The sequence below is a fragment of the Oncorhynchus mykiss genome, chromosome 17 (assembly GCF_013265735.2).
Source record: "Oncorhynchus mykiss isolate Arlee chromosome 17, USDA_OmykA_1.1, whole genome shotgun sequence".
In the NCBI taxonomy this organism is placed as follows: domain Eukaryota; kingdom Metazoa; phylum Chordata; class Actinopteri; order Salmoniformes; family Salmonidae; genus Oncorhynchus; species Oncorhynchus mykiss.
The window spans coordinates 36,906,237-37,050,415 of NC_048581.1; the positions used below are offsets into that span (position 1 = coordinate 36,906,237).

At 42.0% G+C, this 144,179-nt stretch overlaps 6 protein-coding genes across 9 annotated transcripts in view; 2 read left to right on the plus strand and 4 right to left on the minus strand.

The window, feature by feature from the left end:
- Positions 1–746: 746 nt before the first annotated feature.
- On the minus strand, positions 747–4,043 carry LOC110493176 (odorant receptor 131-2-like). The gene has a single exon (XM_036949844.1). The coding sequence runs from the start codon at positions 1,800–1,802 to the stop codon at positions 807–809; it is 996 nt and encodes a 331-aa protein (XP_036805739.1). The 5' UTR covers positions 1,803–4,043; the 3' UTR covers positions 747–806.
- Positions 4,044–4,288: 245 nt separating this feature from the next.
- Positions 4,289–47,088, minus strand: LOC110493849 (matrilin-4). Of its 3 annotated transcripts, XM_036949843.1 has the most exons (13): positions 46,834–47,088; positions 37,466–37,597; positions 37,045–37,220; positions 36,409–36,799; positions 32,895–33,017; positions 32,031–32,153; positions 20,465–20,587; positions 20,240–20,362; positions 19,196–19,312; positions 8,519–8,923; positions 8,028–8,180; positions 7,676–7,780; positions 4,289–5,880 (listed from the first exon to the last, which is right to left on the minus strand). In XM_036949843.1, exons 2-13 carry the CDS (start codon positions 37,536–37,538, stop codon positions 5,822–5,824), a joined length of 1,971 nt encoding a protein of 656 aa, XP_036805738.1. In that variant the 5' UTR covers positions 37,539–37,597; positions 46,834–47,088; the 3' UTR covers positions 4,289–5,821. The 3 variants fall into 3 exon arrangements, with proteins under 3 accessions (XP_036805738.1, XP_021424039.2, XP_021424040.2); XM_021568364.2 differs by lacking the exon at positions 32,895–33,017 and having other exon boundaries at positions 5,723–5,880; XM_021568365.2 differs by lacking the exons at positions 32,031–32,153; positions 32,895–33,017 and having other exon boundaries at positions 5,723–5,880.
- Positions 44,935–72,406, plus strand: rbpjl (recombination signal binding protein for immunoglobulin kappa J region-like). Of its 2 annotated transcripts, XM_021568367.2 has the most exons (12): positions 44,935–45,188; positions 46,766–46,883; positions 50,959–51,093; positions 51,436–51,506; positions 51,615–51,730; positions 58,749–58,923; positions 59,426–59,563; positions 59,939–60,051; positions 60,852–60,992; positions 61,405–61,560; positions 61,922–62,025; positions 71,073–72,406. In XM_021568367.2, exons 1-12 carry the CDS (start codon positions 45,140–45,142, stop codon positions 71,344–71,346), a joined length of 1,590 nt encoding a protein of 529 aa, XP_021424042.2. In that variant the 5' UTR covers positions 44,935–45,139; the 3' UTR covers positions 71,347–72,406. The 2 variants fall into 2 exon arrangements, with proteins under 2 accessions (XP_021424042.2, XP_021424043.2); XM_021568368.2 differs by lacking the exon at positions 61,405–61,560.
- A 21,665-nt stretch (positions 72,407–94,071) lies between these two features.
- Positions 94,072–96,324, minus strand: LOC110493851 (cytochrome c oxidase subunit 6C-1). Its single transcript, XM_021568369.2, has 4 exons — positions 95,994–96,324; positions 94,965–95,079; positions 94,606–94,737; positions 94,072–94,179 (listed from the first exon to the last, which is right to left on the minus strand). Exons 2-3 carry the CDS (start codon positions 95,067–95,069, stop codon positions 94,612–94,614), a joined length of 231 nt encoding a protein of 76 aa, XP_021424044.1. The 5' UTR covers positions 95,070–95,079; positions 95,994–96,324; the 3' UTR covers positions 94,072–94,179; positions 94,606–94,611.
- A 27,020-nt stretch (positions 96,325–123,344) lies between these two features.
- Positions 123,345–126,901, plus strand: LOC110493852 (mitochondrial import receptor subunit TOM34). The gene is made up of 8 exons (XM_021568370.2): positions 123,345–123,578; positions 123,804–123,943; positions 124,139–124,235; positions 125,087–125,239; positions 125,379–125,530; positions 125,678–125,825; positions 125,999–126,125; positions 126,220–126,901. Exons 2-8 carry the CDS (start codon positions 123,814–123,816, stop codon positions 126,319–126,321), a joined length of 909 nt encoding a protein of 302 aa, XP_021424045.1. The 5' UTR covers positions 123,345–123,578; positions 123,804–123,813; the 3' UTR covers positions 126,322–126,901.
- Positions 126,902–136,691: 9,790 nt separating this feature from the next.
- LOC110493854 (14-3-3 protein beta/alpha-1-like) overlaps positions 136,692–144,179 on the minus strand; it is a 10,333-nt gene continuing 2,845 nt past the window's right edge. The window contains exons 2-6 of the mRNA XM_021568372.2: positions 141,268–141,568; positions 140,812–140,935; positions 140,252–140,415; positions 138,603–138,698; positions 136,692–138,460 (exon numbers count right to left, since the gene is read on the minus strand). Coding sequence (XP_021424047.1) covers positions 138,404–138,460; positions 138,603–138,698; positions 140,252–140,415; positions 140,812–140,935; positions 141,268–141,561 — 735 coding nt within the window. The 5' untranslated portion in view covers positions 141,562–141,568 and the 3' untranslated portion in view covers positions 136,692–138,403. The remainder of the gene's footprint in view (positions 138,461–138,602; positions 138,699–140,251; positions 140,416–140,811; positions 140,936–141,267; positions 141,569–144,179) is intronic.

A 144,179-nucleotide genomic window follows, 5' to 3' on the forward strand; every position in this document is an offset into this window, starting at 1 on the left:
GAGTGTACAAAACATTAAGGACACCTTCCTAATGTTGAGTTGCAGCCCCCCTTTTGCCCTCAGAACAGTCTCATTTCGTCATGGCATAGACTCTATAAGGTGTCAAAAGCATTCTACAGGGATGCCTGCCAATGTTGACTCCAATGCTTCCCACAGTTGTCAAGTTGGCTGGATGTCATTTGGGTGGTGGACCATTCTTAATACACACAGGGAACTGTTAAGCATTAAGAACCTAGCAGCATTGCAGTTCTTGACACAAACCAGTGTGCCTGGCACTTACTACCAAACCCCGTTCAAAGGTACTTAAATATTTTGTCTTGCCCATTCACCCTCTGAATGGCACACAGACAATCCATGTCTCAATTGTCTCAAAGCTTACAAATTCTTCTTTAACCTGTTTCCTCCCTTTATCTACAATGAAGGGGATTTAACAAGTGACATCAATAAGGGATCATAGCTTTCATCTGGATTCACCTGGTCAATCTCATGGAAAGAGCAGGTGTCCTTAATGTTTTTTTTTACACTCAGTGGATAGATAGATATTGAATTACACCTTTTTTCTTCCACATTTTCATTACAATTCAGCTTGCTGACATAATTATTTGGTGAAGAACAATAAAACCCGTTATCTCTATATATATCTATATATATATCTATATATATATATATATATATATATATATATATATATATATATATATATATACATATATACACACATATCTATATCATGAGAAAATGAATTTAGTTACACACCTTTCAAAATAAACCACTGAAAATATAGAGTATATACACATGGAGAAGAATTATCCTGCTATGTGATCTATAAAGACCTTTTCCCTTGGCTGGTGGTGTTTGAAAGGGACACATTTTGAGGATAAATGCTCATTCACCCGACACATCAGGTACCTCTTCAGATATTTACAAAAGGTCTGATCTCTAAGCCCATAAACTATTGGACTAATAAGCCTGGGCAAAATATGAACAATTACATAGCTAGTAAACCGGATCTCCAGCGCATGTGTGGAAAATATATATAGCATCAGGCTGTCAATCAAAGGGCCTATGTAGGTGAACATGCACATTAACAACTGTACAGCATGAAGCAAGATGGTGTTGCGAGCCTTCCTGGCATCTGCATGAGCCGCCTTGGCAGTGAACATGATCCTGAAATACGTATAGAAAAGAATGAACCAAACAACAGTCAGATACACAGCGTGGGAAATGTATTTCTTCTCTATCAGGTACGGGTTGCGGAAAAGTGAGTCTCGGCTACAGAATATTTTGGAGTGGAAGAACTGAAGTGGTTCTGTGGCCAAGAGAATGAAAAGGTCAGGCAAAATTGGAATGGCGGCCATGATCCAAATGATGCCAATGAGAATGTAGGTCCTGCGCACTGTACATATCTGAGAATGGCGCAGCGGTATACATATAGCTATATAGCGCTCTAAGGCCATGGTAGCCAGGTTCACAGGAGTATTCAAAGTGGTAAAAATGGCGATCATCAAAAGAAAGCAGCAAAAAGACACATTGATTGTGAACAGGATGTAGCTTATGACATGCAGGAAGACAGCAATGGTCAATTGGATCATGTCATTGATCACCAGGTGGATGAAGAGGATGTAGCGAGGGTTGACATTGAAGGTCTCGTGTTTCAAGAAGGTGTGGACAAATGTGCCATTGATGTAGTTGATGGAGATCCACAGTGCCACCACAATAATGTTCTTTGTCAAAGCCGTGACAAACGTGTCTCTGACGTTGAGAGAGACGTATGTGACGTTGCCATCGACTGAGAAATTCATCGCTCAATAGTTGCAACCTGTAATGCAGTAGATTAGAAATATTTGGGCTGAAATATAAGGTAAATCAGAGAGCGCTTTGTCATTTACATCCTCAAAAGTTCAGATATTTACCTCATCATCCATGAGTTTTATCATACTGCTGCTATTTCTAAATCTTGCTGTAATAATGACTTGGTTAGGTACAGTAATGTACCATCTACTCACCTTTCTAGATGTCCTCTAATCTCAAGATCAACCTGACATAATATGTTCTTCATCTCTGGCATGAGTTTATATAGTATAATTTGAGTCCTGGGACTAACTTCTGACAAGGAGGGTCATTCCCTTAACACGGGCCATATTGCTCACACATACAGCTTTGCCACATGAGGGTGTTGGAAAAAAACATGATTACATGATATGGTTTAAGTGATGTTTAACTCATAATCTAATGTAACACCTTTTTCCCACTTACTTTGGCTGTCATCGATTGCCCAAGACAGATTCTTTTGATATTTTCTAGCTAAATACATTCCTTTAATTGTTTTGTTTTCTGCTGCTTGGGATTTGATAAATGGTTTGATTTAATATTTGTCCTCACATTCAATTTCAAATCAGCATCCCTTTGAAAATAATCGGATCCCCAATGGACACATTAGAATAGATCATTCACAGCTTGTGCATAATCAAGGGAAGGCTACAAAGCCCACGCCCAAATACATTTTCATATATTCATGCTTATTGACATAGCCTAAACAAATACACTGTATATATTCAATCTCCAATCTCCACAGTTGGATCTGTGGAGAGCCTATGCCTCTCTCGCTCAGATTTCTGGCTCACAGCCTATGAGTACATTAGATGTACATTATGTACTTATTGACCTCTGAAGAAGTCGAAGTGGGTTTAAGTTGACTCCAAATGCCACTTTAACACTATGGTTTAAACAGGTGTCATCCCTGTTACCACCAAAGTTCATCAAAATCACAATTTACATATGTTGAACATTTTGTTACATTTATTTCACCAGTTTCTTGTGGTTCCTGAATGGGGAAACATCACTGTTAATGTGTTAGTTGCTAAAGGGTGGTGACTCAAATATGAACTGCTGTAATAAAATCGCCAAAGTTGTATATCATCAGTGCTTTAGACTCCAAATAACACTGTGCAAGTCTGTTTACTAACTTAAAGACATTTTGATACTGTAGACCATGCACTGCTTTTATAAAGGTTACACAATATTCAGCTATGTACAACCGCTATTGTTTTGTTGAACTGTCTTTCCATACATTGCTGGCATTGTTTACCGAGTGCTTAATTGCAACATGCATGTTTGCCTATGGGTTCTCTTTTCCTATTTCATTTTAAAGAGTGGAATATATTCTGTCCACTCATCTATGATTTATCACTTGATATGATTATTAAAACATTTATTTTTCATCCAAAATTAACCAAAACAAACTCAACCATGATGCACTTAACACCCGGTGAATGTACACTGTTACACTGTCTAGCATTGAAGGTGTAGTGGGCCCCACTTCAGGACCCACAGGAGGGTCATATGTAGGCTGATATGTACCTGGGCTTGTGCCATCATGGCCATTGAGGCCAAAATAAATGATTTTATTGGCTGAACATTGTGCTCTTCAGCTCAAATTTCTGTAATCAAACCCAGTAAACCAACACATAAAGCATGGTATGAAGAGCAGCTGAATCAATACAGGAGTGGTTTTACTTTTAGACAGCTATATGGTAATATAGCAAATTCCCCGATATCAGGGTACTCATGTCAACGTGTTTGCTTTCAGAGCATATTTGATCCCAAATTATAAGGGGGAGCGATACCTCGGTGTATAGACAGCTATATGGTATGTGCCAACACTTCCTTGTCTGAGCTCCTCTGCTTCTTCCGTTCACTTGGCAATGTTACACCAGACTGAGAACTTTTTAAAGGCCGATTGTTGTTGAAAAGCAGTTGCATATGTTTTTCCACAGCTCCTTGTGAGAGTTGAAGGCCAGATTACCTATTGGGACAATTAACATGTCTTTTACCAAGGCTTGGGGGACCATCTGACATTTCACATTCTCCAGTCTTGGCTGGGAGTCGGCAAACACGGCAATGGAAAGGGGAGCTCCGTCCCATTAGCCTTAATTAGAAGCTACTGACAAAGGTCATCCAGGGTGGGACACCTGTGGAACGACAACATGGCATCCCAGGGACTGATTAGAACATCTATGGAGATAAGAACTGAAGTTCATCACCATAAAGTATGTCTCTGTTTGCAAACAATAATGAAGCAAGATCCCACTACACATTACTTGTCAATTTAGTCCCTCAGGGGTACACGCAACAACACTTCTCAGCCCAATTACAGGGTGACTGCTCTCTGGTTGCAATGATTCTACGAGCCAGTTCAGTCTTTATTACCATCTGTGCCAGAATAGAGTCTTCAACCATTACAGAAAAAGGTTATTAGAAAAAATACAAAAAATACAGGTAACCAAATATAGGAGTATAAATCTTTCCCATCACATGGTCGTTTAATATAAGACTAAATAAAGAAACTAAAAGGCCCTCTTGTTCATTTACATCGCTCAGTGATATTCTCTCGGTCTCAAGAAAATGCAGTAAAATGCTTCAAAGAAGCTCACTCCATTTAAAATAAATTATAAACAGGGTGGTTCGAGCCCTGAACGCTGATTGGCTGACAGCTGTGGTATATCATACCATTTACCACGGGTATGACAAAACATGTAGTTTTACTTCTCTAATTACATTGGCAACCAGTTCATAATAGCAGTAAGGCACCTCGTGGGTTTGTGATATATGGCCAATATACCACGGCTAAGGGCTGTGTCCAGGCACCCCGCGTTGTGTCATGCATAAGAACATATACAAACACCTCCTCGGGGCTTATTGCTTAAGTAAACCACAGCAAAAGTTGGGCGTAAACTTCCCTTCCTTTGTGGTGGTTTTTTGATTTCACATAATATACCAGTATATTCAAGACCTCATTCAACTTCATAAATAGTTACAAAGTACGACAATCAATGTGATCTTAATTACTCATTTAGGATGTCTTTTTGGAGCTCAAATTCATACAGAACTTTCTCATCCTCTTGACAGTAATGTTTTGCTGTGATCTAGGTAATTTTGTGATGCTTGGTTTCACTTTTGTGAATCCAGGAACCCTAATTTTGTATTCTTTACGACTCTCCTATCATTTATTCCTCTAAAACTATTGGATTATATTACTTTCTATGAGAAAATGCGTCCGAATTTGAAGTGGTAATAATACTTATTAATTATTTTTTGCCCCAGTTATTTACTGCTGGTATCAAACTTGCCATAAACACATTACATTAACAAACCATATAAAACATATTAAGGATAAATGGAGCACAAATAAAAACCGTCTGGTGTGAGAATGGAAAAATACTGTGTATTTAAGACGCACTATGGAGACATCGACCCCGGCATTTCCTGGTTGCTAAAATTCTAATAGTTTGCCTAATTTAAGTTCATAGTGACATTATAGTGTAGAGCATCATTGTACCATGTAAATCGTTGTGAAATATATTTTCCATAAACAATAATATTTTATTTTCAGCTGTTTGAAGATGTACAAAAATGAAAGTAAAAAGACACAAACAAAACTTTAAAACGGGAAGCATAGATCTACCAGCTTCTTAGACTTTCAATGACAGATCTATAACTCATATTTCTATGTGAATTTGGTTGGGTGCCCAAAAAGTTGCATATTGGAGCTTTAAGTTATAAGCAATGGCTGTACTTTCTAGTTGCCTGTGCTTATGTCTACATTAAGTATGGATGTGCTTGACATGACTTAAGTCCATTGCATGTCCACATTCATGCACTGAAATAAGATATTCTACATAAAATATTGTTTTGGGTCATTCACATCATGGAAAGTCGACATTGATAGGACTTGTGTTTTTACTTTTACATTCTTGACAGGAAAATGATTCTATGCTCAAAGCATCTCCTTATTCTTGTTGGGTTACTTGAATGACATCCCTCATTTTCGTGACAGCAGCTGGTTCTCCATGTCCTCCAATTGTGCAGTCATACCCGCCAGTATAAATGGGTTAAGGAAATAAACACATCATTCAATTTTATTGTCAAATAGCCTGTCTGAAAAAAGTTGGGCTGAGTTTAATGATATTGTGGTGGGTAGTAGTAGAATGGGATGGCATTATCGGATTGATGTTGGGCTGAATCCTAACTTGAAAAGTGTGCACAAGATTTGGACTTTGGTATAAATGATGCATTGATGTCAATGGAAGATCTCTGCAACAACTTGAGTTACAAACACACACACACGCGCACACACACACACAGGCATTAGGATTTGGGCCTACAGTATATCACTTATATGCATATTTATAAAGTATCTAAGGTAATGATAAAAAAATATATATACAGTACCAGTCAAAAGTTTGCACACTTACTCATTCAAGGGTTTTTCTTGATATTTACTATTTCCTACATTGTAGAATAATAGTGAAGACTTAAAAAAATATGAAATAACACATATGGAATCATGTAGTAACCAAAAAAGTGTTCAACGAATAAAAATATATTTTATATTTGAGATTCTTCAAGGCTGCCTTGATGACGGCTTAGCACACTCTTGGGAACTGGAAACTTGGAAAAATACGAGAACTTGGGAAAAATACAAGGTCAAATCATGATGTCAGTGATCTTCAGTTCAGAAAGTCGGGGCTCTAGAAACAGGCCCGAGTTCCTGAGTTGGAATTCCGAGTTCAATGACCGTTCAAATTGATTTTTCCCAGTCGGAGCTCGTTTTTTTCCTCCAGAGTTCCCAATTGTTTTGAACGTAGCAATAATCCCAACCCATACTGATTGTCATAGCTATCCACCATGCATGAATCTGCAGTTAGCTAAAGTTAACCAACAAGGCTCAGTGTTAGCTAGCTAGCTAACCATACACTTTAATTCGCAATAAAAACAACTTTCTGACAAAATTATAAACTTATATCTGAATGTTGCTAGCTAGATTCTCTTACCCGTATGCATAGATGAATGCTTCTCCCTCTCTGTCACGGATGCCATGGTTGCCCTTAGTTTGAAGATGGAATCCAGAGACAGGTGTTTTATCAAACAGCCTTCTGTGTGTTCTCTTTTTCACTTCCTCCACATTTTTGCAATCAAATGCCAGAATTTTAGCTATCATACTTTGCTTCCACCGGGTATTCCACTGATTTCAAAACTCGGTTAACTTCTTCCGTGACAACAACACTGTTGATCTCCATTTCAGAAGACTCTACAATGTCTGGTTCATTGAAAATGTTTTTACGTAAATCAGGTATTTTCTCATGTTCTGATTCATTTTCAGTCAGAGAGAGTCCGCATGGCACGATTGTCCTCCAGAAAGTGGAGGGCATTAGCAACACTTTAGCACTTTTTCACGATATCTTTCACAAAAAGCCACGGTAGAAAGGATTACCTGCACATGCTACATGGCAGACGACTCCAAACTCATCTCTCGGTATGTCCAGCCGATCCATTATCTCAGCCAATTATGGCTAGCGGGAAGGTTTCCCTTTTTCCGGGGCTAAACCAACTAGGTTAGTGATTTAACAATTGTATTCGTATTTACAGATGGCATACAAGTTTGTTATTAAGGCACATGAAAGTTCACATTTTCCGGAAGGCATTTCTGCCAAAAACGCATTTTGATCAAAAATAAATGTTTTAGTTAAAATAGTTATCCTGTGAAGTAATGACGTGCGAAATGCCTATTTTCCTGAAACGAGTCGCATATACAGTAATTGGTCATGCTACAACAGGGAAAAGACAAGCTACAAAGTGCACCTTTAATGAACAAGTGCAGTATATAGAAGGATATGTTTTGTTTTCAGCTGCTCCAGAGTGGACATTGTTGCTTGCTGGAACTCAACCAGACTCTCACAGGCACATGGGTCTTTCACCTCAAGCTCTCCCTGGCTCTCCTCTGAAACACACACGCGATTTGTTTTACTGTCTTTATAGGAAGAAAGAAAGAAAGAAAGAAAGACAGAAAGAAAGACAGAAAGACAGACAGACAGACAGACAGACAGACAGACAGACAGACAGACAGACAGACAGACAGACAGACAGACAGACAGACAGACAGACAGACAGACAGTAGATTGTGTTCTAAAATAACATGTTCTAATGTGTTGTGATTTGTGATTAGCTTTGATCATAGAATACAGTACCTGCACAGACATTGAGCTTGAGGTTCTCGGCTATCTGGTTGATGAAAGTGAAGTCAGTGGTATAGAAGAAGTGCTTGTCTAGTGGCTCTGAGGCAATCTCACGCAGCTCATCCTCCACGGCCTTCCCAACACCAACAGCATACATGGTGATTCCTGACAAGGAGGACAACACACTGTCACAAAAATGTTGGATGAAGTCCTAAATTGTATTTAATTGCAAGAACTGTTTTGTTGAAACAGCCAGTAACACACCAAAGTAGCGAATGGCAGCCGATTTGGACACATTTATTGTCTGTAAGTAGTACGTATTACGCTTTAAAGAAAAAGTTATTAAACTGTTTTCATGTATGAACCAATTGATTCCATATTTCCTAATCATGTTATATGAGCTCTTATCAAAGCAAGATATTCTCATTTTAATGCAATCTTTGTCATTCCCTTGGCTTCATGTAAACATTACTGCAGGAGCTTTACAAGTTTATGTCACTGACCTTCTTCTTTGGCCTTCTTGGCCCACTCAGTGATGTCGTCCTGAGAGCGGCCGTCAGTGAAGACCAGGCCCACGCGAGGGATGTTCTTGCGGGCACCCTCGGCCTCCGAGAAGCTGTTCTCCATCATGTGCTTGAGGGCCAGGCCCGTCATGGTGCCCTTCTCCATGTACTCCACGTTCATCACCGCCTTCTTGATGTTATCTGCCTTCTCGTACATTTTGAGGGCGAACTCTGTGCGCACGTGGCTGGAGTACTGCACTAGGCCCACTCGAGTCCCATGGGCGGACACATCCAGGGAGTCCACCACCTGGTTGACAAACTGCTTGACCAGCTCAAAGTTCTGGGGACGCACGCTCTTGGAGCCATCGATGAGGAGGACCAGGTCAATGTTGGCCGATCTGCAGGCTGGGTAGGACATTGGGGTAATCAGGGCCCTTTTCATACAGTAACATGCCCCTTTCATTTACCATGCATGGATTGTAGGTCTTCCATAAAGCACTGTGGGATGTGCAGTTATTATTATGCATTTTACAAGATCGTCATTGTAAAAGAGAATTTGTTCTCAAAGACTTACCTAGCTAAATATTTTTATTTTGCAAGAGCTGGATTTATTTGTAGGTTATGTCATTTCAGTTGCAAGGCTCAAGCCACGCCACCTGACAATACAGCTCAGGTCAGCTTTCATTTGATTTTGTTTGAGAAGTGGATTATCGATTTGTCAAGTAATTGTCACGTCACCGATTGATCTGACAATATTCATACGATTACCTGTGCAAACCACATTTTATCTTGGGCTTTACTATCGTGGAGAAGTGTGTAACTATGTCTCAAAAGAATGGGGGTATTGTCAGAAATCGTAGACATGGGGGTTCTATTTTTACAAAGCTAGCGCAATGATAAATCTTAGCGCTGGCGGTGTGGCTAAAGGTCCGGGGGTGTATCAAAAATATATGAGCTATTATCACAGGGAATTGAGTGCAATAGCTGGCAGTGGTGGGAAAGGGTTGGGTTTAACTCATTATAGGTGTGAAGAGGGCTTAAAACTCACAGGCCAATCAATGCTGTTCAAAGCTTAATACGGCATGCCGTTGTCTCAAGTTCTGTAGGTTACTGACGGTCTTTGTGTTGTCTTAATTCGGCCGGGGGCACGGAATAGTCTCTTCGTAGTCCATTGTGGATTGATATAGTTTAATAAATAGCAGCATACCGCCCTGCATCCCACTGCTGGCTTGCCTCTGAAGCTAAGCAGGGTGGATCTGGGCCAGTCCCTGGATTGGAGATCAGATGCTGCTGGATCTGGAGGACTAGTACGGGGCACTCTTCCCTCCGGTCTAAGGAAATCCCAATTCCCAAGAGCAGTGAAGGGGACATTGCCCTGCGTAGGGTGCTGTCTTTCAGATGTGACATTAAACAGGTGTCCTTGACTCTTTGTGATCATTTAAAAATCCCATGGCACTTATTGTAAGATTAGTGGTGTTAACCCTGGTGTCATGTCTAAATTCCCAACCTGGTCCCATTCCATCATGGCCACCTAATCATCCCCCTCATTCCAAATCGGCATATGTCACTTCTAAACTGATGTGTGATGAGTGTTCTGGCACAAAAATAGGTTGCTGTGTGTCCCCCAGGTGGGTGCTATACATTGGTAAATTGGTTTCCCTCTACTATGCAAAGTGCTATGAGTACCTCAGTTGGTAAAAAATAGCTATATTAATTATTACAATAACCAGTAATAGCAACAGTGAAAAACATGGTTTTATATGATTGAATATGTTTGGCGTGTATTTGGTAACCGGTCAAGAGCCGCTCTTTGGAAATGGGGATGGATACAAGCCGACTGGAGTAGCCTATGCACTGCAGGTATGCCTATGTGAAATGTGAATAATGCAAAAGCCTCGAGTAAACCATTTTAGAAACCTTTTATGGATAGGCTACTTGGCTAATGCATGTCCAGGATTTAAAAAAGACACCAGACGCATTGCTATTGAACCAGCTTTCGTTATAGTAGGTTAGCATATACGGGCTTGCTTTTTAATCAAACAAAACGTAAAACAAGCAATTGTTAGACATGTACACATATACAGGTTTAAAATAGCATTTGGCACTGATGAACGCCTAATTTGGAACGCAGTGGCTGTACAGTAACATGCTATACATAACGTCAGACCTCAGGCTATGCGCTTCACAGCGCTCTATGGGTTTTGAATGGAAGCCATTCTGAACATAATTACAGTGCGCTAACAAGATGTTGCCCAATCCCTCCCGCTAATTGGGTAACTTTTGCTAATGTTTTGTTGACTCAGTGACGGAAATGCTATAAATTAAGAGGACTCGCCACGTTCAAAAGGGTTTATGCTGATTGAACTTTCTAGTTTTTCATTTTTTTCCACTTAATATACTTTGCCATATCCCTTGAAGTATGGTGGGCGGCTAGTCTAGCCAGCAATAAAGGCATTCAGGCAAAAAAACAACACTGTCAGAAATCTTAAAGTAAATGATGTTGTCACATCGTTGTTCAGTGATGACAGTAATCCATCTGAAGGTCATAATCCATTTCTTAATGTATTTGATGATGTGTTTTGAATATCTTGTTAAAATAGTGTTATTCTATCATTTATGTATTCAAATAACTACCGTTTTCTTAAACGGAACATTACTAATGTTGTGTGAGATAGAACCTTCCCACTGGTTGAATCAACATTGAATAAAAATATTCCAAAACATGCATCCTGAACTTTATGTCCTGAATACAAAGTGTTATGTTTGGGGCAAATCCAATACAACACATTACTGAGTACCACTCTTCATATTTAAAGTTGCTTACTTTACCACATTCTTTTCAGTATTATTTTAGTGCCTTGTAGCAAACAGGATGCACGTTTTGGAATATTTTTGTTCTGTACAGGCTTCCTTCTTTTCACTCTGTCAATTACGTAAGTATTGTGGAGTAACTACAATGTTGTTGATCCATGTTCAGTTCTCTCCCATCACAGCCATACAATCTGTAACTGTTTAAAAATCCCCATTGGCCTCATGATGAAATCCCTGAGCAGTTTTCCTTCCTCTCCGGCAACTGAGTTAGGAAGACTCCTGTAACTTTGTAGTTAATGGGTGTATTGATCCCATATCCAAAGTGTAATTAATAACTTCACCATGCTCAAAGGGATATTCCATGTCTGCTTTTTTTCATTTTCACCAATAGGTGAAATTAGTTATTTAAAACTTAATTATTCTGTCAATATAATAATAAACATACAGTAACAGTCTAAGGTTTGGACACACCTACTCATTCAAGGGGTTTTTCTTTATTTTGACTATTTTCTACATTGTAGAATAATAGTGAAGACATCAAAACTATGAAATAACACATATGGAATCATGTAGTAATTAAAAAAGTGCTAAACAAGTTTACATACACCTTAGCCAAATATATTTAAACTCAGTTTTTCATCATTCCTGACATTTAATCCTAGTCAATATTCCCTGATTTAGGTCAATTAGGATCACCACTTTATTTTAAGAATGTGAAATGTCAGAATAATAGTAGAGAATGATTTATTTCAACTTTAATTTATTTCTGTCACGTTCTGACCTTTTATTTCCTTTGTTTTGTCATTATTTAGAATGGTCAGGGCGTGAGTTGGGTGGGCAGTCTATGTTGGTTTTTCTATGATTTGGGTATTTCTATGTTTCGGCCTAGTATGGTTCTCAATCAGAGGCAGGTGTCATTAGTTGTCTCTGATTGAGAATCATACTTAGGTAGCCTGGGTTTCACTGTGTGTTTGTGGGTGATTATTCCTGTCTCTGTGTTTGCACCAGATAGGACTGTTTAGGTTTTTGCACATTTCTTGTTTTGTTAGTTATTTCATGTCTAGTTCCTTTATTAAAGAACATGAATAACCACCACGCTGCATTTTGGTCCGCTTCTCCTTCACCACAGGAAAACCCTTACAGAATCACCCACCACAACAGGACCAAGAGGCGTGGTAAACAGCAGCTGCAGCAACAGCAGAAGCAGGAGAAGCGACAGGTGCAGCAGGAGCAACAGCAGCAGCAGCAAAGGCAGCAGCAGGAGAGGCTACAGAGGCAGCAGCAACAGGAGCTAAGAAGTCTGGAGTATACGACTTGGGAGGAAATACAGGTGGGCGGTCAACCCAGGGAGAGTGCCGGAGCCCGCCTGGGATTCGATGGAGCAGTGCGCGGAAGGTTACAGGAGAATGAGGTTGGCGAGACAAGCACGGTGGCGCGGACGGAAGCCCGAGAGTCAGCCCCAAACATTTCTTGGGGGGGGGGGGGAAGGCACAGGGAGAGTATGGCAGAGTCAGGAGTCAGGAGTCAGACCTGAGCCAACTCCCCCTGTTTATCATAAGGAGCCAAGGAGGAAACCAGAGCCGGTGTTGGAGGTGAGCGAAGCAGAGACGGTGAAGAAGTTAATGGGGAGATTGGAGGAGAGAGATACGAGGGAGTTGCTGTGTTGGTGCGTGTCGACGGAGCGTGTCGAGGATTTGACACCTGGGTCAGCTCTTCATACTCGTCCTGAGGTGCGTGCTAGTCGGCTGGTGAAGATGGTGCCAGCCTCACGCACCAGGCCTCCTGTGCACCTCCCTAGCCTTGCACATCCTGTGCCAGCTCAGCGCTACAGTGCGCCTAGCAGTGCTAACCGTGGCGGGCGTGGTACTGGTCAGGCACCGTGCTCTGCGGTGGAACGCACGGTGTCCCCAGTATGCTACATCTCAGCTCCTCACATCTGCCGGGCTAGACTGAAGATCCAGCCAGGGCGGTTGGTGCCAGCACTGCTCTCAAGAGCTCCAGTACGCCTTCACGGTCCGGTCCATCCTGTGCCACCTCCACACACCAGCCCTCCGGTGGCAGCTCCCCGCACCAGGCTTCCTGTGCGTGTCCTCGGCCTAGTACCACCAGTGCCAGCACCACGCATCAGGCCTACAGTGCGCCTCTCCGGCGCTGCCGGAGCCTCCCTCCTCTCCGGCGCTACCGGAGTCTCCCGCCTCTCCAGTCCAGAGGCACCAGAGCCCCTCATTCCAGAGGCGCCAGAGCTCCCTTGTCCGCGCTGCCAGAGCCTTCCTCTCCAGCGTTGCCGGAGCCTGTCTGCCAGGAGCCGCCGGTCAGCCAGGGGCCGCCAGCGCCCCTCAGCCCAGAGGCGCCCCTCAGCCCAGAGGCGCCCCTCAGCCCAGAGGCGCCAGAGCCGCCGCCCCTCTGTCCAGAGCCGCCGCCCCTCTGTCCAGAGCCGCCGCCCCTCTGTCCAGAGCCGCCGCCCCTCTGTCCAGTGGGGTCATTGAGAAGGGTTGCCATGGTTAGAGAGCCACGGAGGCGGACAATAAGGCGGACTAAGACATTGGTGAAGTGGGGTCCCGCGCCAGAGCCAACCACCGCGGACAGACGCCCACCCAGACCCTCCCCTATAGGTTAAGGTTTTGCGGCCGGAGTCCGCACCTTTGGGGGGGGGGGGGGGGGGGGGGGGGGGGGGGGGGGGGGGGGGGTACTGTCACGTTCTGACCTTTATTTCCTTTGTTTTGTCATTATTTAGTATGGTCAGGGCGTGAGTTGGGTTTGTTTTTCTATGATTTGGGTATTTCTATGTTTCGGCCTAGTATGGTTCTCAATCAGAGGCAGGTGTCATTAGTTGTCTCTGATTGAGAATCATACTTAGGTAGCCTGGGTTTCACTGTGTTTGTGGGTGATTATTCCTGTCTCTGTGTTTGCACCAGATAGGACTGTTTAGCTTTTCGCACATTTATTGTTTTGTTAGTTATTTCATGTCTAGTTCCTTTATTAAAGAACATGAATAACCACCACGCTGCATTTTGGTCCGTTTCACCACAGGAAAACCCTTACAATTTCATCACATTCCAAGTGGGTCAGAAGTTTACATACACTCAATTCCTACTTGGCAGCATTTCTTTTAAATTGTTTAACTCAAGTTGGGTGAATTTTGGCCCATTCCTCCTGACAGAGCTGGTGTAACTCAGGTCAGGTTTGTAGGCCTCATTGCTCACACACTTTTTTCAGTTCTTTAGCTAAATAGCCCAGAATTGTAGCCTACTCCCGACCATCACGTTGTACAGCGCCATATTTTCTGTTCCATCCTAACGGAAACCCAGAGCAAAATTTCTTAATCAGTCCCATATACTATGTTTTTACAAAAAGGTTTTCAATTCTCTTGTACAGCCATGAATGAAGGCTGTCAAATGCTTCTCAAAGATGCCCTCTGTTGGTCTAACTAGCATTCATGTTACCAGTGGGTGGCACTTAAATAACGTGCCATAGAATTATGCGGCACCACGCAAGCTTTGCTGCAGTATGCTGCAACTTTTAAAGGACGAACCACTAGTCATCCTTTGCCTTGATGACAGCTTTGCACACTTGGCATTCTCTAAACCAGCTTTATGAGGAATGCTTTTCCAACAGTCTGGAAGGAGTTCCCACATATGCTGAGCACTTGTCTGATTATCCTTCACTCTGCGGTCCAACTCATCCCAAACCTCAGGTGTGTTTTGGGTCATTGTCCTGTTGAAAAATAAATGATAGTCCAACTAAGCACAAACCAGATGAGATGGCGTATCGCTGCAGAATGCTGTGGTAGTCATGCTGGTTGTGTGCCTTGGATTCTAAATAAATCACTGACAGTGTCAACAGCAAAACACCCCCCACACCATCACACTCCTCCTCCATTCATCACAGTGGGAACCACACATGCGGAGATCCTCCGTTCACTGACTCTGCGTCTCACAATGACACGGCGGTTGGAACCATAAATCTCTCATTTGTACTTATCCGACCAAAGTACAGCTTTCCAGCAGTCTAATGTCCATTGATTGTGTTTCTTGGCCCAAGCAAGTCTCTTCTTCTTTTTGGTGTCCATTAGTAGTGTTTTTTTTGCAGCAAAATCGACCATGAAGGCCTGATTCATGCTGTCTCCTCTGAACAGTTCATGTTGTTACTTGAACTCTGTGAAGCATTTATTTGGGCTGCAATCGGAGGTACAGTTAACTCTAGTGAACTTGTCCTCTGCAGCAGAGGTAACTCTGGGTCTGTCACAACTTCCGCCAAAGTTGGTTCCCCTCCCTCGGTTTTGCCTCATTAAACTGCTCCCGTTATTACCCAGTTCTGCTCTCCCGCGCCTGACTTCCCAGCAGCCAGTTACGCACCTCTTACAGGGTCTTCCTTTCCTGTGGCGGTCCTCAAGAGAGCCAGTTTCATCATAGCGCTTGATGTTTTTTTGTGACTGCACTCAAAGTTCTTGAAATGTTCCAGATTGACTGACCATTCGTTTCTCTTTGCTTATTTGAGTTGTTCTTGCCATAATATGGACTTGGTTTTTTACCACAACTGATTGGCTCAAACGCATTAAGAAAGAAATTCCACAAATTAACTTTAACAAGGCACACCTGTTAACCTCTGGGATATGTGGGACGCTAGCTAAATGCAGAGCGCCAAATTCAAATAAATTACTGAAATTAATCAATTAATCAAACTTTCATTAAATCACACATGCAAGATAGCAAATTAAAGCTACACTTGTTGTGAATCCAGCCAACATGTCAGATTTCAAAAAGGCTTTTCGCCGAAAGCAAACGATGCTATTACCTCCGTAAACAAAGAAAGAAACCATATTTCATCCTTGCAGGCGCGACACAAAACACAGAAATAGAAATATAATTCATGCCTTACCTTTGACAAGCTTCTTTTGTTGGCACTCCAATATGACCCATAAACATCACAAATGGTCCTTTTGTTTGCATAATTCCGTCGATATATATCCAAAATGTCCATTTATTTGGCACGTTTGATAGAGAAAAACACCAGTTCCGACTTGCGCAACGTGACTACAAAATATCTCAAAAGTTACCTGTACTTTGCCAAAACATTTCAAACTACTTTTGTAATACAATTTTAGGTATTTTTTTAACGTAAATTATCAATAAAATTGAAGACGGGATGATCTGTGTTCAATACAGGAAGAAAACAAACTGTAGCAAGCTTTCTGGTCACGCTCCTCCATCTAACAGTACACTTCAAGTGACCCTCGTTCAAGGATGGCCGTACTTCTTCATTACACAAAGGAATAACCTCAACCAATTTCTAAAGACTGTTGACATCCAGTGGAAGCGATAGGAACTGCAAGAACTGCAAGCAAATCTGGATTCCCAATGAAAATCCATTGAAAAGAGAGTGACCCCAAAACAAAACAAAATCTGAATGGTTTGTCCTCGGGGTTTCGCCTGCTAAATAAGTTCTGTTCTACTCACAGACATGGTTCAAACAGTTTTAGAAACTTCAGAGTGTTTTGTCTACTAATAATATGCATATCTTATCTTCTAGGGATGAGTAGCAGGCAGTTGAATTTGGGTATGCATTTCATCTGGACGTGAAAATACTGCCCCCTGTCACCAAGAAGTTAATTGAAATGCATTCCAGGTGACTCCCTCATGAAGCTGGTTGAGAGAATGCCAAGAGTGGGCAAAGCTGTCATCAAGGCTAAGGGTGGCTACTTTTAAGAATGTCAAATATAAAACATTTTGATTTGTTTAACACTTTTTTGGTTACTACATGATTCTATGTGTGTTATTTCTTAGTTTGATGTCTTCACTATTATTCTACAATGTAGAAAACAGTAAAAACAAAGAAGAAACCTTGAATGAGTAGGTGTCCAAACGTTTGACTGGTACTGTTAAAAGGCCATATGTGGTTTAAAAACATTTGTATCATTTCAAAGAAGAAACAATTACATTTGACATTCAACTGAATGTCTGAAATCCCACTGAAATATATCGATTCCATAGATTTACTCTCATTATACTATTGTTAATGTGCTATAATACAGTCAAAATTTGAAGGATTATTTAAATTTCAAAACGAGTTGAGTAATTTACTCCATTATGCAGCTGTTACATTTACAGAACTTTATTTTTGGCCTTTTATCAATTTTGACGACCTTTGCTAATTTCATTTCTGGAGCACGTTAGATACTGTATCCAAGATACTACAGAGTCAACTGAATAGAAGTAGTTGTATAGAGCTATTGCATCCAGGGGTGTATTCATTATGCCGATTTGGTTGCAATACATCTCTTAAATGGAAGCAAATGGAACGAAACCGGACCTAGCTGAATTTGTCCAATAGAATCTCTTGTTTTAGTACACAACTGTTTGAACTAATGATTAAACCTCTGGTGAACCACATGAGATGTACACTCTTAGGAAAAAAAGGTGCTAAGTAGAACCCTTTGCAGAGAGTTCTACCAAGAACCCTTTTATCTTTGAAGGGTTCTTCCTAGAACCCTCTATGAACAGTTCCACCAGTCTTATTAGCCTTTAACATTCAACTCTCTTAGTGATGAGTCATTCGCGAATGAACACTGTTTTTGAACAGATCTTTTTGGTGAATGTCGGGAACCGACTCGCATCTGTGAAAGAGCTGTTCATTTGGTTCACTGATTTGCATACTGCTACTACTGCTTTTTGAGCTCCAGACAACGACTTTCTGTAGATAAGTTCTGTGAAGATTGTAATTCCTCACTGCAGAATCAATAGGCAGTGAGAAGAGAGCCTTATTATGGTCCATGCAACATTTTTGCAAGCTATCTAATTTCATCTGGTAAAATGTATTTGAACACAGATTTCATGATCTGACATAATGATAGGCAACATTTTAGGCTTTACACTACAAATGAGTTATTTTTCAAGGGTTTTAATACATTTTTAAGCACTACTGAATGACGAGCCGTTTGGGAGCCAAATGAATGCCTCATTTAGGTGAGCAGAGCCAAAAGATCCGGCTTATGGAAAATATTTTGAATGTCCATCAATACTCTTTATGACAATACCTTACATATATCATAAGGTATTTATTTGAGGGCCTTGTTATACCCTAACAGTGGTCAAACTCCTGGTTTACAACTCCTGGTTTACAAATCACATTACGCTGGCATGTAAAGTGATGAGTAATTCTTATTGGAATCCAGCCAGAGTCAGGATATCCAATAATTGGAACTTTCAATCACCCACAACATGCATTCAGAATGACTGCCAGGGTAGGAAAGACTATCTAAAGCATCTAAACTGGTACAACCATCTAAGTAATGGGTGCAATACATCAAACTCCTAACAGGTTGGATTAGTTTAGAAAAATGTATGTTATTTATCTTTGTGTAGCATATGATTAAATCAACCAACCAATGTACACTACCGTTTAAACTTTTGAACACCCAAAACACACAAAATGTTGCCCATGGGGCGACGCATAATTGGCCCAGCGTCGTCTGGGTTAGGGGAGGGTTTGGCCGGCAGGGACATTCTTGTGTCATCGCGCACCGGGCTCAGTGCACGCCCACACAATGGTGCGGCTGACTTCGGGTTGGATGGGCATTGTGTTAAGAAGCAGTGCGGCTTGGTTGGGTTGTGTTTCGGAGAACAACCTTTATCTCTCCCGAGTCCGTACGGGAGTTGCAGCGATCAGACAAGACTGTAACCACTACCAATTGGATACCACAAAATTAGGGAGTAAAAGGGGGTGAAAAAAAAAGTTCTAGGTAGAACCCTTTGCCTTAAAAATAACCCTTGTCTTCCAAAAAGGGTTCTTCAGATGAGGAGAAAGAACCATTTTGGAAGTGAAGATGTTAACATTATTGTATTTAGTGGGTGTGTGAAGTATACTTACTTCGGCAGCCCTTGCCATCCTCCGCCAGTAGCTGTCCCTCAGGGCAGATGCAGTAGTAGGAGTCTGGTGTACTGATACACTGGTGCTCACAGCCATGCTCCACTGTGTTACACAGGTCTGTGGAGGGACAAACACACACGGACACTCTGACAAACTGGGGGGCAGTGAACGAGAAGTGTGTGGTGTCATAGGTCCGGTCCAGGATCGATGGAATGCCGTGAGGGACAGCACAAGGATGCCGTTATTGGTACCATTCTAAAAAGCTGATGCTAACAACGTGCACATTTTATACAATGTCTAATGTGGTTACTAAAATCCAATTTGGATATATTTGGCTGTTTTTGCAGCGTAATATTTAGATATTGTCCTTTTCGGGTGTAGAAAAATGTTTGCTAAATGCGAATTCCATTTGTAAAAGCTGAAAGCATAGATAGCCAGTAATTGCATTCTGGTTACCAATGCAGTTAAAATGTAACTAGATAGCATAAAGCAAGATAATGTTATTTGATTGTGACCAACAGCATAGGTGTTTCTATAATAAACAGACCTTCGTTCAAATAGTATTTTTATTGTTTTGAATACTTTAGCTGCTTTCGATTGAGCTGACTTGGAGCACTTGAACTGACATAGTCCCAAAAGTGCAAATGTCGCCCACCTGGCATTCCAATCATGCTCAAAGAAAAAACCTACTATTTGAACTCAGATCAGAAATATGAACAAAGTCCTGTTGTGTGCAAGTAATAAGGACCAAAAATAAGACCTTTAATCTTCAAAACCTATTTTCAAGTGTATGTTAATGCTGGGTCTCAAGCTTGATAAACACGGAATAGTACATACTTTAGGTTTATTGCGCTTGCAATGTTCACCGCAAATCTCACCCAGCAGCTGCCTCAAATATTCTGCCCCTAGCTACAGTAAATACATTCTACTGTTGGGCCTGATGATGGCCTCACTAACTTGTGCAGGTAATCTTGTCATTGTTGAGCTTAAAGCCAGCTACTGTAAATACATTCTACTGTTGGGCCTGATGATGGCCTCACTAACTTGTGCAGGTCTTCTTGTCATCGTGGAGCTTAAAGCCAGCGCTGCAGTCACAGGTGAAGGCTCCAGGGGAGGGGATACAGATCTGCTCACAGTCATGCTTCTCCTCAGCACACGGGTCTATCACTGGGTCATACAAACAGAGACACTGATTATTGCTTGAAGGGAAGGTTGTAGTTTCATATCTGGGCTTCCTCAATGGTTTGGCCTGATGATGGCTTCACTAACTTGTGCAGGTAATCTTGTCATCGTTGAGGGTGTAGCCAGTATTGCAGTTGCAGGTGAATGTGCCCAGAGAGGTGATACAGATCTGCTCACAGTCATGCTTCCCCTCAGCACACATGTCTATCACTGTATTATAAAAAACAAAAACACTGATTACTGCTTGAAGTGAAGGTTGTGGTTAATGCCCAGAGTTCTATTGTTTGAGACCTTCTATACCAACTTGGGCTCTCAAGTATTCCTAAGGAAGACACGATCATTCATCTTGGGGATTTTATTGCCAATCGGCCAGGACCACAACATTTGGAGAGGAATGATTGGGAAAGAAGGTGTCAGCAAACCAACTCAAATGGAGTTATTCCCCTAACCAAATGTGTAGAACATGATCTTATCACCAACACATTCTTCCATCAGAAAAAAACAAATATCCTGGATTTATCCCCACTCTGGCATATCATTGACCATGTCATTGTCTGAGGCAAGGAACTCTTCAAACCGAAGTACAACCGTTGAGACGGAGATCCTTAACCAAACCATTCAGCGAATCATAAAGGAAGACCTAGGAAAACCACTTAGGAAGGAGCAGGTACAAAATGCCAGGTAAGAAATAGCAAGGCCACATACCTGAGCCTAAGTGCTCTTTCTTACACCACATACATGCCCTGCTTCTGAAGATCTGGCACAAGTAGAGAATTCCCACAGAACTCAGATTGTTACCATCTTTAAAAAGGGGGACAGGAATATTTGTGGGAACTACATAGGAATCTATGCAGTATCTTCCTACTGTCCACCACTGGGGAAATACTTAAATCACATACTGGCCAACTGACTCCTACCCCTCCCAGAATCACAACGAGGCTTTTTCCCATCCAGAGGCACAACGGACATGATTTCCACAACACAATAACTGCAAGAGAAAAAGCAAACACTTTACTTTACTTTTTTATAGATCTTACAAAAGGATTTGACTATATAAAATATCAGCTGCCCTGAAAAGCTCACCAGGGTACTGTGACTTCTGCATGACAACTTCTGCATGTCGTCAACACTGATCCTTTACAGTGGTGCTAAAATGGAACCCTTCAAGATGGAAACTGGGATGAAACGGCTGCATCACTGCCCCACCCTTTTTGCAATCTTCATTGCTGCCATCCTTCACTGCACATGTAAAATCTGTCTCAGGAAGTCCCAATCCTGTAAAAACATACAGCAGATTCTTCAACCTAATTAAAGTCAAGGCAAACAGCAAATTCACTTCTATTATGGAGCTCAAGTTAAGTGTTATTAGTCGTCCACTGAAATGCTTACTTCTTGACAATACAACAAAATTAAGAAATAACATATAAGAATACGAACAAAGTAAACGGCTCAGTAGAATATTATTTTTTGCATAAAACGGAAGGCACAATTGGGATTAGAGGGAATTTTTTTAATTGTGCAGCATTGCTTGTAGATAAACTGTCTCTGAGCCTGTTGGTATCAGACCTCATGCTCCGATACCGTCTGCACGGCAATAAGAGAGTTAACAGCTCATTGCTGGGGTGTGTGGTCCTTGATGATGGGGAGGGGGGGGGGGGGGGGGGGGGGGGGGGGGGGGGGCCTTCCTCAGGCACAGTTTCAAGTAGATGTCCTGGATGGGTGGGAACATGGTTCTAGTGATATACCGGGCTGTCTTCACCACCCGCTGGAGGGCCTTGTACGGGAATTGCTCCGTCCACGGCCACAAGGCTGTGACGTAACCGGTCAGGATGCTCTCAATGTGCAGCGGTAGAATTTGGAGAGGACACGGTGTTGGCATGCTGAATTTCTTCAGCCACCTTAGGAAGTAGAGATGCTCATGCGCCCTCTTACAAGAGTGGTGGACACAGATTAACTTATTGAGGGAGAGGTTGTTGTCCTGGCACCACAATGAGAGTTCAATTACCTCCTCCTTATAGGCTCACTTGTCATTGGTTATCAGGCCTACAACCATGGTGTTGTCAGCCAACTTGATGATGGAGTTGGTGTCAGCCTGGGGTCTGCCCGTCTGGAAGTCAAGGATCCAGTTCCAGAGGGTGGTGTGCAGACCCAGGGCTCTGAGCTTGGTGTTGAGCTTGGAGGGAACAATAGTGGTGAATGATGAACTGTGGTCAATGAAAAGCATTCTCACATAGGTGTTATGGCCGTGTGAATAGCGATGGAAATGGCATCTTTTCTGGATCTGTTGGAGAGGTAGGCAAATTGGAGTGGGTCTGTTTGTACATGATCCAGCAATAAAGACTGCTTCTGTGCAAGAGGATTTTTGCTGGCTAATGATCTTGTACAGTTTGCCTTGGTGTTTGCTTGTGGCGGTATGTACACAGGTGTGATAACACGTGAATTCCCTCTGCATTTAGTGGGGTCGGCATTTTAGCATCAGGAACTCCAGGTTCGGAGAACTATATAGAGATTTTTTCAACTTTGTTTTACCAGGAATTGTTGATGAAGAAACAGACCTCTCCCCCTACTCTTACCAGTAGCTGCAGTTCGAACGATAAGGAAAAGGGAAAAGCCATCTGGTTGAATAGCAGTCGAGTGTATCGTCTGTAAGCCAGGTCTCTGTAAAAACACATCCTTCTGTGATTGAAGCCTTGCTCTGAGTTCAAAGTATTTTCCAGTGATTGGACATTGGCCATCAGGATACTTGGAAAAGGAGGCTGTGTAGCCCATCCGACTAGCTTGGAGACCCCTTTCCTTCCTCTTCTTCATCCCCGGTGTTGCCTTTGGTCATCTTGTTTAACAGCAACATGTAAGTCCGCTGTGCGGTGAACAAAGGAGCAAACAAAGTATATATATATTTTTTTAAAGCCATAAAAAAAGCAAAGTCGAGCAGGAACCGGGAAGACGCGCACCCTCCTCAGAGCCGCATATGTCTCCAGTATGCACATGACAAAGCAATGCCTGCCCACTTTAGAAGAAGACTTTGCAAAGACGTACACACTCCTGGGTCTGGCCCTGAACAACAACAAAAAAGACACAAATCATCCACTAAGCCCCACCAGACAATACAACACCGGTCCCAACAATATATGTTGACAATACCACCCGTGTAAATGTGGATCACTTTCGATACCTTGCCAACTTTCTCTCCTCCAAAGCTGACATAGACGCGAAAATACACCACCTCCTAAAATGTGTCAGTGGAGCCTTTGACAGACATGGGAAATTTGTCTTTGATGATTGTGATATCTAAACTAAAGTCCTCATTTACCAAAGCTGTAGTTCTCTACTCCCTACTGTATGGGGAAACCTGCACCAACTCCTGTAACGGCTCTTGTACTCCCAGCTTAGACTATGGAATGGATGCATTAATAGTTACTTTTCTTGAAGTTATATTTAAGGCATGCAGATATACAGAAAGGATCAATTCATATGTTTTCAGCTACAGTTGTGGTCTGTAACACCACCAAGGACCCTTCTCAGATGATGTAGAGTCTCTGAGAAAACTGTGGGAGACCCCACTAAACCAGGATAATTTTTCCTCACAAGAATCTGACTTTCTGGGCCAGAGATATTGAAACTGTAATTTCTTATTGAATCTTTATTAGGACAGGGATTCAATGCTGGGAGTCAGTAAAAAGGTCCTCCAACAACAATTTGAAATGCCCTAGAGCAGGTATTCCCAAACTGGGGTAACGCGTAATGCCGTTGAGGGTATGGCAAATTAAAATGTGATCCATAAAAAGAAAAAAAATCTTTACATTTTCAAACAGTACATTTATGTTTTCCAACGGGGATATACATTTGGGTGAGTTTTTTTTCTCGCCTGAGTAGCCTCGTTTCACTTCCAAAAGTAAAATGAAACCATCTTGTGTTCAGCGAATAACAACACAATGTCAAATACAGGTAGGAGCATATTGTCACATTTTTTTTAATCGAGAGACGAGCTTAGTTTTCTTTACTGCCCATAATTTTCACTTGTCTGACCGCTTGCATGATGACGAGTTTCTCACACAACTGGACTATTTGGGTGATGTTTTTTCTCGCCAGAAGGATTTGAATTTAGGATTACAGGGACTCTCCGCAACTATATTCAATGTGCGGGACAAAATTTGAGGCTATGATTAAGAAGTTGGAGCTCTTTTCTGTCTGCATTAACAAGGACAACACAGGTCTTTCCACCATTGTATGATTTTTTTTGTGTGCAAATTAACTCAAGCTTATGGACAATGTCAAATGTGATATAGCGAAGCACCTGAGTGAGTTGGGTGCGCAATTATGCAGGTACTTTCCCGAAACGTACGACACAAACAACTGGATTGGATATACCACGGTATCGTTAGATTATAGAACCATCCCATGAGTAGATGTAATCCATCGGAGACAACTTGAAAACAACATGTATTTAGTTTTATATCAGTAAGGGCTTCCTGCACATCTGCAAAATTTGACTGTAGCCTTATCACAGCCAGGAAAGCAGCTGGGGCAGTTGTGTACATAATAGTATCATCTGTATTTTTTTTACAGATCGACCAATAGCATTTATATGAATAGTGAAAAGAACAAGTCCTAGTATCGACCCCTGCGCAACAGCTTATGTATCTTAAGAAATGTGGACTGTCAATCACGATGGCCTGAGTTCTGTCACTAACATAGTCATTCAATCATGAACAGAGCTCACGCCTATTGAGGACAACTTGTTTCAATAAAATAGCATGATGAACAGTATCAACAGATTTTGACAGGTCCACAAACACATTTTAAATCATTGACAAGATCAAAAAAAGTGGTTGCTATAATAGTGCTATCCGGATTGGTTTACATTCAAAATACATTTCTCAGATAAAAAAAAGAGCAAAGTTGTACATTTATCAAGCCACAGATTCTGAACATATTACTGAAGATATAAACAGACTAGGTCCAAAAGACTTCTTAACAGCTTCTACCCCCAAGCCATAAAACTCCTGAACAGCTAATCAAACACCAACCTGACTATTTGCATTGACCCCCCCCCCCCCCCCCCCCCCCCCCCCCTTACACTACTGCTACTCTCTGTTTATCATCAATGCATAGTCATTATAACTCTACATGTGCATACAGTATTACTACAACTAACCGGTGCAACCGCACATTGACTCTGTACTGGTACCCCCTGTATATTGCCTCGCTATTGTTATACTACTGCTGCTCTTTAATTACTTGTTACTTTATTTTTTATTTTTAACTTAACCAACAATGCAGTTTAGAAAAATAAGTGTAAGTAAATATTTCACTGTAAGGTCTACTACACCTGTTGTAGTAGGCGCATGTGACAAATACAATTTTATATTATTAATTATCCTTATGACATATATATACACATACAGTTGAATGAACCAGACTGTGGAGGTCTACCATTTTTTTCGGAGGTATTGGCTGATTTCTTTTGATTTTCCCATGATGTCAATCAAAGAGGCACTGAGTTTGAAGGTAGGCATTGAAATACATCCACAGGTACACTTCCAATTGACTCAAATGATGTCAATTAGCCTATCAGAAGCTTCTAAAGCCATGACATAATTTTCTGGAATTTTCCAATCTGTTTAAAGGCACAGTCAACTTAGTGTATGTACACTTCTGACCCACTGGAATTGTGATACAGTGAATTATAAGTGAAATAATCTGTCTGTAAACAATTGTTGGAAAAATGTATTGTGTCATGCACAAAGTAGATATTCTAATTGACTTGCCAAAATGACTAAGTGTATGTTATCTTCGACTTAAACTGTACATTTAGAAAGATTATAAGTCATTTCAAGGCTTATTCATACTGTTTTGTTGAATAGGAAATACATCATAAAATATTTCATATTTCAAAAAAAAAATAATATTTGTACTGTGTACTTGAGCTTGTGTCCTCAAACGTGACTATACCTCAGCAATTTATTACTTTTTTTACCAGAAAGGTGAGATTTTAACCTTTCTTGGAGTATGCAGCATTACTAGTTATCAGTGGTGGAAAAAATACTAAATTGTCATACTTGAGGGAAAGTAAAGATACCTTAATAGGAAATGACTACAAATAGTACTTGGGTAAATGTCTAAAAGTATTTGGTTTTAAGTATGAAAAGTAAAAGTATAAGTATAAATAATTTCAAATTCCTTATATTAAGCAAACCTGACGACACAGTTTTCTTGTTATTTATTTATATACGGATTGCCAGGGGCGCACTCCATAACTCAGACACCATTTACAAACCAAGCATGTGTTTAGTGAGTCCGCCAGATCAGTGGCAGTAGGGAGGACCAGTGTATGAATTGGACCATTTTCCTGTCAAATTATGAGTACTTTTGGGTGTCAGGGAAAATGTATGGAGACCCCAAACTACATAAGAAAAATTACTTTAAAGTGCTACTTAAGTACTTTACACCACTGCTAGTTATCCTTTATGGCCCTTTCATGATAAACAATTACTTTTGGGGATTACTTAGTGTGGCGTCCCAGTTATGTGGCCGGGGAAAGCCACTGTTTTGAGTGTCAGCCACGTCCCACAACCCGCAATGTTGGCGGCAGCAAGCACACCTGAGGTCACTAGGCCTTGTTAGGCTGCAATGCACCTGGGGAAATTTAAGTGGCTGCTTTAGTTTAGCACAGGGGCTGGACGCCAGAGGCTGAGCTCTACGGACATTTATTTGAAGCCCTGGACATTGTGTTCTCCACAGGAAGAAGTGACCGGTCTACAAGTGAAGCTGGTAAACTGGGTAGCAGCCCGGCAAGTTTTCTTTAAAGTTAAGGCTATCACTAGGTTCAGTTAAGTGGAGTGGGAGAGTTTTGTTTTTTGTTAATGTTTGAGAACCAGATTTGTGAACCTTTTATTTTGAATAAATATGCTAGCCTAGGTTAAGCTGTGTCCCTGTCATTGTTCTTCCTCATTGCCTTCCTACCAGTCACCTACCAGCCACGCCTATTGAGTCATTCCAGTAGATTACATTTTCAATTACATTTAGGGTGTATTGAACCAACATGGATTCACTTTTAAACTGGGTTAAATCAAGGTTTATCTATTTCTTGTTGCACCAATTTTTAAACCTAGTTTGAAATGAATTGTAGTTAAATTAAATCCTTCCTCTAATCTAAGTTTACACCTAGATTAATTTTAAGCCTGTTGCTCAATTAATTAAAAAAAAAAATATATAAACTTAGATTGCCGATTAATTCTAAACTGCCACTTGAGGGGTTTAACTTAATTTGTTTTCTGTCTAGTACTGGCAAATAAGCCAACCATTGAGAACCTTTCACGATGGAGTTGCAGTAGTTCTAACATTACATTGTTATTGTTTTATCAAGAAACTGCAACTTTGTGGCCTCATTTGTCAAGTAGGCTAGCTACTTCGTTTCAACTCACAAAAATACCTCATATTGGTGTAACATGTCACTAATCATAGTTTAAAACCGTTATTCATAGATTTACTGATCCCAATTTAAAATTAAGTGGTGCAACACAGCTCTGATTAATTATAAACCTAGATTTACAAAACCTAGATTAACACTGTTGGTGCAACCCATCTTTAATTACATTTAACTGGTTTAAGGTACTTGCTGAGACCTGCAGATAGACAACATCACCATAATCCACCACTGATTTAAAAGTGCTTTGAACAAGATCCTTTCTGACTGACATTGAAAAATAAGACTTGTTCCTAAAATAAAAAACACATTTTTTAAGAATGTGAAACACAGTTTCTTCAGCATATGAATGTGCTGTTTAAAATTCAGCTTTCATCTAACCAAATCCCAAGAAATGTATAGGAGGTGACCCTATTAATTTGCTGGCCTTTTAGAGTTAAACTCTTCAAGTGACTCCTATCTACTTTCAGAGAAGAGAAAATCATATGTTTAGTTTGCCTTGCATTAAGCACCAGTTTCAATTCGGAAAGTTGCTTTTGAACAGCATCAAAAGCCAACTATCCTGAAAAGCCTTCTCAATATTACATGTGCTAGAATAAATAGTGTCATCAGCATACAGATGGAGATTTGCAAAGTCAACAGTCTTCCATATATAAGTTATATACAGTGTTAAAAAAGATCAGACCTAAAATTGAGCCCTGGGGAACTCCTTTCGTAAACCTTCGAAACGTTGATTTCATTCCCTGCTGTGCTAAACCCTTTTCTGCCACAAAAGTAGTGTTAGAACCAATCCAACTCTTCAACACTTAAACCAATTTTTTTGTCTAAACAGCAGGGCGAGGTCAACAGTGTCGAAAGCCTTTGATAATTCAATAAAAAGTGAAACAGTGATGTTTCTTGTCCTGAGCATCTAGAATATCACATTTACCGCAGTAATGGTACTATGCTTGGCTCTAAAACCGACTGATATTGAGAACTTATAAAGAAAGTCTTTCAACTGTCAGTTCACCAGGTTGTCAAAAACCTTTTCCAGTGCAGACAGCTTTGATATGGGACGATAGTTATCCAACTGGGACGGATCTCCAACCTTATGTAAAAGTGCGTTCCAGACTTTTGGAATCGTATTATTCACCAATGAAAGATGTTAATGAGTGAGAGGGGCAGCAAATGTTTTTTAAATAACGATCAAATTCCAGCTATCAATAGATTTGAGTGCCTTTACAACTTTTGAAAACTCAATCTCGGTATAATGAAATGGATGAACCGTAGGCCGGCAGGCGGCAGTTTCATTCACAGCCTCATTTGAGATGTTAGGATGGAGTTCATTATCAAATGAATGCCCAGGCTTAGCAACATGCTCATAAAAAATATCAAGCAGTTGATTCTTGTCTGTCACTTAATGGTTTTCCATAATTTTTGTCGGGTTATTGAGGTTTGCCTTGGTAGATTCGTAATAGAAGTTAGATTTGCATTTCCGTATTAACAAGGTGCACTTGTTTCTCAGTGCCCTGAATAACTGCCATTCAGCCTTTTTGGCTTTAGCCCATTTGTGTATTTTGTTTTTGGATCAAATCAGATAATTCCTCTGTAAACAAGGGATTGTCTCTACCTCTTACCCAGTACTTTTTGAGAGGGGCATGTTTATCACAGATACTAAAAAACATGGAATGAAAATAGGAGAATGCCTCCTCTGTCTGGCAAAAACAGCAATCCTATCCCAGTTGCATGCGTAAATTTCATGCAGGAATGCCTGCTTACAGAACTCCTTAAAATGTTGTTTGACCATGTACCGAGGGGGCACTTTAGGGATTTTAGGGTCTCTAATGCAAGCAACTGCACAATAATCTCTTAAATCATTAGGGAAAATACCAACGGCCAAGTACTTATGTGGATTGTTATTTAGAATAACATCAATAAGTATTGACTTGGAGATGTATTTTGGATTGGGTCTTGTGACTGCATTTATCAATTAAGTAAAATGCAATGTTTTGCACAGTCCTCTTGTGGTCTCGGAGTTTGGATATAACCAGTCCCAGTTTAAAATCGCCCATGAGAACCATTTCATTTCCCCCCCCCACAACCACGCTGTAGTTTAGCCAGAGAATCCAGAGATTCTTCTTTTGCAGATGGAGGTCTATAACATCCTATTAAATCTAAGCTCACAGCTTTCTTTCTCAGCAAGGTGCATCTTTTGCATTGCAACACAGAAAAGCTGTAGCCAGGAACATTGACTTATGGTTCTCTAGAGCCTGAGCTGAAACAAGACACCTCCTAACTTTCAGTCCTCACTCGGTTGTAAACACATAACTTGCATCCTACAGTACCTAGTGAAAGCTGATGAAATGTCTGTAATATCTTCTCTGAGTGTTTTAAGTGTGTGTGTGTGTGTGTGTGTGTGTGTGTGTGTGTGTGTGTGTGTGTGTGTGTGTGTGAGAGAGAGAGAGAGAGTGTGTGTGTGAGAGTGTGTGCATGCGTGTGTGTGTGTGGGCGGGGGCCAGCCTGAGTGTGAATGCATGTATGTATATTTTGGTCTATATACAGTGCCTTGCGAAAGTATTCGGCCCCCTTGAACTTTGCGACCTTTTGCCACATTTCAGGCTTCAAACATAAAGATATAAAACTGTATTTTTTTTTGTGAAGAATCAACAACAAGTGGGACACAATCATGAAGTGGAACGACATTTATTGGATATTTCAAACTTTTTTAACAAATCAAAAACTGAAAAATTGGGCGTGCAAAATTATTCAGCCCCCTTAAGTTAATACTTTGTAGCGCCACCTTTTGCTGCGATTACAGCTGTAAGTCACTTGGGGTATGTCTCTATCAGTTTTGCACATCGAGAGACTGAAATTTTTTCCCATTCCTCCTTGCAAAACAGCTCGAGCTCAGTGAGGTTGGATGGAGAGCATTTGTGAACAGCAGTTTTCAGTTCTTTCCACAGATTCTCGATTGGATTCAGGTCTGGACTTTGACTTGGCCATTCTAACACCTGGATATGTTTATTTTTGAACCATTCCATTGTAGATTTTGCTTTATGTTTTGGATCATTGTCTTGTTGGAAGACAAATCTCCGTCCCAGTCTCAGGTCTTTTGCAGACTCCATCAGGTTTTCTTCCAGAATGGTCCTGTATTTGGCTCCATCCATCTTCCCATCAATTTTAACCATCTTCCCTGTCCCTGCTGAAGAAAAACAGGCCCAAACCATGATGCTGCCACCACCATGTTTGACAGTGGGGATGCTGTGTTCAGGGTGATGAGCTGTGTTGCTTTTACGCCAAACATAACGTTTTGCATTGTTGCCAAAAATATCAATTTTGGTTTCATCTGACCAGAGCACCTTCTTCCAAATGTTTGGTGTGTCTCCCAGGTGGCTTGTGGCAAACTTTAAACCACACTTTTTATGGATATCTTTAAGAAATGGCTTTCTTCTTGCCACTCTTCCATAAAGGCCAGATTTGTGCAATATACGACTGATTGTTGTCCTATGGACAGAGTCTCCCACCTCAGCTGTAGATCTCTGCAGTTCATCCAGAGTGATCATAGGCCTCTTGGCTGCATCTCTGATCAGTCTTCTCCTTGTATGAGCTGAAAGTTTAGAGGGACGGCCAGGTCTTGGTAGATTTGCAGGGGTCTGATACTCCTTCCATTTCAATATTATCGCTTGCACAGTGCTCCTTGGGATGTTTAAAGCTTGGGAAATCTTTTTGTATCCAAATCCGGCTTTAAACTTCTTCACAACAGTATCTCGGACCTGCCTGGTGTGTTCCTTGTTCTTTATGATGCGCTTTTAACGGACCTCTGAGACTATCACAGTGCAGGTGCATTTATACGGAGACTTGATTACACACAGGTGGATTGTATTTATCATCATTAGTCATTTAGGTCAACATTGGATCATTCAGAGATCCTCACTGAACTTCTGGAGAGAGTTTGCTGCACTGAAAGTAAAGGGGCTGAATAATTTAGCACGCCCAATTTTTCAGTTTTTGATTTGTTAAAAAAGTTTGAAATATCCAATAAATGTCGTTCCACTTCATGATTGTGTCCCACTTGTTGTTGATTCTTCACAAAAAAAAACAGTTTTATATCTTTATGTTTGAAGCCTGAAATGTGGCAAAAGGTCGCAAAGTTCAAGGGGGCCGAATACTTTCGCAAGGCACTGTATCTCCATCAGGATGTTGCTTTTAGTGCATTGTATTGTTTGGCCTGCCGATGGCGTCGCTAACTTGTGCAGGTCTTCTTGTCGTCGTTGAGGGTGTAGCCGGTGTTGCAGCCGCAGGTGAAAGCTCCAGGGGAGGGGATACAGATCTGCTCACAGTCATGCTTCCCCCCAGCACACGGGTCTATGGCTGTATCATACAAAGAGACAAAAATCACGGTTGCTGTTAAGTTAGTAACTGCTGAAACTTAACTTGACCTATCCTACATGCTCACATTGATAATTTCCCATTGATATATACAAGAACCAGACCCAGTTACAGCTTACCCAGTTACATGCACTTGACTGACATATATACTGAGTATACAAAATATTAAGAACACCTGCTCTTTCCATGACATAGCTTTCACCTGGTCAGTCTGATACCTTATTGATGTCACTTGTTAAATCCACTTCAAACATTGAAGCTGAAGGGGAGGAGACAGGTTAAAGAAGGATTTTTAAGTCTTGAGACAATTGAGACATGGATTGAGTATGTGTGCCTTTCAAAGGGTGAATGGGCAAGACAAAATATTTAAGTGCAATTGAACAGGGAGGTGCCAGGCGCACTGGTTTGTGTCAAGAACTGCAATGCTGCTGGGTTGCTCAACAGTTTCCTGCGTGTATGAAGAATGGTCCACCACCCAAAGGATATCCAGCCAACTTGACTCAACTGTGAGAAGCATTGGAGTCAACATAGGCCAGAATCCCTGTGGAACACTTGACACCTTGTAGAGTCTATGCCTCCCAAAATGTAGGCTGTTCTGAGGGCAAAAGTGTGTGTGTGTGGGAGGAGTGCAACTCAATATTAGGTATTTTCAGTGTATAGTTAATTAATAATAATACAAAATGATTAAGTTGGCTCATTGCTAGCCCCATTGACAGCCTATACCTTTACAGGTATTGCCATCCTCGTTGAGAGTGTACCCTGGCAGACACAGGCAGTGGAAAGAACGAGGGGAGCTCTCACAGAGGTGCTCACAGCCATGGTCAGACTCCAGGCACAGATCCATCCCTGGAACCCCAGCAGACAAGCAACAATTCAACATTTAATCACTCTCATCATATTGGCATTAGGAAATACAGTGGGGCAAAAAAGTATTTAGTCAGCCACCAATTGTGCAAGTTCTCCCTCTTAAAAAGATGAGAGTCCTGTAATTTTCATCATAGGTACACCTCAACTATGACAGACAAAATGAGAGAGAAAAAATCCAGAAAATCACATTGTAGGATTTTTAATGAATTTCTTTGCAAATTATGGTGGAAAATAAGTATTTGGTCACCTACAAACAAGCAAGATCTCTGGCTCTCACAGACCTGTAACTTCTTATTTAAGAGGCTCCTCTGTCCTCCACTCGTTACCTGTATTAATGGCACCTGTTCGAACTTGTTATCAGTATAAAAGACACCTGTCCACAACCTCAAACAGTCACACTCCAAACTCCACTATGGCCAAGACCAAAGAGCTGTCAAAGGACACCAGAAACAAAATTGTAGACCTGCACCAGGCTGGGAAGACTGAACCTGCAATAGGTAAGCAGCTTGGTTTGAAGAAATCAACTGTGGGAAGAATTATTAGGAAATGGAAACCATACAAGACCACTGATAATCTCCCTCAATCTGGGGCTCCACGCAAGATCTCACCCCTTGGGGTCAAAATGATCACAAGAACGGTGAGCAAAAATCCCAGAACCACACGGGGGGACCTAGTGAATGACCTGCAGAGAGCTGGGACCAAAGCAACAACGCCTACCATCAGTAACACACTACGCCGCCAGGGACTCAAATCCTGCAGTGCCAGACATGTGCCCTTGCTTAATTAAGCCAGTATATGTCCAGGCCCGTCTGAAGTTTGCTAGAGAGCATTTGGATGATCCAGAAGAAGATTGGGAGAATGTCATATGGTCAGATGAAACCAAAATATAACTTTTTGGTAAAAACTCAACTCGTCGTGTTTGGAGGACAAAGAATGCTGAGTTGCATCCAAAGAACACCATACCTACTGTGAAACATGGGGGTGGAAACATCATGCTTTGGGGCTGTTTTTCTACAAAGGGGCCAGGACCACTGATCCGTGTAAAGGAAAGAATGAATGGGGCCATGTATCGTGAGATTGAGTGAATGAAGGAGTGGCTTCGTAAGAAGCATTTCAAGGTCCTGGAGTGGCCTAGCCAGTCTCCAGATCTCAACCCCATAGAAAATCTTTGGAGTTTGGAGTTGAAAGTCCGTGTTGCCCAGCAACAGCCCCAAAACATCACTGCTCTAGAGGAGATCTGCATGGAGGAATGGGCCAAAATACCAGCAACAGTGTGTGAAAACCTTGTGAAGACTTACAGAAAACATTTAACCTCTGTTATATACCCTTTGTTGGCAATGACAAAGTATTGAGATAAACTTTTGTTATTGACCAAATACTTATTTTCCACCATAATTTGCAAATGAATTCATTAAAAATCCAATGTGATGAAAATTACAGGACTCTCATCTTTTTAAGTGGGAGAACTTGCACAATTGGTGGCTGATTAAATACTTTTTTGCCCCACTGTATAAGGAAAGTTCCCAAAAGCTAGTGATGCTCTTGTGAGAATTAGATGCTTGATATTGTGCTGCCAAGGATGCAACTAATAGCAAGAGCTAAAAATCCCACAGAGCTTTATTCTGACTTGAGTATATTTTTTATTTAACCATAACTGACTTACCTAGTTAAATAAAGAACAAAATCTTATTTACAATGATGGCCTACCCCATACAAACCCTAACAACGCTGGGTCAATTGTGCACCGCCCTATGAGACTCCCAATCACGGCCAGTTGTGATACAGCCTGGATTCGAACCAGGGTCTGTAGTGACGCCTCTAGCACTGAGATGCAATGCCTTAGACTGCTGCGCCACTCGGGAACATTTTACAAGCTTTGAAAGACTCAAGTACGAATACAAACCTTTGTGGACACTGGCGATCTTGACACACTTCAGCAACCATAAAGTGGGATTTGTAAAGTTGGATACTATGGTTGGAACAATAACTTTGATTTATCATGGAAACTGAGTAATGTTGATAATTGCTTATATTGCACTTATCGCTGAACATACACAGTACCAGTCAAAAGTTTGGTCACACCTACTCATTCAAGGTTTATTTTATTTTTTTACTATTTTCTACATTATAGAATAATAGTGAAGACATCAAAACAACACATGGAATCATGTCGTAATATAATTTTTTTTAAACAAATCAAAATATATTTTATATTTCAGATTCTTCAAAGTAGCCACCCTTTGCGACAGCATTGCACACTATTGGCATTTTCCCAACCAGCTTCAGGAGGTAGTCACCTGGAATGCATTTAAATTAACAGGTGTGCCTTGTGGAATTTCTTTCCATCTTAATGTGTTTGAGCCAATCAGATGTGTTGTGACAAGGTAGGGGTGGTATACAGAAGATGGTCTTTTACCAAATAGGGCTAAGTCTATATTATTGCAAGAACAGCTCACCTCATATTGCAGCCCAAATTAATTCTTCAGAGTTCAAGTAACAGACACATCTCAACATCAACTGATCAGAGGAGACCGCGTGAATCAGGCCTTCATGGTCGAATTGCTGCAATAAAACCAATACTAAGGAACACCAAGAAGAAGAAGATACTTGTTTGGGCCAAGAAACACGAGCAATGGAAAATTTGTCCTTTGATCTAATGAGTCCAAATTTGAGATTTTTTATTCCAACCACCGTGTCTTTGTGAGATGCAGAGTAGATGAACGGATGATCTCCGCATATGTGGTTCCCACCGTGAAGCATGGCGGAGAAGGTGTGATGGCGTGGGGGTGCTTTGCTGGTGACACTGTCTGTGATTTATTTAGAATGCAAGGCACACTTAACCAGCATGGCTACTACAGCATTCTGCAGCGATACGCCATTCCGTCTGGTTTGGACTTAGTATCATTTGTTTTTCAACAGGACAATGATCCAACACCCCTCCAGGCTGTGTAAGGGCTATTTGACCAAGAAGGAGAGTGATGGAGTGCTGCATCAGATGACCTGGCCTCCACAATCACCCGAGCTCAACCCAATTTAGATGGTTTGGGATGAGTTTGACTGTTGAGTGAAGGAAACGCAGCCAACAAATGCCCAGCATGTGGGAGAGCCTTCAAGACTGTTGGAAAAGCATTCCTCATGAAGCTGGTTGAGAGAATGCCAAGAGTGTGCAAAGCTGTCATCAAGCTAAAGGGTGGCTGCTTTGAAGAATCTAAAATCTAAAATATATTTTGATTTATTTCATGGTTTTGATTTTTTCGCAATTTTTCTACAATGTAGAAAATAGTAAAAAATAAAGAAAAACCCTTGAATGAGTAGGTGTGTCCAAACTTTTGACAATAATTCGATAATATCACTTATCGACCCAACCCACCGCAGAGCTTGTCCTGGAACTGCAGGCCAAACTGGTAGATCAGGTCAAAAGACTCCACCAGGAAGACATGGTCCTCGATGGGCGGCGACGCCATAGCACGCAGCGAGGTCATATCCGCCCGAGCAACGCCCACCGCATAGATCTCGATTCCCTTGTCTCGAGCCTCGGCTGCTACCTCCGCCACGCGGTCCTGGGGCCGCCCGTCCGTTACGATGACGGCCACATTGGGCACCTTGGGTCGGTCGCCCTCGGCTGCCGTGAAGGCATGGTTCATGACGTACTTGATGGCCAGGCCCGTCATGGTGCCCTGCGCCAGGGGGACGATCTCATTGATGCCTTTCACCATGCCCTGCAGCTTGCTATGGGTCTTGAGAGAGAATTCGTTCTGGACCTAGAGTCATAGAAATATGCAAAGCATCAGTCACCTCTTCATATGCAGGGTTTGCATGTCTAGCTATCTCTATTTAGGTGCAACTGAGTCTTCACCAGTGGTATTTAGCCTTTACAAGAACTACAACTGGAAAGGGAAGCCAAGCTAAGAATTCATCAAGAATGATCTTCCCTTTCCAAGCATAGTTCTTCACTAATGTGTATAAACAAAAGGATAAATTGTGAAGTTGATAAGAGGTTGTGGACCTGGCTGGAGTACTGCACCACGCCCACTCGGGTGGCATTCGCCTCCATGTCCAGCGTGTGGATGATGTCAATCATGAACTTGCGCATGGACTCAAACTCGTGGGGCCGCACACTTCGAGAGCTGTCAATAATGAACATGAGGTCCACTGGGCCAGACTTGCACTTCTGCTCCGGTCCTGGTTTAGGCGAAGTGAGAATGTGTGAAGCCAGAGTGGGAAATCATGAATATCACATTAGCTACGGCATAAGCAGACAATTAAACAGTAGTTTTGTATTAATTTCATTAACTTCCTTGCAACGCCAGTTCTCATTTCGATGTATTCTTGGAATAAAATATAAAAATGCAAGAAGCAATTGAATGTGGGCTGAACTGCAATCCATTCATGGCCTTTTTATTACTTCACAGTTGGACTCGGCTAACCTTCTTTAGGCCTAGCCACAGCCATGGTGGCCAAGGCTAGCAGGACAGACACACAGACACACAGCTGTCTCATGTTCAGGGTGCTGGTCTGGGAGCCGGACCTCTCGGTGCTGAGTTTAGGCAGGCTTCACACTGCACCGCAACGAGAGAACACAGAACAAAACAGGTCATCGAGAGTACTTTACCACCAGCACATTCCTGCGACAAAAACCTTGACACCAATCAGATGGCGGAGGTACAGAGGAGTAATTCCTATCCTAATAGACGGCTGCACACAGGACTAATGTGCGAAAGGCATGCTGTCAATTCAAAACAAGCATTATAAAATAAACTTCTCTTCTTCAGTCCTGAGAGAGGTGTCCAGGTGAAATGTATTGTTATCGCTCAGATAATTGTACCTTGAATAGTAGTCATTCATTGGCCTCATTTTGGTCAATTTGTGAATGCCTAATGGGAACAACTTCTTCAGAGAGCGTAGACAGACATCACATCAAAGACAAATGTGCCATGTGCTTTTCCTACTTGGCAGTGAAGTTTGAGTGAAGGAAACATTAAACCAATGCCAATTGACATGAGCCGGCAAGCTCTCTGATATGAAAATGGATGTCAAAGCCAACATACTAAGTTCATAGATAGCAAGAGATTGATATAAAGAAAAGAGGGATACAGCAAAATAAAGTGAGATGGAAAGTAATCAGGTTTCCATCCTACTCTTAATTTTTTCAAATGTCAACAAAACAAAAAGACGCTAGACAAGGTGGGATCTTTTTGTGTCGGTAAAATTAATTATGCGAGAAATGTTGGTGGAAATGCTTTTATGCACAAATATTGATTTAACCATCATATCGATTAAACTTGATGATATGTTGTGTGGTCCTCCCACTACGACTTGTCGAGAAAGCATGCAGTTTATTTGGCTACAGATGAGGTGCTGAATATTTGCACGAAATGTAGAATGTTTCCACAAAAATCTGTCACCAATTGACAGTCGTGAAGAGGACCCGACAGAGTACGACAAAGCCTATTCCCCCACAGGAGACTGAAATGATTTGTCATGGGACCTCAGATCCTCAAAAAGTTCTACAGCTGCACAATCGAGAGCATGGTTGCATCACTGCCTGGTATGGCAACTGCTCGGCCTCCGACCACAAGGCTCTACAGAGGGTAGTCCACAGGCCCACTCCAAAAGGCTTTCGGAGCCATCATCGACTCAGTGGGTTTTGTCCAACATGTCTCTGGACCTACTCACTGTCACAGTCATACTCTGGACCTAGTTTTGTCCCATGGAATAAATGTTGTGGATCTTAATGTTTTTCTTCATAATCCTGGACTATCGGACCACCATTTTATTACGTTTGCAATTGCAACAAATAATCCCCAACCAAAAGTGGTCCTATAAATTCACAGACAACACAAAGCTTCCTTGATGTCCTTCCAGACTCCCTCTGTCTACCCAAGGACGCCAGAGGACAAAAATCAGTTAACCACCTAACTGAGGAACTCAATTTAACCTTGCGCAATACCATAGATGTAGTTGCACCCCTAAAAACTAAAAACATTTCTCATGAGAAACTAGCTCCCTGGTATACAGAAAATGCCCGAGCTCTGAAGCAAGCTTCCAGAAAATTGGAAAGGAAATGGCGCCACACCAAACTGGAAGTCTTCCGACTAGCTTGGAAAGACAGTACCGTGCAGTATCGAAGAGCCCTTACTGCTGCTCGATCATCCTATTTTTCCAACTTAATTGAGGAAAATAAGAACAATCCTAAATTCCCTTTTGATACTGTTGAAAGCTAACTAAAAAGCAGCATTCCCCAAGAGAGGATGGCTTTCACTTCAGCAGTAATAAATTCATGAACTTCTTTGAGGAAAAGATAATGATTATTAGAAAGCAAATTACGGACTCCTCTTTAAATCTGCGTATTCCTTCAAAGCTGCACAACTCTACCAGGACCTAGGATCAAGAGAGACACTCAAGTGTTTTAGTACTATATCTCTTGACAGAATGATGAAAATAATCATGGCCTCTAAACCTTCAAGCTGCATATTGGACCCTATTCCAACTAAACTACTGAAAGAGTTGCTTCCTGTGCTTGGCCCACCTATGTTGAACATAATAAACGGCTCTCTATCCACTGGATGTGTACCAAACTCACTAAAAGTGGCAGTAATAAAGCCTCTCTTGAAAAAGCCAAACCTTGACCCAGAAAATATAAACTATCGGCCTATATCGAATCTTCCATTCCTCTCAAAAAAAATTTGAAAAGGCAGTTGCACAGCCTGAAGACAAACAATGTATACAAAATGCTTCAGTCTGGTTTTAGATCCCATCATAGCACTGAGACTGCACTTGTGAAGGTGGTAAATTACCTTTTAATCACATCAGACCGAGGCTCTGCATCTGTCCATATGCTCCTAGACCTTAGTGCTGCTTTTGATACCATCGATCACCACATTCTTTTGGAGAGATTGGAAACCCAAATTGGTCTACACGGACAAGATCTGGCCTGGTTTAGATCTTATCTGTCGGAAAGATATCAGTTTGTCTCTGTGAATGGTTTGTCCTCTGACAAATCAACTGTAAATTTCGGTGTTCCTCAAAGTTCTGTTTTAGGACCACTATTGTTTTCACTATATATTTTACCTCTTGGGGATGTCATTCGAAAACATAATGTTAACTTTCACTGCTATGCGGATGTACACAGCAGTACATTTCAATGAAACATGGTGAAGCCCCAAAATTGCCCTCGCTAGAAGCATGTGTTTCAGATATAAGGAAGTGGATGGCTGCAAACTTTCTACTTTTAAACTCGGACAAAACAGAGATGCTTGTTCTAGGTCCCAAGAAACAAAGAGATCTTCTGTTGAATCTGACAATCAATCTTAATGGTTTTACAGTCGTCTCAAATAAAACTGTGAAGTTACTCTGCGTTACTCTGGACCCTGATCTCTCTTTTGAAGAACATATCAAGACTGTTTCAAGGACAGCTTTTTTCCATCTACGTAACATTGCAAAAATCAGAAACTTTCTGTCCAAAAATTATGCAGAAAAATGTATCCATGCTTTTGTCACTTCTAGGTTAGACTACTGCAATGCTCTACTTTCCGGCTACCCGGATAAAGCACTAAATAAACTTCAGTTAGTGCTAAATACGGCTGCTTAGAATCCTGACTAGAACCAAAAAATGTGATCATATTACTCCAGTGCTAGCCTCCCTACACTGGCTTCCTGTCAAGGCAAGGGCTGATTTCAAGGTTTTATTGCTAACCTACAAAGCATTACATGGGCTTGCTCCTACCTATCTCTCTGATTTGGTCCTGCTGTACATACCTACACGTACGCTACGGTCACAAGACGCAGGCCTCCTAATTGTACCTAGAATTTCTAAGCAAACAGCTGGAGGCAGGGCTTTCTCTTATAGAGCTCCATTTTTATGGAATGGTCTGCCTACCCATGTGAGAGACGCAAACTCGGTCTCAACCTTTAAGTCTTTACTGAAGACTCATCTCTTCAGTGGGTCATATGATTGAGTGTAGTCTGGCCCAGGAGTGTGAAGGTGAACGGAAAGGCTCTGGAGCAACGAACCGCCCTTGCTGTCTCTGCCTGGCCGGTTCCCCTATTTCCACTGGGATTCTCTGCCTCTAACCCTATTACAGGGGCTGAGTCACTGGCTTACTATGGCTCTTTTATACCGTCCCTAGGAGGGGTGCGTCACTTGAGTGGGTTGAGTCACTGATGTGATCTTCCTGTCTGGGTTGGCGCCCCCCCCTTGGGTTGTGCCGTGGCGGAGATCTTTGTGGGCTGTACTCAGCCTTTTCTCAGGATGGTAAGTTGGTGGTTGAAGATACCCTCTAGTGGTGTGTGGGCTGTGCTTTGGCAAAGTGGGTAGGGTTATATCCTTCCTGTTTGGCCCTGTCCAGGGGTGTCATCGGATGGGGCCACAGTGTCTCCTGACCCCTCCTGTCTCAGCCTCCAGTATTTATGCTGCAGTAGTTTGTGTCGGGGTGCTAGGGTCAGTTTGTTATATCTGGAGTACTTCTCCTGTCCTATCCAGTGTCCTGTGTAAATTTAAGTATGCTCTCTCTAATTCTTTCTTTCTCTCTTTCTTTCTTTCTCTCTCTCGGAGGACCTGAGCCCTAGGACCATGCCTCAGGACTACCTGACATGATGACTCCTTGCTGTCCCAAGTCCACCTGGCCGTGCTGCTGCTCCAGTTTCAACTGTTTTGCCTGTGATTATTATTATTTGACCATGCTGGTCATTTATGAACATTTGAACATCTTGTCCCTGTTCTGTTATAATCTCCACCCGGCACAGCCAGAAGAGGACTGGCCACCCCACATAGCCTGGTTCCTCTCTAGGTTTCTTCCTAGGTTTTGGCCTTTCTAGGGAGTTTTTCCTAGCCACCGTGCTTCTACACCTGCATTGCTTTCTGTTTGGGGTTTTAGGCTGGGTTTCTGTACAGCATTTTGAGATATCAGCTGATGTACGAAAGGCTATATAAATAAATGTGAATAAATGTGCAAGCGGTACCGGAGCGCCAAGTCTAGGTCCAAAAGGCTTCTTAACAGCTTCTACCCCCAAGCCATAAGACTCCTGAACAGCTAATCAAATCAAAACATTTGTTTTTCTTTCAAAAACAAGGATATTTCTAAGTGACCCCAAACTTTTGAACAGTAGTGTACATATTATCTTGACTAACCCCCTGTAAATAGCCTCTCTTCTGTTATTTCTGATGCTCTTTAATAATTTGTTATTTTTCAAATTTTTACTTGACTGCATTGTTGGTTTAGTAAGCATTTCACTGTATGGTCTACACCTGTATTCGGCGCATGTGACAAATAAAATTTTATTTGATTTAGTTTGAGCAAATTAAGGGGTAGACAGACAGAGGTTTATTAAGACAGACACGAAGATGGAGAGATCAGGACCTCGCTAAGAGCCCACATCCAGCTGAGAGAGACCCTTATGCATTGTGATCTTGATCCAGTGCAGAACTCTAGAAGTGTGTTTCAGTAGCCTCCTTCTGTAAGTACATGTGTGCAGGTACAAAGATGCCGAAGTGTGCCCCACTACTGCCTAACTAACACAGCAGTGCCCATACTACCAGGCCCCCTATTCTCACAGGTCACACCACAACAAATACAGCAGTCTCTTTCTTAATTATGCATTAAGAAAAACATTCAGTGCACTTTACTATTCCCCTGTTAATCCACTGCACTGAATGGACTGATAATTCGACATTATATAATGGTATAAGTTGTGGATGCTAAATACTGGAGCAGTAATCAAGCAATTATAGCACAATTGACAAAAGAAAAGGAAGACCTAGCCTACTATACTGAATGAAAATATAAACACAACATGCAACAATTTCAAAGATTTTACTGAGTTACAGTTCATATGAAGAAATCAATCAATTGAAATGAATTAATTAGGCCCGGATCTATGGATTTCATATGACTGGGAATACAGATATGCGTCTGTTTTAAAAAAATGTACCTCATAATGGGCTTTCATTACGGTATTTTTGTACGTTCAAATTGCTATCGAAAAAATGCAATTGTGTGTGTTGTCTGTAGCTTATGCCTATCTGTACCATAACCCCACCACCACTATTGGGCACTCTGGTTCACAACGTTGACATCAGAAAACCACTCGCCGACACGACGCCATGCACATGGTCTGCAGGTGTGAGGCCGGTTGGATGTACTGCCAAACTCTCTACAATGACGTTGGAGGCGGTTTATGGCAGAGAAATGAACATTAAATTATCTGGCAACAGCTCTGGTGGACATTCCTGCAGTCAGCATGCAAATTGCAAGCTCCCTCAATTTGAGACATTCGTGGCATTGTGTTATGTGACAAAACTGCAGATTTGAGATTGTCCTTTTACTAACAGGTATGTAAACATATTTGTGCACAACATTTGAGAGAAATACACTTGTGCGTATGGAAAATGTTGTGTTTGTATTTTTGTTCAGTGTAGGTATGAAAATGAACAGATTGAACTTTGCATACGATTCTTCATCACATGGGAGTAGCTAAAGTAGCATGGAAGAAGATATGTACAGTTGAAGTTGGAAGTTTACATACACCTCAGCCAAATACATTTAAACTCAGTTTTTCATAATTCCTCACATTTAATTCTAGTAAAAATTCCCTGTCTTAGGTCAGTTAGGATCACCACTTTATTTTAAGAATGTGAAATGTGAAATGAAACTTGGGTCAAATGTTTCAGGTAGTCTTCCACAAGCTTCCCACTGTAAGTTGGGTGAATATTGACACATTCCTCCTGACAGAGCTGATGTAACTGAGTCAGGTTTTGTAGGCCTCCTTGCTCGCAGGCACTTTTTCAGTTCTGCCCACAAATTTTCTACAGGATTTCCTCCTAACATAACGATGGTCATTTTGGCCAAACAGTTCTATTTTTGTTTCATCAAACCAGAGGACATTTCTCCAAAAATCTTCTGGCGTTTGGAAATTGTTTCCAAGGATGAACCAGATTTTTTCTGAGGTCTTGGCTGATTTCTTTTGATTTTTCCATGATGCCAAGCAAAGAGGCACCGAGTTTGAAGGTAAGCCTTGAAATACATCCACAGGTACACCTCCAATTGACTCAAATTATGTCTATTAACCTATCAGAAGCTTCTGAAGGCCATGACATCATTTTCTGGTCTTTTCCAAGCTGTTTAAAGGCACAGTCAACTTAGTGTATGTAAACTTCTGACCCACTGGGATTGTGATACAGTGAATTATAAGTTAAATAATCTGTCTGTAAACAATTGTTGGAAAAATGACTTGTGTCATGCACAAAGTAGATGTCCTAACCGACTTGCCAAAACTACAGTTTGTTAACAAGACATGTGCAGTGATTGTAAAGCGAGTTTGAATGACTCCAATCTAAGTGTAGGTAAACTTCTGACATCAACTGTACATTCTTTCTGCAGCTTTCTATAGCTCTTCTGTGAAACCTTTCAAAATAACGAGCCCAAAATAACAGGCTTAGATGTCAGTGCTCACCCTTGGGGAGCAATGCCACTAATGCAACTTCCATACTTCCCTTACACCGGCCCCCATATGCCCTGAGTTCACAGGGAACTATCAGTTCTACTGTGTGGGTTGAGGCTCCCTGGAAGTGCACATTACTTTTATTCTGGTTTCCTACTTGATAGAAAACACAGGTGTCTTATTCTCTGCCATTTATTTTCAGAGACACACCACTCAACTCTTAATGCAATTTCAAAAACTAAAGCTACTGCATAGCTGTTAGACAAGCACTCGATGTCTGGTTGGACGTCACTCTTGTCTTTGGGCAACCTCTTGCTATCTCCTGCAGTGTTTGCGGAAGCAAGAGGGGTGTGAGAACCCTGTACCTGAGAAACAGGTGACTATCTCGCAATACAAACAAACGGAGACACAGACACACTGAATAAGAGATCCGGAACGGAGAAAGGGGTGGGGGTAACAGTAATACACTACCATTAGCGCTAACACACAGTATCCATATTAGTGAGTCACAGTGAATTCACAGGCAGAGCTGTATTGAATGGAGCGGAGTGGCTTCTCCGAGGAAGTAAAGCACAGTAGCAGCAGAACCCCTGTTGTTGGGACATGCATGGTGTAGCTACAAAAGGACTTCCTCTTTTCAGGTTTAGCACTGCTACCAGACCATGCAGAGCCTCGTCGGGGAGGCAGAAACTGGGGAAGAGAGGCGAGAAGGTAAGTGAACCAGCTCCAGAATAAGCCACATAGAAGGAGGAATGGATAAGCCAGATGGGTTGCCCAAAAAATAAAACAAATGAAGGTCATTGTTTGCGTTTTCCCTGTAATCATCAAGATCAGGATTTGTGAGGACTGAGCTATCCCTAGATCTGTGCCTAAGAGCAACGTCTACCTGGGGCTAGGGGAGATGAGAGGGGGGAAATAAGGAGGGGGATATGGAGGGAGAGAGTGGGCATGCTGCGAGTTAGCTGTAGGCCCACATTTCTCTATGGGATATCTGTTTATGCTCTACATAGAAAAATCTGCTTAACCCGAAGGATGTCCAAGAGATTAAGTCCTGACAGTTAAAACATTCTTCACAGTTTGAGTTTGACAGGGAGCTCAGGCACAAGGGGGAGGCTGATAGAAAGCAAAGGAGGAAGTGACAAGGTAGAGGGGAGAGAGAGGTGGGAGAGGAATGGGGAGAGAGGGAGGGAGAGACCGGGAAAGTGAGCGACACCTTCGGGAATGAGTGAAGAGAGCAGTTATGTGGCTGATAGGGAGTTGAGTGACAGCTTGAGCCCATATTCAGATTAAGACACAGCAGCTTCTTGTTCTTTCTCAATTGGAAGCAGATGTGGACTTTGCTACTGTTAGCAGTTTCTCCTGCCTCCTAACCTCCTCACCTCCAGGCAGCCACTGTGCACCAAGCAAATACAGCCAGTCAGCACCCTCCACATAGTCTCACTCTACAGTACACAATGTTGAGTTGGTTACCAGATGGTAAAGAAGGCATTTTGAGATGTTGGGTTGTTGTATATTATCCTGTTTGATGGTCGTTTTGAAATATTGCATTCCTACTAAATAATATAGTGTAAGCCAAGTGTTGTTTAAGGTATATGTTTCAATTTAATAATAGCATTTCATCAAATCAGATTGGCAAATACAGATTTTTCTAATTCCTCAACATCCCCAGGAACTCTCCAAAAGACAACCATCTAGTCCAGCATAAACAGATATAGTCTACCAGCAACTACTGCTACTATTTCTACTACTATAAAACATGTCATATCAATTAAGTTTGACTTTCATAATACACTCTTAGAAAAAAGGGTTCCAAAGGGGTTCTTCGGCTGTCTCCATAGGAGAACCCTTTTGGGTTCCAAGTAGAACCCTCTGTGGAAAGGGTTCTACCTGGAACAAAGGTGTGGGGGACAGCCAAAGAACCACCTTAGGTTCTACATAGCACCTTTTTTTCTAAGAGTGTATGGCTCTGTATAAATGAGCTACACCTCAGGTCTAGACTGCATTTTGGCAACTCTTATTACTACCCTATGGTGGCAAAATCAGAAACGACATTAGAACACCTAAAAAAAAAAAAATCACACAGCGGCACTAATGAAGGATCAGACAGGCATTTCCTCACTGGGTCATGTTGCCTGGTTAACCAAACTATTTATTAGCCATAGACGAGTAGCAAAACAAAACACATGTTTGTTTTCTTATTTTAAATATACACTGGCCTATAGAGACGGAGTCAGACTCAGTGAATACTGACAAATGACACAAACGCACTCTCTCCATTACATTTTCAGCATCATTGCAGATAACAGATTCCTTGGACACCGCCCACACGTACCAACCCTGGGATTCGCTAACTCACCTGGCGACGGTGCTGGGTAGGACAGAACCTCGGCCGTCGGAATGGAACAGGTACTGCGGTAAATGCGACTTCCACACACACAAAACTCCCGCTGTGACTCACAAAATGTCTGTGCAAAAGCAGTGGTATCCAAGCCTCTCCAAAGTCACCAAGCAGGGAACAATGAGATCCTTTTATGTTGTGCAGTTGTTAAGCCTGGTCTCAACAATTATTTTGTCATGGAATGAAGGAGCGGAGGCTCGTGCAGGTATTAAAAACCAGGGAATGAGAGTTGAAGTGTAGACCCCACCCACCTTTGAAATAGGAACAGCTGGGGACGCATGCCAGGACTGGGATGCTCTTGTGATTTTTGTACAGTGTAGAATAGGCTACAATACATTCGAGCTTATTACGTTGGTAAATAAAATTCGGGTACATTTAGCCAGTGTTGGAAAAAGTACCAAATTGACATAAAGATACGTTAATAGAAAATTACCCAAGTAAAAGTGAATTTAACCCAGTAAAATACTACTTTTGATTTTATTTGATTTAAAATATACTTAAGTATCAAAAGTAAATGTAATTGATAAAATGTACTGAAGTAACAAAAGTAAAAGTATAAATAAGTACTTTTAGGTGTCAGGGAAAATGTATGGAGTAAAAAGTACATTATTTTATTTATGAATGTAGTGAAGTAAAAGTAGTCAAAAAAAAATGTGTAAAGTAAAGTACAGATACCAAACAAAACTTCTTAAGTAGTACTTGAAAGTATTTTTACTTAAGTACTTTACACCACTGCATTTAGCATTAATAAAATGTGTAGCATTTATGGCATTTCGAAAGTTGTAATAATCGGCTACCCACTGTGGTTTTTCTAATCAACAACTTAACAATAACAACAATAAAAGTACTTTTGCATAGATTTGGCTTAGTTTGTGTAACTGCTGGGGTGTATTAAGTCCTTATGTGAGCATGGTGGGAAATACCAGTACGTCTGTGCTCCTGACACTGTGGAGAATGTGTCATTTTAAACCCCTGACACAGTGAAACCAGGGTCAAATAAGAGCCCCAGTCACCTCTTATAGGGGTTATCTGCTGTTGAAACAATAAAAAAGCATACCCCCACTGTTTCGGTAAAAAGCTGAGGGATGAGGCTGGAGAAAAGTAACCACTCAAATTCATATATGGATGCCAAAACTGACCATCCATGATATCAAAAGTATCATTTTCACCATGTTTTGAGGCTATACAGTGTTTACATTTACTTTTATTTTGGATTCTGATTACCGAATGACAGTTATGTATAGGTTTTATAGGTTATATTTATAGAATCAATGGGTACAAATGATTAATGAATGTCCAAAAATGGATATCGCAACAGCAGATTGGCCGTTTTAAAGTCTATACGAAGGGGGAAATGACAGTGAAGTTATAGTGTGTCAATTCTATGAGACATTTTAACATCAATAGCTATGTCTATAGAAACTGAGGCGAGCATATTAAACTGAACATATTCCACTGGTACATAAAGTCAGTGGGAAGACTTGGGTGTTTTTAATTGTAATGTTGTGATGTGTTTGGCTTATGGGTTTGCCAGTGATTGACAGTTGTTATCCAGTGTGTTCATGTCCCAATTGTATTATACTGATCTGCTATCTAAGCACTCATCTTGGATTTTCTCACAGTGTCTTTGATTGTCTAGTTTGACCTCTGGGAATTTACGAGGAACTCTTTCACTTAGGTCGTCTGCACAATAGCCTCAGCAAGAGTGTGTCAGTACCAATTTTGGGTCCTCCATCTTCACAACCGGTATCCTTGGTTTATTTTCCCTCTTATCCGTCTCTATGTCCACCCTACCACTCGTATCACATAACCTTTTCAACACACCAAATTATAAGGGCACACTCTATGACCCTAGCCCTGTGGTTAATAAGAACATCTCTCTCTCTCTCTCTCTCTCTCTCTCTCTCTCTCTCTCTCTCTCTCTCTCTCTCTCTCTCTCTCTCTCTCTCTCTCTCTCTCTCTCTCTCTCTCTCTCTCTCTCTCTCTCTCTCTCTCTCTCAGAATATTTATATTTATTTTATTGTTTATTTAACCCTTATTTTACCAGGTAAATTAACTGAGAACACATATTCACAGCAACGACCTGGGGAATAGTTACAGAAGAGAGGATGGGGAATAAATGAGCCAATTGGAAGCTGGCAATGATTATTGGAAAGAATTCTCAAATCTTTGTTCAGAGAGCTGTGCAGTGCTATTTAGTTAGTCTTTGTTCTGATGGCAGCATGGCAACATTTTGGAAGTGTTTTCTATCTCGTCACCTTGTGCGTGAAGGAAGATTTAATGTGTCTTTCATAAGAACAGAATATATTGCAGATGATTTATATTCTGGTTAGAGACAGTTTGCTCTGTTCTGTGAATGGAGTAGTACACAGCGTTGCACGAGCTCTTCAGTTTCTTGGCAATTTCTCGCATGGAATAGCCTTCATTTCTCAGAACAAGAATAGACTGATGAGTTTCAGAAAAAATACTTTATTTCTGGACATTTTGAGCCTGTAATCGAACCCACAAATCCTGACGCTCCAGACACTCAACTAGTATAAAGAAGGACAGTTTTATTGCTTCTTTAAGCAGGACAACAGTTTTCAGTTGTGCTAACATAATTGCAAAAGGGTTTTCTAATGATCAATTAGCCTTTTAAAATGACAAAATGTATTAGCTAACACAACGTGCCATTGGAACACAGGAGTGATGGTTGCTGATAATAGACCTCTGTACGCCTATGTAGATATTCCAGTAAAAATCAGCCGTTTCCAGCTACAATAGTTATTTACGACATTAACAATGTCTACACTGTATTTCTGATCAACTTGATGTTATTTTAATGGACAAAAAAAAGGCTTTTATTTCAAAAACAAGGACATTTCTAAGTGATCCCAAACTTTTGAACGGTACTGTACATATTACCTCAATTACCTCGACTAACCGATGCCACACGCACATTGACTCTGTACCGGTACCCCCTGTATATATCCTTGCTATTGTAATTTTACTGCTGCACTTTAATTATTTGTTACTGTTATTTTGTATTTTTTCTTAACTGCATTTTTGGTTAAGGGCTTGTAAAGTAAGCATTTCACTGTTGTATTCGGCGCATGTGACAAATAAAATGTTATTTGATTTGATCACTCCATGGACTGTGTAGTGAAAGGAATGCAATTATGTCTGTTAGCAAGAGGATGTGTGTGTGTGTGTGTGTGTGTGTGTGTGTGTGTGTGTGTGTGTGTGTGTGTGTGTGTGTGTGTGTGTGTGTGTGCGTGTGTGTGTGCGTGTGCGTGTGTGTGTGTGTGTATGCGCGTGTAAGAGAGAGAGTAAGAGAAAGTGAGAGCTTTTACTGTATCCCGTAGTCTAGTAGAGAAGAGGTTTCGTGCCACTGCATTGTTCAGGAATTAAAACTTCCACTTTCTCTCTTCTACCTGTATGCACACCTAACATCATAGTGGAAACTATCTTCAGCATTTTGTTGTATACATTGTAACCTTCTTCCTTTGCCAGGTACCTGTATTACTCCTTTGGGAATATGCTTAATATCATAGTGGGTTCAGAATATCTCGGAGTGAAGGCATGTCAATTAAAGGGATAGTGCAACATTTTGCCTATTAAGTATTTTTTCTATTACCCAGAGTCAGCATGCTATCTGTTCTGGTAGACTTCCAGTCATTGCACTAATGCTAGTTAGCAATGACTTGCGAAACTACCTTCAACTTCCTTCAAACTGCATACAGGTACATAAAAATGGTACCCATGAGTTCATCTGATGCTGGGTGAGTAGAAACGGGGAATAATTGCCAAAATGTCGCACTATTCCTTTAAACCCACACTTCCCGTCAACGGCAATCAAGAAAGCAATAATAGTTTTTTATAATGGTAGGCTAATTTGTTATTTTACTTTAATATGTTCACCTAAATCAATTATGGGATTGTATAGCTGTTGAAATGATCGGGAAATTATGGCAAAATCTTGAATTCTGAGTAGTACTCTACATTTTAAGAAATGTCAACCATTTTCGTAATGTCACTCTTCTAAAAGAGGAACAACAATGGAGAGTTTGTCTCTTTTTAATTGATTTTCTATTCATTCTACAGATTGGACCAAAGTTTCTCTCCACTGCCCAGAGTGACCAGGGAGTCAGTGAGACAGTATCTGCAGTTTCCCCCTGACCAATCTGTGCGAATACTCCATGCAAAGGTCGCCCAGAAATCATACGGCAACGAGAAACGGTAAGTCGACAAGGCCCAATAGACTTAACATGGTCATGTCATCATGACACATGTGTAATGGAGTTAAGAACGTAACGTAACCTCACTCCTCAGCTAGCTTGAAATGTCACCAATTCGCACGTTGAAAAGCGGGTGGTCACCTCTACCTCTACGAGGTAGAGGACCCTTGTTCAAGCTCAGTCAGAGGAATGTTCATGGAGCGCTATATGCTAAGCTAGCACACTGATGTCGGTGATACATGCAGGGAGTTTATTGGGTCAGATTGTCGGCAAACTAGCCTTAGCCAGATTGCAGTTGCTTTTTGTATGGTATGAAGGAACATTGTGTGTCTACATACAATAGGTTCTTCTGCCCTCCTCCTTGTGTTTACATCAGTGGCTCAGGATGGAAACTGAAACAAGACATTTTGAATGGTGAGCCCGAGGATGCATGTTCCCCCACACATTTGGCATTTATTTATCCAGTAAGCAATTAAAGTACTGTACTACATGATCTGATTTAAGCTCTGTAATCCTACCCAGCCACTGGTGCAGGGGACTCCTGTTACAGACTCTATGGTTATATGGGCCTGGATAGCTCCTGTGTGACCCAGGCAGACACCTACAAACTAGCCTTCGAGGACCAGCCTGATGCCAGGGTGAGAGGGGGAATCGAAATCAAAATATATCAAGGTGAAAGGGGTCTCCCGTTTTATGACAAACACATGGCCTCCTGTGTTTCCAGCCCAACCTCAAGACTGACCGCTATACAGGGCTTGGGGAGTAACTGATTACATGTAATCTGATTACAAAAAACCTGTAACTGCAATCGGTATATAATTTGATTTGTTTAAAAAATGTTTGGTTACTACATGATTCCATATGTGTTATTTCATCGTTTTGAAGTCTTCACTATTATTCTACAATGTAGAAAATAGTATAAATAAATAAAAAACCTAAAGGAGTAGGTGTGTCCAAACTTTTGACTTGTACTGGTGTGTATATACAGTTGAAGTCTGAAGTTTACATACACTTCAACCACTCCACAAATTTCAAACTATACTTTTGGCAAGTTGGTTAGGACATCTACTTTGTGCATGACACAAGTAACACAAATTTTTCCAGCAATTGTTCACAGACAGATTATTTCACTTATAATTCACTGTATCACAATCCCAGTGGGTCAGAAGTTTACATACACTAAGTTGACTGTGCACTTTAAACAGCTTGGAAAATTCCTGAAAGCGATAATGGGAAAATCAAAAATCAGCCAAGACCTCAGAAAAAAATGTGTAGATCTCCACAAGTCTGGTTCATCCTTGGGAGCAATTTCCAAACGCCTGAAGGTACCACATTAATCTGTACAAACAATAGTGCACAAGTATAAACACCATGGGACCACGCAGCCGTCATACCGCTCAGGAAGGAGACGCGTTCTGTCTCCTAGAGATGAACGTACTTTGGTGCGAAAAGTGCAAATCAATCCCAGAACAACAGCAAAGGACCTTGTGAAGATGCTGGAGGAAACAGGTACAAAAAAATATTTTTCCACAGTAAAATGAGTCCTACAGTGCCTTGCGAAAGTATTCGGCCCCCTTGAACTTTGCGACCTTTTGCCACATTTCAGGCTTCAAACATAAAGATATAAAACTGTATTTTTTTGTGAAGAATCAACAACAAGTGGGACACAATCATGAAGTGGAACGACATTTATTGGATATTTCAAACTTTTTTAACAAATCAAAAACTGAAAAATTGGGCGTGCAAAATTATTCAGCCCCCTTAAGTTAATACGTTGTAGCGCCACCTTTTGCTGCGATTACAGCTGTAAGTCGCTTGGGGTATGTCTCTATCAGTTTTGCACATCGAGAGACTGACATTTTTTCCCATTCCTCCTTGCAAAACAGCTCGAGCTCAGTGAGGTTGGATGGAGAGCATTTGTGAACAGCAGTTTTCAGTTCTTTCCACAGATTCTCGATTGGATTCAGGTCTGGACTTTGACTTGGCCATTCTAACACCTGGATATGTTTATTTTTGAACCATTCAAATGTAGATTTTGCTTCATGTTTTGGATCATTGTCTTGTTGGAAGACAAATCTCCGTCCCAGTCTCAGGTCTTTTGCAGACTCCATCAGGTTTTCTTCCAGAGTGGTCCTGTATTTGGCTCCATCCATCTTCCCATCAATTTTAACCATCTTCCCTGTCCCTGCTGAAGAAAAGCAGGCCCAAACCATGATGCTGCCACCACCATGTTTGACAGTGGGGATGGTGTGTTCAGCTGTGTTGCTTTTACGCCAAACATAACGTTTTGCATTGTTGCCAAAATGTTCAATTTTGGTTTCATCTGACCAGAGCACCTTCTTCCACATGTTTGGTGTGTCTCCCAGGTGGCTTGTGGCAAACTTTAAACCACACTTTTTATGGATATCTTTAAGAAATGGCTTTCTTGCCACTCTTCCATAAAGGGCAGATTTGTGCAATATACGACTGATTGTTGTCCTATGGACAGAGTCTCTCACCTCAGCTGTAGATCTCTGCAGTTCATCCAGAGTGTGCATAGGCCTCTTGGCTGCATCTCTGATAAGTCTTCTCCTTGTATGAGCTGAAAGTTTAGAGGGACGGCCAGGTCTTGGTAGATTTGCAGTGGTCTGATACTCCTTCCATTTCAATATTATCGCTTGCACAGTGCTCCTTGGGATGTTTAAAGCTTGGGAAATCTTTTTGTATCCAAATCCGGCTTTAAACTTCTTCACAACAGTATCTCGGACCTGCCCGGTGTGTTCCTTGTTCTTCATGATGCTCTCTGCGCTTTTAACGGACCTCTGAGACTATCACAGTGCAGGTGCATTTATACGGAGACTTGATTACACACAGGTGGATTGTATTTATCATCATTAGTCATTTAGGTCAACATTGGATCATTCAGAGATCCTCACTGAACTTCTGGAGAGAGTTTGCTGCACTGAAAGTAAAGGGGCTGAATAATTTTGCACGTCCAATTTTTCAGTTTTTGATTTGTTAAAAAAGTTTGAAATATCCAATAAATGTCGTTCCACTTCATGATTGTGTCCCACTTGTTGTTGATTCTTCACAAAAAAATACAGTTTTATATCTTTATGTTTGAAGCCTGAAATGTGGCAAAAGGTCGCAAAGTTCAAGGGGGCCGAATACTTTCGCAAGGCACTGTATATATATATATATATATATATATATATATATATATATATATATATATATAACATAAAATTGATCAGAAATAGGGTGTAGACGTTGTTAATGGTGTAAAAGACTATTGTAGCTGGAAACGGCTGGTTTTTATGGAATATCTACATTGGCGTACAGAGGCCCGTTTTCAGTAACCATCACTCCTGTGTTCCAATGGCACGTTGTGTTAGCTAATCCAAGTTCATCATTTTAAAAGGATAATTAGGCTAATCATTAGAAACCCCTTTTGCAATTATGTTAACACAACTGAAACTGTTGATTTAAAGAAGCAATACAACTTGAGTATCTGGAGCATCAGCATTTGTGGGTTCGATTACAGGCTCAAAATGGCCAGAAACAAATAACTTTCTTCTGAAACTCGTCAGTCTATTCTTGTTCTGAGAAATGATGGCTATTCCATGCGAGAAATTGTCAAGAAACTGAAGATCTCGTACAACGCTGTGTACTACTCCCTTCACAGAACAGCGCAAACTGTCTCTAACCAGAATAGAAAGAGGAGAGGGGGGCCCTGGTGCACATCAGAGCAAAAGGACAAGTACATTAGAGTGTCTAGTTTGAGAAACAGACACCTCACAAGTCCTCAACTGGCAGCTTCATTAAATAGTACCCGCAGAACACCAATCTCAACGTCAACAGTGAAGAGGCGACTCCAGGATGCAGAGTTCCTCTGTCCAGTGTCTGGACATCTTAATATTTTTATTTTATTGCGAGTCTGAGATATGGCTTTTTCTTTGCAACTCTGCCTACAAGGCCAGCATCCCGGAGTCGCCTATTCACTGTTGACGTTGAGACTGGTGTTTTGTGGGTACCATTTAATGAAGCTGCCAGTTGAGGACTTGTGCGCCGTCTACTGGAGAGCTTTTCTTTGTCTACACCCCTTCAGCATCGTTCACACCCTTTTCAGCTTTTGCTTACACCCATCTCTTTAATGATTCACATGCAACCAAAATGTCAAGACTAAAGGCTGGTTTATTCTAGGGGTGTTCGTGAATTTTAATCTGGAGTGCCAGAGTGTGCCTGGGCATTCGTAAATTCAGAGCGTTGTCAGATTGGCTGTTCGTAAATTCAGAGCGCATACTGGACACAGGCTGAAATGTAGGGTTGATCCAAGCGTTCTGACCCAACAATAGCAGTCAAGCACCCAAGCTAACTGGCTGGTGTTGGCTCGCTAGTTCCAGACACAAATGAGAGAACAGCTCACTCCGACCATTTTATTTGCCTTAGCAAAGCTGGTTAGGCTGTTTTTATGTTATCCAGAGCTTTAGAGACTGCAACTGTGCTGCTGGCAACAATTTAATTACACTTTTTTTTGCCAATGTTTACTGACACTGGCCATATTTAATGGGTATTGAGCGTTCGTAAATTCGTCAGTTATTCTGTGCTTTTGCACACTCAGACAAGAGTGCTTTGAAATCAGAATAGATAGCCAGAGCGAATTTACCAGCTACGTCTATCGACAGTTGTCACAGTGACATCATAAACATTATTTTGAAATAGGTACTTGCATAGTGGAGTCCTGTTTAGACATGTAGCTAGCTAGCTAAACAATGAACCATAATCCCAACTCATAACGTTACTATCCTGCATGAATCTGCAGGTAGCTAACCAACCAGGTTCAATGTTAGCTAGCTACCATTAGGCTATAACTTGCAATGCAAATGGCTCTGAGATACAAATACTACTAATGACACAGACTATACACTGACACAGACCATACACAAATTACGGACACAGACCATACACGCCAGCCAGCTAATGTTAGGTAGCTAGCTAACAGTACACTTTAACTTCAAAAGAAAAGTACTTTCTGACTAAATTAAAAACGTGTAATAGCTAGACTCTCTTACCCTACATAGATGGACGCTTCTCCTTCTCTGTCATGGATGCCATGGGTGCCCTTAGTTAGAAGATGTAATCTAGAGATAGGTGTTTTATACAACAGCCTTCTGTGTGTTCTCTTTTCGAAACAATCTGCATATTTGCAATCAAACACCAGAATTTTCTCCATATCCTTAGGTATCATACTCTAATTCCACCAGGCATTCCACGGATTTCAACTTGATCCTCCAGAAAGTGGAGAGCATCTCTTATGCAGTTCTACTATGTGATATCTTTCAAAAAAGATGCGTTAGAAATAATTACCTACACATACTGACCAGCTCATATTATAGACAGAAGCAGACCAATCCGAACTCATCTCTCGGCATGTCCAGCCCACTCATTACCTCAGTCAATCATGGCTAGTGGGAGGTTGCTGTCTTTTTCCATGACTAAACTAATTAGGCTCATAATTTATTACAAATATTCATATTTACAGATGGCATACACATTTGTTATTAAGGCACATGAAAGTTCACATGTTCCAGAAGGCATTTCGGCATTTTGATTTTTTTTTAAAGTTTACATTCAAATGGCACTTCTGTGAAGTAGTGACACACGGTATATGCCTAGTTTACTGAAACTAGTCACATATGGACAGTACCAAAACAAATGACTCTGTCTCTTCACAGAAAAATCTGCAGAGCTAGGATGGTTGTATCTCCCATATATATATATATATAACATTCTATTGGTTGCAGGAATGTTGTATAGTCATTTAAATTGTAAAACTCTAAGTTTTGAATCTGGCGTCGTTTTGGGTATCAGTTTATAAACTATGTGCCATGTAAATATCTTCCCAACTATTTTGCAATGTGTATGCTGTTTCTTTTTTGGTCCTTAAATGAAACTGTTATACTTTTTTATTTATCACAATTTTCTTTAACCAATTTTGGTCTTTAATGCAGGGATGACAGACAAGTTCCTTACTTTCGCCCCCTTCCACTTTCCTCTTCCATTTTTGCAGTAATGCTGCAATTAGTTTTGGATAGAGCAGACATTTCCATAGATTTTTGTTAGCTTTGTGTGACATAACTCCACCAGTCCTATTTCTGATATAATTTACAAATATTATACCGTTTTTAAACATTTATTCCCAAAATATGTTTTATCAATTATTATATTTGAGTTTAACCATAACATTTTTTTCAATATTTGTTCCATCTTTTCTGGTTGATTCAACTAAAATTGCAACCAACTTTCTGTGGCTTGTTTTAAATATAGCGATATTTTGGAAATTATTTCAAAGTGAGAGATTGAAATCTGAATAAAGGGAAAAAGTCAATTCATGAGTACAGGGGGAGCCATTCTTACTAATCTACTAGAGAACCATTTTGCATTTAAGTATAGATTTTGTATTACTGAAGCCTTTAGTGAGAGGTCTAATGCTTTAATATTTAATCATTTCTGCCCTCTGAATTATTATTCATTATATAAATAGCTCTGTTTAATTTTGTCTAGCTTGCCGTTCCAAATAAAATTGAATATTTTTTGCTCATATAATAAAAAAATAAAACATGTTTTTAGGTGTAGGCAGGGCCATAAGCAAAGAGTTAAACTAGGATATGAGTTAATCATGGTGATTTTTTTTCTACAAATAGAGAGCTATTTCCCTAACATGGTAGAAAGATCATGTAAGAAATAATTTATTTTTGCTAACTTTATATTTCTTTCTTCTGGGATATGAATACAGAGTATGTCCACTTCACCATCAGACCATTTAATTGGTAAACAACACGATAATGTGAAAGCTCTATTTTTTTGTGATCCAATGCGTGATATAGTACACTTATTATAATTTTATTGTAATCCAGAGAGGTTAGAACAATTATCTAGATCCTCTATGAGGCTGTGGAGGGATCCACATTGTGGATTTAAAAGAAAACATGAATCATCAGCGTACAATGACACCTTTTCTATTTAAGCCCTGAATTTCTAGCCCCTTGATATTATTGTTGGATCTGATTTTAATAGCTAACATTTCAATGGCCATAATATGATATGCCGATAGTGGACAACCTTGTTTTACTCCTCTTGACAATACTTTCCGAGAAGTAGCCATTATTTCCTATTTTTCACCTAGGGTTACTTATATAACTTTAACCCATTGTATTCAAGGCATTTATATATACATTCCAGTCGTACTTTATCAAAAGCCTTTTCAAAGTCAGCTTCTTAGACTTGCTTTCCATGACAGATCTATAAGACACATTTCTATTTGAATTTGATTGGGTCGCCCAAAAAGTTACATAATGCAGCTTTAACCACTCTCAAAATCACAGACAGAGCTATGGATACAAGGACTGACTATCCATAATATAGTAATTATAGTTTTAACCATGTTTTGGTTATATAGTGTTTCATTACATTTATTTTGTTTACAAACATTGGAGTAAAATAAGCTTGTGCTCTTTTTTGGGTTCTGATGGGCTACAACAGTTGAAGTAAGTAACCTACCCTGCCGCTATATTGACCCAGACAAGGTTTCATTAACACTTTATTACAAGAGACTATTGACAGAACAAACGCAGCGTATGAGGCACTTCTGAATGTTTGCTTTCTTTTTTACAACAGATGTTTGCCTGCGCCAAGTCCCTGTACATCTCTGACACAGACAAAAGGAAGCACTTTCGCCTGGTCCTCAAGCTCTTCCTTGGTAACGGGCAGGAGATTGGCTCCTTCCTCAGTAAGCTGATCAAAGTTATCTCCAAACCGTCCCAGAAGAGGCAGTCTATGAAGAACGCTGACTGTGAGTGAAAGGTGATCCTAAGGTGCCACAATCCCCAGGGTCACGGTGGGACTAGAGTGGAGGTGCAGGTTGCCACTCCCTAATTAGGCCAGACATGTGTGCTTATGATCCAGGAGCACACACTACGAGTCCAGTTGTGTTGACATAGTGGTCTCCTACCCCTTGCGAGATCCAAAGGAAAGGCGCTAGAGAGGTTTGACAGCTGAGATCAAAAGTGGGGTGACATAGTGTGCACTGTGTACGAAAGGAAATACCTGCAATTGTCATGCTGCATCAGTCATTAATGAGAATGGTATATGCTTATTTATGGGCTTATTTGTGGTGTGTATTTATGTATATGAGGTAGGGAAATGTGTCATGTGCACAACATGTGAAAATGAAATTTATTTGTCATGCTGCATACCACGGCTATGTGTGTGTGTGTGCGTGCGTATGTGTGTGTTTGTGTGCGCATTCGTGTGTGTACACACGTCTGTATGTTTGCGTGTGTTTACATTTGCAGTGTGTATTTCCACGGGGTCGAGGGTGGCTCTATTCAACCGCTTGCGGTCCCAAACGGTCAGCACACGTTACCTGGCCGTAGAACGAGGGGCCTTTGTAGCCAGTGCCAGACAGTGGACTGCATTTACAGTCACTCTAGGTATGAACGGTTGTCTGAACCACTGTCTCTCAGTCCTCCATCTACACACTCTCTCTCTCTTTACTGCTGTGGGCAGAATGACTTGTCAGAGCCCTTATGAAAGGAAGAAGTAAATATTCTAGCTGGTTGTAATGCTGGGACAATATTTGTTTTCCATCATGAAATAAAAAAACATCTGCTAATACATTCCAAGATGGATTTTCAACCTTTCTCTGATTGGAATCAGATCCCAAAAACTAAGATCAAGCTCACCCCAGAAGTAGACTCCATAGGCTCATCTGTTTTTCATGTTTTCATCCTACTGCTATTCATTCACTTACATTGTTTTAACTTGTCTGTGTGTCTGTCTGTGTGTCTGTGTGTCTGTGTGCGCAGTGGAGGACCGGCAGGCTGACTCGGAGGAGTTCACGGTGTGTGAGGGATTCATCTGCTACGGCTGTGTGGTTCAGCTGGTCTGCACTGACTCCGGGGTGGCCCTGCCCCCCATGGTAAACACACACATGCAATATAATCGGATATCACCTCAATGGTACCATTATGCTGGAGACCTTGATAGCTGCAGTAGGCTGAAGTCTGACCACCTTAATTCCACTGTATTCCATAATTGGGGTATATAATAACGTGTTATAGTTTTTCCAGATGTTATATGGTTTGCTGTACAGCAGAATTCTATTGTTATTGTTGTCTTACTCATATTCATAGGATGGGATTATTTTCAACCCTTCATGGCAATTCGCTGATCAGACCCCTTTCACGTACCCCCAAATTGGCTTTTGAATAATACAGCTGATGGTTTAGAGTAACATTCACCTACATTGTACACATATACATGTTATTTAAGTTGAGGCAATTTGCTGACATTTTTTTTTTGTTGCAGAGGCTTGTATATTTTCTGATGTGGACAGCCGAAGAACCTATTTAGGTTCTTTTTTGTCTAAGTGTGTAGCTCAGGACCAGCCAGGAGTTATCTATAATGGGAATATGATACATTGACTTTCCCTGACAGGAAGACACAATCTTATTCAGGGGCCTCCTCCAGACATAACATCATCTAAGCCATGTTATTAACAAAGCTATCATGTCGTACATAGATTTAATAGTGGTCCAGTTGATTTTAAAAAGAGATTAAGCCAATGATGAGTCATATTGGAATATAGATTCCATTATATTCCTATCATACTAGTACATGTATTTCTTATTGTCGATTTTATTATAGAGAGGAGGCCAACGATGTGTCAAAAGGATGATGGATTCAGTTAGATCCTTGTTGTTTTTGGATTCCCTCCAGGTGATCCGCAAGGTGAACAAGCAGCACGCCATCCTAGATGTGGACGAGCCCGTCTCCCAGCTTCACAAGTGTGCCTTTCAGTTCAAGGACAACAGCCAGATGTACCTCTGTCTGTCTAATGAGAGAATCATACAGTACCAGGTTAATATGACCCTATTCACACGATTGTGCCGACCCAAACCTGCGCTTGCTCTGATATTTTCTCTTCTCATTATGCTTTTCAACACGGTCCCTGCAATAGTGGGTGGTATTGGGTATTGGCTTTGCTCGGTTTGACTCAGTAGTGTAAGAAGCCCTCATGAGAGGTAAAATGTCACTTGTGGGACATGATGATACATGTCCATGCTATAACACTCGCTAGCACTCGCAATCATTATTTAGCCCAGAATTAGGTCACATACCTAAATTAGTAGCTAAGGGATAGTGTTACTGAACCTATTCCTCTGGCCCTGGGTTCACGAGCAGTGAGACAGTTGTGGAATGGGGGGGGGGGGGGGGGGGGGGGTGTCAATGGGCATGGAGGAGTTAACTTTTTTAACTTTGGTCTTCCCAGGTCTCATCCAGTCTGAGGGACCAGAGCAGAGAGGTGCTGAACGATGGTTCATGTTGGACCATCATCGGTACAGAGGCAGTGGAGTATACGTTCTGTGAGGGCCTGGCCTGCGTTCAGGGCGCCATCAGCCCAATACCTGTCATCACAGGACTGGAGGTGCGGTCTTAACACTACTGAAGCTGACAAAACAAATCCATTGAGGAACAAGGAACTGCAGTGATTCAAATCAGCCTTGTTTTCTGTTCCTGTCAGTACGACAAATTGTGTTATTTTTTTTAATGTAAATTGCACAAAGTAACATTTAAGAGATGTGGATGGGGGAAAATGAGTACTGTAAGAGTACTGTACAATACAGTACCTAAATAATACAGTACTAAAACTCCTACTATTGGTAGACTCCCCTTGTAGGTATATCATTCCAGTTTACAGAATAAGAAGTGTGTGTGTGAGGGTAGAAAAATCAGTTTAATGTTGATATGATGGTTTGATTGAATTAATGTTGAATGTGTCCTTTTAGGTGAATGGTGGAGGACACGTAGCCATGCTAGAAGTAAATGGAGAAAACTTTGGCCCCCATCTGAAAGTTTGGTTTGGAAATGTGGAGGCAGAAACTATGTTCAGGTACATTTTAAATCTCACAAGTAACTGTTCTTGTTCTATCAAGTAAATGCAATGCCTCAACCAGACCAGTGTGGTGTCCTTACAAAGGAGGACACATATAAAATGCACAGTGCAAACTTGTTGTTTCAATTTACTAATATCTATGTACTTGTTGTAGTTATCAGGGTTATAGGCTTAATGGCCCTCTGGCCTACTTTAGTTTGTCTTGCTTAGTTGCTTTTTATGGCCACTTCCAGGTGAACGTAGACTGTTCCTGAGGATTACAAGCACGCCAAAGAACATTTGGAGAGGCCCCAGTCATATTTAAAACTTCCGCTCTCATTCATTTTACCACATGAACTCCAGGTGGTACATGGAACAGCACAGGTATACAGGACTTTGAGTTACATTTAAACAAGGCCGTTAGAACTTGGTTTGTAATAAAACATTTCTGAAATGTACATTTGGAGGACATTTTCCCATCGGGCTTGGCCGTAGGATTACAATGCAGCCCCAGAAGCTTGACCCAAATATGAAAGTAGCCATTTTGTGATGTACATAGGTATTCAGGTGAACAGAAGGGTATTTAAAGGGGCAGTGCGGTTAAAACATTTTTTTCCCCATTTCCACACTATGAGGTTAAAATTACACTCTGAAATTGTGAACGTGCCTTTTTTTGCTTTAGAGCTGTTTGGGAAAAAAGGCCAGGAACTTTAGTTCATCTTTGATTTGCATTTCTCCCACTTCCGGTCCCGCACGATCAAATTGGTACTCCTCATGTTGACATGCACAGGAGAGAGGTAGGTAGTTATGCATGGCCAAAAGCATTTAGAGATTGTACGGTAGTTGTTGGCTACAAGGCAGCAATTGTTTGTTTGCACTTCCACTTGTTTGTCTTCCATCAGAACAATCACTTTGTCTGGTTTGGCATATGCACAGCAAACTTCAACAAGTTAGCTAGCTAACTACACTTACACCAGCCAGTGACTTTGCAGCTGTCATCGTCCATCAAGGTTCTGTCCCATACATCTAGCATCCGGGAGTAACCTTGCAAGAAGTAAGTTTCTAAATAGTTATTCTTCTACCTACTTATTATTATTACTATTAAAAGTAAAGAACATGATATTGTGGTTCTAGCTACTAGCCTTGACCGCAACTAGGATAGCTAAGTAGCTACTGACATAGGTACCTGTAGCTAGCTACATAAAAAGTAATGTCAGAATCGTAAAGGGGAAACGTTGCCTCCCACAATGTAAACAATGTTCCCACATAGCCAGCTACACTTTTCCCCTATTTCTGGGACTCAGCTAGCTAACGTTAGCTTGTAGGAAGATAGTCAGTTAGGTAACGTGATTAACACCGATACGTACACATTTGCGCAACCGCTGCATTTAAACGAGGCTGCAATGAAAACTAATGTAGTGACTGCATTGGCATCAAAATGCGGTGTGAATTATGTTTCTATTCAAGCGTTGATTGACATGGTAATGGACCAATAATATTAGAGTAAAGTTGAAAAAACTGACCCCTCTGACGCTGTATGTTAAATTGTGATGTGTCACAACGTAATAAATTGTCACAAAACTCATTCTGTGCCATACAGCCTCTTTCCACCAGGTGTAGCCCTTTTCGCAAACTAAAAACAAGAAATTATCAATGGTGAGTGTAATGGTGATTGTAAAGTTAATGACTTGTGAGTTCATCAATCAATCAATTGTTATTTTTTGTGTAATCATTGCGAGCCGTCATGACTCTAAACCCTGTCAGCAGCAGTTTAATTGTGAAGATAAATTTAGCGCTGCCCTAAAAACCCTATTCAAATTCGACACAAACCTTCAAATAGGTATGTAATGAGACGTTATATAGTGTTTTATATACATTTTAGAGGTGATAAGTTGGACAAATCGGGTGAAAAAAGCAGTTTTCCCACATGACATATCTCCCCCTTTCACTATTACGCAGTAGCTTTCACTTCCCCACCCACCATTTTAAAAAGACCCGGCGGAGCTCCATTGCCTTCAATCATGCAGAGATGGGCAGCATGAAGGTGTCGTCATTGATTTTGCTGGCAAGGGGGGAAATTGTGCTTTACAATGGTATTCATATTAAAGTTGACCTGGAAGTATTGTTTTTGGGCGCTAAAATAAGGTCAAATGTACGGAACAGCACGATGTACAAAAGTGTGTTAGCTATTGTTATACTATAATACTAGGATACTGACGAGACATTTAGCTATATTAGCGATTCTGACATTGCTTCATTATGAACAGGTACCTAAGTAAATGAACGTCATGTCAATATCCTATGGTCGAAGCTACGTCCATCCTACCTTGCTAACTGGATCCCTATAGAAAGTGTAGGCTGGAAATGTTACAGTTTACATTGTGGGTGGCAACCTGACTGTCATTGCCGCCATTCCCAAACGCTTCGCCAGATTTGAACATTTATGAAATAAAAATGTGTCCCTAATTTAATACAACCGTTAATAGAATGTGGTTGTGATAAACAGAGGCCTTTCTGTTTTTGTCCTGCAAATGTGGCTCTAATTTATTAATGGTTGGAGCTATAAGCTTATTATGACCCCATTCCTGTGAAACCTAAGATTCTTAGGAACACAAGCTGTGTAGGAATTGTTAGAGAATAGAGTGGACAGGACCAGGCATAATCAGACTGGGGGAAAAAAGCACCGCAATAATTTTCTACACAGAACATCATACACAATTATTGCCAGGTGATTTTCTTATCATTTTCCAATATCTTTCTGAATAATTTCAGTCACTTCAAACCATACTTCCTTTAGATTGAAATACTGTCAAAGTACTTTCAGACTGATTTGTAATAACAGGCCATCATAGAGCTAAATAACTTTTTTAACTTTGGCAATTGATGGGGTAACTACTTGGCAATAACTATTTTTATGTCACCACATTCTATACTGACAAAAAATATCAACGCAACATGTAAAGTGTTGGTCCATTGTTTCATGAGCTGAAACAAAATATCCCACAAAAGCTTATTTCTCTCAAATGTTGTGCACAAATGTGTTTACATCCTTGTTAGTGAGCATTTCTCCGTTGCCAAGATAGTCCATCCACCTGACTGGTGTGGCATATCAAGAAGATGATTACTTAAACAGCATGATAATTACACAGGTGTACCTTGTGCTGGGGAAAACACAAGGCAACTCTAAAATGTGCAGTTTTGTCACAGCACATTGCTGCAGATGTCTCAAGTTGAGGGAACATGCATTTGCTGACTGCAGGAATGTCCACCAGAGCTGTTGCCAGATAATTGAATGTTACTCTACCATAAGCCACCTCCAACTTTGTTTTAGAGAATTTGGCAGTACGTCCAACCAGCCTCACAACCGCAGACCAAGTGTAAACACGCCAGCCCAGGACCTCCACATCCGGCTTCTTCACCTGCAGGATCATCTGAGAGCCACCTGGACAGCTGATGAAACTGGCTTTGCACAACCAAATAATTTCTGCACAAACTGTCAGAAACCATTTCAGGGAAGCTCGTCTACATGCCAGTCCTCACCAGGGTCTTGACCTGATTGCAGTTCTGCATCATAACTGACATCAGTGGGCAAATGCTGACCTTCGATGGCTACTGGCACGCTGGAGAAGTGTGCTCTTCACGGATGAATCCCGGTTTTAACTGTACCGGGCAGATGGCAGACAGTGTGTTTGGCGTCATGTGGTCGAGCAGTTTGCTGATGTCAACGTTGCGAACAGAGTGCCCCATGGTGGTGGTTGGGTTATGGTATGGGCAGGCATAAGCTACGGACAATGAACACATTTGTATTTTGTCGATGGCAATTTGAATGCACAGAGATACCGTGATGAGATCTTGAGGCCAATTGTCGTGCCATTCATGCGCCGCGATCACCTCAACCACCTTAGTCTTAGGGGTCAAGCCAAATGAATTCAGCCTCCTGAGGTTGAAGAGGCACTGTTGCATCTTCTTCACCACACTGTCGGTGTGGGGGACCATTTCAGATTGTCAGTGATGTATATGCCGAGGATATTATTGTATGTTGCATTTATATTTTTGTTCATTGTATAATCAAAGGTAAGGTGTAAGAGGGCAGTGAATATTCAGTTTCAATTTAGCAAAATTATGGTATGGATATGAAAGTGGGTCAGATGTATTGCAGCTCATAGTTTGTTTGTCTGTCCTTCCCCCTGGTCCTGTGTGGCTCAGCTTGTAGAGCAAGGTGCTTACAATGCTAGACTTGTGGGTATGATTCCTACAGGGGACCAGTATGAAAAAGTATGACAATGTATGCCCACACTACTGTAAGTTGCTCTGGATAAGAGTGTCTGCTAATTGACTCAAATGTAAATGTCCATTTAGTTCTGCAGACAAGCTCCCAAACCCATCCAGGATGGGTTCCCTTAGAATCTTGGAACTCCTGGTGGATACAAAGGACTACACAGGCTGCAGCACCACTCCTTTCCTATGGCCCAGATACCCCCAGCCCCAGCACCAACTGACAAAGCTCCTATATGCCACATACCTGTAATATCTACCAATGTCTTCTATTGGTCATACAGCCCATCACAGATAGATGAGTAGCCCCTTTCCATTGACAATTTCTACTAAGTCTGTCGAAGGGCATGGTTTAGCCACTGCATGTACTAAAAATAGTCATATATAGCCCCGTGATTGTTCTGCTATGCGGACAAAAGTTATATATAGTACCAGTCAAATGTTTGGACACCTATTCATTCAAGGGTTTTTCTTTATTTTTATTATTATCTACATTGTAGAATAATAGTGAAGACTTCAAAATTATGAAATAACACATGTGAAATCATGTAGTAACCAAAAAAACAGTTTTAAAAATCAAAATATTTTTTTTATTTGACATTCTTCAAAGTAGCCTCCCTTTGTCTTGATGACAGCTTTGCACACTCTTGGCATTTTCTCATCCAGCTTCATGAGGTAGTCACCTGGAATACATTTCAATTAACAGGTGTGCCTTGTTAAAAGTACGTTTGTGGATTTTTTTCCCTTGGTTACATCATTGCTGCATGGAATGTACAGATGGATCCAGGGAAGGCGAGAGCATGATAGATTGGCCCTAGCCTACGTCCAGAGTGTTTCCTGGGATTTGTCAACTTCTATCGCAGCTTTATCCGGGGTCACAGCACCCTGGCTTCTCCTGTCTGCACTCACCTCTCCCAAGGTACCGTTCACATGGTCCCCAGCTGCTGACCGGGAATTCTGGGTCCTCAAGCACTGCTTCACCACTGCATCCATATTGGTTCATCCTGACCCGTCCTGTCAGTGCGTGGTGGAGGCCGATGCCTCGGATGTTGGAGTGGGGGCTGTCCTGTCCCAGCATTCTGCCCTTGACCTCAAGTTACATCCCTGCGCCTTCTACTCCCATCACCTTAACGCAACGGAGAGGAACTACAATGTGGGGAATCGTGAGCTTCTCGCTGTGAAGATGGCGTTGGAGGGGACGGAACATCTGTTATTGTGTGGACGGACCACAAGAACCTGGAATATCAAGCTAGGTGGGCCCTGATTTTCACCCGGTTTAACTTCACCTTCTACCGACCAGGATCCAAGAACATCAAGCCAGATGCGCTGTCACGGCGCTTTTTGGACCTCGAGCCCATCCTTTCCACCTCGTGTCTAGCGACGTCACTCTTCTGGGGAATAGGGATGCAGGTCTGTGAGGTGCAGCGTTCCCAGCCGAACTTCGGGGGGGGGGGGGGGGGGGGGGGGGTTTGTTTGTGCCTAATGCTGTCCGCTCCTCTGTCCTGGAGTGGACCCACTCCTCCAGGCTTGCCTGCCACCTGGGTTACCGTCGGACAATGGTTATTGTGCGACAACGCTTTTGGTGGCCTACCATAGTCCTGGATATCTCTGCGTTCGTCGCTGCCTACACGGTCTGTGCTCAGAACAATACTCCTCGGCAAGCTCTGGCTGGTCTTCTTCAACCACTGCATGTCCCACACTGTCCATGGTTTCACATATCCCTGGACTTTGTCATGGGTCTTCCCCCGCCATCCTGACTGTAGTGGACCGGTTTCCCAAAGCTGCCCACTTCATTCCTCTCCCAAAGCTACCCTCTGCCAAAGAGACGGCCCAGCTCATGTTGCAGCACGTCTTCCAGATCCATGGACTCCTGGTGGACATGGTCTTCAACCGGGGCCCTCAGTTCTCATCCGGTTCTGGAAGGCATTCTGCACGCTCATTGGGTCGTCGGCCAGCCTGTCCTCCGGGTTCCACCCGCAGTCCAACGGGCAGTTGGAACGAGCCAATCAAGACCTGGAAACGACTCTTCGCTGCCTTGTCTCCACCAACCCCACCACCTGGAGCCAGCAACTCGTGTGGGTTGAATACCCACGCTACGCCCTCCCCTGCTCTGCTACTAGGATCTTGCCTTTCAAGTGTTCCCTGGGGTATCAGCTCCTGCTCTTCTCTGAGGAAGAGGTCGGCATACCCTCGGCCCAGATGTTTGTCCGCCGCTGTATCGATGACAAGCGGACCGCCACCGGACCCCGGGTCCCTGGTATCATCTCGGGCAGAGGGTATGGCTGTCCACCCATGACCTGCCCCTCCGGAGTCCCGCAAACTTTCCCCTTGCTTTATCGGCCTTTTCCCTTCTCCAAGATCATTAGCCCCTCTGCTGTTCATCTTCTGTTGCCCCGTACCCTCCATATTAATCACACTTTTCATGTGTCTAGGATTAAACCTGTCTCACAGTCCTTTGTCTCCTGTTTCCATGAAATAAACTTTGCCCCGTAGATAATCATGGCATTCTGCAATGAGTAGACAGCAGACAGGGTATACTGTAGGCCAGGATGGTCCCCCATGCAAATAGGCTGTTCTGGGCCTGCATCTTCTGGTGACCTACTGCATCTTCCTATTGAAGACAATGCATCTTAATTTGTTATATCATTGTTGTACTAGGTATGCCTTTTGTTTGGATGACATGGCAAAGTAGCCTACACACCTGTGGAAGTTCATTGCTTTCAGGGTCCAGCTCCAACTGACTGGTTGAATACCATGTGCCTTTGTTGTTGTTTTTTGAAGGGGTAAGGGGGTGCGCTCTAGATGATTCTATCAGCCAATCAGGGCTGTATGTAAATGTATTAACATTTGTAGCCCCACGTCCACACAGTTGGACTGAGCACTTCAGTGGCCCAAGAAGGTTCAGGGAAACAAATTAAAAAAATATATTTGGGATTTATATTCAAACATTTAACACACACAGTAATTTATTAGACCTAAAGTGAAAATAAAAACATGGCAAACATTCTCATGTAAAAAGGAGGTACAGTATTTCAGATGAAGATTCATTTTTGTCCTCCACAAAATATGTTCTTTAATTAATCCAATGGATAGGCCCATGGTTGCACAATGGAGTTCAAGTGGCTTGAGTACCATTGGAATTGCTTGGCTCAGCTGTCCAACTCTTCAGCCTGTTGTAATGGTGTGCGGAATGTTCCACTGCAGCATCAGGTGTCTCTGAGGTTTTAGGTAATTTAACCAAATCCAAGCATTTGTTCTGATGTCATCACCACCCTTAAACCTCACCCAAAACACTGATATATCATTTGCTGGGGTCTTGCCAAAAGGTTCTGCAAGTATCCTCACCACCACAAGATCAGTGTTTGTATAACATTGTAATCCACAGTATGCTCTTCGTACCAAGGCTGCAGGAAATGTGTGAGAGAAACATAATCTTCCACTGCCATGTAAATTAAGCTGGATTCATCATTTTTAAGTGAAGAGCTTAAAATCAAACACTATTAGTGAGAGATTTTGCGACTTGAAACATGACTTGGAAAAAACACTTAACTTGGACTTGAGCATCTATGACTCGGGACTTAACTTGGACTTGAGCTGTATGACTCGGGACTTAACTTGGACTTGAGCTGTAGGACTCAAGATACTCGAGAGACTTGGATTTCCCACTCTCAAAAGAGCAGCACCACCTTCCTCTCCTGTTAAATTATGTTATTACACCGTGAACATACATTTGTGGCAATGACTTTACGCAAAGCGGAGAATCTTAATGGGTTATATGGGGAATGACTGTTAAATTCTGTTCTGATCTGCCTAGCACCGCTGCTGTCCTATATTTTCAACGCTTGACACTTGAAAATATGCACTCTTGAGCAAGAGTTTCTGTGAATGTTTATTCTCAGCCAACGCGCATATAGTGGGCGTGGGGAAAGCAACAACACTTGATTCTAATTGGCAATGTCACAATATCAGTCAAACTGTAGCTGTAGTATCAACACTATCTGTAAATCATAATTTGGATGGCCTTTCTATTGGTAATGGCCTTTCTATTGGTAATGTTGATTCAACAACCATTTATCTCATGATCTATGAAGTTTATTATGTAGTGTACTAGTTGGCCGAGTGCAAGGGAAACAGAAAATATAATATGAATTTAAAAATTGTATTGATATTGGTATAAAACACTTAACCATTGACTTGAGGACTCAAAACCCAAAATTGGGGATGTGGCTTGACTTGAGCTCTGGGACTTGGGACTTGACTTGAGACTTGCCCATTGTTACTTGGGACTTGACTTGAGACATGCCCATTGTTACTTGGGACTTGACTCGAGATCCGAAGGAGATCTCTGCTATTATTTGTCTCAAAACTGAAAATGTTTGCCCAAGCTTCCTGGAGAACCCATGGCGATTAAGGCCGGGATTCAATCCAATTAACGACTTGAATACAGCGCTAAACTTTTAAAGACAATTTCAATTGCAACAATGTGCGCGTTCCCTGTGGGTCCTGTGGATGTCAGCTCGAGCTGAAATCGCTGCAGTCCATTGTTTCTCTGTCTTTGAATCCTGGCCTAAACCCCTGTCTAATCTAGTATTGGTGAGACCATAAGCAGTCTAATCCTTCAAAAGAAGCACGTTTTGATTAACAAGTTGAATCCAAAAAACATTCAGATTTTCTTCTAAACAACTCTGCTTTAATTCTAACTTAAACCACAACTTATTTAGTAATAAGCGATCAGGCCTGGAATCTACAGCAAGAGCTGCCCGACTCACCTCTCTATTGTGTCACTGCAGGTCACCAAAGTCCATGCTGTGTGTGGTTCCAGACGTGTCCGTGTTCAGTGGGGAGTGGAGATGGCTGCGGCACCCCATCACCGTACCTCTGTCCCTCATCCGTCTGGATGGTTTGATCTACAGGAGCACCTTCAGCTTCACCTACACCCCTGAACACAACACCCCCCCGCAGGCCAGAGGGGCACTGCAAAATGCCCCAGAGTCTGACACTCTCATAGACTTCATCCACCAAGAGTTCACACGCACCAACTTCCACTTGTTCATGCAGAACTAGCTAGTAGGGCTGGGCTGCATTAGGATTCTTTACCCTTCTCCTGAGGTGTGCACTCATTCACTCCCCCTCCTGCATTTAAAAGCATTGGATCAGAGCAAGCATGACTGGGGGAAGTTTCCACCATATTCCTGACAGCAGCTCATTCCTTTTTCTTCTTCTTTTTTTAGAGTGCTTTTTATGTCCCTCAGGAATGATGTATGTACATGTTGCTAAACACTCAATTGAACAGTTGGATCACATACATACATAGTGCTCCCGAGGCTCCCGTGTGGCGCGGCTGTCTAAGGCACTGCATCTCAGTGTTAGAGGTGTCACTACAGACCCTTGTTCAATTCCAGGCTGTATCACAACCGGCTGTGATTGGGAGTCCCATAGGGCGGTGCACAATGTGCCCAGCGTCATCTGGGTTAGGGTTTAGCTGGGGTAGGCTGTCATTGTAAATAAGAATTTGTTCTTAACTGACTTGCCTAGTTAAGGATAAATAAATACATCTATGCAGTAAAGTTACTAAAGTTATTTGTTTTCTCTGTAAATCCCCATTTTGGCATGTCCCAAGTCATGTACGTCCAACTTCTAGGAAGAATTTAACCCACTTAACCCCAAGTTTTCACCGAGTTTTCTCTATCATTTTGAAGCCCTAGTTATTTTGTTGCTTTGGGAAAGAAATTTCAAAAGATTTTTGTGGTTAGTAATTAATATACATGTGTCCCTCAGGTGAGATGGTTCTACTCTTTTTGGACATTTTCTGGTACACGTCAACTCTGTTACCCATAGATAGAAATGTATTAAAAAGTAATGTTTTTTGTTAAGGTTGCATAAAACTGCACCCCCCCTGCACACAAAAAGCTCCCATTCCCCCTGTCACAAGGGGAGATATTGCTGATTTAAGATTAAATCCACAACCCTTTTACGGTCAACCCTGTAGCTGTAATAGACATTTTATAGCAATCTTTCTTTAAATGTAACCTTTTGACAAGGAAAGCATGTTTATTATGACATAATATAACATCTACTTTGTGCATGACAGTGCTCTTTACGACAGTGTTAAAATTAGGTGAAATAAATTACACTACCCAAAAGGCACTCTATTTGTGAAATGACACAGCAGTACTTACTGCATCTTCATTACAATGGTATTCTCTTCACATCTTCGGCAAGGACAGGAGAGGCCTGTGTTCAAACAACTGTGACATGTTGCCTACAATATGTACAGTTGAGGTTGGAAGTTTACAGACAACCTAGCCAAATACATTTAAACTCAGTTTTTCACAATTCCTGATAATTAATCCTAGTAAAAATGTATTCCCTGTCTTAGGTCAGTTGGGATCACAACTTTATTTTAAATGTGAAATGTGAAATGTCAGAATAATAGTAGAGAGAATTATTTATTTAAGCTTTTATTTCTTTCATCACATTCCCAGTGGGTCAGAAGTTTACATACACTCAATTAGTATTTGGTAGCATTGCCTTTAAATTGATTCACTTGGGTCAAACGTTTCAGGTAGCCTTCCACAAGCTTCCCACAATAAGTTGGGTGAATATTGGCCCATTCCTCCTGACAGAGCTGGTGTAACTGAGTCAGGTTTGTAGGCCTCCTTGCTCGCACACACTTTTTCGGTTCTGCCCACAAATGTTCTATAGGATTTAGGTCAGGGCCACTCCAATACCTTAACTTTGTTGTCCTTAAGCCATTTTGCCACAACTTTGGAAGTATGCTTGGGATCATTGTCCATTTGGAAGACCCACTTGCGACCAAGCTTGAACTTCCTGACTGATGTCTTGAGATGTTGCTTCAATATATCCACACAATTTTCCTGCCTCATGATGTCATCTATTTTGTGAAGTGCACGTCCCTTTTGCATCAAAGCACCCCCACAACATGATGCTGCCACCCCTGTGCTTCACGGTTGGGACGGTGTTCTTCGGCTTGCAAGCCTCCCCCTTTTTCCTCCAAACATAACGATGGTCATTATGGCGAACAGTTCTATTTTTGTTTCATCAGTCCAGAGGACATTTCTCCAAAAAGTACAATCTTTGTCCCCGTGTGCAGTTGCACACCGTAGTCTGGCTCTTTTTATGGCGGTTTTGGAGCAGTGGCTTCTTCCTTCCTGAGCGGCCTTTCAGGTTATGTTGATATAGGACTCGTTCTACTGTGGATATAGATACTTTTGTACCTGTTTGATTTTCACTTTTCACACCAAAGTCCATTCACCTCTATGAGACGGAACGCATGTCCTTCCTGAGCGGTATGACGGCTGCGTGGTCCCATGGTGTTTATACTTGCGTACTATTGTTTGTACAGATGAATGTGGTACCTTCAGGCGTTTGGAAATTGCTCCCAAGGATGAACCAGACTTGTGGAGGTCTACAATTTTTTTTCTGAGGTCTTGGCTGATTTTTTTTTTCTCAGGTACTGAGTTTGAAGGTAGGCCTTGAAATACATCCACAGGTACATCTCTAATTGACACAAATTATGTCAATTATCCTATCAGAAGCTTCTAAAGCCATGACATCATTTTCTGGAATTTTCCAAGCTATTTAAAGGCACAGTCAACTTAGTGTATGTAAACTTTTGACCCACTGGAATTGTGATACAGTGAATTATAAGTGTAATAATCTGTCTGCAAACAATTGTTGGAAAAATGACTTGTGTCATGCACAAAGTAGATGTCCTAACCGACTTGCCAAAACTATAGTTTGTTAACAAGACATTTGTTGTTGAAAAACTAGTTTTAATGACTCCAACCTAAGTGTATGTAAACCTCTGACTTCAACTGTAGATAATGAATTTGTACATAAGCATGCATGTCTCAGTTAAGCTCGGAGAGAAACACATTTTTTGGCAACATACCTTTTTTGGCAAGTATGATTTCCCAAAGCGTTTTTTAATAACATGCCATGATGAGGCCATGGTGTGTTAATCTATAATCCAGAGGATGCCTAGCATATTTGTTAATCTCAACATGAATAATTTATCGCTCCATTTATTCAAAGTAGTGGATGGCAGCGACAACACTCAGTCAGTGGGCCAATTACGAGGCTCTGAGATTTCAGACTACATTATAGGTCCTCATTGGCTAGTTGTCTTCTTGCTGCTGTAGTGCAGCTGCCCTGAGAGCTAAAGGCTGATTTGTATCACTTAACCTAGGAAAACCAGGCAGGCCTGAGAACGAGAACAATACAGCCTTGTGTCACACACTAACCAGGCAGTGTGTGTCACTCTGTGCAAATCATCTATAATGTGATGTGTTCAGTGATATTGATACTACCAGAACATTTTTGGTAGTTTGTATTCACAAAAACTGTAAAACCACTGTTGCAAGGACCTGCGGAAGAGTTTAAATGTGAAGGTTTTGCTAACCTTGTGAATGCAAACAAATTATAAAACAGGGAAATGTAGCCTACACACAATAGCTGGCTGGGCCGGAAAGTTTTCCTCTAGTGGATTTTTATTCCTTCATTACTACTGATAAGTGATTGAGGTAGAAATATTAGATTTAAATTATAACCTTTAAATGATTCCAGTGCTTCAGACATTTTTCACACGTGGCTTTATTAAGCTGCACTTTTACTGAACCTTTAAAGGTAGTAACTCTTTAAGTGTAATGGGATAGTTCAGCGAAATGATGTGCTCAGATATTTGTTTCCTTACCTCGTAAGCAGTCTGTAAATTTGTCTAATTAGTGACTGCAATCCACACTTTGGTTTTGACAGAGATGTCACTGCCAAGAAACACTAATGTTCGGGTGAAAAACGGTATTTTACTCAGCCTAGAGTTTGTCTGAAGTTACACATCACACTATTCCAACAGTTTGACTGTTTTGGAATAAAATGTTTAATATATTTAAACATCCTTTGTATTGCATGCTTATTGATGTGTTCTAGGAGACAATGTCTACCAATGGCATGCCCATCTTTTTGTGAGAAATTACAAAATGCAAAACATTTTCTAAAGTATTTGTAAAGTATAAATAGCCCACACTCGATTAGGCCACGCAAGACTGTTAATGGTGGGTGTAGCTGGTGCATGGAAGTCAGGTCGCAGGAGAGCAGAGTTGAGTGAACACGAAGCACTTTACTGAGGCAAATAGTAAGACAAGAACGCAACAGAGTCACCAAAACCAAATGCCCAAAACAAGTAAGGTAGCACAAAGTACCACAAACAAAGTACAAAGTACAGGCTGCCACAACACACAGGTATACATAAAAAAAAACAATGTACAAATCCGTTATGAATGGTTTATTACGTGGAGTTATTAGAAAGTGCTACCGGTGTAGGCTCTCTAGGAACTAGATTGTCTGGAGGAACTGATTGTCTGGAGGGAATAGAGACGTGCCTTTCTTCCTTTCGTCATTAGCAAGACAAACATGTGTGAGAGGAGGCCAACTGGCTGTGGTCCCCCTAAACTGTTTCATGTGTTGAAGAATTAAGAACTCCTCAAACCCGCAACATGAAAAGGCCCTTCTTGCACTTGGGTCTTTCTATAAACTAGGGTACCCGTGAGGATTTCCTACACTGGACAACTTGTTACAACTGTTGATAAGTCATTAATAAGAATCAGACCATTTTTTTCATGTCGTTCCATTAGGATGTAAGGGGGAATCATAGCTATTTTCAATAAAAATGTATTTAAAACCGATGTTTTAACCCTTTAAATTGTGTGACATAAAACAGTACTTTTCTGTCCTTGCATTTATGGCAGTGTAAGTTGTTGTTATATCATATATTAAGCATTAATCAGTTAAATTAGACATTGAACTTGAACCCTGTAAGAATCCTGGATCTAGCTGTCTGAAAGTTTTTTCTATTGCGATCTCAGAAAATATAACTACACTGCTCAAAAAAATAAAGGGAACACTAAAAAAACACATCCTAGATCTGAATGAATTAAATATTCTTATTAAATACTTTTTTCTTTACATAGTTTAATGTGCTGACAACAAAATCAATCAAAATTATAAATGGAAATCAAATTTATCAACCCATTGAGGTCTGGATTTCACACTCAAAATTAATGTGGAAAACCACACTACAGGCTGATCCAACTTGTAATGTCCTTAAAACAAGTCAAAATGAGGCTCAGTAGTGTGTGTGGCCTCCATGTGCCTGTATGACCTCCCTAAAACGGTCTCCTGAGGGATCTCCTCCCAGACCTGGACTAAAGCATCCGCCAACTCCTGGACAGTCTGTGGTGCAACGTGGCGTTGGTGGATGGAGCGAGACATGATGTCCCAGATGTGCTCAATTGGATTCAGGTCTGGGGAACGGGAGGGCCAGTCCATAGCATCAATGCCTTCCTCTTGCAGGACCTGCTGACACACTCCAGCCACATGAGGTCTAGCATTGTCTTGCATTAGGAGGAACCCAGGGCCAACCGCACCAGCATATGGTCTCACAAGGGGTCTGAGGATCTCATCTCGGTACCTAATGGCAGTCAGGCTACCTCTGGCGAGCACATGGAGGGCTGAAATGCCACCCCACACCATGACTGACCCACCGCCAAACCGGTCATACTGGAGGATGTTGCAGGCAGCAGAACGTTCTCCACGGTGTCTCCAGACTGTCACGTCTGTCACATGTGCTCAGTGTGAACCTGCTTTCATCTGTGAAGAGCACAGGGCGCCAGTGGCGAATTTGCCAATCTTGGTGTTCTCTGGCAAATGCCAAACGTCCTGCACGGTGTTGGGCTGTAAGCACAACCCCCACCTGTGGACGTCGGGCCCTCATACCATCCTCATGGAGTCTGTTTCTGACCATTTGAGCAGACACATGCAGATTTGTGGCCTGCTGGAGGTAATTTTGCAGGGCTCTGGCAGTGCTCCTCCTGCTCCTCCTTGCACAAAGGCGGAGGTAGCGGTCCTGCTGCTGGGTTGTTGCCCTCCTAGGGCCTCCTCCACATCTCCTGATGTACTGGCCTGTCTCCTGGTTGCGCCTCCGTGCTCTGGACACTACGCTGACAGACACAGCTAACCTTCTTGCCACAGCTCGCATTGATATGCCATCCTGGATGAGCTGCACTACCTGAGCCACTTGTGTGGGTTGTAGACTCCGTCTCATGCTACCACTAGAGTGAAAGCACCGCCAGCATTCAAAAGTGACCAAAACATCAGCCAGGAAGCATAGGAACTGAGAAGTGGTCTGTGGTCACCACCTGCAGAACCACTCCTTTATTGGGGGTGTCTTGCTAATTGCCTATAATTTCCACCTGTTGTCTATTCTATTTGCACAACAGCATGTGAAATGTATTGTCAATCACTGTTGCTTCCTAAGTGGACAGTTTGATTTCACAGAAGTGTGATTGACTTGGAGTTACATTGTGTTGTTTAAGTGTTCCCTCTATTTTTTTTGAGCAGTGTATAATATAGTGTAACTATAATATTCATGTCTCCTTATGTTATGCGGTGAAAACAGTTTTCATGGGCACATAAATCCAAAATAATAAATGTGATGGCAAAATTGATTACTTCTAACCAAAAGAGTCACATTTCCTTGATGGTTAAAACCTAAATCAATACTGCCATTAAACGTGGTTCTTCAATAATTATGTATAATACTAATGGATGCGCATTTGGTGTCCAGCTGATTAGTTACTCTGTGATTTCCACACATCCTCATCTGATCCAGGAAGGAATTTTCCGAATGACAGTCAAGTGACAAACAGCTGTTGTGATACCGCATGTAATGCATCAACAGCCCATGGTGCTGGAACAAAGGTGTTGTGACGAATGTCCAGAATATTTTGGTGTCTCATTCGTTACACCAGAGAGGACAGTTGTGCCTGGATCCACGTTGGATCTAATATCCATAGTGAATTGCGGTTGATCATCTGTTGTAGGGGCTTGTTAGATTTAGCAGTGAAAGCATCAAGGTAATGTGCTCATGTTTTCATATGTTTTTGTATCGGTGGAGTTACAGGTTAATCTGCATATATTCACAACTATTGACCTTACCTACTGACCACACACCTACTTACCAACACTACTGATGAGTACTGACCACAACTACACAACTACTGATCACACAACAGCTGAACTACACAACTAATGACCACAACCACAACTATTTATGTCAACTACTACTCACCAGAACTACTAACCACAACCACACAACTACTGACCACACAACTACTGATGCACACAACTAATGACCGCAACCACAGAACTGATGACCACAACCCCACAACTACTGACCACAACCACAAAACTACTGCCAACAACTACTAACCACAACTACTGACTACAGCTACTGACCATAACCACAGTTACTGAACACAACTACTAAACCACAAATACTTACTACAACTACTGACCACAACTCTGATCACAAACACACAATTACTGACCACAACTACTGACCACAACCACACAACTACGGACCACAAAACTACTGACCACACAACTATTGAACCACACAACTAATGACCACAACCATACAACTGCTGACCACAACTACCGACCACAGCTAATGAACTAAACCAAACAACAAATTAATACAATTACTAAACCACGACTACTTACCACAACCACAAATCTATTGACCACAACTACTGACCGCCACTGAACACAACTACTGACCACGAACACACAACTACTGACCACAACTAATGAACTACACAGTGCTGTGGAAGCTATGTTTATTGCCAGCAGCATACCACCCTACATCCCACTGCTGGCTTGCTTCTGAACCTTAGCAAGGTTGGTCCCGGTCAGTCCATGGACGGGAGACTAGATGCTGCTGGAAGTGGTGTTGGAGGGCCAGTAGGAGACACCCTTCCTCTGGTCTAAATATATATCCCAATTCCCCAGGGCAGTGATCGGGGACATTGCCCTGTGTATGGTGCCGGCATTCGGATGGGACGTTAAATGGGTGTCATCACTCTCTGTGGTCACTAAAGATCCCATGACACTTATTGTAAGAGTAGGGGTGTTAACCCCGGTGTCCTGGCTAAATTCTCAATCTGGCCCTCATACCATCACCTGAATGAATGAGCCAATTGTAATCATCCCCAGCTTACAATTGGCTCAGTTCCCCTTTAACTATTCCCGAGGTTGTAACTGTAATTAAGAATGTGTTCTCAGTCAATTTACTGGGTTAAATAAAAAATCAAAATTTACACTCTTGTCCGGGACAATATTGTGTTCCAATGTGCTAATTGAGTTCCAATGCGCCAATTGTTTGCTTGCGGAGGATTACAGGAGTGAGGATGCTATCCTTAGCAAGCAAAAGTCAATTCTGCGTGAACTTATGGGGAAAACGCAAACTGGAACGTTCTCAACTCCTGTGGCTGGACGTTGCTTGAGCTTGATGGATGTATCCCCTTCTTGTCATCTGTCCCTATCCGGGTGGCCTATGCTACCTGGAACTTGTCTGCCAAGGAAGTCGGCTCCATCTGCTTCTCCTCCTCCATCTTCTAGTGGAGTAGACGGAGAACAGTAAGAGGATTGTTCCAATCAGTGCTGGTCCCATGTCACAAGTCGTGGAAACCGAAGGCAGTGGCATCCTGCTAAATGGAGTAGAGTGTCAGAGAGGTCTGGAGCAAATCGACATGAAGAATAACTTTGCTCCCCTGGTGCCTAATCTACCAGTGCCTTCTTTTCTTGGACTGCCTGTGTCTGCGACAGCTGTGCTGACTCTAACAGCGACTTTGTCTTTGAGTTTGGCTCCTTTCCCTCTCTCTGGGTCTGACGGGGCTCTGCCTGCTGTGGGAGGACTGGACCTATCGCTGGGAGCTGCGGGCGTACGCTATCCTGCTTCTTGTGGGCCCGTGAAAGGTTCCACAAATTGTGTGAGCTGCAAACGGCAACTAGTGTCTGCGTAGTAACTACCAGGGTAGTTACAAACAGCACAGGAATGAAATCATCGACATGTATTGATCACATCTTTACTAATGCTGCAGAAATTTGCTTTAAAACAGTATCCAAATCCATCAGATGTAGTGATCACAATATAGCAGGCATATCTAGGAAAACCGAAGTTCCAAAGGCTGGGCCTAATGTAGTGTACAAGAGGTAATACAAAGTTTTGTAGTGACTTCTATGTTGTTGATGTAAAGAATATTTGTTGTTCTGTGGTGTGTATTGATGAGTATTGATGAGCTGCACTTGACATATTTAAGACATTGCTTATTCCAGTTACTAATAAGCATGCACCCATTAAGAAAATGACTGTAAAAACTGTTAAATCCCTGTGAATGGATGAGGAATTTAAAAATTGTATGGTTGAGCGGCAAAAGGAATGGTAAATAAGTCTGACTGCACAAAAGATTGGCAAGCATACTGCAAATTGAGAAATTATGTGACTAAACGGAATAGAAATAATAAACTATACTATGAAACAAAGAGACATTTTATAAAGATTGATAGTAAAAAAGCTTTGGAGCACCTTAAAATGTTGGGCAAAAAGGAAAACTCAGATCCAAAATTAATTGAATTAGGTGGCTCGTTCATCCCAAAACTCACTGAAATCGCATATTACTTTAATAATTTTAGATTAGCAAACTAAGGCATGACATGCCAGCAGAAAATGCTGGCACAACAAATCAATGTATAACTGATCAAATTATGAAAGATAAGTGTAATTTTGAATTCCGTAAAGTGAGTGTGGAAGAGGTTAATTTTTATTGGTCTATCTACAATGACAAGCCACCGGAGTCTGACAACTTGGATGAAAGATTACTGAGGATAATAGCGTATGTCATATGAATTGCATTATGTGAAAGTTTTGAAACTAAGTCATTTTCTATTAGGTTGAGACTTAGTATCAAAAGGGAGGTTATGCAATGGAAAATTACAGAATTAGTCATGCTCTCCTGTGTTTTACTGCTTAAAGAATACTCTTTTGCGTTATATGCTAGTGTTTTTTCTAACCTGAATCAAACTTGTCTTGGTGTGACTTAGTCATAAGACTGGGCTTACAGCTAAAAGCCGTTTGGGTGAAACCGTAGCATGTGACATCCCTTTTCTACAGAAAGTCACAAGTATGGAACCTTGCAGAAAGGGGTACAATATAGTGTTTGATGTTGTGGATGCAGTTAGACGGTTGAGCCCTCGGGCTATCAACCTTGTGCTATCTTAAAGTCTGCACAGACAACTAATACCTTTTACACACTATCTGCTGACTGCCATGTACACAGAAAGGGGTTGTATTTTCACTATTAAAGCAGAGACCCGGCTATGTTTGTTAAGCTGTTAAGCCCTTCTTGGTTATGGTTGATTGCTTCATTTTTACTAATCTTATAAAATTGTTGTTTGAAAGAATCTGCAGTCTCTCTCTTCCTATAGAATTTCTCAGACACCAATCAGCCTGTCACCAACCCTTAGTAAACTTTTTGAATTTTTTTTTGTTTGACCAGATACAATGTTATTTTACTGTAAACAAATTAACAACAGGCTTTTAGCATGCTTATAGTGTAACGGATGTGAAACGGCTAGCTAGTTAGCGGTGGTGCTCGCTAAATAGTGTTTCAATCGGTGACGTCACTTGCTCTGAGACCTTGAAGTAGTGGTTCCCCTTGCTCTGCAAGGGCCGTGGCTTTTGTGGAGCGATGGGTAGCGATGCTTCGTGGGTGAATGTTGTTGATGTGTGCAGAGGGTCCCGGGTATGGGCGAGGGGACGGACTAAAGTTATACTGTTACATAGGGAAAGACATTCAACAAGCACGGCACTTACACAAATGACTTATGATTGACTGTTTTGTTAGACGTTTGTGCGGCTTTTGACATTATCGATCATAGTTTGCTGACGAAAAAACTTACACTACCGTTCAAAAGTATGGGGTCACTTGGAAAATGTCCTTGTTTTTGAAAGAAAAGCAACATTTTTGTCCATTAAAATAACATCAAATTGATCAGACAGTGTAGACATTGCTAATGTTGTAAATGACTATTGTAGCTAGAAACGGCTGATTTTTTATGGAATATCTACATAGGAGTACAGAGGCCCGTTATCAGCAACCATCACTCCTGTGTTCCAATGGCACGTTGTGTTAGATAATCCAAGTTAATCATTTTAAAAGGCTAATTGATCATTAGAAAACCCTTTTGCAATTATGTTAGCACAACTGAAAACTGTTGTCCTGATTAAAGAAGCAATACAACTGGCCTTCTTTAAACTAGTTGAGTATCTGGAGCATCAGCATTTGTGGGTTCGATTACAGGCTCAAAATGGCCTGAAACTCATCAGTCTATTCTTGTTCTGAGAAATGAAGGCCATTCATTGCGAGAAATTGCCAAGAAACTGAAGATCTCGTACAGCGCTGTGTACTACTCCCTTCACAGAACAGCTCTAACCAGAATAGAAAGAGGAGTGGGAGGCCCCGGTGCACAACTGAGCCAGAGGACAAGTACATTAGTGTCGCAAGTCCTCAACTGGCAGCTTCATTAAATAGTACCCACTAAACACTAGTCTCAACGTCAACAGTGAAGAGGCGACTCTGGGATGCTGGCCTTCTAGGCAGAGTTCCTCTGTCCAGTGTCTGGACATCTTAATATTTTATTTTATTGGTGAGTCTGAGATATGGCTATATCTCACCAATAAAATAAAATATTAAGTTGTCCAGACACTGGACAGAGGAACTCTGTCTAGAAGGCCAGCATCCCAGAGTCGCCTCTTCACTGTTGATGTTGAGACTGGTGTTTTGCAGGTACCATTTAATGAAGCTGCCAGTTGAGGACGTGTGCAGCGTCTACTGGAGAGCTTTTCTTTGTCTACACCCATTCAGCATTGTTCACACCCTTTTAAGCTTGCAAAGTTGCAAAGAAAAAGCTATATCTCTGTCCAGTGTCTGTGTTATTTTGCCCATCTTAATATTTTATTTTTATTGGCCAGTCTGAGATATGGCTTCTTTTTTCTCTCCCTTTTTCTTATTTGGCTAAGATGTATGTAAACTTCCAACTTCAACTGTAGATTCAATGGTTGTAAAGATGGGGAGAGGTCTGTCCGTAATAAAGAGATGCTCTGCTTTTTTGACACCACACTCCAAAAACCAAGATCTGCAGGCTCTAGTTTTGTCTAATCTTGATTGTTGTCCAGTCGTGTGGTCCATGCTGCAAGAAAGACCTAGTTCAGCTGCAGCTGGCCCAGAACAGAGTGGCACGTTTTGCTCTTCATTGTAAATCAGAGGGTTGATACAAATACTATGCATGCCAGTCTCTCTTGGCTAAGAGCTGAGGAGAGACTGACTCCATCACTTCTTCTTTTTATAAGAAACATTAATGTGTTGGAAATCCCACATTGTTTGCATAGTCAACTTACACACAGCTCAGACACACACACTTACCCCACCAGACATGCCACCAGGTGTCTTTTCACAGTGCCCAAATCCAAAACAAATTCAAGAAAGCATACAGTATTATATAGAGCCCTTATTGCATGAAACTTCCTTCCATCCTCACATTGCTCAAATAAACAACAAACCTGGTTTCAAAAAAACAAATAAAGCAACACCTCGACTCAACACTTCTCCCCTATTTGACCTAGATGGATTGTGTGTATGCATTGATATATCGGCTACGTGTGCCTTTAAAAAAATGTATATAGTTCTGACCTTGAGCTGTTCTTGTCTACTAATGTTCTGTATTATGTCATGTTTCATATTTTGTGTGGACCTCAGGAAGAGTAGCTGCTGCTTTTGCAACACCTAACGGGGATCCTAATAAAAAACCAAATATGTTATTAGCTGTTATTAGCTAGCAAATCTGTTATTCATCAATCAATGTAGTTTATCATGTCTGTCAGCAGCCATCGTAATTAAACAATCTTAAAAACAATGTTAAAAAGGGGATACGGTTAGCTAACGTCACTAGGCAGGCTTATGTTGGTTGAATATTCGGTCTTCTTACCACTATGTTTGGACAACTGTACAAAGTTTCTACCGGTAGCTTGCAAAGTTAACATCAGCTGACAGTACATCGGCAAATGCACCCTTCTGCTTGACAGGCAGAGCCCACAAAGAACGGGAAATTAACCTAAACCGCTCAAACCTGTAAGGCACATATACAGTGCCTTGCGAAAGTATTCGGCCCCCTTGAACTTTGCGACCTTTTGCCACATTTCAGGCTTCAAACATAAAGATATAAAACTGTATTTTTTTGTGAAGAATCAACAACAAGTGGGACACAGTCATGAAGTGGAACGACATTTATTGGATATTTCAAACTTTTTTAACAAATCAAAAACTGAAAAATTGGGCGTGCAAAATTATTCAGCCCCCTTAAGTTAATACTTTGTAGCGCCACCTTTTGCTGCGATTACAGCTGTAAGTCGTTGGGGTATGTCTCTATCAGTTTTGCACATCGAGAGACTGACATTTTTTCCCATTCCTCCTTGCAAAACAGCTTGAGCTCAGTGAGGTTGGACGGAGAGCATTTGTGAACAGCAGTTTTCAGTTCTTTCCACAGATTCTCGATTGGATTCAGGTCTGGACTTTGACTTGGCCATTCTAACACCTGGATATGTTTATTTTTGAACCATTCCATTGTAGATTTTGCTTTATGTTTTGGATCATTGTCTTGTTGGAAGACAAATCTCCGTCCCAGTCTCAGGTCTTTTGCAGACTCCATCAGGTTTTCTTCCAGAATGGTCCTGCATTTGGCTCCATCCATCTTCCAATCAATTTTAACCATCTTCCCTGTCCCTCCTGAAGAAAAGCAGGCCCAAACCATGATGCTGCCACCACCATGTTTGACAGTGGGGATGGTGTGTTCAGGGTGATGAGCTGTGTTGCTTTTACGCCAAACATAACGTTTTGCATTGTTGCCAAAAAGTTATATTTTGGTTTCATCTGACCAGAGCACCTTCTTCCACATGTTTGGTGTGTCTCCCAGGTGGCTTGTGGCAAACTTTAAACAACACTTTTTATGGATATCTTTAAGAAATTGCTTTCTGTTTGCCACTCTTCCATAAAGGCCAGATTTGTGCAATATACGACTGATTGTTGTCCTATGGACAGAGTCTCCCACCTCAGCTGTAGATCTCTGCAGTTCATCCAGAGTGATCATGGGCCTCTTGGCTGCATCTCTGATCAATCTTCTCCTTGTATGAGCTGAAAGTTTAGAGGGACGGCCAGGTCTTGGTAGATTTGCAGTGGTCTGATACTCCTTCCATTTCAATATTATCGCTTGCACAGTGCTTCTTGGGATGTTTAAAGCTTGGTAAATCTTTTTGTATCCAAATCCGGCTTTAAACTTCTTCACAACAGTATCTCGGACCTGCCTGGTGTGTTCCTTGTTCTTCATGATGCTCTCTGCGCTTTTAACGGACCTCTGAGACTATCACAGTGCAGGTGCATTTATACGGAGACTTGATTACACACAGGTGGATTGTATTTATTATCATTAGTCATTTAGGTCAACATTGGATCATTCAGAGATCCTCACTGAACTTCTGGAGAGAGTTTGCTGCACTGAAAGTAAAGGGGCTGAATAATTTTGCACGCCCAATTTTTCAGTTTTTGATTTGTTAAAAAAGTTTGAAATATCCAATAAATTGTCGTTCCACTTCATGATTGTGTCCCACTTGTTGTTGATTCTTCACAAAAAAATACAGTTTTATATCTTTATGTTTGAAGCCTGAAATGTGGCAAAAGGTCGCAAAGTTCAAGGGGGCCGAATACTTTCGCAAGGCACTGTACACTGAACAAAAATATAAAGTGTTGGTCCCATCTTTCATGAGCTGAAATAAAAGATCCCAGAAATGTTCCATACGCACAAAAACATTATTTCTCTGAAATTCTGGGCACATATTGTTTTACATCCCTATTAGTGAGCATTTCTCCTATGCCAAGATATTCCATCCATTTAACAGGTGTGGAATATCAAGAAGCTGACGAAACAGCATGGTAATTACACAGGTGCACCTTGTGCTGGGGACAATAAAGGGCCACTCTATGTGTAGTTGTCACTCAATACAATGCCACAGATGTCTCAAGTTTTGAGGGAGCGTGCAATTGGCATGCTGACTGCAGGAATGTCTGTTGCCAGAGAATTAAATGTTAATTTCTCTACCATAAGCCACCTTCAATGTCATTTTAGAGAATTTTTTTGTAGGTTCAACCAGCCTCACAACCACAAACCACATGTATGGCGTCGTGTGGGCGAGCAGTTTGCTGATGTGCCCCATGATGGTGGTGGGGATATAGTATTAGCAGGCATAAGCTACAGACAACAAACACAATTTCATTTTATCGATGGCAGGTTGAATGCACAAAAATACTGTGGTGAGATCCTGGGGCCCATTGTGAGGTCCATTTTTTAAATTAACTGTATACCCAGTCATGTGAAATCCATAGATTAGGGCCTAATGTATTTATTTCAAATGACTCATATGAACTGCAACTCAGTAAAAACAATGAAATTGTTGCATGTTGCGTTTATATCACTGAAGTATCAAATTAAGGGTGGCCAATATTGAGAGATATTGTGAGGCAACCCTCACATATCTGAAATTACATGATCAATTGATGTTTACTGATCATGAAAAGCATGCAGTTACTTGCTGTATAACTCTAATTGAGCTAAATGTGTGTTATGGTTTTCCATGGAATAATCGGAAATGTGTAGTTCTGACAATGCTCTTCTAGATGTGATGATATTACAACCAAATAATTCACATTTATTTAAAGATGCACTATGTAGAAATCGCTCAATTTCCTGGTTGCTAAAATTCTAATAGTTCGCCTACTTTCAGATTGTGACCAAATCAGCAGATAATCATACCACCTAAACGCTGTGAAATATACTTTCCATAACCAAAAATATAGTTTTTTTCAGCTCTTTTAAACTGGTGCACAAAACAGAAAGCAAGAGGCAAAAACGAAATTTAACAACGGAAAGAATAGAAATATCGCATATAGATCAGAACTACCTCTCCTTAGACTTGCTTTCAATAAGTGACAGATCTATAACTTATTTTATAAATATGTGAATATGGTGGTGTCCCCCAAAAGGTTACATATTGCAGCTTTAACAATCCCTTAAAGGAATGGTTCATCCGTTTTGAATGTTATACTGTTGTTGTGCATCTCCGAGTGATGTTCTATCGAATCGCTGGGTCATTGCATGTTTTCATGTACAGTGCCTTGCGAAAGTATTCGGCCCCCTTGAACTTTGCGACCTTTTGCCACATTACAGACTTCAAACATAAAGTTATAAAACTGTATTTTTTTGTGAAGAATCAACAACAAGTGGGACACAATCATGAAGTGGAACGACATTTATTGGTTATTTCAAACTTTTTTAACAAATGAAAAACTGAAAAATTGGGCGTGCAAAATTATTCAGCCCCTTTACTTTCAGTGCAGCAAACTCTCTCCAGAAGTTCAGTGAGGATCTCTGAATGATCCAATGTTGACCTAAATGACTAATGATGATAAATACAATCCACCTGTGTGTAATCAAGTCTCCGTATAAATGCACCTGCACTGTGATAGTCTCAGAGGTCCGTTAAAAGCGCAGAGAGCATCATGAAGAACAAGGAACACACCAGGCAGGTCCGAGATACTGTTGTGAAGAAGTTTAAAGCCGGATTTGGATACAAAAATATTTCCCAAGCTTTAAACATCCCAAGGAGCACTGTGCAAGCGATAATATTGAAATGGAAGGAGTATCAGACCACTGCAAATCTACCAAGACCTGGCCGTCCCTCTAAACTTTCAGCTCATACAAGGAGAAAACTGATCAGAGATGCAGCCAAGAGGCCCATGATCACTCTGGATGAACTGCAGAGATCTACAGCTGAGGTGGGAGACTCTGTCCATAGGACAAAGTCAGTCGTATATTGCACAAATCTGGCCTTTATGGAAGAGTGGCAAGAAGAAAGCCATTTCTTAAAGATATCCATAAAAAGTGTCGTTTAAAGTTTGCCACAAGACACCTGGGAGACACACCAAACATGTGGAAGAAGGTGCTCTGGTCAGATGAAACCAAAATTGAACTTTTTGGCAACAATGCAAAACGTTATGTTTGGCGTAAAAGCAACACAGCTGAACACACCATCCCCACTGTCAAACATGGTGGTGGCAGCATCATGGTTTGGGCCTGCTTTTCTTCAGCAGGGACAGGGAAGATGGTTAAAATTGATGGGAAGATGGATGGAGCCAAATACAGGACCATTCTGGAAGAAAACCTGATGGAGTCTGCAAAAGACTTGAGACTGGGATGGAGATTTGTCTTCCAACAAGACAATGATCCAAAACATAAAGCAAAATCTACAATGGAATGGTTCAAAAATAAACATATCCAGGTGTTAGAATGGCCAAGTCAAAGTCCAGACCTGAATCCAATCGAGAATCTGTGGAAAGACCTGAAAACTGCTGTTCACAAATGCTCTCCATCCAACCTCACTGAGCTCGAGCTGTTTTGCAAGGAGGAATGAGAAACAAATTCAGTCTCTCGATGTGCAAAACTGATAGAGACATACCCCAAGCGACTTACAGCTGTAATCGCAGCAAAAGGTGGCGCTACAAAGTATTAACTTAAGGGGGCTGAATAATTTTGCACGCCCAATTTTTCAGTTTTTGATTTGTTAAAAAAGTTTGAAATATCCAATAAATGTCGTTCCACTTCATGATTGTGTCCCACTTGTTGTTAATTCTTCACAAAAAAATACAGTTTTATATCGTTATGTTTGAAGCCTGAAATGTGGCAAAAGGTCGCAAAGTTCAAGGGGGCCGAATACTTTCGCAAGGCACTGTATGTAGCAGTGTTGAAGAAACTGTTACAACATTAAAGGGATAGATTTGTTTGTGGACTGAAACATGAACAAATTCAAAAACGTTTGCTCACAAAATCAGAGCTCACATTTGCAAAGGCTGTTGAAATTGCTGTGGCTATGGAAATCGCGACTAAAGATGCATTTGAGTTGCAAAGTAAAAGAAGTACTGACCTGTCACAAAGTTCCCTGCACAAGTTTTCACGCAGTGGACAGCGCCCCCGTGTGGCCGAAAAATGCAACAGGTGTGACAGAGATGGTCACTGAAACGGCAGTCCTCTGCTCTAAGACGAAATTTGTTACAAATGCAGTAGAAGGGGGCACATTCAAAGAGCATGCAACGCAAAATTCAGTCACAACAGGAAAACTGATACAATTAAAGGGTCTGTGAATGCACTAGCAGAGAACAGTGGCAGTGATTCAGATGAACGATTAATTGGTACAATGGAGTTAAACACAGTGACTTCTCCCAGCAGTAGCATAATATGGGTGACACCAGATATCGAAGGCAAACCCCTCAAAATGGAGCTGGACACAGGATCTGCAGTGTCTATAATTTCCACTACCGTCTACAATGAGCACTTTAAGGCTATCAAGCTGAAGAACACAAATGTGTTGCTGAAGACATACTCAGGAGAGAGATTGAGCCCAATGGGGGCATTGCAGGTCAGAGTGCATTATGGGGGGCAAACACAGCAGTTACAGCTGTATGTGGTGCCTGGAACTGCCCCCCCATTATTTGGCAGGGAATGGCTTTCAAAAATAAAGCTGAATTGGTGTGACTTGAAAATGCTCCACACGTTCCAGTCCAAAGAGAAAGGCACAGACCAAACACTGGAACACTTGCGGAAGAAAAACAACACAGTTTTCAGTGATCAGATGGGAACAGTAAAAGGCTTCACAGCAAAACTTGTACTAAGAGATGATGCAACCCCCAAATTCTGTAAAGCCAGATCTGTTCCATACTCCCTGAGACCAAAGGTGGAAGCGGAAATCGATCGCTTGCAGGATACAGTGATCCTGACGAAAGTGGACAGAAGCGAATGGGCCACACCCATAGTTCCTATTGTGAAGAAAGACGGATCTGTTAGAATGTGTGGGGACTTCAAGGTAACTGTGAATTCAATGTTGCATGTGGACCAATACCCCCTACCACGCCTGGATGACATCTTTGCTGCACTAGCTGGGGGGAAACACTTCAGTAAAATCGATCTGAAACAGGCTTACCTGCAGCTACCGGTTGAAGAGAGTTCCAAACAGTACCTGACAATAAACACACACAAAGGTCTATACAGGTATAACCGCCTGGTTTTTGGCATTGCATCAGCCCCAGCCATTTGGCAACGAACTATTGACCAGATTTTGCAAGGAATCCCAGGAACCCAGTGTATCCTGGATGACATTATCATAACAGGACGCACCGACAAAGAGCACCTGGCTAACCTGGAAGAGGTCCTGAAAAGACTGAAAGAGTATGGTCTACAGGCAAACTTAAAGAAGTGTGAGTTCTTCAAAGACAAGATTGTCTTCTGTGGACATGAGATTGACTGCAATGGATTGCACAAAACACAGGACAAAATTGAGGAACCACGACCACAAAATATCACAGAAGTGAGATCTTTCACGGGACTGATCAATTACTACAGAAGATTCCTCCCAAACCTTTCAGCAGTACTCCAGCCTCTAAGTCAGCTCCTGGAAAAGAATAGGACATGGCGGTGGACAGGACAGTGTGAAAATGCATTTTTGGAGGCAAAACGGCTCATAACATCTGAACAGGTCCTGATGCATTTACGACCCTGAAATGCCAGTGAAGTTGGCTTGTGATGCGTCCCCTTATGGCTTAGGTGCCGTCCTTTCACACACACTGAAAGATGGGTCAGAGAGGCCAGTTGCATTCGCGTCACGAACATTGAATGATGCAGAGAAAAACTACTCACAAATCGACAAAGAAGCACTGGCACTAGTGTGGGGTGTCAAGAAATTCCACCCATACCTATATGGCAAGCGTTTCACACTGGTTACAGATCACCAGCCGTTGCTTTCCATTTTCAGTCCATAGAAAGGCATTCCGGCAATGACAGCAGCCATGTTACAGCGATATGCCCTGTTCCTTGCCAGTCATATGTATGACATTGAGTTTAAGCCGTCATCCCTCCACACAAATGCAGATGGATTTTCCAGACTGCCGTGTACAAGAGAAAGACAAAGGAGGGTGGATGCAGTGGACATGTTCCATACCGCTCAGCTCGAGGCCCTACCAGTCACAAGCACAGTTATCAAACAGGAGACAAGGAAAGATGTGACCTTGTCAAAAGTGTACACCTACACCATGTCAGGATGGCCAGCTACTGGCAGAAAGGAGCTGACTCCGTATTTCCAGCGGAGAAACAAAATTCCCACGTACCAAGGATGTTTGATGTGGGTAATGAGAGTCATGATACCCCAGAAATGCCAACATCTAGTTTTGCAGCAATTAAATGAAGGTCATGTTGGAATTGTCAAAATGAAGCTGCTCGCAAGGAGCCACTTCTGGTGGCCAGGTCTGGATCAACAGATAGAAAACATGGCGAAGAACTGTAACGGATGTTTGGAAACCCTTCACATGCCTGCCCCTGTCCCAGTCCACCCATGGGAATGGCCCGCAGAGCCATGGCAGAGAATTCATGTGGACTACGCTGGTGCCTTTGAAAAGCACATGTTTCTGGTTATAGTTGATGCCCATTCCAAATGGCCAGATGTGTTTTGCACTGACTCCTCCACCTCGGCTCAGACGATAGAGTGTCTCAGAACAACGTTTGCACGCTTCGGTTTGCCACTGCAGCTGGTAAGTGAAAACGTGCAAGCTTTTGTAAGTGACGAGTTTACAAGATTCATGTCAGTAAATGGAATCAAACACTCAACCTCAGCTCCGTACCACACTGCCACCAATGGGTTGGCAGAACGCTTTGGGCAAACCCTATAGCAAGGACTCCGGGCAGCAAAACGAGACGAAGGGACTTTGCAAACAAAACTGGCCAAGTTCCTGGCCTCCTACCGAAACACCCCACATGCCACGACAAATGAAAGCCCAGCCGCACTGATGTTCGGGAGGCCTCTCCGCACACAGCTGGACATCATGAAGCCAAACAGGCGTAATGAAGTGTTGAACAAACAAGCAAGATGCTCTCCGGTGGCCGGGAGCGCCATCTCCAAACAGGACAGGAAGTGATGGTGCGAGACTACAGAAGAGGAGGGAAATGGACAAGAGGGACCGTACACACACAAACGGGACCCAGAACTTACCAGGTTCAAGTGAGCCCAGACATAATGTGGCGGCGTCACATTAACCAAATGCATTCCAGGGAAAACAGCACAACAATCGAGAGAGAACAGGCACAGAGAGATCCTGAGAGTGACACACAGGGAACTGTAGAGGACAGTGGGGCAGTAAAGAGACCCCAGGCTGAAAGAAGGGAACGTGTTGATGAAGGTTCTGCTATAGCAGAAGCTATAATGGAACAAGCACACACTGAGGATGTTCAGGAGCCTCCAGACAATCCGAGGCGCTACCCAGAACGAAGGCACCGTCCACCAGACAGACTAGACTTATAAACAAACAAACAAAAACTAACTGTTCAAGTTCAAATTAAAAGATGCAAAATAACTACAACAAGTTCTGGGAAATGTTTCAGTTGTGGTTTGGTAAAAGTAACTCTGATTGTATAAGAGAAGGAATGTTATGTTCTGTTAATTACTGATGTCCCCTTTAAGGCGGGAGCACCCTTGGTCATGCGCAGTGTTGTTCTATGTTATTCTGGTACTAACTAGTATGAGTAAATGTGAAGCTCCAGTTCAATTGCTTGTATTCAGAGTCTTTCTTATTACATAAATAAGTACTAAGTGTTAAGACACTACAGTGCCGTTACCAGCGATATTATAGAAAGGAATACAGACTGTCAACCTAATCGCGTTCACGTTGTCATGCAGTTGCTAAATTAATCGTCACGCGATCCCATCTCAAAGTCAGTGTATATGTCGCGAAACGTCCCCATTTTTCCTCGAACGTATGTAAATGTCACGATTCCAGAGCTATACAGTACTACAGATAACAAGTTAATTATCCCACATCCCGGAAAATATTTATAATGTTGTACTTCTTGACGAAATTCGGGCTAATGTTGGTTTTTTGATCTAGCGCCCAAAAGACTCCCATTCGGAACTTGGAGAGCACGTTTCATTAACGTAGAATGGGAAACGTTTCCCATCTCCGCAAAAGTATATCTGCAGTTGCGAATGTTAGAGTGCAACTCGAGTGACATTGATCTGCAGGTTGAACATGGTGAGATTGTAGACCCCTACATTGATAGTGCAGTTTGTTTCAGCTATTTTAGAGCCAACTATCTACGTTACATGCTGATATTGTCTTTGGTGTTGTGTGTGGCAACGCTTGCTTGCCAGCCCACGGAGCTTTGCATTGTCGATTTGAGTTGCAACTGATTTCCACAACGATTTTCCATGTTGCTACCAACCTTACAGCCAAAATTAAACATTTGTTCACAAAAAAAGATTCTCACGGGTTATTTGACACTGTAAATTAAAGGACGTGTTTTCCCCTTTAAATGGCATGCAGTCAATGATTGTATTGGAGCTGGGTGTCCCCTCACACACACCAGGCAAATCTAACGCTCAGCACCTTGTGACATTTTAATGATAACGACTGATGATAATGATAATTCTGTTACCATTTAAAGTTCTAGTTTCAATCACAGCTGTCATGATTGTTTTATTATGGTACAACTTTACTGGCATGACTTCAACTGAAATGTAATTTTTTTAATGCCGATTCTGTTGCTAAACATTTTTTTTTTGCTAAATCTTTCTGATTGCTTCGGTTTGGTTCGTAAATGGTTTCCGTTGCAAGACGTAATGAACACACTCCCGGTATTCTTTGGGAATGAAAGCATTGTTGCATTCTTATTAATAAAAAAATGTTTCAAAACAGTTTATCACAATAACACAGATGAATCATAATGAGGCACTGGCACCAATAGAGAATCATTTATTCACGAGAACATAACCGCAGTGTTCGATGAGTAAATCACAGAGCTGGAACATCAGACCAGGAATGCACAATGGGACACCGGCTGTAATACAGAAAGGGACAGATCATAACACAACGCAGTATTGCAGCTATAACATTGACACATTATTATAAAACCATCCACTCATGGTCCAAGAGCACTGCAGCACTCTTTTATCCTCCTTGTTAAGGTTAGCACCAAAAACACTTGGCTCAACAAATCGTTGAGACCTTGTTTATCAAATTCAAGGGCTTATTCAGTAGGCAACAATGTTCTGAAACATTTTAGAAACATTTGCACACTTACAGGACAAGTTGAACATTTTGACAAATGTTCTGATTTGTGCCTACAGAACACAACCAAGGTGTGCCAATGTGGGGCTGGCTGGGACAAAAGCCTGCACCCACTGCAGCCCTCCAGGACAAGGAGTGAAGAACACTGGCCTAATAGATATATGAAAGGATGCCTCATTGGTTGCAAAATACTCACAGGGGTTTATTCGCCAGTTGTCCTGACACTTTCAAAAACGCCAGCGTCCCTCATGTTGTTGAACTCCTTTGTGGTGTCATATTGTTTGTAGAAATCAGCATAGGCCTGTTTCCTGGGCTCTGTTACACCATACTGAGAAGACAAAGACAATGTTACCTCATCAGAAGGAAGTATTTACTTATGAATACAAAAACATGCCTGTTGACGATATCCATTCAATGTGACAAATTCCATGATGGACTTTAACCATTCCATTTCAAACTTCTCTCCCCAGGGCTTTTCCTACATAGAAAATGTTAAGGTGGCCACCTTGCTGAAATCCCGGGCCACCTTAAACAAAAACATGATTGTCAGCTGACCTTGAAAGCTGCTGCAGCCACCAATGACAGAGCGAAGGCAATGGGCAAATGGAACCGCAGACGCTTCCCAAGGAGTCCTCGCATTGCAGGCTTAGCCAGAGACATTGTGGAACTCCTGGAATGTTCAGAAGAGAAATTGCACATAATTTACTTGGGTTCAAGTACAACAATGCTGCTTTCAGAAATGTCCTTATATCAAGAAATATATTGGTTGTACTTCAGGTCACACTTAAGTTGACTGTAATGAATTTGCTGTGAGGTGAAAATTAAATCAGGCATTTAGCTGCGTGACCAACATCCAAGTCACATTTGGATCAATCCCAAGTGGTAGCTAGCAGATTCCCCTTCAAAAGAAAGGACACCAATCGGATTGGCAATTCAGAAAAACATGGTTGAATATCTCCATCTGAAGCTGGTGATGCTATTGACATTGGCCAATGTGATCCATATATATTGCATGTAAAATGCCTCTATTTAGAAATAGCTAGCCATACTTTTTCTAATGGGCTATATCAGTCTAGCCAATGTGTGTGCTGGTACAGAATCAAGTGCTACCTTCGTTAACTACTGGCAGCTAGTTGTCAATAGTTGACCTACCTACCTACCTACCTAACTTAGTGTCACAATTTCAGAGAACCATTAAAACTATCAATGTCATGACTCAAAAGTAAAATGTAATGCTAACAAGCTCCTTAGCTTAGCTAGCTAACGTAGGTCCTTCTACCCTGGCCATTGGGTAGATGGAGCGCTGTCGGCCGCTAATCTTTGTAAAGAAAAGAAAGTCAACATAATTAACTAATTAGCTGCAATTGGCTAGGTATATATACACGTGTATTCTGACAGTAAAACTACTACACCCACAACATTGAACAGATAGGTTAGCAAACTTAGTTTGTTGCTAACGGTTAATGTCGACAATTACAAATTGACCATGTAATGGAGAGAATCATAACATTTAAACAACTAAGTATATATTGTCTGTACATGTTTCATAGAAAGCATTTGGTTTCACATTTACTAAATACTTACAAGAAGCACTCACGACCTTCACCAAAATGTGTTAGTGCACCTCTGATGCGTTGATCTTTCGGATTTATGCGGATGGAATATTTATTCTTCTTTAAATTTGTATTGCCGGATCGCAACCAACTGAAAGGCGCATACACCGCCACTTACTGTACTGGAGGTCGGTCGGAAGATGGAACCGGAAGATGGATTTTGGCCTACATTCTGCAAATGTTCTCGTTGATGAAACGTTTGATCTGTTCCCAAAACAGACATATGCAGATGTATGCTAGAACGGGCCAATAGGCTAACTCGTGCTTGGCTCTGCCCACCTCCTTGCTTGTTCTGCCCACTATGACTAATCTGTTCCCATTGGAAACGACAGGCTATCTTGGTTTAGTTATGAAAATCTTTGACGTTGTGGCACAAAAGGGAAAGGGAAAAGGGACGGGTGATGGAAGGAATTGGTCTAGTGCAGTCTAAACCGTGCTTCTAGACTGGAAACCTGGCCCCTTGGTATAGACCAGGCCCCCAGTGTCTGGTCTGGAGAGTGAAATCATGAGCTCTTGCTGCTAGCGGTGCTAAAAGCCCTGTTCTGCCCTAGAAAATATATGTAAATTACTATCGTCAGAATGGCCAACCCCCCAAAATTACACGCATTTTGGGCAATAAAAAAAAATATGATCAAGTTCGATCCACACAGTGAATAATTTAAAAGTTCGCTACAAATAGAGATATTTTTTTAAATAGTGATCCATTCTGGCTACTACATTTAGTCACACAGGAAAAAATAAAAATAAATGTCACACAGGACCACGGGCTTGCGCCCTCATGCACGCTTTTTGCATGTGTCGCTCAGGCAGGGTGGAAATAACTACATCGACCATGATCCTTTGCTAGTTACGGCCACTTTCACCATGATCCTTAGCGATGTTTTTGGTGCCATTCAACCCCATTCAGCAATATGGCACGTTTCAAATTCAAATACTTCCAGCATCATGCGCCATCAGTGCTATGGTTTTAACTACTGGTTTTAATGTCTATCAGAGGAGGCTGTTGAGGTGAGGACAGCATATAATTATGGCTGAGATGGAGTAAATGGAATGGCATCAACCACATGGAAATCACGTTTGATATGTCAGATACCATTTCATTAACTCCATTCCAGCAATTATTATGAGCCGTCCTCCCCTCAGTAGCCTCCACTGATGCCTATGGTATAGATAGTGGAGACTAGTTGAACAATGAGTGGTGATTATTTTTGTAGACTGAGTCAAGTACTGTAAATCTTCAACGTGAAGTTCCATCCTTAAATTACATTTCATAGATTAATTCAGACACTACACTGGTGGCAGCGAAGGTACCCAGCTAGCACATAACATTCTGAGCTTGGTGAGAGCGTGGTTATCCTATAGTTATTTTGCATATAACCTTCCCACAATGTTCTGGGAATGGTGCAGGATACCCAGCTAGCACATACTGAGAACCATATGTACTTCAGCATCAAGTTTACTACAGGTTTCTTCATGGTTCTATTTAAAGTAATGTTCTCATTGTTCAGAGAATGTTAAGAAACAATGTTCTTTTGTGGGAATTTCAGTACTTCAGTATAACAAAACAACAAAACCCTGCAAGCTCCTGCACATAATCTCTTTGTTAACAGGGATTGTGTCAATTTAAAACTTGCACAGGACAGTTTACAAAATTGTCCATTTAAATAAATGTTGCCAATGTATTAATTACTACCTTTAGCTAAGATTAGATAGTTAATCCAGAGATTCTAACCTTTGCCTTGATTCGTCAGTCTTGTCTAGATCATTATGACATTTATAGTTCTTTATGATAGCCACATTAGCAGCTAATTAGCATTTCATTTTTTGGGAGGGTAAATACAGGCAAATATATTGATAAAACTCACCTTGTCCTAGAGACTTGCATCAAAAGGTCATGCCAGGGTAAGCCTACACGAAACACAGCCCTTTTTTTTAAAGTGTTTCTAAAATCCCTTGTGGAAAAATAAATGGTAGAAAAACAATTGGAACCATTTCCCTGCTAGACCACTAGGTTTTATGGGTATTAAGACTCATACTGTGGTACTCTATACGGCCTGGCTTTTTGTGCGAGTTCTACCCCGCATTTCAATCAACCCAACCTGAGAACGAACTGGCCTGAAAATTCCTGGCTGTTCCTGTCCCCAGTCCACCTGGTCATGCTGCTGATCCCATGCTGCTGTTCTGACTGCAGCTGGACCCCTGTCATGACTTTACTGGGCATGCTACCTTGCTGAAAAGTCATCCGACTTTAGAATCTTCAAGTGTTGTCAGTTTTTTGTCGGACATCATCTGTTGTCGTTCATCCAGCATGGATGACTCCTATTGACAAAGTATTGGCTCCATCGAAATTCTCGGACACAAAATCCCAATGTGCCATTGGCTTAACAGTGCTGTCACAATGCATATGATGTAGGCCTATGCATTTGTAGGCCAATTAGCTAGCGCATTTGGTTCCTTGGAGATTATGGGAATTTATGTTTTTGGTTTTCCATTGGTTCTGGGAACGAAGCCATACAGTGCCTTGCGAAAGTATTCGGCCCCCTTGAACTTTGCGACCTTTTGCCACATTTCAGGCTTCAAACATAAAGATATAAAACTGTATTTTTTTGTGAAGAATCAACAACAAGTGGGACACAATCATGAAGTGGAACGACATTTATTGGATATTTCAAACTTTTTTAACAAATCAAAAACTGAAAAATTGGGCGTGCAAAATTATTCAGCCCCCTTAAGTTAATACTTTGTAGCGCCACCTTTTGCTGCGATTACAGCTGTAAATCGCTTGGGGTATGTCTCTATCAGTTTTGCACATCGAGAGACTGACATTTTTTCCCATTCCTCCTTGCAAAACAGCTCGAGCTCAGTGAGGTTGGATGGAGAGCATTTGTGAACAGCAGTTTTCAGTTCTTTCCACAGATTCTCGATTGGATTCAGGTCTGGACTTTGACTTGGCCATTCTAACACCTGGATATGTTTATTTTTGAACCATTCCATTGTAGATTTTGCTTTATGTTTTGGATCATTGTCTTGTTGGAAGACCAATCTCCGTCCCAGTCAAGTCTTTTGCAGACTCCATCAGGTTTTCTTCCAGAATGGTCCTGTATTTGGCTCCATCCATCTTCCCATCAATTTTAACCATCTTCCCTGTCCCTGCTGAAGAAAAGCAGGCCCAAACCATAATGCTGCCACCACCATGTTTGACAGTGGGGATGGTGTGTTCAGCTGTGTTGCTTTTACGCCAAACATAACGTTTTGCATTGTTGCCAAAGAGTTCAATTTTGGTTTCATCTGACCAGAGCACCTTCTTCCACATGTTTGGTGTGTCTCCCAGGTGGCTTGTGGCAAACTTTAAACAACACTTTTTATGGATATCTTTAAGAAATGGCTTTCTTCTTGCGACTCTTCCATAAAGGCCAGATTTGTGCAATATACAACTGATTGTTGTCCTATGGACAGAGTCTCCCACCTCAGCTGTAGATCTCTGCAGTTCATCCAGAGTGATCATGGGCCTCTTGGCTGCATCTCTGATCAGTCTTCTCCTTGTATGAGCTGAAAGTTTAGAGGGACGGCCAGGTCTTGGTAGATTTGCAGTGGTCTGATACTCCTTCCATTTCAATATTATCGCTTGCACAGTGCTCCTTGGGATGTTTAAAGCTTGGGAAATCTTTTTGTATCCAAATCCGGCTTTAAACTTCTTCACAACAGTATCTCGGACCTGCCTGGTGTGTTCCTTGTTCTTCATGATGCTCTCTGCGCTTTTGACGGACCTCTGAGACTATCACAGTGCAGGTGCATTTATACGGAGACTTGATTACACACAGGTGGATTGTATTTATCATCATTAGTCATTTAGGTCAACATTGGATCATTCAGAGATCCTCACTGAACTTCTGGAGAGAGTTTGCTGCACTGAAAGTAAAGTTGCTGAATAATTTTGCACGCCCAATTTTTCAGTTTTTGATTTGTTAAAAAAGTTTTAAATATCCAATAAATGTCGTTCCACTTCATGATTGTGTCCCACTTGTTGTTGATTCTTCACAAAAAAATACAGTTTTATATCTTTATGTTTGAAGCCTGAAATGTGGCAAAAGGTCGCAAAGTTCAAGGGGGACGAATACTTTCTCAAGGCACTGTATGTTTCCTTTCCTGTCCCGAGCAGCTGCCCCTCTGTCCCGAGCAGCTGCCCCTCTGTCCCGAGCAGCTGCCCCTCTGTCCCGAGCAGCTGTCCCTCTGTCCCGAGCAGCTGTCCCTCTGTCCCGAGCAGCTGTCCCTCTGTCCCGAGCAGCTGTCCCTCTGTCCAGAGCAGCCCCTCTGTCCAGAGCTTCCGCCCCGCTGTCCAGAGCTTCCGCCCCGCTGTCCCGAGCAGCCGCCCCGCTGTCCCGAGCTGCCCCACCTCTGTCCCGAGCTGCCCCACCTCTGTCCCGAGCTGCCCCACCTCTGTCCCGAGCGGCCCCTCTGTCCAGTGGGGTCATTGAGAGGGGTGGCCATGGTGAGAATGCCACGGAGGCGGACAATAAGGCGGACTAAGACAATGGTGAAGTGGGGTCCGCGTCCCGCGCCAGAGCCGCCACCGCGGACAGACGCCCACCCAGACCCTCCCCTATAGGTCAAGGTTTTGCGGCCGGAGTCCGCACCTTTGGGGGGGGGGGGGGGGGGGGGGGGGGGGGGGGGGTACTGTCACGTTCTGACCTCTATTTCCTTTGTTTTGTACGTAGTTAGTATGGTCAGGGCGTGAGTTTGGTGGGCAGTCTGTTTGTTTTTCTATGATTTGGGTATTTCTATGTTTCGGCCTAGTATGGTTCTCAATCAGAGGCAGGTGTCATTAGTTGTCTCTGATTGAGAATCATACTTAGGTAGCCTGGGTGTCACTGTGTGTTTGTGGGTGATTGTTCCTGTCTCTGTGTTTGCACCAGATAGGACTGTTTTGCGTTTTCACATTTCTTGTTTTTGTTAGTTTGTTCATGTGAAGTGATTTATTAAAACATGAATAACCACCACGCTGCGCTTTGGTCCGCCTCTCGTTCAGATGAAGAAAACCATTACAGCAGCCAACTCATCCAAATCTGATCATTTGATGTCCTACATTAAGAACACATTAACTTCAGCCATTATCATTTAATTAGAACTACATGAAATAAGGCTTCCCATCCACTGCATTAAGTGACAGCTCCACTTCTGGGAACTGCACCTTCGTAGTGACTTTCAAATGCATTGATCTAAGAACTAGATCCATTAGTCCAAGGAAAGCTACCCTCCTGCAGGTTTTCAATCCAACCCTTTTCCTGGAGAGCTACCCTCCTGTAGGTTTTCAATCCAACCCTGTTCCTGGAGAGCTACCCTCCTGTAGGTTTTCAATCCAACCCTGTTCCTGGAGAGCTAACCTCCTGTAGGTTTTCACCTCAACCCTGTTCCTGGAGAGGTACCCTCCTGTAGGTTTTCAATCCAACCTCAGTTGTAACTAACCTCTAACTTATTAAGCAGGTAATAAGGTGCACTAGATTAGGGTCGAAGTGAACCTACAAGACAGTAGCTCTCCAGGAACAAGGTTAGGAGCTCTGCACTAGTCCATCTTCAACCACGTCATTTGAGCTGTCACGTTGTGTCAACAATATTATGTTACTAACTGTAATAAGTTGCTGTTAATCACAATTGTTACATTTGATATAATTGTGATTAACCACTATCTTCATAGTTTATTTTTTTAACCATAGGGCGTTCCACACAATTATTTATTTTAACAATTTATAAAAATCCAGATTGGGCATTACAAAAATGTAAGTTCTGTTTTAGTAACGTCCATTCAGAATGTTCTGTTGTCTTCCCACAGCAGGCACGCTCTGAAGGCTCCAATCCAGTGCTTGCAGTAGGCCTCTTCTGGGTCGTGTTGTACTGAGTGGAAGACAAATATTGTGTCAGCAGATGGAAAGCTGTGCTAAAGCACCATGGAGCAAAATACAATAACCATATTATATATTATATGGCCGTATATCTTAACAGTACCTGACTCTCTCCAAATATGACCAGACAGAATCATACTGGAATAGGGAAGTACTTAACTTTTGTTAAGGCCACCTGTGTCTAAACTCTGGTCCCCACCCGTTTAGAGTTGAAGATGTCTATCTTACCTTTATAGAGACCAAATCATACAGTGTGTGAAAGAGGGGTAATGTTAGTATTATAAAATGTATAATATAAAAATGAACTGATTCAAAGGAACGAGTGGCACTGAAGAAATAGCGTCCAATCCCTCATCCCAGTAGGGGAGTATCAGGGGTGTATGTAGTAAGTCAGGTTGGAGTAGGAACGAGTGGCGCTGAAGATATAACTGCCTCTGTAGACTGTCAACTCCCAGGCTGCCTCTGGGGCCTTCAAATGGAATGATTGTCCGCAACATTTACATCTGTGTGTTGCTGATGGTGAACTGGATTTGTGGCACAATCCCCCATTCCGACCAATAAAGAGCTGCGGCGCCAGTGGTTGGGGGAGCTGAGGTGGTGGTTGGAGGAGCTGAGGTGGTGATTGGGGGAGCTGAGGTGGTGGTTGGGGGAGCTGAGGTGGTGGTTGGAGGAGCTGAGGTGGTGGTTGGAGGAGCTGAGGTGGTGGTTGGAGGAGCTGAGGTGGTGGTTGGGGGAGCTGAGGTGGTGGTTGGGGGAGCTGAGGTGGTGGTTGGGGGAGCTGAGGTGGTGGTTGGGGGAGCTGAGGTGGTGGTTGGAGGAGCTGAGGTGGTGGCTTGAGAGCTGATTGTGGTTGAATTTGGGGTGAACAAATCCCTTACGGCGGTCAGATTGGCCCTCTGCGTTGCCAGGGAACCCGAGACGAACAACTGCAGAGGTGACTGTTGTTGTTCAGTCCTCAGCCCATGGTGGTTCCACTGACTGGCAAACACAGCAAGATCTCTGTTCACCCGTGGCAGGAACACAAAGTGCAGTGCCCACAGGTGCACCTCAATTGTTGATGTCGATGATCTGCTCCGTCTCCAAGAAGGTGAACAGGTCTTGGTAAACGTTGGAGACTCCATGCCAGACGTCCCCCCACAGCCGCTCCATCCTCTGGTTGTGAGTGCTCCTTCCTTTGAGGGCACTTCCCCTCTCACCACCCCTGAACTGCTCCATAGGCACAGATACGGTTGTTTTCACCACCCGGTCACATCTCACCTGGGATGGTGCTCCGTAGCTGGTGATGGCTGCTTCGAATGACTCCATGACTGTGGCACTCTGGTTGTTGTCAGAGGTCTTCCGAAACACAACAAGTCTGCTGTAATTAATGTTTTTTTCATTGATTGACCTGACACAGGAGACAACACAGGACAAGTAAAATTATACAATCTCAGCCTTTGCCACTCATGCCGTACAAAAATGCTGTACAAAATTATACAAATGTAACAACTTGCCATCTTGTAAGGTTCCCGTTGTTGGATGTCATTTGCCTCTTGTAGGAACTCCCCTGCAACAGCAATTAGATTGCTGGCCACCTCTTCATCAATCAAATGACCGCTTGCCCACCGAAGGCTCCGCAACATGGTCTCTAGCCTGAAAAATAGACCGCAGACCCGATGGGTCCAGTGACATTTTATCTGTATGTAGTTAACAACCCCTAAAGTGTTCTCTTGTCTAAACTGTGCCAACTGAGCCTCGTATCGTATGACCCACTGAAGAGATGAGTCTTCAGTAAAGACTTAAAGGTTGAGAACGAGTTTGCGTCTCACATGGGTAGGCAGACCATTCCATAAAAATGGAGCTCTACAGGAGAAAGCCCTGCCTCCAGCTGTTTGCTTAGAAATTCTAGGGACAATTAGGAGGCCTGCGTGTTGTGACCGTAGCGTACGTGTAGGTATGTACGGAAGGACCAAATCAGAGAGATAGGTAGAAGCAAGCCCATGTAATGCTTTGTAGGTTAGCAGTAAAACCTTGAAATCAGCCCTTGCCTAGCAGCAGTATTTATCACTAACTGAAGTTTATTTAGTGCTTTATCCGGGTAGCCGGAAAGTAGAGCATTGCAGTAGTCTAACCTAGAAGTAACAAAAGCATGGATACATTTTTCTGCATCATTTTTGGACAGAAAGTTTCAGATTTTTGCAATGTTACGTAGATGTAAAAAAGCTGTCCTTGAAACAGTCTTCATATGTTCGTCAAAAGAGAGATCAGGGTCCAGAGTAACGCCAAGGTCCTTTACTGTTTTATTTGAGACGACTGTACAACCATTAAGATTAATTGTCAGATTCAACAGAAGATCTCTTTGTTTCTTGGGACCTAGAACAAGCATCTCTGTTTTGTCCGAGTTTAAAAGTAGAAGGTTTGCAGCCATCCACTTCCTTATGTCTGAAACACAGGCTTCTAGCGAGGGCAATTTTGGGGCTTCACCATGTTTCATTATAATGTACAGCTGTGTGTCATCCGCATAGCAGTGAAAGTCAACATTATGTTTTCGAATGACATCCCCAAGAGGTAAAATATATAGTGAAAACAATAGTGGTTCTAAAACGGAACCTTGAGGAACACCGAAATTTACAGTTGATTTGTCAGAGGACAAACCATTCCGACAGATAAGATCCGTGTAGACCAATTTGGGTTTCCAATCTCTCCAAAAGAATGTGACACAAGGAGGAGGGGGGGGGGGGGGGCTGGGACAGAAGACAAAGAACAGTGATACACAGGCTTAATCTTAGACACGTAGGTAGGGTGAATACGGGGTAACACAAGACGGACAGCAGTGTAACTCATGACTCTGGAGATGGGAAAGGATCAATAAAACGAGGGGACAGTTTGCGGGACTCTACCCAAAGGGGCAGCCATACCCTCTGCCCAATGCAAAAGCGAGGAGCTGGGGTCCGGCGACGGTCCGCTTGTCGACGATACCTGGAGTTGGTCTTGAGAATAGCTGCCCTGGCTCATCTTCTGGTACATCGACAGCGGCGGACAAACATCTGGGTCGAGGGTACTCTGACCTCCTGCTCTTGTTCAGGAGTGGAGGCTGATACCCCATGGAGCACTCGAAAGGGGAGAGTCCCGTGGCAGAACTGAGAAGAGTGTTCCGGGCAAACTCCACCCAGACCAGTTGACGGCTCCAGGTAGTGGGGTTGGTTGAGACCAGGCACCTTAAGGTGATCTCCAGGTCTTGGTTGTCTTGCTCTGACTGACCTTTAGTTTGGGGATGGAATCCGGATGACAGGCTGGCCAGTGACCCTATAAGGGTGCAGAATGCCTTCCAGAACTGAGACGGGAGCCCCAATCGGAGACCATGTCTACCTGGAGTCCATGGATCTGGAAGACATACTGCACCATAAGCTGGGCCGTCTCTAGTCTGGGGAGAGGGATGAAATGGGCGGCCTTGGAGAACCGGTCGACTACCGTCAGAATGACAGTGTTGCCATCAGACGGAGGGAGCCCAGTGACAAAGTCCAGAGATATATGACACCAGGGACGATGAGGAACTTGTAGTGGCTGCAGGAGGCCAGAAGGAGCTTATGGGGCACCAGAAACATTGTCGAAGGCAGGCTAGTATACGACGGGACCCTGGGTGACAGGTCAGCCTGGAGGAATGAGCCCATTCCAGGACCCGGGACCAGACTGGATTAGGGACAAACAGCCGGTTAGCCGGGCCTCCTTTAGGTCCAGGCTGGGAGTGTTGTGCCTCGCGGACCAGGTTCTCAATACCCCAATCCACAGTGACAGCAAGGCATGAGGTAGGGAGAATGGTTTCAGAGGTCGAGGTTGTGGCATCAGGCTTCACATTCTTTGACCCTGGGCGGTAGGAGATGGTGAAGTTAAATCTGGTGAACAGGAGGGCCCCCCGGGCCTGCCTGGAGTTGAGGCGCTTGGCTGTACGGAGATATGCCAGGTTTTTATGGTCGGTCCAGATCAGGAATGGCTGTTCTGCTCCTTCCAGCCAGTACCTCCACTCTTCTAATGCCATCTTCACCCCCAGGGATTCTCGGTTCCCAACATCGTAGTTCCTTTCAGCAGGATTGAGACAATGGGACAAGAAGGCACAGGGATGAAGCTTCTGGTCCTGGGCAGATCGCTGGGACAGGATGGCCCCCACTCCAACATCTGAAGCATCCACTTCCACCACAAATTGACGCGTGGGGACCGGATGGATGAGGATGGGCGCTGTTATGAACCGATGCTTCAGGTCCACAAAGGCTTTGTCAACAGCTGGAGACCACTTGAACGGTACCTTGGGAGAGGTGAGTGCCGAGAGGGGGGCCACCAGGGTAGTGCAGTCCCAAATTAACGTTGGTTGAGGCCAATCCACCACTGCTTTCACCTTTTCAGGATCTATCTGAATATTCCCCTCAGCAATGACATGTCCCAGAAAGGTGATGGTAGAGCGGTGGAACTCACACTTCTCAGCTTTCACGAACAGTTGGTTCTCCAGGAGGCGCTGAAGGACCTGTCTGACATGAAGAACATGTTCTTGTGCAGATAAGGAAAAAAAACAGGATGTCGTCAAGGTACAGGAACACAAACCGGTTTAGCATGTCCCGGAGCACATCATTGACCAAAGCCTTGGAAACAGCGGGGTGTTGGTGAGTCCAAATGGCATGACCTGGTACTTCAACACTGTCTGTGTTGAAGACTGTCTTCCACTCATCCCTCTCGCATATCCGAACCAGGTGGTAGGTATTTCGAAGGCCCAACTTGGATAATATGGTAGCCCTCTGTTGAGGTTCAAACACTGAGGAGAGGAGCGGTAGGGAGTAGCGATTCTTGACAGTAATGTCATTAAGCCCCCAGTAGTCAATGCATGGACGCAGGGTCTTGTCCTTCTTCCCCACGAAGAAAAACCATGTGCCGGCAGGAGATGCAGATGGACGGACTGCCCCAGTGGCCAGAGACTCCTCTATGTACTCCTCCATAGCTTTGGTCTCTGATCCAGACAGAGCACACAATCAACCCCAAGGTAGTGTAGTGCCGGTGTGGGGGAAGGGGAGTAGCACGTGCTTTACTGAACACTTTCAGAAGGTCAAGGTAGTCTGTGGGGATAGCACAGAGGAACATCCTGAGGAAGGCTGTGCTGCTTGTAGGCAGTGGGAATGGCAAAATGGGCTCCAACCCAGGATGGAGCTTGTGGTCCAATCAATCATCGGATTGTGTTTTTGAAGCCAGGAAAATCCCAAAACAACCAGAACATGGGGAGATGGAATGAGGAACTGTATTGTCTCACTGTGGTTACCAGAAACCCGTAATTGAACGGGCACAGTACTATGGGTGACTTCCCCTATATAGTGGCCGTCCAGTGCCCGAGCGTCCAGTGCCCTAGCGTCCAGTGCCCTAGCGTCCAGAGAGGCTGAGTGGGAATACCAAGCTCCGAAGCTATCTTGGCATCCATAAGATTTTCATCAGCCCCATAATCAATGAGCACTCAGAGACTTCGATTGGTCTCCCCACAGCAAAATGGGAATTAGGGAACCCAATCTGGCTCACCAGAGTACTTGTACCCACCAGAGACAAGGGTTTCCTAACAGGGCAGGTAGCTATATAAGGTCCTGCCCCTCCACAGTACAGACAACAGTTTGAACTCAGCCTACGTGAGCGTTCCCCAACTGATAATCTAGCTCTTCACAGTTGCATAGGCTCAGGAGTATCCAACTCATCCATCGTTGATGATTTTCGGGGAACCTCGGTTGTCTTCGGCTCTCCTTGGAAATACACACTTTGGGGATTTCCGGATTCCTTAGGACGAGTGCCAGCATCAGACAAACGAGTGTTCCCGAGGCCCGACCTCCTCTCACACCTGCTTTCTCGTGGGCGCCCATCAATCCTAAACGAAGGGGTGATAAGGGAATCGAGGTCCAGTGTTATTTCCTGAGCTGCGAGCTCGTCCTTTAGCCTCTCCGACAGTCCATGGTGGACGGTGTCAAACAGAGCCTCCGGATTCCATGAACTCTCAGCGGCCAATGTGCAAAAATCTAAAAAAGCGTAGTCTGCCACGCTATGGGAGTTCTGATGTACCTGCAGTAGTTTCCAGACATTAGTTTGATTAAATACACCATCTTCGATCGATCTTCGATCGGTCTGACGGGAATGAAGAGGGCTGGAGTTCGGAGATGAGGGAGCACTGGGAAAGGAACGGCCGGCAGGTACCAGAATCGCCTGCATAGCACTCCGGAGGAGGTAAGCGGGGTTCTCAGGGAGCCGGAGTAAGTTGACTAAATCCACCAGTAGTAAAAAGGTTACTGGGAGGTCTCAGAGGGGACATGCTGCCTATGAGCTGATTCACAGATTTGCTCCATTATAGCCTTGAACCCTTGGTCGTGGCGTTCTGTCAGGGAATGCAGCCCTTCCAAAAGGCTCTGAAGTAGCTCCTCATGCCTCCCAATGGTGGCTCCCGGCAGGGAGGCAGTGTGACGGAGCTGGTCCAAGTCTGCTGGGTCTGTCATGGCCAGTTCGTACTATAAGGACACAAGGGGAGACCCAAATGCAGGCGAGAGTTCGTAAACTGGGTCAGAGTCCAAAACAGTACGAGACGAAAGGCAGTCTCGAGGTCAGGGCAGGCATGGGTTTAGTAACTAGATCAGAGTCCAAACAGTACAAGGTGATAGGCAGGCTCGAAGACAGAACAGGCATACTGGTCAGGCAGGCGAGTTCGGAGTCAGGACAGGCAAGAGTCGAAACCAGGAGGACTAGAACCAAAAGAGACTGGGAAAAAATAGGAGCAAGGAAAACTGCTGGCTGACTTAGCAAACAAGATGAACTGGCACAGAAAGAGAGGAAACACTGGGGATAATAAGCGACACCTGGAGGGGGTGGAGACAATCACAAGGACAGGTGAAACAGATCAGGGTGTGACAGCCCCAGGTCATGATCAGTTGTGCAGTGTCATGTTTAAGCGTCCACCTGATGAGGTCATACATGTTCTCCTGGGATTATTTTATAAGATTTGGAGTGAGGGGGTTATACTCTTCTTCTTGGAAATGTGCAATAATCTGCAGAGGCTCCTCAGAGGAGGAAGGGGAGGACCATCCTCTAAAACATAAAAAAGTTATCCTTTTTAGATGAAACTATACTAAATATATTCACGTCACCAAATAATTGATTAAAACTATTTTGCAATGAAGGTCTACAGTAGCCTCAACAGCACTCTGTAGGGTAGCATCATGGTGTAGTCGGAGGACAGCTATCTTTCGTCCTCCTCTTGGTACATTGACTTCAATACAAAACCTAGGACGCTCGTTGTTCTCACCCCCTTCCACAGACTTCCACAGTAATTATGACAACTGCCGGAGGACGTCCTCCAACCTATCAGAGCTCTTGTAGCATGAACTGACATGTTGTCCACCCAATCAAAGGATCAGAGAATGAATCTAGTACTGAAAGCATAAGCTACAGCTAGTACTGCAGTGCATAAATGTGGTGAATTGTTGACTCAAAGAGAGAGAAAGACAATAGTTGAACAGTTTTGAACAAATTAATTGAAGGAGAAGCAAGTTTCACTTAATGTTTCTTAGCTAGTAAATGCAGCTGGCTAGTTTAGTTCAAACACTTGGCTCAAACAGAGGGATGCTATATTAGCTAGCTGGCTATGATTATCCAACACAACACTGGAACTCTTCCAAGCCAATGCTTTTGGTTTTATTAATTTTTTGAATAAAGTGTGAACTTGCCACTGGGGCCCGCCGGTGTAACTGCTTACGGACTATACAATGTAACATTACTGCATGATTGTAGCGGGTTGACTAGCGCATTAGTTCTATTTGCTATGTTGACTAGGACGTTACTTTAGCTAATATGGGGACAACGCTGTAGGCTATGTGTAGAGGTTATGACATGGTTTGGTTTGGAAAGGTTTTTTCACCTGGTCACATACAGCTGATGTGTTGTTCATTGAAGTCCACAAACGAAGGGAAAAGGTGAGAGGAGGAGAGTGCATAGATGCAAGAAGAAATACAACGTGGCTGCTATGAAAGTGAACTGTGTTTGAGTGATCAGGAGTGTAACGAGGATAAAAAATACCTGAATTTGTCCCATAGAAACTCTCGTTTGCAACTGTTGGACTAATGATTACACCCTAGATAAGCTAGATGCAGGCACGAGTATGAAAGGCTGTATTGAATGTGTCACTGTCTGTCCATGTGTGTCACGACTCCTACCGAAGGTGGCTCCCCTTCCTGTTCAGGTGGCGCTCGGCGGTCGTCGTCACCGGCCTACTAGCTGCCACTGATCCCTTTTCCCCCTTTTCTGTTTATTAGTTGCACCTGTGTTTAGTTAGGATAAATGGTTGGGCTTTATTTACCAACCGGCCAGCCTGCTGGTTGTGCGGGATTATTTTCAGTGTACGGTTGTACACGACTGTAGGTCACCGTTGTCCGTGTGTGTGTATTTTGCTGTACTGTTTAAAGTTCCCCGTGTTTGGGGCGTTTCTTTGGGTTGGCGTCGTTTCGCCGGTGTGGTGTATTAAAAGTAGTGTTACCCTGAACTCTCTGCTTCCTGCGCCTGACTTCTTCCTCCACTACACCCCGGGCGTTACAATGTGTCACTGTCTGTCATCTAAAAATGTCTCTCGACCTGTGTGCACCTACATTGTAAACTTTCATTCATAGACTACAGGAACAGGGAACATTAGAGTATCATGTAGTAGCCTAAACCTATCGATGTTACATTGAACTGGGTGAATGGAATATGAATAACGTGCTGTAATAGAAATAAGGCCATGCTCATGACAAAACAATTAATCCTCCTACTGGCAGTAATATTACCTTTTGTAAAGCCTGGTAAAGACCCTTCATGTGCTGATTGTTAAACTGATGGAAAAGATGATTGTCATATTTCCTGGAACTAAAAAAAGCACATTTTAATTGAACTTTTATTTAACTAGGCAAGTCAATTCTTATTTACAATGACGGCCTACCACGGCCAAACCTGGACGACGCTGGGCCAATTGTGCACCGTCCTATGGGACTCCCAGTCAAGACCGGATGTGATGCAGCCTGGATTCAAATAAGTTACTGCAGTGACACCTCTTGCACTGAGATGCAGTGTCTTAGACCACTGCGCCACTCGTGAGCCCCATGGAGGTTCATTGAGTCAATGTCAAAGTGGATTCTGTACAGGTAGATCAACTTCAGTGAATTAGTAAAGGTGAGCAATGAAGTTGGAAAACTCTGGTAATGAAAGAAGTAATGGCTACTGTCTTTTTTGACATTGAAAACCTTGTGACACTATGTGGAGAGAAGGCCTACTGATTAAGATGGAAAGACTTGGTATTAGTGGGAGATTATATACCTGGATTTTGGGAACAGTAGTCTAGGTGCAAGAAAACTAGGGCCTGGAGGACCTGCCTTGTTGATAGTGTTGTTAAGAAGGCAGATACTTCAGATACTTCAGCTAACAATATACTTGTGTAGCCATGCAAGGCACCCTCACATAGTTTGTTGATCGAACCTTGGTAGAGAAAAGGAAAGATTGGTCAGAAGTCAGTGATATAGGGAAATTGGTTGATAGAAGTTATGTATTTTTAGCGATTTTCAAAGATTAATCTAAGGATACAAATAGTGGACGCACAGGAGCAGGTGTGAAATGCATTTCAATTAACAGGTGTGCCTTGTTAATTTGTGGAATTTATTTTCTTCTTAATGCGTTTGAGCCAATCAGTTGTGTTGTGACAAGGTATGGGTGGTACACAGAAGATAGACCTATTCGGTGAAATACCAAGTCCTTATTATGACAAGAACAGCTCAAATAAGCAAAGAGAAACGACAATCCATCATTACTTAAAGACATGAAGGTCAGTCAATCCAGAACATTTCAAGAACTTTGTACAGTCGCAAAAAACCATCAAGCGCTATGATGAAACTGTCTCTCATGAGGACTGCCACAGGAAAGGAAGACCCAGAGTTACCTCTGCTACAGAGGATAAGTTCATTAGAGTCAACTGCACCTCAGATTGCAGCCCAAATACATGCTTCACAGAGTTCAAGCAACAGACACATCTCAACATCAACTGTTCAGAGGAGACTGCGTGAATCAGGCCTAGTCGAAATACTGCAAAGAAACCACTACTAAAGGACACAAATAAGAAATGTAATACTTGTGCACAATTTTTACTTAAAATATCAAAGGGTCCCAAAAGGCACTTAATTTGTGGAACAACCCATATATTCCTTCCATGTAGTGTTTGCTTGCCACCTGCTTCTGCTTGCTCTTTAGGCTGGTTTTATGGTACTGGGCTGGGTTATGGTTTTGTCTAGGGTGCAGCTGTCAAATTTGACTTTTGGTAGCAGGTTTAGGAGAACTTACACACCAGGTTAGGATAATTAGCTTCAGGTTAGGAAAAGTGTTAGCTAAAATAAAAAACTTTTGAAATCAATTTTACAAACGCTGTATCATTTCTAGACATAACCCTGGGTTATTGTCATGGTGTAAAGTACTTCAACCAATGTAAAAATGGACTTAGGCCTACTAATAGCAGTGTTGTTCAAGTGATTGGCACCAGATCCCTGAGTGGCCTCATGAGCAGTGGAGAAAGTAATTGAGAGAAAGTATGACAGCTGGGGAGTATTCATTACGCATATTCTGTTGCAAAACGTTTCTTAAGCGGAAGGGAAACGGAATGGGGAGGGACCTACCTAGATTTTCTCCAATAGAAACTCTTGTTTTAACTGTTTAATTTCAAGGACAAACTGTTCTGTGTTTTTCTGTTAAGGATTTTTAGCTACATGGCTGCTGGTGAGAGTAACACTGGATGGGTTACTGGTCATCCAGCCTGATCTTCAAATAGAAACGAGGCAAGCCCCTGTCCAATGAAAGGAAGAACCAGAAAGGAAATCTAACACCAAGTACATGTTCTTGTGATAGCCTGCGCCTCCTTTCCCAGAACAGAAGTGAACTTGCTTCTGAAAAGAGGCTGGTGGTTGGTTAGATTAGCGTCATGAATGCAACATTAGTGTCCCAGCAGCAACACTATCACTTCCGGTGTTTCGATTTTGCCTTCAAAATAAAAGTCTGCAGTAAAACACTCTTTCTATGATACAGTACGAAATCAATCATTTTTGCAGCTTTGCATGACGCATAATGTGAAAAGATTGTTAAAAAAAACACTTTTAAACTAAAGCGAATTACTACTTTATAAAAGATACATAATATTATAAGGTGGAGCACACTGAGAAATTGTTGGAGCTTAAGTAAATGAATGTAAAGAACATAATATTCTACAGACCCAATTGATCTATATATGGTGTTATGTATTGGATGACAGGAGTCTAAATACCCAGCAGGCCATTCTACTCCACCCATTCCATTCCATTGGTCCCAGTGCAATACACTGTGGGTCTATAAATTACATATTGGCTTATAGAGAGAGGAATATGCTATTCTATGTGCCAATGTAAAAGTGGGTTCGGTAATGCTCAGTAAGATCTGTAGAATCTATATATGGTGTTATTTCATCAGGCTCTGAATAATACTGTGTGCTGAACAATAGTGTGCGGCTGTAGATTTAAGTCAAAATTGTAACTCGGAGACTCAGAATCATTCATGTATTCTTGGCAAGCAACTCCAGTGTAGATTTGGCCTTGTGTTTTAGCTTATAGTCCCGCTGAAAGGTGAATTAATCTCCCAGTGTCTGGTGGAAAGCAGACTAAACCAGATATTCCACTAGGATTTTGCCTGTGCTTAGCTCCATTCTGTTTATTTTTTTTATCTGGAAAAACTACCCAGTCCTTAACGATTACAAGCATACCCATAATATGATGCAGCCACCACATAGCTTGAAATATGGAGAGTGATACTCAGTAATGTGTTGCATTGGATTTGCCCCAAACATAACACTTTGTATTTAGGACAAAAAGTTAATTGCTTTGCCATATTTTTTACAGTATTACTTTAGTACTTTCTTGGAAACAGGATGCATGTTTTGGAATATTTTCATCCTGTACAGGCTTCCTTCTTTTCACTGACATTTAGATTAGAATGGTGGAGTAACTACAATGTTGTACATCCATCCTCAGGAGAAAACTATCACAGCCATTCAATTCTGTAACTGTTTTAAAATCACCATTGGCCTCATGGTGAAATCCCTGAGCGGTTTCCTTCCTCTCCAGCAACTGAGTTAGGAAGGACGCCTGCATAGTTGAAGTGACTGGGTGTATTGATACACCATCCAAAGTGTCATTAATAACTTCACCATGCTATGCTCAAATGGATATTCAATGTCTAGGTCCCCTTCTTCGTGAGACATTGGAAAACCTCCCTGGTCTTTGTGGTTGAATCTCACTGCTCGAATGAGGGACCTTACAGATAATTGTGTGGGATACAGAGATGAGGTAGTCTTTCAAACATCATGTTAAACACCATTATTGCACACACATTGATTCCATTTAACTTGTATGACTTGTTAAGCACATTTGTTACTCCTGAACTTATTTAGGCTTGCCGTAACAAAGGGGTTGAATACTTATAGACTCAAGACATTTCAGCTTTTCATTTTTAATGAATTAATAAAAAAATTGAAAAATATTATTCCACCTTGACATTATGGGGTATTGTGTGTAGGCCAGTGACAAACAAATCTCATTTTAATTCATGTGTTCCATATACAGTGATTCACATTGTGGCCAATGGAATCAAAATCAAATAACGTTTTATTTGTCAATTGCACCGAATACAACAGGTGTAGTAGACCTTATAGTGAAATGCTTACTTACAAACCCTTAACCAATAATGCAGTTTTAATGTTTTTATAGAAATATAACAAATAATTAAGGAGCAACAATAAACTAACAATAGCGAGTCTATATACGGGGGTTCCGGTAGAGAGTCAATGTGTTAGTCGAGGTAATTGAGGTAATATGTACATGTAGGTAGTGGTAAAGTGACTATGCACGGATAATAAACAGAGAGGAGTAGCAGCGTAAAAATAGGGGATGGGATGGGGACTAAACAAATAGTCCGGGTAGCCATTTGATTAACTGTTCAAGAGTCTTATGGCTTGGGGTTAAAAGCTGTTGAGAACCCATTTTGACCTACACTTAGCGCTCCAGTACTGCTTGCTGTGCGGTAGCAGAGAGAACAGTCTATGGACTAGGGTGGCTGGGGTCCTTGGCAATTGTTTAGGCTTTCCTCTGACACCGCCTGGTATTGAGGTTCTGGATGGCAGGAAGCTTGGCCCAAGTGGTGCCTTGCGGTCGGAGGCCGTGCAGTTGCCATACCAGGCAGTGATGCTTCCGATGGTGCAGCTGTAGAGGATCTGAGGATCTGAGGACCAATGCCAAATATTTTCAGTCTCCTGAGGGGGAATGAGGTGTTGAAAGCGTTCCACAGGGATGCTGGCCCATGTTGACTCCAATGCTTCCCACAGTTGTGCCAAGTTGGCTGGATGTCCTTTGGTGGTGGAACATTCTTGATATACAGGTGCCATGCCAAATCTTTTCAATCTCCTGAGGGGGAATATGCATTGTCATGCCCTCTTCACGACTGTCTTGGTGTGTTTGGACCATGATAGTTTGATGTTGATGTGGACACCAAGGAACTTGACGATCTCAACCTGCTCCACTACAGCCCCGCCGATGAGAATGGGGGCGTGCTCGGTGCTCGATTTTCTATAGTCCACAATCATCTCCTTTGTCTTCATCACGTCTCTGACCTCCTCCCTATAGGCTCTCTCATCGTTGTCAGTGATCAGGTGATCACAGTGATTTGCCGATGACACAATCACTGTTGTGTCATCGGCAAACTTAATGATGTTGATGGAGTCGTGCTTGGCCATGCAGTCATGGGTGAACAGGGAGTACAGGAAGGGACTGAGCACACACCCCTGAGGGGCTCCTGTGTTGAGGATCAATGTAGTAGATGTGTTGTTACCTGCCCTTATCACCTGGGGGCGGCCCGTCAGGAAGTCCAGGATACAGTTGCAGAAGGAGGAGGTCCAGTGTCCTTAGCTTAGTGATAAGCTTTGAGGGCACTATGGTGTTGAAGCTGTAGTCAATGCATAGTATTCTCAGGTAGGTATTCCTTTTGTCCATGTGGGAAAGGGTAGTGTGGACTGCAATAGAGATTGCATCATCTGTGAATATGTTGTGGCGGTATACAAATTGGAGTGGGTCTAGGGTTTCTGGGATAATTGTGTTGATGTGAGCCATAATCAGTCTTTCAAAGTACTTCATGGCTACAGACATGTGTGGTACGGATAGGTTTTCATTTAGGCAGGTTACCTTGGTGTTCTTGGGCACAGGGACTATGGTGGTCTGCTTGAAACATGTTGGTATTACAGACTCAGTCAGGGACAGGTTGAAAATATCAGTGAAGACACTTGCCAGTTGGTCAGCGCATGCTCGGTGTACAAGGCTTTACAGCGAAAGCACCACAAACGATTATGTTAGGTCACCACCAAGTCACAGAAAAACACAGCCATTTTTCCAGCCAAAGGGAGGAGTCACAAAAAGCACAAATAGAGATAAAAGTAATCACTAACCTTTGATGATCTTCATCAGATGACACTCATAGGACTTCATGTTACACAATACATGTATGTTTTGTTTGATAAAGTGCAAAAATCACATTTTACATTGGCGCGTTATGTTCAGTAGTTCTAAAATATCCGGTGATTTTGCAGAGAGCCATATCAATTTACATAAATACTCATCATAAATGTTGATGAAAATGCAAGTGTTATACATGGAATTAGATATATACTTCTCCTTAATGCAACCGCCTTGTCAGATTTTTAAAAAACTTTACGGAAAAAGCAAACCATGCAATAAACTGAGTACAGCGTTCAGACAACAAAGCAGCCAAAAAGATATCTACCATATTGTGTAGTCAACATTAGTCAGAAATAACATGATAAATATTCACTTACCTTTGATGATCTTCATCAGAATGCACTCCCAGGAATCCCAGTTCCACAATAAATGTTTGATTTGTTCGATAAAGTTCATCATTTATGTCCAAATAGCTTCTTTTGTTAGGGCGTTTGGTAAACAAATCCAAACGCGCGTGCAGTTCCAGCCCGAACGTCGGACAAAAAGTTCAAAGAGTTATATTACTGGTCGTAGAAACATGTCAAACTAAGTATAGAATCAATATTTAGGATGTTTTTTATCATAAATCTTCAATAATGTTCCAACAGTAGAATTCCTATGTCTGTAGAAAAGCAATGGAATGAGAGCTAACTCTCTCGTGATCGCGCGTTGCGAGCCTGTGGCACTCTGCCAGACACCTGGCTCAATCCCCTCTCATTCTCTCCCCCTTCACAGTAGAAGCCTCAAACAAAGTTCTAAAGACTGTTGACATCTAGTGGAAGCCTTAGGAAGTGCAATATGACCCCATTTACACTGTGTATTGGAATGGCAGAGTTGAAAAACTCTGATTTCCCACTTCCTGGTTGGATTTTTCTTAGGTTTTCGCCTACCATATTAGTTCTGTTAAACTCACAGACATCATTCAAACAGTCTTAGAAACTTCAGAGTGTTCTATCCAATACTACTAATAATATGCATATATTAGCATCTGGGACAGAGTAGCAGGCAGTTTACTCTGGGCACCTTATTCATCCAAGCTACTCAATACTGCCCCCCTGTCACCAAGAAGTTAACACTTTGCTTGTTTGTTGGTTCGTCAGGAGGGCATAGCGGGATTTCTTATAAGCTTCCGGGTTAAAGTCCCGCTCCTTGAAAGCAGCAGCTTTACTCTTTAGCTCAGTGCGGATGTTGCCTGTAATCCATCGCTTCTGGTTGGGGTATGTACGTACGGTCACTGTGGGGATGACGTCATCGATGCACTTAGTGATAAAGCCATGGGAAGAATCCCGGAACATATTCCAGTCTGTGATAGCAAAACAGTCCTGTAGCTTAGCATCTGCGTCCTTTGATCTGCGCCCTCTGACCTTGAATGAGTCACTGGTACTTCCTGCTTTAGTTTTTGCTTGTAAGCAGGAACAAGGAGGATAGAGTTATGGTCAGATTTGCCAAATGGAGGGCGAGGGAGAGCTTTGTGTGTGGAGTAAAGGAGGTCTAGAGTTTTTTTTCCTCTGGTTGCACATTTTATTATTATTATACCTTTATTTCAACAAGGAACACAGACTGAGACCAAGGTCTATTTTACAGCTGGGCCCTGGTATACATGTTTACACATACACATACAATGATTAAGAAACTACACAAGACAGACAAAAAGATCACAGATAACACAAAAAAATACAGCAGCAGATTGTTACATTTACCCACAGGTTATTCACCTAACAGCACAAGAACTTGCATTACCCGAAGCAAGCGATAGAAGAAAAAAAATCCTCCAATAAATGTTTAAATGGGCAAGGGGGACAAGAGTCTCAGGTTTACGTTTAGTCTGCAGGCTATTCCATAGGCAAGGAGTGTAACAGGAAAAGGCAGCCATACCCAAGTCTGTGGAAATCGCATGGGCCTCAAGTGTAATCCATGCTTCAGACCTAGTTTTAGGAATTATAATTATAATGTTGATGAGTGATGATAAATAAGAAGGTAGTTTATTCAGAAGTGCTTTATATGTTCTCATCTCATGGACAGCGAAGTCCAACCACATTTTGATACAAAACACAGTGGTGAGTTCTGTAGCTAGCACCGGTAATAAACCTAAATGCACAATGATAAGTAGAATCCAACGATTTACAGTGCCTTGCGAAAGTATTCGGCCCTCTTGAACTTTGCGACCTTTTGCCACATTTCAGGCTTCAAACATAAAGATATAAAACTGTATTTTTTTGTGAAGAATCAACAACAAGTGGGACACAATCATGAAGTGGAACGACATTTATTGGATATTTCAAACTTTTTTAACAAATCAAAAACTGAAAAATTGGGCGTGCAAAATTATTCAGCCCCCTTAAGTTAATACTTTGTAGCGCCACCTTTTGCTGTGATTACAGCTGTAAGTCGCTTGGGGTATGTCTCTATCAGTTTTGCACATCGAGAGACTGACATTTTTTCCCATTCCTCCTTGCAAAACAGCTCGAGCTCAGTGAGGTTGGATGGAGAGCATTTGTGAACAGCAGTTTTCAGGTCTTTCCACAGATTCTCGATTGGATTCAGGTCTGGACTTTGACTTGGCCATTCTAACACCTGGATATGTTTATTTTTGAACCATTCCATTGTAGATTTTGTTTTGGATCATTGTCTTGTTGGAAGACAAATCTCCGTCCCAGTCTCAGGTCTTTTGCAGACTGCATCAGGTTTTCTTCCAGAATGGTCCTGTATTTGGCTCCATCCATCTTCCCATCAATTTTAACCATCTTCCCTGTCCCTGCTGAAGAAAAGCAGGCCCAAACCATGATGCTGCCACCACCATGTTTGACAGTGGGGATGGTGTGTTCCTTGTTCTTCATGATGCTCTCTGCGCTTTTAACGGACCTCTGAGACTATCACAGTGCAGGTGCATTTATACGGAGACTTGATTACACACAGGTGGATTGTATTTATCATCATTAGTCATTTAGGTCAACATTGGATCATTCAGAGATCCTCACTGAATTTCTGGAGAGAGTTTGCTGCACTGAAAGTAAAGGGGCTGAATAATTTTGCACGCCCAATTTTTCAGTTTTTGATTTGTTAAAAAAGTTTGAAATATCCAATAAATGCCGTTCCACTTCATGATTGTGTCCCACTTGTTGTTGATTCTTCACAAAAAATACAGTTTTATATCTTTATGTTTGAAGCCTGAAATGTGGCAAAAGGTCGCAAAGTTCAAGGGGGCCGAATACTTTCGCAAGGCACTGTAAGTGTGGATGCCTTAGCATGCATGTAGATAATATCCCCATAATCTATAACAGACATAAAAGTAGCTTGCACAATTTGTCTTATATTTGTAGAGGACAAACATGTCCTGTTTCTATAGAGGAAGCCCAGCTTGATTTTTAGCTGTTTAAAAAGTTTGTCAATATGCTTTTTTAAAAGACAGTTTATCATCCAACCATATCCCTAAGTATTTATATGCAGAGACCTGATTAATTCGAGAGCCATCTAAGCATGTAAGTGCAAGTGTATTTTCAAACAACTTTTTGAACCTATTAAAAATCATAAAATGTGTTTTCTTTGCATTTTAAACAACTTTCAGCTGTATAAAAGACTCTTGTAATATCTTAACATCTGTCTACAATTGTGATAATGCTTGGTCAGCCGTTGAAGCAATAGAGTACATGATAGTGTTATCAGCATATACAGTGCCTTGCGAAAGTATTTGGCCCCCTGGAACTTTGCGACCTTTTGCCACATTTCAGGCTTCAAACATAAAGATATAAAACTGAATCAACAACAAGTGGGACACAATCATGAAGTGGAACGACATTTATTGGATATTTCAAACTTTTTTAACAAATCAAAAACTGAAAAATTGGGCGTGCAAAATTATTCAGCCCCTTTACTTTCAGTGCAGCAAACTCTCTCCAGAAGTTCAGTGAGGATCTCTGAATGATCCAATGTTGACCTAAATGACTAATGATGATAAATACAATCCACCTGTGTGTAATCAAGTCTCCTTATGAATGCACCTGCACTGTGATAGTCTCAGAGCTCCGTTAAAAGCGCAGAGAGCATCATGAAGGACAAGGAACACACCAGGCAGGTCCGAGATACTGTTGTGAAGAAGTTTAAAGCCGGATTTGGATACAAAAAGATTTCCCAAGCTTTAAACATCCCAAGGAGCACTGTGCAAGCGATAATATTGAAATGGAAGGAGTATCAGACCACTGCAAATCTACCAAGACCTGGCCGTCCCTCTAAATTTTCAGCTCATACAAGGAGAAGACTGATCAGAGATGCAGCCAAGAGGCCCATGATCACTCTGGATGAACTGCAGAGATCTACAGCTGAGGTGGGAGACTCTGTCCATAGGACAACAATCAGTCCTATATTGCACAAATCTGGCCTTTATGGAAGAGTGGCAAGAAGAAAGCCATTTCTTAAAGATATCCATAAAAAGTGTTGTTTAAAGTTTGCCACAAGCCACCTGGGAGACACACCAAACATGTGGAAAAAGGTGCTCTGGTCAGATGAAACCAAAATTTAACTTTTTGGCAACAATGCAAAACGTTATGTTTGGCGTAAAAGCAACACAGCTGAACACACCATCCCCACTGTCAAACATGGTGGTGGCAGCATCATGGTTTCGGGCTGCTTTTCTTCAGCAGGGACAGGGAAGATGGTTAAAATGGATGAGAAGATGGATGGAGCCAAATACAGGACCATTCTGGAAGAAAACCTGATGGAGTCTGCAAAAGACCTGAGACTGGGACAGAGATTTGTCTTCCAACAAGACAATGACCCAAAACATAAAGCAAAATCTACAATGGAATGGTTCAAAAATAAAGATATCCAGGTGTTAGAATGGCCAAGTCAAAGTCCAGACCTGAATCCAATCGAGAATCCGTGGAAAGAACTGAAAACTGCTGTTCACAAATGCTCTCCATCCAACCTCACTGAGCTCGAGCTGTTTTGCAAGGAGGAATGTGAAAAAATTTCAGTCTCTCGATGTGCAAAACTGATAGAGACATACCCCAAGCGACTTACAGCTGTAATCGCAGCAAAAGGTGGCGCTACAAAGTATTAACTTAAGGGGGCTGAATAATTTCGCACGCCCAATCTTTCCGTTTTTGATTTGTTCAAAAAGTTGAAATATCCAATAAATGTCGTTCCACTTCATGATTGTGTCCCACTTGTTGTTGATTCTTCACAAAAAAATACAGTTTTATATCTTTATGTTTGAAGCCTGAAATGTGGCTAAAGGTCGCAAAGTTCAAGGGGGCCAAATACTTTCGCAAGGCACTGTAAGTAAATTTTACACTTTCTTATCTCATCACCGATATTGTTTATGTAGAGAGTGAACAGTAAAGGACCAAGTATAGAACCTTGTGGGACCCCTTTAACCAACTCCAATGGCTCTGACTGGATGCCGTTGACTCTAACAGCCTGACTTCTATCCTTTAGATAGTCATGAAACCAACGACAGGCATCCGATCCCAGTCCTATTAACGACAGCTTTCGCAAAAGTATTGCATGGTCTACAGTGTCAAAAGCTTTAGACAAATCTACAAGGCGTCACAGTACTTTCTATTATCTAGGGCATTAGTGATATCATTTACAACACGTACAGTGGCCGTAATGGTACTGTGTTTAGGTCTGAAGCCAGATTGATTGCTAGAAAGAGTATTGTTAACAGTTAAAAATGTAACATGCTGGTAGAAATGAGGTAAAACGGATTTAAGTTTCCCTGCATCAAAGTCCCCAGCCACTAGGAGCGTCGCCTCTGGATGAACATTTTCCTGTTTGCTTATGGCCCTATACAGCTTGTCTTAGTGCCAGTATCGGGTTGTGGTGGGAAATAGACAGCCACGAAAAATATAGATGAAAACTCTCTTGGTAAATAGTGTGGTCAACAGCTTATCATGAGATACTCTACCTCAAGCGAGCAAAATCTTGAGACTTCCTTAATATTTGATTTTGTGCACCAGCTGTTGTTTACAAATAGACACAGATTGCCACCCCTTGACTTACCGGATGCAGCTGTTCTATCTTGCCGATGGACCCTAAAACCCTGCCAGCTCTATGTTATCCATGTCGTCGTTCAGCCACGACTCTGTGAAACATAGCATATTAATGTACCGTTGGTAGGATGTCCTTGATCGGAGCTCATCCATTTTGTTATCCAATGATTGCACGTTGGCTAATAGGACTGATGGTAGAGAGGGTTTACTCACTTGTCTACAAATTCTCAGAAGGCAGCCCGACCTACCTTTTTCTACATCTTTTCTTCACGCAAATGACGGGGATTTGGTCCCATACCTGAGAAAGCAGTATATCCTTTGCGTCGGATTCATTAAAGAAAAAGTATTTGTCTAGTTCGAGGTGAGTAATCGCAGTTCCGATGTCCAGAATAGATTTTCGGTCATAAGAGACGGTAGCAACAACATTATTTACAAAATAAGTTTAAAAAATAAGTAACAAAAATGAGAAAAAAAGAACAAAATAACACAGTTGGTTAGGAGCATGTAAAACGGCAGCCAGCCCCTACAGCGCCATTCCATTATGGGTGCACTCTGTATTATTCAAAGCTCCATGAAGAGACACCATATATACATTCTACAGACCGCACTGAGTATTCCCTACAATAATTTTACCGTGGCACCCATAATAGTTTTTGCTCTATAAGCCAGTATGTATTCCATATACAGTTATTCGCACTGTGGCCATTTATTTGACCTTGGAACATGTATTAAAACCCACATTTTATGCAAATGTCACTTAAATAGAAAAAAATATGAATCAATGTTAATGTTTAGACAATTATTTTTCGTATATCATGAATAATACAGGTAATTGACAAGTTCCTACAATTAAGTGGAGGGCTTTTATTTCGAATGTTTCAAAATTATGTGACCCGGAAGTACTTTATTGTTGCTGAAGACACACTGATGTTGGTTAGCGTGTAAGGAAGACACATTTTACGCATCTAACTAGATTGTTTAAGATCTTGGTTTTACGTCCTACGTTATTTGTTAGTTAGACGATTTGCGGACGAGTACAGTACAGGAGAGTATAGATAGCTACACAACCAACAGTTTGCCCTGCTATCAACATTAAATTCACTAATTGGTAAGTCGACACATAGGCTAGCTGCTGGCTAACCACTTCTAAGGAATTAACTAGCTAGCCAGACATATATTATACAATTATATTCATTATTCAAGGTAAGTATGTAGCTAACTAGCCGGCTGGCTCAGTTTAGAATGGATAATAAGTTGTTTGGGCTTGTAAAAGTTGGCTAGCTAGCAAGCTAATGTTAGCTAGCTAACCTTTCTTGTGTCTGTCTTGTTACAGCAAATCAAATATGCCACATAAGCGTCGTTCCCAGTCTTGGACAGAGTTGAAAAAAGCAGGCAACGAATGCTTTAAAACTGGACAATATGGGGAGGCTGCCTGTCTTTACAGCCAGGCGATCAAAGATGTGGAGAAGTCAGGTAGGCAGCTAACTAGTCAGCTAACCAGTCAGAATAATCGGCTCAATGTTCTAGATTAGAATCTAGTGTTTTCTCTGATCTAGCTACGTGTTTTTAATTTTTTTTTTATTATGCATAAATGAAGACACGTTTTCTGAAACCAGCACAAGCTTTCCATGTTCTGATAGATTGTTACCACTGTAAATTAATTTACAGGAAAGAATTCAGAGGATCTTAGTATCCTGTATTCTAACCGTGCAGCCAGTTATCTGAAGGATGGAAATTGTGCGGAGTGTGTGAAGGACTGCACAGTGTAAGTAGCCTACATTGTAGACATGATGTTTTATGGTAGGCCATGCAGACCTAGATCTTCTGCTCTATAGGTAGTTCTAGCCCAATATTGGACTAAAGGTGCACAATGTTACTCCTTAGTCCAAGGACCTTACATGTTTTATTTAAAGGGTGAATTGGCTCCTGGAAGCCTAAACAGCCAAATACTCCATCAAAACGTGAATCGATTCTCTACTGCGGTACGGTTCTAGAAATGTAAATCCCTCAACTCAAAATAATTTCACAAATGCAAAATACAGTACACTTTTAACCGGTTTTAACAGTTGCAGCTGACAGTATTTTTCAGTGACAACACATTTGTGGTGTCTGTCTTCTGTTTACACACAGGTGTTCAGAGATGCAGATAGCTAATTATCACAGGTAGTCCACTCTGTTTTCCATCTGTTTTCTTTAACAAGAGCTGTGACATGGAAATATGGCTTTGGGAAGCCTAACCCTATAAAAGAGTGTATCAATTTAACCTTTTGTTTTTTGAAAATGATTTCTCGCCAATATGAAAGATACTGCAAGCAATGCGTGCTGCAAGCAATGCGTGTTAATGTTAAGACCGAGCGTCGTGGCTCTTAACAAAACTCCCCCCTACAGAAGACGCCTTCGTCCAATGATTTTTATGTGTAATGGAATTGAGAGTCATGATCAAGGGCTACAGGTGGTTCATACTGCTGAAGTAACACTATTAACTAAAACATATCAACAGCATCTTTTCCCAATACTTTAGTAGCTCATTACTTTGTTTGCTGTTGAATAGGTTCTGTATTTTTTGTACTTACTACTGCAGCAACGCTCGTACCTAAAACACTTTTTATATTCTAGCTCTCTTGACTTGGTTCCGTTTGGCATCAAGCCTCTCCTTCGCCGGGGTGCAGCGTATGAAGCCCTTGAGAGATACAGATTAGCCTACGTGGACTACAAGACGGCCTTACAGATAGACTGTCGCATACCTGCAGCCCAAGATGGTACCAACAGGTATAACATGTTGCACTTATTTTTGTTCACTAAAAGCCTTCAAGTCCTTTAACTTCTGAAAACTTCTCAATGTCATGCATAGGGGACATAATGAAGATGGTGGAATTGTGTACAACTGGATAACCCCTTTTCCTTCCAGAATGACAAAGTGTCTGACAGAGGTGGATGGACACTCCTGGCGAGAGAAGCTCCCGCCCATTCCCATTGTTCCAATGGCCGTCAAAGAAAACTTTTCTCAGGCAACATGCCAAACGACACAACACAATGGCACCAGAGAAAAATATAAATCCGGTTTGTCTTTCATATGATTGTCTGGTTTTGCTGTCCAAATATTAATAGAAACAGAAAACTGTTAATCTTCTTTTCACAACCTGTAACAGATGACAAGTGTACAGAAATAGTAGTCCCAGAAATAAGATATCAATTTTTTTCCCCCAGTCCCAGGAGAGGATGTCATTAAAAAAGCCCTATACCTGAAAGAGGAAGGCAATGCACTGGTGAAAAAAGCAGAGTACAAGAAAGCCATAGAGAAATACACTCAGAGCCTCAAACACAATCCCTCAGAAATCACAACCTACACAAATAGGTGAGGCTTATGTCTGTTTGGTGTGTAGACAAATTACCATAGAAACCTTGTACGGGAGTTGTATTCCCATCTCTGCATTGTCATATAATTCTGTGAAATTGCCCAGCTCCTGTCAGACTTGGAATGTACATAATTCCTATGTTGGGACTAATTTGTACCTTTGTACTGAATAGGGCACTCTGCTACCTCTCTGTAAAGATGTACAAGGAGGCAGTGCGAGATTGTGGAGAGGCCCTGCAGCTCGACCCCGCTAATATCAAGGCACTGTACAGACAAGCTCAAGCACACAAGGAGCTGAAAGTGAGAGGCTTTCCGATGAACAAGAAATGCAGTGTATACATTGTATGTACCTGTTTTATCATTTTGTTTGATTTGTGTTAATTTTGCCCTTCAGGACTACAAAGCTTGCGTGGAAGATCTAAACAGCTTGCTGAAGGTTGAGCCAAAGAACACAGCGGCACATAATTTACTGCTGAAAGTGCAAAATAAAAAGTGAGCTTGTGATTCGGATGCCTGTGGATGTGAAGGACCCTATGCTGACCTGGTGTACATGCCTGAAGTGCCTGTGTTCACTCACAGAAGCAGTTTTTCCTATCTATTTCCTGGCCTCTTAACTTAAAGTATAATTTGTTTGTTTTTTTTACAACCAAATCTCTATTTTTGATGTGGAATTGATTGCTCTTTGGGGAAAGTGTTTCTCTAAAAGAAGTGAAATCAGAAAAAAGGTGTCTGGACCCTTCTGTAACATGAAATTTACATGACAATTTTTTAAAGATTTGGTTGTAAAAAATTATCTGTTAAACCCACTCAAGTTGGAGTATTGCTGTGACTACTAAAGAGGAAGCACAGTGAATGCATTGCATATTTCGCCTTCATGTACATCATGCAGGACTGCATGAAACTGGAAATATAGCATTCAACAATTGTTGAATAACAAGGACTATGCATCTGTACTGTATTTCCACTAGTATAATAACCGATTGTTTGATAAAAATGTTTCATTTATGTTAGTCATATCGTGATCAATAAAATGACTGTTGTAATTAAAGGGATAATTCACCCAAATAACAAAATTACATATTGGTTTGGTATTTTATTAGGATCCCCATTAACTGTTGCAAAAGCAGCAGCTACTCTTCCTGGAGTCCACACAAAACATGACATAATACTGCTGAAAGTGCAAAATAGACAAGGACAGAACTCTACATTTAAAAAAAAGGCACACGTAGCCTACATATCAATGAATACACACTATCTAGGTCAAGTAGGGGTGAGGTGTTGCTTTATTTGTTTTTTTTTAAACCAGGTTTGCTGTTTATTTGTGCAGTATGAGATGGAAGGATGTTCCATGCAATAAGGGCTCTATATAATACTGTATGCTTTCTTGAATTTGTTCTGGATTTGGGGACTGAAAAGGGCCCTGCTGGCATGTCTGGTGGGGTAAGTGTGTCAGAGCTGTGTATAAATTGACAATTTGGGATTTCTAACACAAACATGTTTCTTATAAAAAGAAGTGAGGCAGTCAGTCTCTCCTCAAGCTGAATGTTTTGCCCTTCATTGTAAATCAGAGGGCTGATATAAATACAAGAGAGACTGGCATGCATAGTATTTATATTTGCCCTCTGATTTACAATGAAGAGCAAAACGTGCCACTCTGTTCTGGGCCAGCTGCAGCTGAACTAGGTCTTTCCTTGCAGCACTGGACCACACGACTGGACAACAATCAAGATTAGACAAAACTAGAGCCTGCAGATCTTGGTTTTTGGAGTGTGGTGTCAAAAAAGCAGAGCATCTCTTTATCACGGACAGACCGCTCCCCATCTTTACAACCATTGAAGCTATATGTTTTGACCATGACAGTTTACAATCTAAAGTAACGCCAAGTAATTTAGTCTCCTCAACTTGTTCAACAGCCACACCATTCATTACCAGATTCAGCTGAGGTCTAGAACTTGAATGATTTGTACCAAATACAATGATCTTAGTTTTAGAGATGTTCAGGACCAGTTTATTACTGGCCACCCATTCCAAAACAGACTGCAACTCTTTGTTAAGGGTTTCAGTGACTTCATTAGCTGTGGTTGCTGATGTATATATGGTTGAGTCATTAGTATACATGGGGACACATGCTTTGTTTAATGCCAGTGGCAGGCCATTGGTAAAAATTAGAAAAGAGTAGAGGACCTAGAGAGCTTGACATTGGAGAAGCTTCCATTAAATAAAACCCTTTGAGTGCTATTAGATAGATAGCTCTGAATCCACAATATGGCAAGGGTTGAAAAGCCATAACACAAGTTTTTTCAACAACAGGTTATGGCCAATATCAAAGGATACACTGAAATCTAACAGTAGCGCTCCAACAATCTAATTATCATCAATTTCTTTCAACCAATCATCAGTCATTTGTGTCAGTGCAGTACATGTTGAGTGCCCTTCTCTATAAGCATGCTGAAAGTCTGTTGTTAATTTGTTTACTGAGAAATATCCTTGTATTTGGTCAGACAATTTTTTTCCCCAACAGTTTGCTAAGAGCTAGCAGCAAGCTTATAGGTCAGCTGTTTGAGCCAATTAAGGCCACTTTACTACTCTTGGGTAGCGGAATTACTTTAGCTTCCCTCCAGGCCTGAGGACAGACACTTTCCTCTAGGCTCAGATTAAAAATATGAGATAGGAGTGGCTATAGAGTCAACTACCATCCTCACTCTTTCTGCCCATAACTTCACTTAAAATACTCAAGTTTTTTTTCCATCCTTCTTTATATCATTGACCTTGGCTTCCTAATACAGCTTCTTCTTCTATTTGTTGAGTTTAGTCACATAATTTCTCAATTTGCAGTAAGTCAGCCAGTCAGATGTGCAGCCAGACATATTAGCCACACCTTTTGCCCCGTCTCTTTCAACCATACAGTTTTTCAATTCCTTATCAATCCTTAATTAACTGTTCTAATAGTCAGTTTCATAACAGGTGCATGTTTATAAATAATTCGAAGAAGCAATTTTATAAATTCATCAAGTGCGGCGTCTGGATGCTCATTAATCAGACAAACAAATATTTTTTAAATCATCCACATAAGAGTCACAGCAAAATCTTTTGTATGATCTTTATACACTATTTTAGGCCCAGCTGTTGGAACTTTGGCTTTCCTGGATATAGCCACTATATTGTGGATCACTGCATCCAATGGGTACGGATACAGCTTTAGAACCAAGTTCTACAGTACTTATCATACCAGTCTATGGACAAGGTATGATAACAATCCATGCGTTGCTTTTGTTTACCTGGCCACTGTTTCTAATGCTAACTTTTTAGCATTTGTGGCACAAATCCACTGCAAGTCAATGGTACCTACTGTGCATTCGGAAAGTATTCAGACCCTTTGACTTTTTCCACATTTTGTTACATTACAACCTATTGTTTCTTTTCCTCAATCTACACACAATACCCCACAATAAAACATTTACAGAATGATCACATTTACATAGGTATTCAGACCCTTTATTCAGTACTTAGTTGAAGCACCTTTGGCAGCAATTACAGCCTTGACTCTTCTTGGGTATGACAGTACAAGCTTGGCACACCTGTATTTGGGGAGTTTCTTCCATTCTTCTCTGCAGATCCTCTCAAACTGTTGTCAGGTTGAATGGGGAGCATCACTGCACAGCTATTTTCAGGTCTCTCCAGAGATGTTCGATCAGTTTCATGTGTGGGCTCTGGCTAGGCCACTCAAGGACATTCAGAGAATTGTCCTGAAGCCTTTCCTGCGTTGTCTTGGCTGTGTGCTTAGGGTCGTTGTCCTGTTGGAAGGTGAACCTTTGCACCAGCCTGAGGTCCTGAGAGCTCTGGAGCAGGTTTTCATCAAGGATCTCTCTGTGCTTAGCTCTGTTTATCTTTCCCTCGATCCTCTTTCTTTCCCTCGACGTTACGCTTGGCTTTGAGGCCAAAGAGTTCAATATTGGTTTCATCAGACCAGAGAATCGTGTTTCTCATGGTCTGAGAGTCTTTAGTTAGTTGCCTTTTGGCAAACTCCAAGTGGGCTGTCATGTGCCTTTTATTGAGTAGCTTCCGTCTGATTGGTGTAGTACAGCATAGATCGTTGTCCTTCTGAAAGGTTCTCCCATCTCCACAGAGGAACTCTGGAGCTCTGTCAGAGTGACCATCGGGTTCTTGGTCACCTCTCTGACCAAGGTCCTTCTCCCCCGATTGCTCAGTTTAGCCGGGCGGCCAGCTCCAGGAAGAGTCTTGGTGGACAATTCCTTTGACCTCATTGCTTGGTTTTTGCTCTGACATGCACTGTCAACTGTAGGACCTTATACATAGACAGGTGTGTGCCTTTCCAAATCATGTCCAATCAATTGAATATACCACAGGTGGACTCCAATCAAGTTGTAGAAACATGTCAAGGATATTCAAAGGGTCTGAATACTTATGTAAATAAGGTATGTTTTTTATTTGAAAAAAATGCTAAAACCACTTTTTTTGCTTTGTCCTTATGGGTTATTGTTTGTAGATTGTGAATTGTTAGTTATTTAATACATTTTTAAATTTTTAGAATAAGGCTGTAACGTAAGAAAAAGTCAAGGGGTCTTAATACTTTCTCCATGCACTGTAAATTAGCATTTTTGCCAAATCATCTTTAAGTATGTTAATTGAGTTACACAGTAAATGTTTTGATATTTTGGGATGATTTGTATGTGAAGCGTGAATATGCTAATATAGGCACTTATTTCTATTATGTTATCTATAGTACCTATATAAGTAAACTATCCTTTTAAGGTCATAGTTATCTTAAAATTGCATGGATATCTACAACAGACTATGTCCCTTTCATTGAGTCTAGGAAAGGAAGGCTAGACCAGAGGCAGATGGTTACCGAATTATACTGAATAAAAATACTGTATGCAGTCTACTCAATCACTTTTTATAGCTACTGTTTACAGGCCTCCTGGGCTATATACAGCATTCCTCACTGACTTCCCTGAATTCCTATCGGACCTTGTAGTCATTGCAGATAATATTCAAATTTATGGTGACTTTAATATTCACATGGAAAAGTCCACAGATCCACTCCAAAAGGCTTTCGGAGCCATTATTGACTCAGCGGGTTTTGTCCAACATGTCTCTGGACCTACTCACTGCCACAGTCATACTCTTGACCCAGTTTTGTCCCATGGAATAAATGCTGTCGATTTTAATGTTTTTCCTTATAATCCTGGACTATCGGACTATCATTTTATTACGTTTGCAATCGCAACAAATAATCTGCTCAGAGCCCAACCAAGGATCATCAAAAGTCGTGCAATAAATTCTCGGACAACCCAAAGATTCCCTTCCAGACTCCCTCCGCCTACACAAGGACATCAGAGTACAAAAATCAGTTAACCACCTAACTGAGGAACTCAATTTGACCTTGCGCAATACCCTAGATGCAGTCGCACCCCTAAAAACCAAAAACATTTGTCATAAGAAACTAGCTCCCTGGTATACAGAAAATACCCGAGCTCTGATGCAAGCTTCCAAAAAATTGGAACGGATATGACGCCACACCAAATTGGAAGTCTTCCAACGAGCTTGGAAAGACAGTACCGTGCAGTATCAAAGAGCCCTCACTACTTCTCGATCATCCTATTTTTCCAACATAACAGTGATAAATTCATGTAAATTTTTGAGGAAAAGATCATGATCATTAGAAAGCAAATTACGGACTCCTCTTTAAATCTGCGTATTTCTCCGAAGCTAAGTTGTCCTGAGTCTGCACACCTCTGCCAGGACCTAGGATCAAGGGAGACACTCAAGTGTTTTAGTACTATATCTCTTGACACAATTATGAAAATAATCATGGCCTCTAAACCTTCAAGCTACTGGACCCTATTCCAACTAAACTATTGAAAGAGCTGCTTCCTGTGCTTGGCCCTCCTATGTTGCACATAATAAACGTCTCTCTATCCACCGGATGTGTACCAAACTCACTAAAAGTGGCAGTAATAAAGCCTCTCTTGAAAAAACCTTGACCCAGAAAATATAAAAAACTATCGGCCTATATCGAATCTCCCATTCCTCAAAAAAAAAATGAAAAAGCTGTTACACAGCAACTCGCTGCCTTCCTGAAGACAAACAATGTATACGAAACGCTCCAGTCTAGTTTTAGACCCCATCATAGCACTGAGACTGCACTTGTGAAGGTGGTAAATTACCTTTTAATGGCATCAGACCGAGGCTTTGCATCTGTCCTCGTGCTCCTAGACCTTTCTGCTGCTTATGATACCATCGATCACCACATTCTTTTGGAAAGGTTGGAAACCCAAGTTGGTCTACACGGACAAGTTCTGGCCTGGTTTAGATCTTATCTGTCGGAAAGATATCAGTTTGTGTCTGTGGATGGTTTGTCCTCTGACAAATCAACTGTAAATCTCGGTATTCCTCAAGGTTCCGTTTTAGGACCACTATTGTTTTCACTATATATTTTACCTCTTGGTGATGTCATTCGGAAACATAATGTTAACTTTCACTGCTATGCAGATGACACACAGCTGTACATTTCGATGAAACATGGTGAAGCCCCAAAATTGCCCTCGTTGGAAGCCTGTGTTTCAGACATAAGGATGTGGATGGCTGCAAATGTTCTACTTTTAAACTCAGACAAAACAGAGATGCTTGTTCTAGGTCCCAAGAAACAAAGAGATCTTCTGTTGAATCTGACAATTAATCTTGATGGCTGTACAGTCGTCTTAAATAAAACTGTGAATGACCTCAGCATTACTCTGGACCCTGATTTATCTTTTGACGAACATATCAAGACTGTTTCAAGGACAGCTTTTTTACATCTACGTAACATTGCAAAAATCTGAAACTTTCTGTCCAAAAATGATGCAGAAAAATGTATTAATTATTTTGTCACTTCTAGGTTAGACTACTGCAATGCTCTACTTTCCGGCTACCTGGATAAAGCACTAAATAAACTTCAGTTAGTGCTAAACACGGCTGCTAGAATCTTAACTAGAACCCAAAATTTGATCATATTACTCCAGTGCTAGTTTCTCTACACTGGCTTATTGTTAAGGCAAGGGCTGATTTCAAGATTTTACTGCTAACCATACAAAGCATTACATGGGCTTGCTTCTACCTATCTTTCCCGATTTGGTCCTGCCGTACATACCTACACGTACGCTACGGTCACAAGACGCAGGCCTCCTAACTGTCCCTAGAATTTCTAAGCAAACAGCTGGAGGCAGGGCTTTCTCTTATAGAGCTCCACTTTTATGGAATGGTCTGCCTACCCATGTGAGAGACGCAGACTCGGTCTCAACTTTTACAGTGCCTTGCGAAAGTATTCGGCCCCCTTGAACTTTGCGACCTTTTGCCACATTTCAGGCTTCAAACATAAAGATATAAAACTGTATTTTTTTGTGAAGAATCAACAACAAGTGGGACACAATCATGAAGTGGAACGACATTTATTGGATATTTCAAACTTTTTTAACAAATCAAAAACTGAAAAATTGGGCGTGCAAAATTATTCAGCCCCCTTAAGTTAATACTTTGTAGCGCCACCTTTTGCTGCGATTACAGCTGTAAGTCGCTTGGGGTATGTCTCTATCAGTTTTGCACATCGAGAGACTGAATTTTTTTCCCATTCATCCTTGCAAAACAGCTCGAGCTCAGTGAGGTTGGATGGAGAGCATTTGTGAACAGCAGTTTTCAGTTCTTTCCACAGATTCTCGATTGGATTCAGGTCTGGACTTTGACTTGGCCATTCTAACACCTGGATATGTTTAGTTTTGAACCATTCCATTGTAGATTTTGCTTTATGTTTTGGATCATTGTCTTGTTGGAAGTCAAATCTCTGTACCAGTCTCAGGTCTTTTGCAGACTCCATCAGGTTTTCTTCCAGAATGGTCCTGTATTTGGCTCCATCCATCTTCCCATCAATTTTAACCATCTTCCCTGTCCCTGCTGAAGAAAAGCAGGCCCAAACCATGATGCTGCCACCACCATGTTTGACAGTGGGGATGGTGTGTTCAGCTGTGTTGCTTTTACGCCAAACATAACGTTTTGCATGGTTGCCAAAAAGTTCAATTTTGGTTTAATCTGACCAGAGCACCTTCTTCCACATGTTTGGTGTGTCTCCCAGGTGGCTTGTGGCAAACTTTAAACAACACTTTTTATGGATATCTTTAAGAAATGGCTTTCTTCTTGCCACTCTTCAATAAAGGCCAGATTTGTGCAATATACGACTGATTGTTATCCTATGGACAGAGTCTCCCACCTCAGCTGTAGATCTCTGCAGTTCATCCAGAGTGATCATGGGCCTCTTGGCTGCATCTCTGATCAGTCTTCTCCTTGTATGAGCTGAAAGTTTAGAGGGACGGCCAGGTCTTGGTAGATTTGCAGTGGTCTGATACTCCTTCCATTTCAATATTATCGCTTGCACAGTGCTCCTTGGGATGTTTAAAGCTTGGGAAATCTTTTTGTATCCAAATCCGGCTTTAAACTTCTTCACAACAGTATCTCGGACCTGCCTGGTGTGTTCCTTGTTCTTCATGATGCTCTCTGCGCTTTTGACGGACCTCTGAGACTATCACAGTGCAGGTGCATTTATACGGAGACTTGATTACACACAGGTGGATTGTATTTATCATCATTAGTCATTTAGGTCAACATTAGATCATTCAGAGATCCTCACTGAACTTCTGGAGAAGTTCTTCACAAAAAAATACAGTTTTATATCTTTATGTTTGAAGCCTGAAATGTGGCAAAAGGTCGCAAAGTTCAAGGGGGCCGAATACTTTCGCAAGGCACTGTACATTTTTATTGAAGACTCATCTCTTCAGTGGGTCATACGATTGAGTGTAGTCTGGCCAAGGAGTGTGAAGGTGAACGGAAAGGCACTGGAGCAACGAACCGCCCTTGCTGTCTCCGCCTGGCCGGTTCCCCTCTTTCCACTGGGATTCTCTGCCTCTAACCCTATTACAGGGGCTGTGTCACTGGCTTACTGGTGCTCTTCCATGCCGTCCCTAGGAGGGGTGCGTCACTTGAGTGGGTTGAGTCACTGACGTGATCTTCCTGTCTGGGTTGGCACCCCCCGTTGGGTTGTGCCGTGGTGGAGATCTTTGTGGGCTATACTTGGCCTTGTCTCAGGAAGATAAGTTGGTGGTTGAAGATATCCCTCTAGTGGTGTGGGGGCTGTGCTTTGGCAAAGTGGGTGGGGTTATATCCTGCCTGTTTGGGGTTATATCCTGCCTGTTTGTCTCCCGACCCCTCCTGTCTCAGCATCCAGTATTTATGCAGCAGTCGTTTATGTGTGGGGGGGCTAGGGTCAGTCTGTTATATCTCCTGTCTTATCCGGTGTCCTGTGTGAATTTAAGTTTGCTCTCTCTAATTCTTTCTTTCTCTCTCTCTGAGGACCTGAGCCCTAGGACCATGCCTCAGGACTACCTGGCCTGATGACTCCTTACTGTCCCCAGTCCACCTGGCCGTGCAGCTGCTCCAGTTTCAACTGTTCTGCCTGCGGCTATGGAACCCTGACCTGTCCCAGACCTGCTGTCTTCAACTCTCTAGAGACAGCAGGAACGGTAGTGATACTCTGAATGATCGGCTATGAAAAGCCAACTGATATTTACTCCTGAGGTGCTGACCTGTTGCACCTATGACAACCACTGTGATTATGAACATTTGAACATCTTGGCCATATTCTGTTATAATTTCCACCCAGCACAGCCAGAAGAGGACTGGCCACCCCTCATAGCCTGCTTCTCTAGGTTTCTTTCTAGGTTCTGGCCACCGTGCTTCTACACCTGCATTGCTTGCTGTTTGGGGTTTTAGGCTGGGTTTCTGTACAGCACTTTGAGATATCAGCTGATGTAAGAAGGGCTTTATAAATAAATTTGATTTGATTTGTGAGGCCGGTTGGACATACTGCCAAATTCTCAAAATTGAAGTTGGAGGCAGCTTATGGTAGAGAAGTTAACATTAAATGATCTTGCAACAGCTGTAGTGGACATTCCTGCTGTCAGAATGCCAATTGCACACTGCCTCAAAACTTGAAACACCTGTGGTATTGTGTTGTGTGACAAAACTGCACATTTTAGTGGCTTTTTATTGTCCCCAGCACAAGATGCACCTGTGTAATGATACTGTTTAATCAGCTTCTTGATATGCCACACCTGTCAGGTGGATGGATTATCTTGACAAAGGAGAAATGCTCACTGATGTAAACAAATTTGTGCACAAAATTTGAAAGAAATTAGCTTTTCATGCATATGGAAAATTTCTGGGATATTTTATTTCAGTATAGTTGCATTTATGAGCATATTGAAACATATTACAATCTATATCACCTGACATGTTGACAATTCTATCAGTAATGCATAATCTTTAGATGTAGTTATATGGCAGATTTCGATTTGGGAAACAAATGGGGGACAAATCAGAGACACTCATCCTCCCTGATAAAGACGGAATTAGATGATACCAGTTTTGAAACCAGTTGTTTTTTTAGTTTTTTTGTTGTTGTGAATTTCACCCCTTTTTCTCCCCAATTTCGTGGTATCCAATTGTTTTTAGTATTATAAACTCGTTACCAACCTATTTAGAGAAGTAAAAATAAATGTCATACCAGTGGTCAGTTTAAAATATTCAAGAGCCCTTTAGTAGACAGGAACAAATAAAAATAGGACGCCCGAGGAAAAGATTAAGCCTTCTTTCTGAGGTGGAATGCAATTTCTGTCAAATAAGTAGCCAGTGTTTTAATTGGACATTAAATAACATTTTAGTTGGACATTAAATTTGAGGGTTTTCAACTGGTGTTTTAGGCAGCAACTCCATCAGAGACACAAACCAGTGGGTATAAAAACAAAACAGGAACATTTGGAACTGATAAAACTTTTATTTCACTTTAAATTGTCTTTTACATTTCCTGATAACATGTAAGGTGAAACTAGAACTGTTTTAAAAGACATACACAAATTTTGTTTTACGTCAATAACCAGTTTTTTTTGTTTGTTTGTATTTTTTTTAATGCTAGTCTAAAATGTCACAACCACGTGCGCACTAAGCAATAAAACCGTCACAGAAGCAAACTTTAGGCAGAATACCGGTCAGTAAAAATAAAGCAATTGGAGATACCAGATATACAGACAGGCTCGGTTCCACATTCACTACTGCATTTCTTTTTTATATATATCAAGCGTAGAATAACTGCCATTTGCTCAGCTAAAAGGGGAGATTTTTCTTCAGTGCATGAAACATGGTCTTCAGCAAGACCGACTGAGACAGATCAATTCGACACCTAAGTGGAATGTTATGGTGATGACAAGGTATTGTGACACTGAGTGAATTCAGCTACCTCTTAAGGGTCCTTGCACTACTCCAGAATCTAACCCGTCCACTGACCGCATTCCACTGTTATATGGTCTCCTCTGGAGATACACAAAACAAAAGCATCAATGCCATCTCTGACTATGATAGACAACCTCCTTACACAACTTACATTAGGGGACTTGCTTACACACTCGTCGTGGGCAAAAGCATACATTCGCTTAGATATCATTTCATGAAGGAAACTGGTCAGTTTTGTACTGTCAGCATAAGGCTATCAAGATAGGCTTGAATAACCAAGACGTCAAAGTTCAACGCAAACGGCTTTAAGGTGTTTCTTTGCAAGCAGGTTAACATTTACATTTAAGACAGATTTATATTTACCGCAAACGTTTACAATTTACAGTTGAGCCAAAGAGTGAGTCATTATTACACAAAGCAAAAAGTAACATTTAAGAATAAACCAGGATCATTGTACTGATTTCAAACAGCACCTTGATGACAGCTGTTCAGGAGAATGGTCCAGGTTTGTTCAAGAAAGGTATATTGTCTTAATGTTAGGTTCTGATGGAATGTTATATTTTTTCTTGTTTTTAACTGGACAGATGTGGAATGGCAAAACCTACAGTAGGGTCCCTTTTATTCATTTTAATTCCATATGCAAAATAAACAAACAATACACAGCAATACGCATGTTAGTCAGTGTCACAATAGAGCCCGTTATACCATTCTGTATGAGGTCACAGCAGAATTGCACTGCTACTCAAACCATACAGTCCTGAATTTTATCATCCAGAATGTGATTTTGTGGAGAATAACTAAGCATCACAGTGTTTGTTGAAAATAAAACAGACAGTTTAATACATTTTCTGAGTCAAACCAGCAAATCGCAAGTACACTAGGAAAGCAAAAAAATGGATACTATAAATGCATAAACTTGCTAGGTGAAAGAACACATCTTTTTTTAAATGTTTGGAGGGAATCAAAAGGAAGGGAGGTGGAGGAGAGAATGGCCATGCCACTCAACTGGGCAATTTTATAATTGTTTTCTCTCCTCACAAAACAAGACTCGGCTTGTTAACAACTGAGTGTTACCCTGTTGCCTTTGAGCATATCGGAGAAAGGGCACAACTGGTAGGTCAGGTACAATTCATGCTGCTCGTCATACAGAAAGGAAGAGGCTGGATGGAGCGGGAATGTACGGGCTGTATATGTGTAAGAGAAGAGAAAGGGTGTGGGTGGATTAACAGTGATGTGCAACGCCTTTAGTTCTCCCCTTCGCCGGCATCCCCCTCATCACCCTGGTTTTCTGATGTCCACAGCTGCAGAGGGGGAGAAAAACAAATCCAACCATTGAGTTCATTGGATTCAGACACTTGAGGTTTTCAGTTCCAAGAGTATCAAACTATTATGCATTTGAATGGCATTACATCGACAAGGCGTGTATTGGCAGTAAGCACTTACAGTGAGGTTGTCCCTTAGTAGCTGCATGATCAGGGTGCTGTCTTTGTAAGAGTCCTCGTTCAAGGTGTCAAGCTCGGCGATTGCTTCGTCGAAAGCCTAGAGGGTAAACAGGTAAAGGGCGTAAAAAATATTTTCTGAAAGACCCAGAATACAAAAACCTACAATGCCTCAAACATATTTTAAATGTATTACCACTAAAAAGGGCTTACCAACTAACAAATCTTGGCATACCAGATGACAAAGCACCATCCATTAAAGTCTATTTTTGATTCAATATCTGGCAAATGCCAACAGCACGAGCACCGGTGTTAAAGAGCAGGTTTCTGTCACGTACACTACATGACCAAAAGTATGTGGATACCTGGTCATTGAACATCTCATTTCAAAATCATTGGCATTAATATGGAGTTGCTCCCCCCCTTGCTGCTAAAACAGCCTCCACTCTTCTAGGAAGGCTTTCCACTAGATGTTGGAATGTCGCTGAGCATTAGTGAGGTCGGGCACTGATGTTGGGCAATTAGGCCGGGCTCAAGGTGTTCGGTGAGGTTGAGGTCAGGGCTCTGTGCAAGTTCTTCAACACCGATCTCGACAAACCATTTCTGTATGGACCTCGATTTGTTCACGGGGGCTTTATGCTGAAACAAGGAAAGGGCCTTCCCCAAACTGTTGCCACAACATTGGAAGCACAGAATCGTCTAGAATGTCCGTGTATGCTGTAGCATTAAGATTTTCCTTCACTGGAACTAAGGGGCTTAGCCCGAACCATGAAAAACAACCCCAGACCATTATTCCACCTCCACCAAACTTCACAGTTGGCACTATTCATTTGGGCAGGTAGCGTTTTCCTGGCATCCGCCAACGCCAGGTTCGTCCGTCAGACTGCCAGATGGTGACGCGTGATTCCTCACTGCAGAGAACACGTTTTCACTGCTCCATAGTCCAACGGTGTCGAGCTTTACACCACTCCAGCCAACGCTTGGCATTGCGCATGGTGATCTTAGGCTTGTGTGTGGCTGCTCAACCATGGAATCCCATTTCATGAAGCTCCTGGCGAACAGTTATTTTGCTGATGTTGCTTCCAGAGGCAGTTTGGAACTCAGTAGTGAGTGTTGCAACCGAGGACAGACAATTGTTACCCTCTACGCGCTTCAGCGGTCCCATTCTGTATGCTTCTTTGTCCTACCACTTCGCGGCTGAGCCACTGTTGCTCCTAGAAGTTTCCACTTCACAATAACAGCACTTGCAGTTGACCGGGGCAGCTCTAGGGCAGAAATTTGACAAACTGACTTGTTGGAAAGGTTGCATCCTATGACGGTGCCACAGTGAAAGATACTAAGCTCTTCAGTAAGGCCATTCTACTGCCAATGTTTGTCTATGGGGATTGCATGGCTGTATGCTCAATTTTATACATCTGTCAGCAACTGGTGTGGATGAAGCAGAATCCACTCATTTGAAGGGGTGTCCACATACTTTTGTATCTATAGTGTATCTATGTATCTATAGTGTATCTATAGTGTAGCTGAGCAGGAGGGGCGTGTTTGTGTTCTGTATTGATTCGGTTAGGCCAGACTCATGCTGATCACACAGGCGCTGCTGTGTGATGGAGGAACGTGTGTTTGTGCGAGAGATAGTGTATAGCGGTGCCCCACCGCCTTCGCCAAACTGCAGGCCTGCTCGGGGGAGTTGAGGATCTCATAGTAGAAGACAGAAAAGTTGAGAGCGAGCCCCAGCCTGATGGGGTGTGTCGGCTGCATGTCCTTCTTGCTGATGTCAAATGCCTCCTGGTAGGCCTGCTGGGAGTTCTCCACTGTGGCTGTGACAGAGAGGGAGAAGAGGTCCAATTAATTAACGGCATCATGCTTTTGTTGAAGTGAATTCATGTTTCATTTCACAGCCCATCTCCTGTATAATGGAGAGCGTTGAGCCAGTAAACGAAAGGTTGTTAGATCGAATCCCCGAGCTGACAAGGTAAAAATCTGTCGTTCTGTCCCTGAACAAGGGACACCCACCGTAATTGTAAATATGAATTTGTTCTCAAATGACTTGCTTAGTTGAATAAAGGTTAAATAAAATAAATAAATGTACTATGAGGACATCAAATTGGAGGTTTTGCTTATTTCCATGAAAATCAGAGGCTGAAGAAAAGTGGCTGATTAACAAATATGGGTGACTCAGAAGCTTCCCCATTGAACAGAGATGATCAACTTACTCTTCTTTGATTCTCCAGACGCCACCTCAGACAGATATCTGTAGTAGTCCCCTTTCATTTTAAGGTAGAACACCTTGCTTTCTGCCTGAGTCGCATTGGCGATGAGGTAATTGTCGAGGAGTGCCTAAAACAGAAAAAAATAGGGGTTGGTTGGGTGTCAGTCAACTCAAGTCCGCCCTTTCAACACAGGACCAAACAAAAGATTAATCCAAAATATATTATGCTTTGTAACCTGTCTTTGGCCTCAAATCCATTCCAACTCACAATCAGAATGCCTAATGAAAAATGCCTGTTGAGTATAGGGCATTCCCAAATTGCCTGGACTCTAAATGAACCGGACTATAAATTAACTTAAATAAAGCCCCAGTGTTACACCCATCCCCATAACATCACGGGACACTTCATTTAAGAGAGAGGGGGGCCCATATGGAGTAGCAAGCGGCCGCGCTCTCTCACCAGCACGTCCTTGCAGATGTCCTGCAGCTCGGCCTCAATCTTCTCGCGGTACTCGCGTGCCATCTGCTGCTTCTTCTCGTTGCCCTCGGTCTTCTGCTCGATGCTGGAGATGACGCGCCAGGAGGAGCGGCGCGCCCCCACCACGTTCTTGTAGGCCACCGACAGCAGGTTGCGCTCCTCGTTGGAGAGCTCGCCGCCCTGCTCCGTCACCGCCTTCATGGCCGCCGCCATGTCGTCATAGCGCTCGGCCTGCTCGGCCAGCTTAGCCTTCTGTACCAGGTCGTTCTTGTCCATGTCGAGGCTGCGAAAGGGCACAGAGTTGTGGTCATAGTCAAAAGCAAGCAACATTGAAAATTGAGAAAACACTGGGGTCATCGTCAATTCGGTCAATTGACAATTAAATAAACTTGAATAAACTTGCCTTTCAATGCTTTTTAATTTCAGTTTACTTCCCGATTGAATTAAAATGAAATTGACATCAACCCCGGAACAACTCTGGACATGCTATCGGGTTGTCTATATATCAGACATGAGGCCCTCCCCTAACAGAGTATGTACTAATATTTGGCCTAATTACTGATTATTCAATAGGCTATGTATTAAAACAGATTAATACAATCAGAACATTATATGTCAACATGAAAAACCTTTCAGATACCACTCAGGAGTGAGTAGTTCTGATTTCATAGTTCTGCAGTTTTCACTATTATTCTACAATGTAGAAAATAGTAAAAATATAAGAAAAACCCTTGAATGTGTTCTAAAACTTTTGACCGGGAGTATACATGACCAAATTACATGTTTTTGCTCATCCATTTAACACACATCCATGTACTTTCACAAAAAAAGGCACATTATATAACTTTGTATTGAGACATCGTGTGTTGTCAAATATAAGATTATTTTTAAGGAGGAAAGCCTCCACTGCTGGTCCTCGAGTGACATAGTGCAAATGTGACGAAGTAGAGAATTCGAAATGCATATAAAACCTTGTATAATTAAGTGTACACATCTACGTAATTTCCGGTATACTCATTATAGTGATGAACATTTCCATACTACGCCTATCATATAGCCTGTGTTTTGGTCTGAGTGACTCCAAGATGCTCCTTTCATATTATTAATTTACTAAGTGTTGCCTGCTCTTCGATTCACAATATAACTACAATTAGTGTAGGTCTAATAAATACTTGAAGTTTAGGCTACACTAAAGTTCCATATGCAATAGGTTATAGCAAGGAGGACACCATATGTATGGTGTGAATGCGTGCAACGTTCAACCTATAGTAGGCTAGGCTATATCAACACCATTTTTGGATACGATACGCTAGCCAAGCTAAAAACACATCCGTGACAATGAAGACAGCTCTATTGTTAGGCTATAGGCTAAGGCCAGTCAGTCAATAGCTTGTGTTGCAGGAAAGCATGATCAGATTGTGTGTCTTTTACTACATCGGCTTCTTCGTTTTTTAAGCCAGGTTTCACCTCAGTGAATTCTTGGAGTAGCTGCGCCCTCTACTGGACACTTGGTGAACCTAGCCTGACCAGCCAATTTACCAGGGCCTAAAATAAACACCCCGCTACCTGCCAAATGTGGGTAGATTTTGGCGTTGGCGGGTTAAATGTCTATTTCACCAGCCACGTTGGCGGGTGGTCAGGGCTCCACAGTGCGAGTATTTCACTCGCATTTGTGAATAGAAATAGTCAAGTATGATCAATCACACTTGTCTGCAGTAGCTGTTTTCAAAATATTTCTGCCGTTTTGTTTCATAGCTGGTAAATTAATTGCACAAAGTCAAAAAACTACAAATCCTATATAGCCTATTCCACCTCGCTCTGCAACACTGCCTGGCTAGGGGCTGTGCGCACGTGAAGAACAGTGAAAGATTCATTTATTTTTTAGAAGTGCTGCACACAGGCATAAAAGTAGGTCTAAAACAAACATCTACTGAAGTGAGACTTTGTCCTTGTGTTTCTTGGCTATTTACATTGTTTTGTTCACATGCTAGGTTGTTTTTCTATGTTTGAGCTTTAAATGCTAGGGAAGAAAAGACAACGCTTCTTCTACTAGTCAGACAATCTCACAGGCACAAACATGACTTGAGTCGCACTACAACGGTAACCTCACCCATTTATTGTCTAGTCTGTGATATTTTGGTTAAAGAACACATCACAAAAAATGAAAAACAATAACCCACATTGCTTCTTACAAAGCATGCTCATCTGTTCGTTTGTGTTTTCTTGGTGAAATTTGTGTGAAAAAACATGTTGGCCAGTAAAAAAATCAGAGAGGCTGGTAGATTTTTTAAAATCTACCTGTCACAGTCGCTGGTGTACCAAAATGTAAATGTTATGCCCTGCCATTTACACGTGACAAGGACGGCTAGATTATTATTATAAAAACGTTGTAGGCATAACCCACTCGTAGGCAAGTATACACATCCATGCAGCCTCATATGCTAAGACATTATTAGGCCCTAGCAGTGTGTTTGTGAAAAAGGCTGACGAAATCGTAAATGTATCTTGCAGATGCTAAACTCTTTCAACTGTCGATCAGCAGTTTTAGGCCATAATCTGAAGACCATCTTTAAAACAAGGGTTTTCCAAACTCAGTCCCCGTGTGCACATGTAGGTTTTTGCCCCAGCACTACACAACTGATTAAAATAACCAACTCATCATTAAGCTTTGATTATTTGAATCAGCGGTGTAGTGCTAGAACAAAAACCTACATGTGTCCCCAATGAGGAATTTGGGAAACCCTGTAACAAATAACCATTATAGGAAATGAACCTTATCACTTCATTTAAATTTGAGGTGAAACACAGCTCTAGACTTACACCTAGAGCAAGGAATGTTTCTAATTCCCTAGACACCAATAGAAAATAACATGAAATGGTCCCAGTACTCAGTG

Bases quoted from the DNA above. Each gene is read 5' to 3' on its own strand.
- LOC110493851 (XM_021568369.2), bottom strand. From the start codon at position 95,069: ATGTCTCTGGCTAAGCCTGCAATGCGAGGACTCCTTGGGAAGCGTCTG. The intron at 94,738-94,964 runs GTCAGCTGACAA...TTGTCTTCTCAG, and splicing joins TGGCTGCAGCAGCTTTCAAG to TATGGTGTAACAGAGCCCAG.
- rbpjl (XM_021568367.2), top strand. From the start codon at position 45,140: ATGCAGAGCCTCGTCGGGGAGGCAGAAACTGGGGAAGAGAGGCGAGAA. The intron at 51,507-51,614 runs GTGAGCCCGAGG...AATCCTACCCAG, and splicing joins GAAACAAGACATTTTGAATG to CCACTGGTGCAGGGGACTCC. The intron at 51,731-58,748 runs GTGAGAGGGGGA...TTTTTACAACAG, and splicing joins AGGACCAGCCTGATGCCAGG to ATGTTTGCCTGCGCCAAGTC.
- LOC110493849 (XM_036949843.1), bottom strand. From the start codon at position 37,538: ATGAGACAGCTGTGTGTCTGTGTGTCTGTCCTGCTAGCCTTGGCCACC. The intron at 8,924-19,195 runs GTAAGTATACTT...TGTCCTACCCAG, and splicing joins GGATGGCAAGGGCTGCCGAA to CCTGCAGATCGGCCAACATT. The intron at 8,181-8,518 runs GTCAGTGACATA...CCTCCTTGTCAG, and splicing joins CAAGAAGGCCAAAGAAGAAG to GAATCACCATGTATGCTGTT.
- LOC110493852 (XM_021568370.2), top strand. From the start codon at position 123,814: ATGCCACATAAGCGTCGTTCCCAGTCTTGGACAGAGTTGAAAAAAGCA. The intron at 125,240-125,378 runs GTATAACATGTT...TTTTCCTTCCAG, and splicing joins GCCCAAGATGGTACCAACAG to AATGACAAAGTGTCTGACAG. The intron at 126,126-126,219 runs GTGAGAGGCTTT...TTTGCCCTTCAG, and splicing joins AAGCACACAAGGAGCTGAAA to GACTACAAAGCTTGCGTGGA.
- LOC110493176 (XM_036949844.1), bottom strand. From the start codon at position 1,802: ATGAATTTCTCAGTCGATGGCAACGTCACATACGTCTCTCTCAACGTC.